A 144,179-nucleotide genomic window follows, 5' to 3' on the forward strand; every position below is an offset into this window, starting at 1 on the left:
AAAGGTAACATTTGTTACGCCTAGCGCTCCGGGTCCCCGCTCCTCCCCGGAGCGCTCACGGCGTCTCTTTCCCTGCAGCTCCCCGGTCAGTCCCGCTGACCGGGAGCGCTGCTCTGTCATGGCCGTTGGGGATGCGATTCGCACAGCGGGACGCGCCCGCTCGCGAATCGCATCCCAGGTCACTTACCCGTTCCCGTCCCCTGCTGTCATGTGCTGGCGCGCGCGGCTCCGCTCTCTAGGGCACGCGCGCGCCAGCTCCCTGAGACTTAAAGGGCCAGTGCACCAATGATTGGTGCCTGGCCCAATTAGCTTAATTGGTTCCCACCTGTTCCCTGGCTATATCTAGTCTCCTCCCTTGCACTCCCTTGCCGGATCTTGTTGCCCTTGAGCCTAGTGAAAGCGTTTTTGTGTGTTTATACCCTGTGTACCAGAACTTTGCTATCTCCCCTGACTACGAACCTTGCCGCCTGCCCCCGACCTTCTGCTACGTCCGACTTTGCTTCTGCCTACTCCCTTGTACCTCGCCTATCTTCAGCAGCCAGAGAGGTGAGCCGTTGCTAGTGGATACGACCTGGTCACTACCGCCGCAGCAAGACCATCCCGCTTTGCGGCGGGTTCTGGTGAAAACCTGTAGTGTCTTAGAACCGGTCCACTAGCACGGTCCTCGCTACCCCTCTCTGGCACAGAGGATCCACCTCCTGCCAGCCGGCATCGTGACAGTAGATCCGGCCATGGATCCCGCTGAAGTTCCTCTGCCTGTTGTCGCCGACCTCCCCACACTGGTCGCCCAGCAAGCCCGACAGATTGCCCAACAAGATCACCAGCTGTCGTACTTGACCACCATGACTCAGCAACTCCAGTCGCAGCTACAGCAGATTCAGTCTCAGCTACAGCAGCAGCAACCATCTCCTCCGCCAGCTCCTGCACCTCTTCCGCAGCGAGTGGCCACTCCTAGCCTCCGCCTGTCCTTGCCGGACAAATTTAATGGGGACTCTAAGTTTTGCCGTGGCTTTCTTTCCCAATGTTCCCTGCATCTGGAGATGATGTCGGATCAGTTTCCTACTGAAAGGTCTAAGGTGGCTTTCGTAGTCAGCCTTCTGTCTGGAAAAGCCCTGTCATGGGCCACACCGCTCTGGGACCACGATGACCCCGTCACTGCCTCTGTACACTCCTTCTTCTCGGAAATTCGAAGTGTCTTTGAGGAACCTGCCCGAGCCTCTTCTGCTGAGACTGCCCTGCTGAACCTGGTCCAGGGTAATTCCTCCGTTGGCGAGTACGCCATACAATTCCGTACTCTTGCTTCTGAACTATCCTGGAATAATGAGGCTCTCTGCGCGACCTTTAAAAAAGGCCTATCCAGCAACATTAAGGATGTTCTGGCCGCACGAGAGACTCCTGCTAACCTGCATGAACTCATTCATCTAGCCACTCGCATTGACATGCGTTTTTCTGAGAGGCATCAAGAGCTCCGCCAGGAAAAGGACTTTGATCTCTGGACACCTCTCCCACAGTCTCCACTGCAATCTGCGCCTAGGCCTCCCGCCGAGGAGGCCATGCAAGTGGATCGGTCTCGCCTGACCCTGGAAGAGAGGAATCGTCGTAAGGAGGAGAATCTTTGTCTGTACTGTGCCAGTACTGAACATTTTTTGGTGGATTGCCCAATCCGTCCTCCTCGTCTGGGAATCGCACGCTCGCACTCAGCTCTCGTGGGTGTGGCGTCTCTTGATGCCAAGTCGGCCTCTCCACGTCTCACGGTACCTGTTCGGATTTCCACTTCAGCCAGTTCTCCCCTCTCAGTCGTGGCCTGCCTGGACTCTGGAGCTTCTGGGAATTTTATTCGGGAGTCCTTTGTCAATAAATTCCGCATTCCGGTGACCCGTCTTGTCAAGCCACTCCACATTTCCGCGGTCAACGGAGCCAGGTTGGACTGTACCATACGTTTCCGCACGGAGCCCCTTCTTATGAGCATCGGATCTCACCACGAGAGGATTGAACTTTTGGTCCTCCCCAATTGCACCTCGGAAATTCTCCTTGGACTTCCCTGGCTTCAACTTCATTCCCCAACCCTGGATTGGTCCACTGGGGAGATCAAGAGTTGGGGGTCCTCTTGTTCCAAGAACTGTCTAAAACCGGTTCCCAGTAACCCTTGCCGTAACTCTGTGGTTCCTCCTGTATCTGGTCCCCCTAAGGTCATTAAGGACTCTGCCTGCCACAGGAAATGCCCCTCCCCCCCTCCCAGTTCCATCAGGCAAGCTTCTGTGTCCCCTCATGGCCCTCGTCCTGGTGTCACACTGCCCCGTGCCAGGTCCCGCCCTCTGCCCTCTCTCCCCATTCCTACTCCTGCGGTTCTGCCTGCCGTTGAGGAATCCCTCCATCCTTTCCCGGTGTCCTCATCCCAGGGGAGGCAGTTACCCGATAAAGAGAAGGGGAGACCTAAGGGGGGGGGTACTGTTACGCCTAGCGCTCCGGGTCCCCGCTCCTCCCCGGAGCGCTCACGGCGTCTCTTTCCCTGCAGCTCCCCGGTCAGTCCCGCTGACCGGGAGCGCTGCTCTGTCATGGCCGTTGGGGATGCGATTCGCACAGCGGGACGCGCCCGCTCGCGAATCGCATCCCAGGTCACTTACCCGTTCCCGTCCCCTGCTGTCATGTGCTGGCGCGCGCGGCTCCGCTCTCTAGGGCGCGCGCGCGCCAGCTCCCTGAGACTTAAAGGGCCAGTGCACCAATGATTGGTGCCTGGCCCAATTAGCTTAATTGGTTCCCACCTGTTCCCTGGCTATATCTAGTCTCCTCCCTTGCACTCCCTTGCCGGATCTTGTTGCCCTTGAGCCTAGTGAAAGCGTTTTTGTGTGTTTATACCCTGTGTACCAGAACTTTGCTATCTCCCCTGACTACGAACCTTGCCGCCTGCCCCCGACCTTCTGCTACGTCCGACTTTGCTTCTGCCTACTCCCTTGTACCTCGCCTATCTTCAGCAGCCAGAGAGGTGAGCCGTTGCTAGTGGATACGACCTGGTCACTACCGCCGCAGCAAGACCATCCCGCTTTGCGGCGGGCTCTGGTGAAAACCTGTAGTGTCTTAGAACCGGTCCACTAGCACGGTCCTCGCTACCCCTCTCTGGCACAGAGGATCCACCTCCTGCCAGCCGGCATCGTGACAACATTGTTATGTGTGCTACATGTGCATATTTTAAGTAGACAAATAATAAAAAAGACGATAAATTCTGAATCTAATAAAAAATAATAATAGATTCTTGTTGTTGACAGATACATTTTGTTTTTGCAGATGTGTTCATATACATAAGTTCTATAGTCCTATTGTGCTTTTATAATGACGTGTGAAGACACTAGGTAGGTAGTTTAGAAAATAAGACCTGTCTCATTTCAATAGACAAATACTGGAATTGAGATCAATTCAATTATTTGTGTGCGCAAAAGGCTTTTCTATATATGGTATTGTGATGCCAACTGCAGATAATGTCTCAAACTTACTGTGAGCAGCACAGAAGTCCTAAGTGGGTGAGTAGGCGGTAAATTGTTCACAAATTACATATTATTCTTTTATGGATCACAAGGGAAAAACTTCTATTGCTTATTTTGAAATGCAAAGATTTAATGGAACTGAATGAAACTGATGTCTGTATTTCTATGTTGAAAACATTGCCAATCGCCACTGCAGATTAATGATTCTTCAATGTTATCTTTAAAAACTATGTTTTTTTCTTTAACTAATCTTATGAACCTGATGTGTATTACATATTTATTTTAGAATCTACAATAATGGTATATATCTTACCTAGAAATTCCATTTCAGCAGCTGCTGTATGACACCTATGACACCTCTCACAGAAGTTTCACAAAAACTAAAATTGCACAATGTTTCTATGACAACCTAACATTTTGAAGTAACATGTAAATTTTAAAGGGACACTTATTTCTACACTACAATTTTTCTATCTATTATTTCCCCCCCATACATGACCACATAAAGAGTTATTCTTAGGCTAGGTTTCCACTTTTTTTTGGCCACAAAAACTGCCCTTTCATTTTGCACTCCCAAGATGCAGTTCTTGTGTCGTATTTTCAAGAATAAGGTGGTTTTAGTGTTCTGCATTTAGCGTGTGTTTTTATTAGGCATTTTCCCCTTACGTTTATATCATGACAAGTCTTATGATTCTTTCATCATGCGACTTAAGGATTGCTATTGGGGGGGGAGGTGCTAGAAAAAACACCTATTCTAAAGCCACTTGGTGGTTTTAATTGCTTTTTTTTGTCAAAATGCCAAGAAGGATTTCTTGAAAGAGAAAACTCCATAGTCTCAACATACTGGCAACACTGCCACTGAGCCCAAACCCATGAAAATTGCCAAAAATGAGTGGTAAAAAATTGCCAAAGCAAAGAAGGCCAAGTGGCTTTGGTGTTTTGTAAATTCCTATTCAATTGAATCTAACATCTGGCTGCAGTGTTTTTCACCAGAAAAATACAGTGTGGCTGTTGTGGCAGAGTTTTTGGGGGGGCTTTTTTTGAAAAAAAAAAAAACAAGTGGCAAACTAAGCCTTACATAGGAGCCTCCATGGCAAATAGGCAATATGGAATGCTTAATCTCAGGCTAGGGGCACTGAAGATACTTTATAATGTAGGGTCAGGTGCAACATAGACTTATCGGTGCACTGGCCCTTTATATTTCAGAGCTCCGGCGCGCGTGCCCTAGGAGACGGGGATGCGCGCTCCGGAGCTGAGACACAGAGGAGGAGGCAGCAGCGGAGCGTGGTGAGTGACGGTCTGGGATTCGCATGCGGTCTGGGATTCGCATTCGAGCGCAGAGTTTAACAGCACTACATACCATCGAAGCAACACCTTCCAGCCCGATTCCTGCAAGGAGGTATTAATAGAGAGTTTGGAGGTAATGGAAGTCCCTCAGCTTAACTGATCTCGTGAGATCCGACTCCCAGGCTAACTTTTTTTTTTTTTAAACAAATTTTGATTTCCAGATGAAAATTCTGTGGATTTATGGCTGATTTTCCTTCAGAACATCTGTGTTGAATGTTCTCGATTCCACATAGATGAATTCTGCATGGAAACTACAGCATGTAGCCAAACAAGCTAACTGTGCCATATTTTAACTCTTCGGACATCAGAGCAGTACTGGGAACCAAAGATTCTGGCAGCAACCAGACAGCACACAACACAGTTTGTTGCAGAAGATGAAATAGTGGAGGTACATGTGGAAATTGTAATTTTGGTATAATGCAATTTTAAATTGTTTTGCAAATAACTTGTGGCCTAAGCCGCAATGTAATGCCCGTTGCATGCTCAATGCTTACACACTGTGCATGCATGCTGCTGGTGAATGTGGTCATAGTGTTGCATACTTTGCATGTGAACAGCTTGCACAGTATGCAGGCATATTTCAGTAGGTACAGTGAGGCTTGATTTTTGTGCATGCAAAATGATTCATATTTTGTCAAGAATGCTAATTTTTTAAGCAAACTGCTTTCACATTTTGCATATTGGTGCATGTTCAGTGATGTTTGCATACTTTGCATGTATTGTCTACATTTTAAACTTTTTTCTTTATCATAGTGTGCATTTAAATCATTATTCATGTAAACTGAGGCATGTTCATTTCATTTCACAGTTTGCATGTCTAGTTTAAACATAATAATTGCAACATTTATTTCATCAGGTTATGTCAAGACCAAAATTGTGGAATAAGGCCAATCCTTTTTGCACAAAAAAAAAATAAAAAATTGACTGTAATTGACTGATGTGCAAACTCAATTTAGTAAGTTTTTTTTAGTCATTTCAAATCTTTTCCTTGAAAATATTTTGAATTTACCGTAATTTCTTTTCTTTTCTTCCAACAGTAACCGATATCAAAAAGCGGTATCAAATGAGCAAGAGCTACAGTTTTTGAATGCCAACCGTATAGAACCGTGTATTTTAACGGTCAAACAAAGAAGCTTTATTGTAGAGTACAAGATGGCAAGACATCAATCAGTACAAATCAATAGAAAAAGTATACAATCGGATGACAAATAACATAAACATAGCAATCAAGTCTGCGCCAACAATACATAAGGTTACAAATGGGCTGTTCTTATAGTAGGTAGTAGGATGCACATAAAAAGGGGGCGACACTCCTCCAGATCAATACAGAGTAAAACAATGTGACATCGAGGGGCAATAAGTAGAAGAGATCCATGGATCCCACACCGCCTCAAACCTCTCCACCGTATCCTCCCTAATGGTGGACAACTTTTCGCTTAACATGATATTATTAATTCTTTGAAGCACCAGAGATGATGACAAAGAGGGCTGCTTCCATTGTGAAGCAATATAGATGCGAGTTGCTAAAAGAATGTGCTGCGCTAATTTAAATACCTTAAACGGTATTCTACTAGGTCTATGACTAAGCAAACAGAACAGAACGGTGCAACACCTTGAGAGACGTTTCAGACAAAGCAACTTGCAGGCTACCTTTGCTAATGGATTCGCACATTGGGACAGAGACATTTCAGAACGTAGGTCCAACTCCCAGTCCAGCATAAATTTCAGTTTCCTGTCTATCGGTGTTGGTGCATTAAGGAGGGCGTATATCCTAGATAATATGCCTGGCATTCCAGGTGTATATAGGCAGTGAGCCTCAAACGAAGTCATGTTCACCTCATGGTCTCTCGATAGATAGGAGGAGAAGAAAGAGAGGATCTGAGCGGCCCGAAACCTTTCTGTCAAGGGGACTGAGTACCAGGAAATTAAAAGATCAAAAGAGATCAAGCGTTTCTGGATCAAGAAATCCATGAGACGCGTCAATTTGTTATCGATCCACCACCGAAACGCAATGGGGTGTAGACAGAGGAGTAGCTAGAAAGGAATAAACAATTGTTTATTCTTCTTTTTTTGATCGGGGATGTTTATGTCAGTATAGTGTGGTGCCATGGTTTTATAAAAATCTTCTCTTCATTCTTCATCATTCACATTAGAGGTACTCCCTTACATAACTCTACAGATACCCCAATGAATGGCATGTGGATGATAGGGAGCCTGGGGACACTGTCTCCCATATAACAATAGTGTCCTGGTAAAAGGCTCTATGGACCATAGGGGGAGGGATTCACTCCCAGTGGATCAGGAGTACTGTGGTACAGGGGGTACTTAATTGTATCCTTTGTTACACAGCCAGGTACACAAATTAATGGGGAGACTGCTGTGTTCCGGCCCCGCGACTGTATTATTGCAAGTGATAATTGTATGTATGTAGGGGTTTATTGGGAGTCACCTAGTGTTCCTATGTTCACCTTATAAGTTAGAACATTGGAATCGGCCATGTATTAGTTTGCCAGTATCGGCACTTCTATATTGCCCTTTTCTAAAATGGCGCCCGCAGCCATAAAATAACTAACGTACATGCGCAATAGAGTGCCATTGATTGGCTCTATACTACGATACACTTTAGCTAGACTCCTCCTGTTGGAGCCTAGCAACCATGACGCCACACTGTTATTGGTTAATATTCTCCTTACCCGGAAGTCCACATCCGGCGATGTTAGCCGGGGCTCCGAGGTTGCGGACAATGGCGGCGCACACGAGGTCAGTAGCGTGGTTGGCACCATGACAATTAATGTTTTTAATCTCACACACCTGTACACTGTCACTGTTGACACTTATGTTACACTTTTTTATGTCGATACATAGAAGTGTGTTGGTAGATCGACACATATAATAACGTGCCAAATGCATGTTTAGAGCACTAGGAGTATTATGTATAGTCACTATACTATATATGACTGTATACCACGGTTTTTATACTTTGTTTATATTTTGATTTTTATTGTGATGTCACTGATTATGCTAATGTGTGATGATGTCATTAATTGGGGAAGTGTGTATTTAAACCCCTCTGTATCACTTGTATGCACTTGAAAATGGCGGTGAGAGATCGCCGAAACGTTGTTTTCTACATCATGGAATAAATTCACAGTTTTTGGATTACATCATCGTGGTGTGCTGCCTTTATCCATTGCATATTTAGTAAGAACCGGAGCACCGAGGTTCAATAGGCTTGCACCCATTCCACTATTCTGGATCTGGTGCTTTTTATGGACTTTCTAGAAAGAATAACTCTAAACCATGTAGCTAAAAATTCACAATTTTATTAAATCCTTGTAAAAAACCCAATAACAATACTATAAATAGTTAGTATCAATACACAAGAAAGAAGAAGTTCTCCTATGATGAACAACTGTATATCCCAACGCGTTTCCCAGTGTATCTTATGATATACAACGGTTCATCAGGGGATGACAACAACAGTATACAAATATATACCTAATAAGCACAGAGATATGGAGGAACAATATATATATAGATAGCGTGCAACACATGGACAAAGGCACAACTTAATGCACAGAAGATGGGAGAACAATTAGAACTATACATATTTATAATACATCAAAGCAGACATATATACAGTGCAAAGCACATGAATGCAGACAGACGATAGCAAGGCTTATTTGTGGCTTCATTTAAATATCCTCCGACTGATGTAGCGACCTCTAGGTAGTTGGATAGCAAAAAACGAGGTCACTGATAGAGTGAGGACCCTAAGATAAGGGCTCCTCCACAAAAAGAGAGAGAAAGGCTTAACAGATGGCCCCCTGGAATAAAGACCTGATAATAGTTGCTTCTTTACTACAGATAGCTCCAGACCACAATTGTCCAATCACCAGGATCCTATATGACCCTCCAAATTTTTAGATAAAGAATTCAGATAATAATACCACCTAGGTAAAAAAGCAACCTCTATGATGTCCACATAACCACAGTATTGTCCAAAAGATTTCCAGCCATTATCCATGTGTAGTTACCCCATATCAGAATGCCATAGGCATGATACGTCCGTCTGCGGCTGGCGATCCACGTCGCAGACGTAGACAGACGTATCATGCCTATGGCATTCTGATATGGGGTAACTACACATGGATAATGGCTGGACATCTTTTGGACAATACTGTGGTTATGTGGACATCATAGAGGTTGCTTTTTTACCTAGGTGGTATTATTATCTGAATTCTTTATCTAAAAATTTGGAGGGTCATATAGGATCCTGGTGATTGGACAATTGTGGTCTGGAGCTATCTGTAGTAAAGAAGCAACTATTATCAGGTCTTTATTCCAGGGGGCCATCTGTTAAGCCTTTCTCTCTCTTTTTGTGGAGGAGCCCTTATCTTAGGGTCCTCACTCTATCAGTGACCTCGTTTTTTGCTATCCAACTACCTAGAGGTCGCTACATCAGTCGGAGGATATTTAAATGAAGCCACAAATAAGCATTGCTATCGTCTGTCTGCATTCATGTGCTTTGTACTGTATATATGTCTGCTTTGATGTATTATAAATATGTATAGTTCTAATTGTTCTCCCATCTTCTGTGCATTAAGTTGTGCCTTTGTCCATGTGCTGCACGCTATCTATATATATATATTGTTCCTCCATATCTCTGTGCTTATTAGGTATATATTTGTATACTGTTGTTGTCATCCCCTGATGAACCGTTGTATATCATAAGATACACGGGGAAATGCGTTGGGATATACAGTTGTTCATCATAGGAGAACTTCTTCTTTCTTGTGTATTGATACTAACTATTTATAGTATTGTTATTGTTTTTTTTACGAGGATTTAATAAAATTGTGAATTTTTAGCTACATGGTTTAGTGTTATTCTGGTAGAAAATAGCTATATGACACCATTGTGTCCAACTGTCAGTGATATTACTTTCTAGAAAGGAAAGGAGATATGGGAGACTGCAAGGATAGCTTAAAGCGCACCGTTCTCCACAAGGACAAGGCTTGTAAAGCAATCCAGGCGGAGGAGGGTAGTAAAGAAGAGATCGGAGCAGGCGACCAAAAAAGGGAAGAGTAAGAATAAGGCGAAAAAAGGGAAGATTCCAAAGAGACCCAGCGTGGTGCACCTCGAGTAGAATGGATCAAGGATAATTGGGCCAGACGTGCAGCATAATGATATCTGATGAAGTGTGGGACAGATAAACCCCCCACCCTTTTATGGAAATGCATAAGGGAACGGCCTATCCTAGGACGGTTACCCGTATATATATACGCAAAGACATCTTTCTGAAGCTTACGAAGATCACACAATGGGACAGGAATGGGTAAAGTGCGGAATAAATACAATATACGTGGAAGCACCACCATTTTGATAACATTTATTCTACCAATCCAGGATATGTACGGAAGATCCCATTTCCGTAAGTCTGATCTGATAGCTGCATATAAAGGGGGGTAGTTAGCGTGATACAGCAGTGCCAGTGATCTCGTAAGCTTGATCCCCAAATACGGGAGTCCCGCGCTAAAATCCCTAAATCCAAAGTTCAAATTGATCAGCTGCTGCGTACAGGCTGAAACATTACAATAGAGTACCTCTGACTTAGCTACATTTACCCTAAGGCCTGATCGCTCACCAAATACAGTCAACAGTTTAAACAGGTTAGGAAGGGACACCATAGGGTTCATCAGGGTCAGTAACAGGTCATCTGCAAACAAGCTCGTCTTATAAACAGATGACCCCACCTCCAAACCCGCAATATCGGGATTACTGCGTATCAGGGCTGCCAACGGTTCCATCACTAAAGCAAACAATGCAGGGGACAGTGGGCAGCCCTGACGAGTGCCCCTTTTAATGGCAATACGTCTGGGAGAGGAGGAGGGCAATTTCAAGTAAGCCGTCGGGGAGAAATAGAGAAGGCGTAAGACACTAACAAAAGGGCCTGATAATCCAAATTTGGACAATACTGCAAAAAGATACGGCCATGTAACACTGTCAAATGCCTTCTCTATATCCAATGCCAACGCCAGCATAGGGGTGGAGGCAGTATTGGAATGGTGAATAATGTCTAAGATCGTGTGCACGTTATCAGGTGCCTGTCTGCCAGGAACAAAGCCCACTTGATCAAGGTGCACCAACGCTGGGAGAAAACGATTAAGCCTAGAAGCAAGGATAGAAGTAAGTAGTTTGGAGTCGACATTGAGAAGAGAGATTGGTCGGTAGTTAGCAGGAAGAGAATGATCTTCAAGAGATTTAGGAAGGACAGTGATGAGAGCATCAAGAAAATCAGGAGACAAGGAGTAAGCAGAAAACAAGGAGTTGAAAAAAGTGGTAAGATGAGAGAGCAGAAGAGCAGAGAATTTTTTATAGTAGGGGGCTGACAGCCCGTCAGGACCCGGTGACTTACTGGACTTCAAGTGATCAATAGCAGCCTGAACTTCCTCCTCCGAAATTGGGCTGTCCAGAACCTCTTTGTCCTCCGGGGAAAGGGAAGGCAAAGGGATAGAGGAGAGAAAATCACGAATCTTTCATTCATCAGCACTCGTGTTACTAGGGGGGGAGTATAGAGACGCATAAAAATCAAAAAAGGCATTATATATCTTGTCGGGGTGGGAAGAACGGAGACCAGGACGCAGATGGACGCAGTGCACTCTATTGAAAGAAGTTGTCTTCTTAAGCATGGAAGCCAGCAACTTATCTGGCTTGTTGGCAAACCTATAATATGTCGCCCCGGTCCTTCTAAGTGCTTTTTCGACCTGGGTAGAGAGGAGTGCATCTAACTGGGTCCTGGCGTCCAAGAGGGATTTGTGCAAATATAAGGAAGGGGACTGCTGGTGGGCATGTGTTGGGAAGGGAAGTTGGGAAGGAGGGGGAAGAGAGCAGAACCAAAATATATACACAAGGTAGGGATGGGAGGGGGAAAAGAAAAATGATTCCAGTTAAATCACAATGGTATAAAAAGTCCCGGCATAAAAAAAACAAAAACATGAGAAAAAGAAAAAGGTGGGGGGAAAGTCATTGTCCAGACCTAGAGGGCAGTGGCAAATATACAAAAATAGAAAAAAGCAGCAGGGGAGAGCAATGTAAAAAATCAGGAGAGTTCCCAAAAAGGAGCACTAGGGTCCCAGGAGCACAGGTAGGACAGCAATCATCCACTGCAAGGGGGAATCAAGGTGGGAGAGTGTCCTCTCTGGGGACTTTGTTCCGGCGGCATCCCCAAGGAGCCGGGGTCCAGGAGCGTGCAGGTCTCGGGGCTCTTTGCTGCAGGGGAACAGAGGGACCTAGGGGTATATTTTCCTTCTGCAGGGCAGCTTTGGCGTCTGCCAGGGTGTGTACAGTATGGGAATGACCATTAACTTTAAATGTCAATGAAAAGGGGAACCCCCACCGGTATTTCAGTTGTGCCTGCTGCAAGGCCAGGGTCACGGGACGGAACTCCCTGCTACGGGCCAAAGTGGACGTAGCCAAGTCCGAATACAGATGGACCGATGCAGGCATACCTGGCAGGACTTCCAGGTTCCTGGCTGCCGCCAGCAAAGTGTCACGTACCTCAGGATAGTGCAACTTCAGAATAATGTCCCGTGGCAGGTCTGGGTTCCGAGGCGCCGCAAGGGCGCGATGGATGCGGTCAAACCGCAGCAGCTCCGGCTCTAGTTGCGGGGATAGCTCAAAGAATAGGGCGGTCACCATTTTAGTGAGGTCCGTCTCTGATTCCAGCAGGCCCCTTATCCGTAGGTTCCCTCTACGAGACCTATTCTCTAGGTCTTCAAGCTTAAGCTCCAAAGCATGAAGCTTGTCAGCGTGGTCGTCCAGATCCCTCCTGTCTTCCACCGCCGCATCCACCAGCTCGTCTATTTTCGCTTCTGAATCGGACACTCGCTGAGCCAGTTCTTGAATCTGTGAGGTAAAGTCCGAAACCGCCTTCGTCAGGGCAGTGTGGAATAGCTCCTTGATGTTGCTATACATGGAAGATGGGGAGAGATCCTCCGGGTCCGCTGTGTCATCTCCGTCAGAGAGGCCTGCAGGAGAGGGAGGGCGGTAGGCCGCCATCTTGGCCCTCGTGTTAGTCTGGAACAGGTCTGGAATGGACTGCGAGAGAGACTGGGAGGCTCTGCCAGAACCTATCTTATGACTCCGGGGCATGCTAGGAAACCTGAAGGTGGATCCGTAGCGCTAGTGGAGCCGAATTTCGGCGCTAGAGGAGGCTAAATAGGCACGGGCAGCACGGAGCTCACAGCAGACACGTCCTCCTCAGTGAGCCACGCGCATGTGCTCCCTAGAACCGTGTATTTTAACCTTTATTTTCTCTACAAAAAAAATTAAAAATGAACTTTCCTGTTGGGTTGCTCAACAGGACTTCCACAAACTTCAGACCCTCATCCCTAACAAAAACTCTGGAAGACGAGGAGGAGGCCTCAGCCGCAGCTTCTGTGAATGTGGAGCAGGCTGAACACTTCAACTACTTAAAAGGGCCATATGCTCCATTAATGGATGTGGAGATGGAGAGTCTGCCTGAAACCTCCACTGGGCAACCAAAACCACAAGCAGCACTACCAACCTGTTGCTGCTGGGTCAGAACCTTTTACCCCTACCCCCCCCCCATTCCAACTGTGGCTCAGAGGCGTCTAAGGACCCTTAGAGTAAGTTATAATGAGGTTGAATCTCAAGCACGATCACTAATTCAATAAGTAAACGGCAATGATGACAGTGACCACTTTGACTTTGCAATGGCATGTCATTGCCATCGCATCCATCCGAGTCGCCGAGATCCCTTTTTGGGTTACTCTCAAGCTGTGATGGCAATTTGAGATGCCCCTGAGCTAGTCCCTCCTCCCCCTTAAGGTACACGACTCACAGAGACATGTGTTGACAAAGTATATGAACTGACAGTGTGTTGAGATATCTGATAATATTTTGCCTCTGTATAGGCCGCCTGACATTTCCATAGGACTTTAGCACTCAGGATACAGATATGGCTGAAATCCCATACACTTGCATGGGAGTTTATGCTGCGTCATCCCCTCAGCGGTATGCTGAAGCAAAATTCTGCTTTCATTCCACGAAAATTACTCCCAGAAAGCATGGATAGAAAGCTTGGACAAAAGTCTAAGTCCCATTGACTTTAATAGGGTTCTACTTCAGAATTATGCAAAATCTTTTGGCGGAATTCCGTTCCTAGGTGGAATTCCCACAGTGTGAATAAGCTAGCGGAAATCCGATTGAAAACAATATTATGTTCATGTGGCGGGTTTCTGCTGCAGAATTTTACTCAGAAATATCTATAGTATGCGGGAACCCTTAAACATTTAGAGATTTTAAATTTTTTTGGACACCTGCCACTACAGTTTTTAAGCCAAAGCCAGAAGTGGATTCATGAGGAAGGAACATTTTATTTCCCATTCCTTTTGTACAGTGGGGCAAAAAAGTATTTAGTCAGCCACCAATTGTGCAAGTACTCCCACTAAAAAAGAGAGAGACCTGTAATTTTCATCATAGGTATACCTCAACTATGAGAGACATAAAGAGATAAAAAATCCATAAAATCACATTGTCTGATTTTTTAAGAATTTATTAGCAAATTTATGTGGAAAATAAGTATTTGGAGCAATTTTTTTTAGAAATCTCCCAAGACCACTGATAATCTTCCTCTATCTGGGGCTCCACGCACGATCTCACCCCGTGGTGTCAAAATGATCACAAGAATGGTTAGCAAAAATCCCAGAACCACATGGAGGGACCTAGTGAATGGCCTGCAGAGAGCTGGGACCAAAGTAACAAATGCTACCATCAGTAACACACTACGCCGCCAAGGATTCAAATCATGCAGTGTCAGACATGTCCCCCTGCTTAAGCCAGTACATTTCTGTGCCCGTCTGAAGTTTGCTAGAGAGCATTTGGATGATCCAAAAGAGTATTGGGAGAATGTCATATGAAACCAAAGTAGAACTTTTTGGTAAAAATTCAACTCGTCGTGTTGGGAGGAGAAAGAATGCTGAGTTGCATCCAAAGAACACCATACCTACTGGGAAGCATGGAGCTGGAAAAATCATGCTTTGGAGCGGTTTTGACTGATCTGTGTAAAGGAAAGAAAGAATGGGGCCATGTATCGTGAGATTTTGAATGAAAACCTACTTCAATCAGCAAGGGCATTGAAGATGAAATGTGGTTGGGTCTTTCAGCATGACCATGATCCCAGACATACCGCACAGGCAACAAAGGAGTAGCTTTGTAAGAATCATTTCAAGGTCCTGGAGTGGCCCAACCAGTTTCCAGATCTCAATCCCCCCCTTTGGATGGAGTTGAAAGTCTGTTGCCCAGCAACAGCCCCAAAACATCACTGCTCTAGAGGAGATCTGCATGGAGGAATGGGCCAAAATACCAGCAACAGTGTGTGAAAACATTTGACCTCCGTCATTGCCAACAAAGGGTATATAACAGTATTGAGATTAACTTTTGTTATTGACCAAATACTTATTTTCCACCATCATTTGCAAATAAATTATTTAAAAAATAAGACAATGGGATTTTATGGATTTTTTTTTCTCATTATGTCTCTCATAGTTGAGGTATACCTATGATGAAAATTGCACAATTGGTGGCTGACTAAATACTTTTTTGCCCCACTGTACATGTGGTACAAAAGTCACCTTTTGCTACTCTAAACACTGTTCGGGTGGCTGCACCCTCAAAATTTTCCTGCTCTGTCTAAAGTCTATTGCAATGTAAATATATTTTTCTGTGTCTTAATACACTATATTGTTTGCATGCACTAAGCACAACATATAGCGTAGGGGGTTAACATTCTTTACCCAAAAGGCTATATATTGGTAAAATATCACATGTCCAGACCCTTCAGCTAATTACAGCCATAATCTGTCCAGCTCCCCAGCAGTCCCCCACGGAGAGGGGGGGTGATCATAAAGCACTTGTTAGAGTTAGATCTGGCCTAGCCAGAGAAGGGAGAATATCACCCCATGCAGCTCTCTCACCTTCAGAGGGAGTTTGCCTTTATGTTCAACATTTTGATACCCTCAAAGATAGTGGTCTCAAGGAACCCAAGAAAACGTAAGTGAGGGAGGGGATCTTTGCATAGTTCACCAGCTGACGTGCTGGGTGGAAAACATCATTTTCTTGAGCAGAATCGGGGCCCTGTACGGTAGATTGACTTTTGTCAATATCCGCAGTGTCTATAAGAGGTTGAGAACTGTGTGGAGTAAAAATGTTGGACCATCATACCATTTGGAATACACAGCATTGTGGTTTATAAAAACTTCACGTCACTAGCCTGTACACACGACACAGCAGAGAAGAAGCATGAATTATGTAAGGGATAGAGGAGGACTTTCTCATTAGGAGTTCTGATACTTTTTATTTTCTTTGTGTCAGAGTAAGGCTAGATTCCTTGGGCAGAGAGAACAAAGATAACAGGGTTATTTTCTACAGACACTTAGCAACCAGACTCCGGCACCACTTTTTTTTTCTGGTAGAGATTATTTCCAGTAAATGTACAATATTTAAAACTTATACTTTGTTGTGTAAAACTAAAACACAAATACAGTACTTAGATCTTTGATATAAATATACAATAAGGAACATCAATTGAGTCACTGCCATACTAAATAATTCACCACCTGTAAACCTGTAAACTGCCAATCACAACAACAATAGCAAAACTTATATTAAAGGGACAGTAACCCACAAATACAATGTATTAGTGATTGTAATGTGATTACTGAGTGGTCAGTTATCATGACTTTATCTTACACATCGCCAGTTCTGAAATTCTTCAGAAAAAGTAACATACAAGTGCTGCTTTTTATGTAACATTTACTTTAACATGTAGCAGAAATTGTAACAGTTATAACAGTTACCATTAAATATACTGTACAAGAAATAAATCAGCATTTTTAAGACAATATACCATAGTGAACTGTATTTATGATAATGAACTGTATTATGCATAAGCCCTATGGATTTTAGCAGGGAGTATAAATGTACAGCTGAAATAACAAGCTGTTCTCTGATTTGTAACATACCATAGGATAGGGGATAAAAAGCTGATCAGAGGGGGTCTGACTGCTGGGACCCAAACTGATCTCAAGAATGAAAGTAAAATGTTCCCCGGAATGAATAGAGCACAAGGCTCCTACCCTGTTAGTGCTCTATTCATTTTATAAGGGGCTTCCAAAGGTTGGTGAGCGCTGAGCTTGGCAATGCTTGAAAGCCCCATAGAGAATAAATGGTGGCTAAATCCATTCCAGGGACTTTCTTTCCCCCATTCTTGGGTCCCAGTGGTCGGACTCAGCTTGTTAACTTGTTGAGATCGGAATACCCATTTAAGACCACTTCTTTAACGATCCAGAGTCTACTGACAACATTAGAAACTTTACTTTAATATACTACCACGCCACAAAAACCTATGTACATACAAGTTGTGATTGGCTTTCTGATTCTAAAAAACAGTTGATATAAATATTTTTACCTACATTTATGCTGTGTTTTTGTCAACTGAAGTCAATAGAGTAAACTCAGAAAATATCAAGGGATAGAGCATACAACGTAGAAACATCTTACTAAAAAGCTATAGTAACACTACGTGAATGACTCCACTCATATTTCAAGGTATTGTATGATGATAAGTGGTGTAGAAATATATACTATAGGTACATTTTTTGTACCAGTATCTATCCTTTATATTCTATCCATGTCATGTAACATGATTATGGACTTACAGTAGCAAGTTGCTATTTGAAAATGTTCTGCAGCAGTGTTATTACTTTTTTACTTACTGTTGAAGTGTCTGCCATGTGCCCGGTTTCTCCATATCCTGTTTCGAATCCATCGTAATCGAGATGAAACATCCATGACCTTGTCAAAAATCCTCTAACATAACACAATTTACAACAGAGAATATCCATTAAATATGATCCATGTTCAGAGGCATTGCTTCAAAAACTCATTTTCCCAGTTTGTTTTCACACTGCCGTCATGAAACATATTTGCTGCCACCTGTGACAACCAATCTCCAGGTATCATGTCCTGCGTGAGACAGATATTTTATGCATGAAGATGCATTGTAAGTTCTGATGCCAGAGGCTGTGGATTATGGCCAGTCAACATAAGCCTGAATGCCTAACATACAATAAATATCTAAACCTTTATACTTGATGTAAGTTTATCAGCTAAAGTCCTGAAGAAGAAATAATTCTGTTGAACTAAATGTGAAATTGTAACACTGACCAGCATGGTTTATTCATGTCACCAATGAATATTAATGACATCTGTCTCTCCATCCCCTGGTGCGCAGAAAGAATAAGTATATGTTCTGAGGATCTACAGGGATAGGATAGTAGTATAAGGTTGGGGCTACACATACCTTTTTGTATCGCAACAGCTGCAGTGCATAAAAATACATACTACGTTGCCTCAACTTCAGATATGTGTTTACCTAAAAGTAAAAAATTCTAAAAGGAAAAAAAAGTAAATCTTGACTAAACCAAGATGGGAATGCGGGTAGCAAATGTCAGATCTTTTGCATCTGACATCATATCTGTAGCCCTATAGGCTAAAGTTAGAAATGGCACTGGGCTTATGTACCATTCAGCATAGTTGCCCTTCAGCAAGGTTTCCCCAGATCAAAGTAATGTTTTTTTTTCATCTGGCGTCTGTCTATATGTTAGATTGCTAAACACATGTACAGGTAAATTTTACAAAAATTATGAATATCGTGCAAAAGTTTATTTATTTCATTAATGCAACTTGTCTGTGGAAGGAAGCATGAAGTGCTCCAAAATCTTCTGGTAGACGGATGCGTTGTCCCTGGACTTAATGAAGCACAGTGGATCAACACCAGCAGATGACATGGCTCCCCAAATCAGATCATATATTGGGGGATTGGGGTTTTCATGAGCTGTAAGCCAAAATCATCCCAATTATGAAAAATCACGTCTTGAACTATCTTGCTTTGCATGTAATCAGTCTCTCTCATCTATTAGTTTCACCTTTTAAGTTGCATTACTTTTGCACGATATTCAAATTTTTTGAGTTTCGGCTGTAAACCCAGTCTAAGATCTACTTTACTTAACTATCAATAGTTCTCTCACAGAGGTCCATGTTTCCCCATAGTTGCTCCTTATTAGAGATGAGGAAGCCGAATCCAGCGAACCTGGATTCGACCCAAACTTTATGATTTTTGCTGCTCGGTGAATACTCGAGCCCTTACTGATTCAACTCACGCGATCTGGTAAGTAGCCTAGAAAATCGTGAAAGCATTTTTTTTGGCGGGCGGAACAAGAAGGGCGGGCAGAGGATGGTGAGATTACGTCAGGGACATCAGCATATCACATGATAATCCAGGTCTATCATGTGATTTGCTGCTTACTGTGTCAAACAGCACAAAGACCAATAGGACACAGCAAGGAGAGAGGGTATTTTTACACAGATACGAGGGAAGTGATGTCACCCATAGCATGCAGAGTGCCAAAACTGCTGGACGGAGAGTGACAGGGACAGAGAAAGAGGTAGAGAGAAAGAGAGACAAAAGAACTAAGGGCAGTTAGTGATTAGAAAGATAGAGTGATACATATTAGAAAGAAAGACATTGTGTGTGTGTGTGAACAGGATTCAATCATCATGCAAGAATCCGATAGGGACCTCTATACACTAAAACAGCATATAAGGGGACATCCTAATCACAGCCTCGGAAGGTCTCATCTTTTTCTACCACAAATCCAAAGCCTTTTTCAAGGCTCATACCTGCATATACCTGAATTTAAAAGTGTTTTCTTAACCAGCTACAGTAGCCAGTGAGGTGCAAAGATCTGTATCTAGCCTGTAGTGTGAATACAGTTCTGCTGCATTCATATTGTTCTGCAAACACCTTCAGTACTCATTGTGCTGTCACCCCTGCAATGCAAAAAGCATGTTGAAGTTACACGTATCTAGCCTGTAGTGTTAATACAGTTCTGGTGCATTTCATATTGTTCCGCAAACACCTTCAGTACTCATTGTGCTGTCATCTCTGCCACGCAAAAAGCATTCAAAAGTATTGAAACTTAGATTTGACAAGTAGGTTGGTGAAAATTCACCCAAAAAGGATAAAAGTGGGAAAAAAAAAAAAAAAAAACATGTCTGGAATCAGGTAGAACCAGTGGTCGAGCCCAGCACAAGCAGGACTGGTGGTGGTAGGCATGGTGGGGCTACTGTAAGGCGTCAAGGTGGCTATACTGAGGAGAAGCAAGGAGCCCAAGAAGTCCATGCAGAGAGGAGTTGCATGGACAATGAGGAGTTTGATGTTGACGATGATGTGGTGTTGCACAGGATGCGGGAACCACCTGGGTATGAGCTGACGTGTTCAGAGAAGGAGGGTAGTGGCAGTGTCAGCGAAGAAGAGCTAAGAATAGCTGAGGTAAGGGAAGAAAACCTGTGAAACTTAACAGGCATAGGGCTTCTGGTCTGATGAGCTCAGGTGATGGCGACACTGTTTTATGTTCAGGTTCTATTAAAAAAAACATCCAGAGGAGGGGCACAGTCAGGTGGTACAGTCTTTGTCTGATATTCCGATGTGTGGAACTTCTTTTATACCTTACCTGATGCAGAGAACATGGCAATATGTCGTCTCTGCAAACAGAAGATAAGCTGTGGCCATGGTTCGAGTGTAGGAACTACGTCTCTACATAGGCATATGGAGCGTCACCACAAGGCTGCGTGGGTCAAGACACCCCACAAAGTGACAAAAACGCTGCTACTGCTACTAATGATCCTCCAGATCGCTCCCAACTGTCTAACAGCCAGGCCAGGGATTTTCCTGTGTTGTGCCCTCCTCCTCCCCAATCCCATCAGTTATCCATTGGGGAATCCATGTCCTCCAGACAACAGCATTCTCCCAGTTACCCTGTTGTAGTGCGCCTCAATTTGTACCTTGCCATACCATCTTATTGACTCCACGGCATTCAGGCAACTAATGGGGTGTGGCCGCCCAGGTGGTGTGTACCTATTTGCCATTCTTTTGCAAAGAAAGCCATCCCCGCTTTGCACAGTCATGTCGTAGAGAGGGTGGGCCACTCCATGAACTTGTCTGTGTGCAGAACAGTGCATGCCACAGTTGATACATGGAGTAATAGCTATGGCCAGGGGCAATACTTGGCCAAAAAAGGTTTTGCTTCATTGCTGTGGTCTCAGTCTGATTCCCCAGCCAGGCCTGGGCCACCTGGCTGGGGAAAAATTACAAGTTTTTGCGTTTGCTTTTGCAAATGATCTGCGGCAGCCAGGGCTGCTGACCAAATTAAAATAGATTTTTTTTTGGCAAATCTGCTACTTCCAGCCAGGCCTGGATTTTAAAGGTTTCTAAACTTGCTGCTTTACACAGGATACTACAATTTACGCCAGTACACCACTGTGACATGCTGAAGGTTGCTATTGCAACCTCCCTCCCTCCAGCCAGCCAGGCCTGGGTCACCTGACTGGCCAAATTTGAATTAAAGGGGTATTCAAGGAATTTTTTGTATTTGACTATGCTACAGGGGCTGTAAAGTTAGTGTAGTTCATAATATAGTGTCTGTACCTGCGTGTAACGGTGGTCTCACATTACTTCTGTTATTATCGCCCCAATATTTATTTTTAACAGCATAAAAAATGACTCAGGTCGTGGAATTCCCCATGTTGCAATGCATCGAGACCTGCCATGACTAGTCAGGTGCTTCAATGGGTGGAGCGACCGCTCGGGGTGGGAGAGAAATAATTTTGCAACAGCTGTAGGCACCCATGATAGAAAACGCTGTTTTATTGCTTTGAAGAAGGTAGCACACTTAGAGCATGCATGGATTGAGAAAGGTAAAAGCGCTGTCGTGAGACCGGTGTATTGTATGAATATTCAAGGTTTATTCGTTTAAAATACATGTAATGCATTACAAGGGCAGGCTGCCCTCTTCATCAGACATGTCTTTTTTTATCTTATTGCTTTGAAGGGATCATAGGTGTGTTTCAATGGGTGGGGTGGATGATGTGCGGAAGGGACGAAAGTGACCTCATACTTACAAACTATGGAATTATGGTATGTGTAGTTTAGAGAACAAAATTCAACACGAAATACCCAGTTCTGGCAGGTAAGTACTACTGAAATCACCTTTTGGTGGATAACCCCTTTAATTTTAATGGTTTCTCAACCTGCTGCTGTACGTAGGCTACTACAACTTCCTCCAGTAAACCACTGTGACATGCTGAAGGTTGCTATTACAACCTCCTTCCCTCAAGCCAGCCAGGCCTGTGTCACCTGGCTGGCCACATTTTAATTGATTTTAAAGGTTTCTCAACCTGCTACTGTACGGAGGATACTATTACTTCCTCCAGTAAACCACTGTGACATTCTGAAGGTTGCTATTGCAACCTCCCTCCCTCCAGCCAGCCAGGCCTGGGTCACCTGGCTGGACAAATTTGAATTAATTTTAAAGTCGTCTTAACCTGCTGCTTTACGCAGACTACTGCAACTTCCTCCAGTAAGCCACTATGACATGTTCTGCTGGTAGTTTCAGCCAGGTCTATGCATACACAACCCATGCATGTCAGCATCACCAGTCCAGGAACCATATAATTGAATTTTTATTTCAAAATTAAAAAACTTAATTTAAACATTTTCAAATTTAAGTAAAAACCTCCACCTTCCTGCTACTAATGATGGCGGGGTGCCGCAGCGGCGATCCCTGAGGTCCCCAGCAGCGGGACCGCGGCGATCTGACATCTTATCCCCTATCCTTGGATAGGGGATAAGATGCCAGGGGCGGAGTACCCCTTTAAAATTGAGGCCAAAAACTAAAATTTTGGTTCCACCAGACCAATGAATCTTTTTTTCTCACAGTCTGAGAGTCCTTTGGGTGCCCTCAGGCTGGTAAAGAATTAGGAAGGCCACAGTGCTCTTTGGAGTTTTTAGTGCAGTATAAATTTTTTGTAACCTGAGACTTCAATTAATCCTGTCTCTGAGCTCTACAGGCAGTTCTTTTCATCTCATTACTTGGTTTTTGCTCTGCTATGCATTGTCAGCTGTAAGATCTTATATATAGAAATAGATATATCTTTCCTGTCTAATGAACTTAACTAACCAAAGGTGACTCTAATCAAGGTGTAGAAACATCTCAAAGATGATCAAGAGAAGTAAGAAGCCCCAGAGTGTCCATGGGAAATGTTATTATAATTTTTTTAATAAATTGCTAAAGTTTCTAAAATTTTACTTTCACATTCTCAATATGGGGTATTAAGTGCAAAATTATGGGGTCAATGTTTGTTTGTTTGTTTTGTTTTCAGCAATTTGCTAATTTAAGCAAAAGGCAGCAACATAACAAAATGTGAAAAAGTAAAAGGGTTGGAATACTTCTTTAACCTCTTAAGGACCAAGGGTGTACCTGTACGTCCTGAGTCCACTCCCTTTCTATAACTCCAAAGTTGATCGCCGCATCTAAAGTGAAACTAAACTGCTGCTGGCTAGCTCAGGGGGCTGTCTGGGACAACCGCGGTGAAATCGCAGCGTCCCAAACAGCTGTAGGACACGAGGAGGGTCCCCTTACCTGCCTCCTGGTGTCCGATCGTGTCCTGAGATCAAGGCATGAGCAGTCAAGCGGCAGAATCATTGATCAATGGTTTCCTATGAGAAACCATTGATCAATGTAAAAGATCAGTGTGTGCAGTGTTATAGATTTTTTCAGAAGTATGACAAAATCAAACCTACATAGGTAGGGTATCATTTTAATCATATGGACCGACAGATTAAAGGGAAGGTATCAGTTTTACCAAACAATGTACTGTGTAGAAACATAAGCCCCCAAAATTTACTAAATGGCGTTTTTTTTTTTAATTCAATTGTGTTGCACAATGTTTTTTTTTCCATTTTGCCGTAGATTTTTGGGTAAAATGACTGATGTCATTACAAGGTAGAATTGGTATCGCAAAAAATAAGCCATAATATGGATTTTTAGGTGCAAAATTGAAAGAATTATGATTTTTTTTAAAGTAAGGAGGAAAAAACGAAAGTGCAAAAACAGAAAAACCCTGGGTCCTTAAGTGGTTAAATGATCTATACACAATAAAAATGTTCATCAATGGGATAATAATTACAGTGAAGTCTTAGTACAAGGATAATAAATAGTGATTTCACAACACAAGCATAGAAAAACACATCTTTGCACAGTGATACTAAATATTGTGATGTCCGCAAAGAAATAGTGATGTTATAGCACAATAACTTGAAAAAAATATGCTAACAGTGATGGGTATTAAAGGGGTTATTCACCATAAGGCGATTTTACTCCATACCTGCCAGGTTATTGGGGTATTTCCTGTTGGAGTTGGTCTCTTAAACTACACATCCCATAGTTCCATGCTTGTAAGTGTGAAGTTACATTCCTCCCTCTCACACATCAGCCAACCCACCTATTGCAGCACAAAAAAGCTCAAAAGATCAATGTTTTCTGATCAGGGTGCCTTCAGCTGTTGCAAAATTATCTATCTGTTGCCCCAATCATTGAAGCAGGACTGGCTCCCTCAGATCACCTGACTAGTGATGTCAGGTCTCGACATACTGCAACCTGGCAAATCCCGAGACGAGTGATTTTGTATGCTGTTAAAAATAAATATTGGCATGAACAGCATAGTCAAATAAAAAAAAAATCCTACAAAAATAAGTATTTTATGTCCATCCTTTAAGTAAGCACATGTCAGTGCTGATAGCCACCTAAGTTACTGGACATTAACGCATTATTAATGGTTATATTATTTAGATAATTACAGTAAAATTTCCATCAGGTAGAAATCATTTATAAATGTATTGTATAGACATAATAGAATTCAGTAAGCTCACATAACAGCTGACAAGTTATCCTGCAGGGCTTCATGTAATAGTGACAGGCATTGTTGATGATGTCTGTATAGCCAGTCATAAACCTGAAAGCCTTGAAAACAGACTCATTTACGTTTTATGCAGAATGTTAGTAGTTCTTTTAGAAATAAGAAACATTCATTGCTCATCTTTCATCAGTACTAAAATGACTTGTGTATCTTCTGCACAGCAAACAATGTTTTCATTTATGTTTGGGAATAATTGAAAAATTACTAGGAAAGTCAGAGGCTCTTCATGTTACCGATCATTTATTATATTAAATAACCTGAGTACACTTTAAAGGGACTCAATCAGTTGTATTTGCTGCTAAGATCGGCAGACACCATTGGATAGCTGTTAGGGTATAAAAGCCAACTGTACCTTTCCCTGGTGGTTGCCAAACTTATAACATTTTTATTTTTTGAGCCAAGTGTTAAGAAGGCAGAGCCGAGTTGCTTAAGTGCCACAGCCTGGCACACTTCCTCACTTGCCCTCACCTCCCAGTCTTTCCTTGACTGTTGAACAGGGCTGCGTATCTCAATGAAGGAGGTGATGAAAGGTGAGGCTAAGCAAGCAAGCCAAGCTGTGACACTTGAGCAACTTGGCACCACCTCTTTGACACTTTGCTAAGAAATATAATGGGGATTTTGAAGAACAACCATCAGCTCCAGGAAAGGTGCAGTTTGCTATTATTCCATAACAGCTATTAATAAGTGTCTTTAGGTCTCAGCAGTAAATACAGCTGACAGATTCCCTTTAAGTTTTTGTTAACATAACATCTGCATATATATATATATATATATATATATATATATATATATATATATATATATATGTGGTTTATTATGAATCTGCATAAGGTAACACACAGTGGGCTAAGACAATATATGGGCAATGTCCACGATTTTCAAAAACCCAGCAGGGTAGTAACTCACGATTTTGAAGCTCGTTTCAAAAGCTTTTTCATTTTCATTATTTCATTCAAAATCTTCTTACAAAGTGGAGCAAAGCTGATAAATGGACAAATAGGAGCTGTGGACTTCCATCTGCTTGACACCTTGGACACGAAAGCGTTTCGGGGGTGTGCCCCCATAGTCATGCATACCAGGTGTGGAGAGGGAAAGGATTATATAGAGATATTCGATAGACACCTGTTCACATTGGTAAGTTAAATGGCCACTGTCACCAAACTTTTTTTTTGATATCTTGTAGTACTTATGTACTACAACATATCTCTAATATAGATTCATTCATTTTTTTTTTTCATTAAAATAGTTTATTTTACATTTGAAAACCGGCCACTAGGGGTCTCCCTCCTAGTGTAGTGGCCGGCTGCAGCCTGGCGTGACCTCACGCTTGAATTCGTACCGATGCTGACTGGGCAAACGGTCCTGATTCATTCAGCCTGCGCTCGCTCCCTGGCCCCGCCTTCCGGCATATACGTGCCACTGCTGCTGCAGGACTCGCCACTTGGGTATGTCTTTTTCAGGGGCGGGCGGGGGGGGGGGGGGGGGGAGAGCGGGGTTCGGGGTAGTGCCGCAGCCATGGCCAGAACAGTTATTGTTTTCAACAAGGGGGGGGGGGCAGGCGGGAAGGAGGGAGCAGGGTTCAGCCACAACAAAGTTATTGTTTTCAACACAGGGTGCCTCCAGTTGTTTCACCACTACAACTCCCAGCACACCCTGACAGCCAATAGATGTCAGGGCAAGCTTGGAGTTGTAGTAGTGAAACAACTGGAGGCACCCTGTATAGATGAGCTAAGGGAAGAAGTCGGCCCCCCAGCAGGCATAAGTGACGTCGCGCCTGCTGGGGAAGTTTGCCTGTCTACCTGGTAAGTGAACACACTACCAGGTAGACAGAAAAGGCATTTTTCAGATAGTAAAAAACATTTTTTAAGGCAGGGAGGGGGTTAGAGATAGATGTGCAATAGGCAGGGACAGAAGTAAAAAAGGATGGTGGGAGCTACTCTTTAACAATCAGAAAAAAAAATGCATGAAAAAATGTTTTAAAAGACAAATTCACGTTAACTCAGGTGCTATTATATTATAAGAATGCTTTAAAACTACAATTCTCATTCAAACCATGTGGAAAAACGCTATCCAATTCAGTAATCCAAAAACATTCTCTTTGTAACAAGCGTCTTTTGTTGAGATTCTCGTTTGCCTGTGTAGGAATCTCTTCCAGTACTAACCATTTAAGTGCTGTAATAGAATGATTAGATTCACGAAAATGCCTAGCGACCGTACTCTCTCCAAAACATACTGACTCCTCCTTTTTTCCGAACTTAAAAAATTTCTAATAACGGATTTTTGTTCAGTCAATCTGGTTTTGATCATCCTAGCGGTCTGACCGACATATGTGAGTCCTCACAGACATTTGAGCATGTACAGTTTATAAAAATTTTTGAGGTACAAGTATAAAATCCTTTATGTGTAATAGAAAAACCCTTAGATGGATGATTGAATTTTTCTTTGAATATGCCACTAAATTGGCCGCAATTTAGACAAGGATGGGTACCTTTTCGTCTACTGGCCAGAAATGTCTAGCAGCTACTTTTTCTCGTTGCTACATCACTTTTTATAAGTTTATCCCCAATCAACTAACCTTTTTTATAAGCAATCTTAGGGGGTTCTTTAAATAGTTGGTGCTGGAAGAGATTCCTACACAGGCAAACGAGAATCTCAACAAAAGACACTTGTTACAAAGAGAATGTTTTTAGATTACTGAATTGGATAGCGTTTTTCCACATGGTTTGAATGAGATTTGTAGTTTTAAAGTATTCTTATAATATGATAGCACCTGAGTTAATATGAATTTGTCTTTTGAAAATGTTTTGCATGCATTATTTTCTGATTTTTAACTTACCAATGTGAACAGGTGTCTATCGAATATCTCTGAATAATCCTTTCCCTCTCCACACCTGGTACGCATGACTAAGCGGGCATGCCCCCGAAACGCCGCCGCGTCCAAGGTGTCATGCAGATTGAAGACCACAGCTCCTATTTGTCCGTTTATCAGCTTTGCTCCACTTTGTAAGAAGATTTTTAATGAAATAATGAAAATAAAAAAGCTTTCGAATACTTTTGAAACAAGCTTCAAAATTGTGAGTTATTACTCTGCTGGGTTTTTAAAAATCGTGGACATTGCCTATATATTGTCTTAGCCCACTTTGTGTTACCTTATCCTAGGTTAAAGGGAGTAGTGGAGCTCCCTTGTGGGACTATACACAATAGTGTGTTAATTCGGGCAGACTGTCGGTACGTGTGTTTTGCATGTTATTATGAATCTGAACATTGGAATTGTGCAAAAAAAACAAACCAAAAAAAAAAAACAATGATTTTAATGTACAGCCAATCACCTTAGCCAGATGTCACGAGCCTTATCAATAATAGATCTGTATGAAAATAGATGGCTTCAAATCGGTGCTCACCATGATATCTGAGCAAAGAATTAGTCATCTCAGGAGCAGTGTTCTCTAAAAAGATTTTTTAGGAAACAAATAAACATGGATGACGCTTTTTGATGTTAATGCCACCCTCTTCCTCAGGTCCTTAAAAAGTGAAATATTAATGACATATAAAAACAATTAAAAAGGATCATAACCCCAGAAACAAACAAAAAAAATACACATGTAGAAGATATACATATAAGAATCATTTAGATAGTACAAAATGTTTATTGTAAAAATGAGTAAAACATATTGTAATGTTCGCACCTGGCCAGACTGTGGATGTTGCTCTCTGGTCAGCTAAGAATAACGGGTCTGGGGCCAATCAGCTGCTGAGGAGGAGTATTTGACTCCTCTTCAACCTTCTAGCTGTGCTCTTGATTTCAAGTTCAATTAATCTTAGCTCTGGTTTTAATTCTGTTTGTTTCTGTTCAGTTTGGTAATTTTGTGTTATCGTTGGTCTGTTATTCTGATCAGTTTGTGTAGCTTTTAGCACAGTCTTGTTAGTTAGTGATTTCGCTGTGCTTAGGTTGGTTTATTCTTGTCTAGTTTTGCATCTGTTATGTGAACCTGTATCTTGGTTTGTGTTCATACTTGATCTGTGTAATCCTTTTATCTTTATTCTGTCAGTATTTTGATATCCTCTAGGTTAGGTCCTGACATTTAGCTTTGCTGCTTTGCCTGGAGTCTGGTTTTGTTCCTGTATTTTAGAGCTTTCAAACTTTCCATATTGGTGACACACTTTTTAAGCATGCATAGATTGGTGACACACCCCTTGCTGTATCAAAAGAAATGTAGCTGCTACACTCCTGTGCCATTTTATTTCCCCTCGCCCCCTTGATCACACCCTGTGCCATTTCATTTCTCCCTTGATCACCCCTTTTCCATTTAATTCTACCCTTGACCACCCCTCGGCCATTTCATTCCCCACTTGATCTCCCCTTATGCTATCTCATCCCCCACCTGTGCCATTTCATATCTCCCTTTATTACCCTTTGTGCCATCCCTGTTCCATTTCATTCCCACTCTCGATCTCTCACTTGTGCCGCTTCATTCCCCTTCTTGATGCTACCATGCCATTTTATTCCTCCACTCAAACTTCTCCCTGTGCCACAACATTACCCGCCTTGATCCCCCATATCATTAAATTTTCCCATTAACCCCCGCCATGCTATTTCATTCACCTGCTGCGCCACTTCATTCCCCCCCGATCCTTCCTGTGTCATTTCAATCCCCCTTTTTGTCAGCTTCTGTGCCACATCATCCCCCTCTCATCCCCCCATGCTACATCATTTCCCCCCTTTGATCCCCCCCATTCTACATCATTCCCCTCTTTATTTCATTTCATTTCAAACCCCCACTTTATCAGCCTCTGTACCACATCATTTACCCCTCCGATCCCCCCAGGGCCATCCCAATCCCTCATTTATTACCTTGTGCCATTTCAGTCCATCCTTTGTCAGCCTCTGAACCACAGAGGATCAGAGGGGAGAGAATTAGATGGCACAGAGGCTTAAAAATTGGGGATTAAAATGGCACAGGGCCTGTGCCATTTCAATCCATTATTTTTCAGCCTCTGTGCCATCTTATTTCCTTCCACTCTGATCTACCCCTTTCAGGGGCATAGCTATAGGGGGTGCAGCCGTAGAGGCACTGGGACCCTGGTCCCTAAGAGGGCCCCATATAGCACATCTGCCCCAGGAGACCAGTATTATATTTGGCACATGGGGACCTGTTGCAGATTTTGCATCAAGGCTCAGCAGCTGCAAGTTTCACTTCTGCCCTCTGTGCCACATTATTCCCAATTTTATCCCCTGTGCCATTTCAATTCCTTCCCCTTTATTAGACCCTGAGCAACATATTTCCCCCTCTTTCTCACATTTATTGATATGTCATGTCATTGTAAGTAAGGAAGGTAGTTGGAGTCATCTACACTAAATGTATTAAAAACATGTCTCCTTATAACTTAGCAAAAGAAGGAAAAGTATTAACACTTGTGCACATCCACAAAATGAAGCTTTGGTTCTAGGCAGAGCAAAAACGGAAAAATGGATGGCTTCATCTTTCCCCCTCTTCTTCACACTGATTCCCCCCTGAGCCACATCTTTCCCCCTCCTCCTCACACTGACATTCCCCCTCCCAGCCACATCTTTACCCCCTACTCCTCCCACCCCGTGCCACTTCTTTCCCCCTCCTCCTCACACTGACATTCCCCCGCCCAGCCACATCTTTACCCCCTACTCCTCCCACTGATCCCCCCCCCCCCTGTGCCACTTCTTTCCCCCTCCCTCACTCTGATTCCCCTGCTGTTCTTTTTAACCTGGCCTGTGTGCAGGCTCAGGTTTAGTAGGCATCTGGGCTGCGCGCACTTTCTTCTGTGTCAGTGCGTCCTCCTGTGCGGCTCCTCGAAATGACATCACAGGCACCACTCGTCTGTCCTGACAGCCACCACAGCTCAGCTTACTGATTTAAAGTGGCTGCGTAGCAGGCTACCTGTTCAAGATCAGCAGCTCTGCCATGCCCACTTTAGAACAGTGACTGCGCAGCGGCTTCATCTGATGCAGGACTGGCCAATCCCATGACACACCGAGGGGGAGGGTTGACCGCTGACACACTAATGTGTAGCGCCACCCAGTTTGGAAGGCCCTGCTCTATTTAGTCTGTGTAACCTGAACCTTAATCTTGACCCTTGTTCAAACCTGTTTGTCTTTGTGTTATCCTTTAGGTTAGGTCCTGATCCATAGCATTACTGCTTTACCCGTGGCCTGGAGTCTGGTTTTGTTCCTGTATCTAGTCTGTATAACCTGAACCTGAATGTTGACTTGTATTCAGACATGTTTGTCTTTGTGCTTATGCTTGGGTCATTTTTGGTTTAGTTTTGTGATCCAGTCTTGCCAATCCTGACCTATATAATGTTCACTGTTAACCTGTCCACTACCTTCATTACTGTTTAATCTTGCCATTATATTTCCTGTTATCCTGTTTGGTTCATATTCTCTTACCTGCCGTTTATTGCTGTGGTTCTCAGGCTGATGTCTGTACGCTCTCTACTTGCTGCTATTTTTCCCTGTCTGTTTATTAGCTTGTTAACTCTCATATCCTGACCTGTATCTCCGACCTTGTACAGATCTGTTTATTGTTTTGACTCATGTCTGTCCCTGCACTTTTGTTTTGCGAAGGGACTGGCGCCCGGTTGTGGAACTTTCGCCTAGGGCAATTATGCAAGTAGGCAGGAAAAGGGCACATGACATGACACATATGTAAAACTATGATCAAGATATAGGATAACTACCAAATAATTTTAATATTCCAGGTCAGACATGAGGGAGTGATTTCATTGGTTGATAGCTTAAGTGGGGGAGAGGTATAATAGAACGTAAAAATCACCCACACACCATGGCTGCTAGCTGTGGACACACACCTGAGTTAACATGTATGGCAAGCAAAAGTCACTGTACTTATTACTTATTCCAGCACTTATTAGGGGCTGTATACTACAGAGGAAATGTTTTTCTTTTTGGATTTCTCTTCTGTCACGACCACAGTGCTCTCTGCTAACCTCTGCTGTCCATTTTAGGAACTGTCCAGAGCAGGAGAAAATACCCATAAAGTTCCTAAAAGGGACAGCAGAGGTCAGCAGAGAGCATTGTAGTCGTGACATAAGAGAAATCCAAAAAGAAAAACATTTCCTTTGTAGTATACAGCCCCTAAAAAGTACTGGAAGGATTATAATTTTTTACCTTTTTACCTTCTTGGCACCAGTTGATAAAAAAAAAAGTTTTCCACGGGAGTACCCCTTTAACCCCTTAACGACGCAGGACGTAAATGTACGTCCTGGTGAGCTGGTACTTAACACACCAGGACGTGCATTTACGTCCTATACATATCCGCGAGCATCATGCGCGGCAGGTCCTGGCTGCGGATGTCCGCCATTAACCCTTCAGAGGCCATGATCAATACAGATCACAGCATCTGCAGCATCGCGGTAGTTTGAATGGATGATCGGATCGCCCCCAGCAGCGCTGCCGCGGCGATCATCATCCAGCATGGAAGCCGGAGGTCCCCTCACCGGCCTCCGTTGCCTTCCATGGGTCTTCTGCTCTGGTCTGCAATCGAGCAGACCAGAGCAGAAGATGGCTGATAACCTATGATCAGTGCTCTGTCTATGCATAGCACTGAACAGTATTAGTAATCGAATGATTGCTATAAATAGTCCCCTATGGGGACTATTAAAGTGGAAAAACAAAAGTAAAAAAAAGTAAAAAAAAAGTAAAAAAATTTGAAAAACCCCCTCCCCCAGTAAAAACATAAATTGTCCCATTTTCCCTATTTCACCCTCAAAAAGTGTAAAACAAACATTATATATATATATATATATATATATATATATATATATATATATATATATATATAAATAAATAAATAAAAAGAAAGTCCAAAATAGCTGCTTTTATATAACATTTTATTCAAAGAAAATTTATTTAAAAAGTATTAAAAGTTTTATATAAGCAAATATGGTATCAATAAAAAGTAGAAATCACGGCGCCAAAAATTTGCCCTCATACTGCCGCTTATACGGAAACATGAAAAGGTTATAGTCCTTCAAAATAGGGGGATTTTAAACGTACTAATTTGGTTAAACAGTTTGCGATTTTTTTTAAGCGCAACAGTAATAGTAAAGTACGTTATCATGGGTATCATTTTAATCGTATTGACCCAAAGAATAAAGAACACATGTCATTATTACCATAAATTGTACGGCATGAAAACAAAACATTCCAAACTTAGCAAATTGCGGTTTTCTTTTTAATTTCCCCACACAAATAGTATTTTTTTGGTTGTGCTATACATTTTATGGTAAAATGAGTGATGTCATTACAACGGACAACTGGTCGCGCAAAAATCAAGCCCTCATACTAGTCTGTGGATGAAAATATAAAAGAGTTATGATTTTTTGAAGGCGAGGAGGAAAAAACCAAAACCTAAAAATAAAATTGTCTGAGTCCTTATGGCCCAAATATAAAGAGGATAAGGTGTAGCAAAAAAGGACATGTAAAAATTATAAAAGTCACTAGATGGCGCTAAAAGGCTGGGGAAACCCCATATATATGAACATGCATAAGGTTTAGGTTCATGTGGGGTTCCACATTGGTGTTTGCCCTGAACATGTTTGCTCTTTATGGATGAGTATTCATAAATAGAAATGTTAAATACATATTTAACATAATTTATACCTACTGTTTTACAGGTGCTTGTAACTTTTTTTTTTTGCTTTATTGTGTTCTTTGTAAATTACTTCAATTAAAAAATATTAATACTTCCAGTACTTATCAGCTGCTGTTATGATCCACAGGAAGTTCTTTTCTTTTTGAATTTCCTTTCTGCCTGACCACAGTGCTCTCTGCTAACACCTCTGTCCATTTTAAGAACTGTCCAGAGCAGGAAAGGTTTGCTATGGGGATTTGCTCCTACTCTGGACAGAGGTGTAAGCAGAAAGCACTGTGGTCGGACAGAAAGGAAATTAAAAAAGAAAAGAACTTCCGCTGTAGTTTACAGCAGCTGATAAGTACTGGAAGGATTACGATTTTTTAATAGAAGTAATTTACAAATCTGTTTAACTTTCTGGCATTAGTTGATTTAAAAAATAATAATAATGTTTTCCAGTGGCGTACCCCTTTAACTTCCCACATTATAGCCTAGATGGGGGACTGTAACCTCCTGTCATTTTTGTTATTGTGGTCTATATATTCTTGATAAATGTTTGTAATTACCCTGGTGTTTTGTATACTGTATACTGTATATTTTTTTTACTTGTCTTTAATGATGTATACTGAATATTCAGTAAAGTTACAATTTGTATGATTTTCTGGGTGTGCACAAAAATAGTGCTTCATTATTTTTCTTTTGCCTATGCATTACACTGTAGCACTAAGTAGTACTCCTTTTCTGTTTGTGGCGCCCATTTTTGTTGGTTACAAATTGCTTAGAATGTTATCCAAACTACACAGAAAAACACTATTCAGGGAAGCACTGCACAATGAAATACTGCTAAACATTTTTTATGTTTCAAGAAACTCTTTACAACAACTATGAAAATATTTCCAGTGACTTGTGTTTTCCTTGTGAAGTATATATATATCTGGTCTGCTGATTTAGGAAACTCCTCTATCTGTGGTTCTGCACCTTCTCCCAGTCACCAGTGCACTTATGTCAATGGTAGAAGGGCCAGGCGGCATGTGTGCAGGAGTTTGTCAACAGATATAATTTATCAGCCGATAAGGAATTAGGTCAGTACAGCCTATCCTTAAGGTTCGCTATTTAAAGGGGTACTCCGCCTCTAGACATCTTATCCCCTATGCAAAGGATAGGGGATAAGATGTCAGATTGCGTGGGTCCTGCCGCTGGGGACCCCCGGGATCTCTGCTGCAGCACCCCTCTGTCATTACTGCACAGAGCAAACTCGCTCTGTGCATAATGACCGGTGTGAGGTGAAATTTTCCAACCCATGAAAAAGTCGGTCCGGGGAAAACACAGAGCAGGGGGAGGGGAGAGAGGACGTACGTGCACAGCTGCTCACCTCCCCCTGCTCTGTCTTGGGAGGACATAAGTTTGCACAGGGAGGTCGCAAGTTTGCACGGTCAAAATAAGCCACAGCAAGAGAGAGAGGACGTCCGTGCACAGCTCCTCACCTCCCTAATGAGAAGTCATTAGGGAGGTGAGGAGCTGTGCACGGACGTTCTCTCTCCCCTCACCTACTCTGTTTTCCCCTTGCAAACTTGCAACCTCCCCGTGGTAGATTAGGTCCTCCGGAGACAGAGCAGGGGGAGGGGAGGGAGCTGTGTACGTCCTCTCTCTCCCCCTGCTGTGTCTTCTTGTGTAATGCAGAGCTGCGTCCTCCATCCTCCAGGACGGGGAGATAAGGGGGTGTGGCTTAATTATTTCCTGCAGACGTGCGACCTCGGGCTCCGACTTCATGGGTTCGAAAATCTCACCTCACACCGGCTATACAGGGACTGAAGCTTCATGACGTCACGGCTCTACCCCCTTAATGCAGGTCTATATGCGTGGTCGTGATGGCCGCCATGCTCCCTCCCATAGACTGTTATTGAGGGGGCGGGCCGTGACATCACAAGGAGGCGGACCCGTGATGTCATAATGCTCCGGCCCCTATATTGCCCGTCATTAGGCACGAAACGAGTTTGCTCTGCACAGTAATGAAAGCGGGGTGCTGCAGCCGAGATCCCGGGGGTCCCCAGCAGCGGGACCCCCGTGATCTGACATCTTATTCCCTATCCTTTTCATTGGGGATAAGATGTCTAGAGGCGGAGTACCCCTTTAAATCTGGTCAGTTCTATCCTCATCGCCAGTTTTTGTGTGTTTTATACCAACTTGTGTACTTGTAAATTGCTAACTCTAAATTATGATCCAGCTTGTGTCTAAATACCTTCCTGCATTAACCCCCTCAGGAAATGCCCATGTAACCAATCATTGACCACAGCAGTGATCTGGCAGTGATTGGCTCAGTAGGCATTTCCTAGTGACTGCACCATCCCTCCAGAAAGATCTGGCAGACACTGGAGTTGTGTTACACTATTCCACTATAAAGAAATACTTGTACAAATATGGTCTTCATGGAAGAGTCATCAGAAGAAAACCTCTTCTTCGTCCTCACAACAAAAATCAGCATTTGAACTTTGCAAATGAACATATAGACAAGCCAGATGCATTTTAGAAACAAGTTCTGTGGACCGATGAGGTTAAATTTTAACTTTTTGGCCGGAATGAGCAAAGGTACATTTGGAGAAGAAGGGAAACAGAATTTAAATCTGGTCAGTTCTATCCTCATCGCCAGTTTTTGTGTGTTTTATACCAATTTGTGTACTTGTAAATTGCCAACTCTAAATTATGATCCAGCTTGTGTCTAAATACCTTCCTGCATTAACCCCCTCAGGAAATGCCCATGTAACCAATCATTGACCACAGCAGTGATCTGGCAGTGATTGGCTCAGTAGGCATTTCCTAGTGTTGAGAAGAGATACAGGAAATGGAAATCAGTGGGTACCTAGGCCCTGTTGTATGGCAGTGGCAAGGAATTAGTAAAATGAGTACTGTTTTATTTATTCTAACCCAGTATGTCACTTTTTTTTCACAAAATAATTTACAAGGCAAAAGGAACAGCATTATAAAAACATTCACATTATACTCCCCTCCCCCACCCAGCCAACCACTGTCCAGAGAGAGGGGAAGAAAGAAAAAAAAGAAAGAAAGAAACATTCTAAAACCAATTATTTCCATTTCTTTTATTTAACCCTTTACTAAATTCTTGAACCCTCAAATATTCATAAATTTTTACCTTATTTACCACATTATACCAGTAACAAAAAGTCGGGACACGATCTGATAACCAAATATGTAAAATAAAAATTTTTGCACCGATAAACAATTTCCCAAGAAGAGCATTATCACCCTATTCCACAAGATCACCTAAGACCACCCTTTTTTCCCCGCCAAACTAAACCTTAAAACTCAATAGGAACTTTGAAATTCTGTATGCAGTCAGCTTCTTTAGGTGCAGTTTTTCATTGAGTGTCACAGCAAGGGAGTTAAAAAGTTCACATTTTGTATTAAAACTAAATATCTTTACATATACTTTTTGTTTAAACAAAGTTACAATAATGAATAAATATATGAACATATAGGATAAAACTACAGCCTTTTTAAAAATGCTTTATTTAAATGTTATAACAAGCACAAATACAATATGTAGTTGTAACAAGTAACTGGTGTGGGCTTACTGGGTACAGAGAGGCAACCACAGCTTAACAGGAAGTACTGAAGGTGTCAAGGACACGTCTCCAGACGATAATACAACAAAGTTGTCTACCAGACATACAAACAGAATACAGCATGTAGTATAGCCCCCTTCCCTGGCAGCTGAGCTAGTATTAAAAACGTATTCCGGTTCTCTAGCATTCTGAACATTTTGTTCAGAACTCTGGGAGCCAGAGGCCGTGATCGTGACATCATGTTCACTCCCCTCGCAACGTCACGCCACAGCCCCTCCATTCATGTCTATGGGAAGGGGCGTGTTGGTCAACATGCCCCCTCCTATAGACATGAATGGAGGGGGTGGGGCGTGATGACATGAGAGGGGGGCGCGACCGTGACATCACGACCACTCTTGCAGGAACCCGGCATTTGTTAAGAACGCCAGGTGCTGCAGCAAATCACGAGGTCCCCAGCAGCGGAACCCCCGCCATCAGACATCTTATCTCCTATACAGTGGGGATCAAAAGTTTGGGCACCCCAGGTAAAAATTTTTATTATTGTGCATAAAGAAGACAAGGAAAGATGGAAAAATCTCCAAAAGGCATCAAATTACAGATTAGAAATTCTTATAATATGTCAACAAAAGTTAGATTTTATTTCCATCATTTATACTTTTAAAATAACAGAAAACAAAAAAATGGCGTCTGCAAAAGTTTGGGCACCCTGCAGAATTTATAGCATGCACTGCCCCCTTTGCAAAGCTGAGACCTGCCAGTGCCATGGATTGTTCTCAATCATCATCTGGGAAGACCAGGTGATGTCAATCTCAAAGGTTTTAAATGCCCAGACTCATCTGACCTTGCCCCAACAATCAGCATGATGGGTTTTTCTAAGCAGTTGTCTAGAAATCTGAAACTGAAAATAGTTGACGCTCACAAAGCTGGAAAAGGCTATAAGAAGATAGAAAAACGTTTTCAGATGTCAATATCCTCTGTTCAGAATGTAAGTAAGAAATGGCAGTCATCAGGAAAAGTGGAAGTTAAAGCAAGATCTGGAAGACCAAGAAAAATATCAGACAGAACAGCTCGCAGGATTGTGAGAAAAACAATTCAAAACCCACGTTTGACTGCACAATCCCTCCAGAAAGATCTGGAAGACACTGGAGTTGTAGTACTCTATTCCACTATAAAGAGATACTTGTACAAATATGGTCTTCATGGAAGAGTCATCAGAAGAAAACCTCTTTTTTGTCCTCAGAACAAAAATCAGCATTTGAACTTTGCAAATGAACATATAGACAAGCCAGATGCATTTTGGAAACAAGTTCTGTGGACCGATGAGGATAAATTTTAACTTTTTGGCCGAAATGAGCAAAGGTACATTTGGAGAAGAAGGGGAACAGAATTTAATGAAAAGAACCTCTGTCCAACTGTTAAGTATAGGGGTGGATCAATCATGCTTTGGGGTTGTATTGCAGCCAGTGGTACAGGGAACATCTCACGAGTAGAAGGAAAAATGGATTCAATAAAATTTCAGAAAATTTTGGATGCTAACTTGATGCCATCTGTGAAAAAGCTGAAGTTAAAGAGAGGATGGCTTCTACAAATGGATAATGATCCTAAACACACCTCGAAAGCCACGGGGGATTACATCAAGAGGCGTAAACTGAAGGTTTTGCCATGGCCTTCACAATCTCCTGACCCCAACATAATTGAAAATCCATGGATAGACCTTAAAAGAGCAGTGCGTGACAGACAGCCCAGAAATCTCAAAGAACTGGAAGACTTTTGTAAGGAAGGAGAAAGATACCTCAAACAAGAATTGAAAGACTCTTGGCTGGCTACAAAAAGTGTTTACAAGCTGTGATACTTGCCAAAGGGGGAAGTACAAGATATTAACTCTGCAGGGTGCCCAAACTTTTGCAGATGCCATTTATTTGTTTTCTGTTATTTTGAAAGTGTAAATGATGGAAATAAAATCTAACTTTTGTTGACATATTATAAGAATGTTTAATCTGTAATTTGATGCCTTTTGGAGATTAATGCCCATTAATACAAATTTTTACCTTGGGTGCCCAAACTTTTGATCCCCACTGTACTTTAGATAGGGGATAAGATGTCTAGCAGTGGAGAACCCCTTTAAATCACAGTAATCTGAGCACTACTTGAGAATCCTAAAACATATTAAGGTAAGACCCCAGCAGTCTCATGCTTCTCAAGCCAAGGAGACCATACTTTTTCAAACTTGTATGAGCATGTTTTATACATATAAAGGGGTTTGTATGATGACATATATTTGTATACCAGACCAATAAAATAAGGCAGTGTAGCTGATTTCCAAGCCATTATTATGAACTTCCTGACACAGAAGGACAGAATATGATAAAATAGCCTTTAATAGGACCTGTGGACTACTTTGTCTATAACTCCCAGGAGGCAAATTTTAGGGGAAAGGAAACTGTACATATTTGGCTGCTTGTACTCTCCAGTCATTATTAAAGGGGTGCTCCGGTGGAAGACATTTTTTTTAGTAAATCAACTGGTGCCAAAAAGTTAAACAGATTTGTAAATTATATGATCAAAAAGAAGGAAAATATAGAGTATGTGCAGCTCCCCAAAAAATTAGTCGAGGTTAGATGGTAAAGTACTTACACCCAAAAGTACAAAAAACTAGGGAAAGAATAAATATATAAAAAGGAACCATTTACCTCCAGACTAATATCAGATAGACTGATACATGATGATTTGTTTGAAATAGAACTGTGCTTCAAATTGATGATGAATAGAAAAATGTATTGTAGATATAATAAAATAAAATAAAATAAAACAGTGAATCGTGTAATTAAACTTGTATGTATAAAGTACAAACAAAATGGAAATGAATACCTCCTTACACAGGGCCCTTGTGGGGAGGTGAACATGAATTAAAACATACAATAAATAACATATAATGTAATACCATATAATATACCACTAATCCGGCATTTGAAGGGCCGGCAATATTTGCAGTCCGCAGTATTTTATACATACAAGTTAAATTACATGATTCACTGTTTCATTTTATTTTATTATATCTACATTACATTTTTCTATTCATCATCAATTTGAAGCACAGTTCTATTTCAAACAAATCATCATGTATCAGTCTATCTGATATTAGTCTGGAGGTAAATGGTTCCTTTTTATAGATTTGTAAATTACTACTATTTAAAAATGTTCATGCTTTCAGCACTTATCAGCTGCTGTGTGTTCCAGAGGAAGTTCTTTTCTTTTTTTATTTCTTTTCTGTCTGACCAAAGTGCTCTCTGCTGACACTTCTGTCCATTTTAGGAGCTGTCTAGAGCAGGATAGGTTTTCTACGGGGTTTTGCTTGTACTCTGGACAGTTCTTGAAATGGACAGAGGTGTCAGCAGAGAGCACTGTGGTCAGACAGAAAAGAAATAAAAAAAAGAAAAGAACTTCCTGTGGAACATGCAGAATACTGAAAGGGTTAAGATTTTTAAATAGAAGTAATTTACAAATCTGTTTAACATTCTGGCAACAGTTGATTCAAAAAGGAGATATCCAGTGCTTAAAAACTTTTCCCCTATCCTAAGGATAGGGGATAAGTTTCAGATCGCTGGGGGTCCCACCTCTGGGGCCCCCCATGATCTCCTGTACGGGGCGTGTTGGCCGCCACTTCGTGCGGTGGTCAACACGCGCTATCTGGCTAACGAGCCGGGCCCCGTACAGGAGATCGCGGGGGCCCCAAACGGTCAGACCCCCCGCGATCTGAAACTTATCTCCTATCCTTAGGATAGGGGATACGTTTTTCACCACTGGACTACCCCTTTAACTGCAGCATTCTGGTGCAATTTTGGTGCACGGTGAAGCTTCTCAGGCTACACTTATTTAATTTAGCCACACCCATTTTACTAAGCCACATGGCATCATAGACAAAAAGGAAAATAATGCAATTCTTATTCTTAGAAGGGGCATAAATGACCCAGTACATGGCTATTATTTTGTGTTCTTTGATTATGTTGATGTTGGTGTCTCAGGCCCTGAGTAACATAACACATAACACAAAGTAACACAACAGTCACAACACAATGAAGAAGATAGCCAAAACTATCTAATTCATAGACAGTGTAAACTTAGACTAGACAGCCTTAGGCTAGGTTTCCACACAGGTTTTTTCTGCCATTTTTGGAAAACTGCCACTGCAATTTTTAAGTACTTTAAGTCAGAAGTGGGTCTAATAGAAAAAAGAAATATATGTCCTTCCTTTATATTTTCCATTCCTCTTAACCCCTTAAGGACCAAGCCCGTTTTCACCTTAAGGACCAGAGCATTTTTTGCACATCTGAGCCCTGTCACTTTAAGCATTAATAACTCTGGGATGCTTTTACTTATGAATTTGATTCCTAGATATTTTTTCGTGACATATTCTACTTTAACTTTGTGGAAATTTTTCGCAGATACTTCGCATCATTTCTTGGTGAAAAATTCCAAAATTTCATGAAAAATTTGAAAATTTAGCATTTCTCTAACTTTGAAGCTCTCTGCTTGTAAGGAAAATAGACATATCAAATAAATTATATATTGATTCACATATACAATATGTCTACTTTATGTTTTTACTTTTGGAAGACATCAGAGGGCTTTAAAGTTGAGCAGCAATTTTCCAATTTTTCACAAAATTTTCAAAATCTGAATTTTTCAGGGACCAGTTCAGTTTTGAAGTGGATTTGAGCGGCCTTCATATTAGAAATACCCAATAAATGACCCCAATATAAAAACTGCACCCCTCAAAGTATTCAAAATGAAATTCAGAAAGTGTGTTAACCCTTTAGGTGTTTCATAGGAATAGCAGCAACGTGAAGGAGAAAAGTCTAAATCTTCATTATTTACACTCACATGTTCTTGTAGATCCAGTTTTCGAAGGGGTATAATGAGAGAAATCCCCCCAAAATGTGTAATACCTCGTATGTGTACGTAAAGCGTTCGGCGGGTGCAGTAGAGGGCTCAGAAGGGGAGAAGCAACAATGGAATTTTGGAGAGTGAGTTTTTCTGAAATGGTTTTTGGGGGGCATGTTGAATTTAGGAAGCCCCTGTGGTACCAGAACAGCAACAAACCCCCCACGTGGAATACTATTTTAGAAACTACACCCCTCAAGGAACATAGCAAGGGGTACAGTGAGCCTTAACACCCCACAGGTGTTAACTTCGTTAAAGTTGGATGTGTAAATTAATTTTTTTTTCACTAAAATGCTGTTTTCCCCCCAATTTTACATTTTTTAGAAGGGGTAATAGGAGAACATGCCCGCCAAAATTTGTAACTCCATCTCTTCTGAGTATGGAAATACTTCATGTGTGGATGTCAAGTGCACTGCAGGCGAACAACAATGCTCAGAAGAGAAGGAGTCACATTTGGCTTTTGGAAAGCAAATTTTGCTAAAATGTTTTTTTTGGGGGGTTCATTTAGGAAGCCCCTGTGGTGCCAGAACAGCAAAAAAAAAAAATAAATAAAAACACATGGCATACTATTTTGGAAACTACACCCCTCAAGGAACGTAACAAGGGGTACAGTGAGCCTTAACACCCCACAGGTGTTTGATTACTTTTTGTTAAAGTTGGATATGTAAATGAATTTTTTTTTCACTAAAATGCCAGTTTCCCCCCAAATTTTACATTTTTACAAGGGGTAATAGGAGAAAATGCCTCCCAAAATTGTAACCCCATCTCTTCTGAGTATGGAAATACCTGATGTGGGGACGTCAAGTGCACTACAGTGCTCAGAAGAGAAGGAGTCACATTTGGCTTTTGGAAAGTACATTTTGCTGAAATGGTTTTTGGGAGGCATGTCGGATTAAGGAAGCCCCCCATGGTGCCAGAACAGCAAAAACATTTTTTTTTTTTACACTAAAATGCTGGGGTTACCCCAAATTTTTCAGTTTCACAAGTGGTAATAGGAGAAAATGTCAACATAAATTTGTAAATACATTTCTTTGGAGTAAGGACATACCACATATCTGGAAGTAAACTGCTCTGCGGGTGCACACCAGGTCTCGGAAGAGCAGGAGTGCAGTCAGGGGCCTTGAACATTTACTGAGCTACCTATGGAGCCAGAACAGCGGGACCCCCCCCCCCCCACAAGGCGCGTTACATGGGGTACACTAAGTTACTAAAGTGGGGTACAGTGGGATGTAAAATGAATAAATTGGTTATGTTCCCAGAATGATGACCCAGAGCATAGCCAAAACTAAAAAATATGCCCACCCCAAACCCTACGGTGTGTGGCCGTCCCTAACCTGTGTCCTCAAATGCGCACCCCGCTCTGGTGGAGAAAGAGCGCTGCGCATTTGAGGCAACATAAAAAAGTCCCCGATGATAGTGACTCAGTGACCCATGACCCCTTTTCAGTTTTTTTTATAGAAGAGTTTTTTGGGCAATTTAGTGGTTTATGGGGTTAAAAATTGGAATGTACTCTGGACTTGGTACATTGGGGTCATATTATGGGAAATTAAAATGAATAGGTAAAATTTGGTACTCCATGGAAGTGTGATACTCCCTGAAGCAGTTTTTAATGCAGAGGCCCGGGTGAATGGGACAAGTGTCCCACTGAGTGGTGGTGTCCTTCCGTATCCCCCTTTTGTGACACACTCTGCATTTTTTCTGGGATCGTACCTTCTTTACAGTGTGGGGGGACCTCACCTGGAAAGTGCTGGCCTAGGACGATCCTGGCACCTATAACTCCAGTTCCTTGGGAACTCTGGCCTGCTCTTCCCCAGTCACCAAAGATCAGGGCCCTTAGGACTTCTTCTTGGAACTGGAGGATTGTTCCTGTGTTGCCAGCGAACTGGGACAGTACAAAAGAGTTGTCCATGGCAACTTGTACCAAGTAGACCGCAACTTTTTTGTACCATACCCGTGTTTTCCGCATGGCATTGTATGGCTTGAGGACTTGATCAGAGAGATCAACTCCCCCATATACTGATTGTAGTCCAGAATACAATCAGGCTAAAGGACCGTTGTTGTGGTACCTCGCACATGGACAGGTGAGCTGCCGTTACCTTGAATTGTGGTCAGCATAAGGACATCCCTCTTATCCTTATACTTGACCAGCAACACGTTTTCATGGGTAAGGGTACGGGACTCACCTTTGAGCATAGGTGTCTGGAGTAAATTTAGTCCTCTCTGGTTCTTCCGCACAGTCCCACAAGCGGACGCGGAGAGATACTGGTATAAAAGTTGTCCACGTAAAGGTGGTAACCCTTATCCAGCAATGGGTGCACAAGGTCCCAAACGAGTGGGGGGACATTCTGGGAGTTTAATATGGGAATCTTGTCCCTCATATACTCTAAACTTGTAAGTGTACCTGGAGGTACTCTTACAAAGTTTGTAGAGCTTCATGCAATACTGCGCCCGCTTTGAGGGAATATACTGGCGGAAGATGAGACTCCCCTTAAAACTTATTAGAGACTCATCTACCAAGAGCTCCCTGAGGGGTACGTAGGCCTCCAAAAATTTGGCCCCAAAGGGATCTATGACCGGCCTCACTTTGTAAAGTCGGTCATAGGCAGGATCACTTCGGGGGCAGGGGGAGGTGCATGGACATGCCGCATTACAAGCGTAATGCAGGCATTTCCGAATGGCCTCAAACCACCTCTGTTCCATTACCATATTGTAAAACGGGGTCTGGTAGAGGCAGTGGCGTTGCTAGGGTTGGTGTCACCCGGTGCGGTAGAAAATGGTGTCACCCCCATACCTCCCCCCTCCCCCCAGTAAGTTTTTAGCCTGTTGTGACAGACACCACTGTTGTAGCACATTGTGAGAAATTCCAGTATAATAATCAGATATACCAGTTGCCACAGAATGGGAAAGTGTTAAAGAAGTTTTCACCATTTAAATATACAGCTCCCAGAATTACTTAAAGGGGTACTCCACTGGAAAACATTTACTTTTATATCAACTGGTGCCAGAAAGTTAAACAGATTTTTAAATTACTTCTATTTAAAATCTTAATACTTACAGTACTTATAAGCTGGTGTATGCTCCACAGGAAGTTGCGTAGTTCTTTCCAATCTGACCACAGTGCTATTTGCTGACACCTCTGTCCATGTCAGGAACTGTCCAGAGCAGGATAGGTTTGCTATGGGGATTTGCTCCTACTATGGACAGTTCTTGACATGGACAGAGGTGTCAGCACAGAGCACTGTGGTCAGACAGAAAATAAATTAAAAAAGAAAATAACTTCCTGTGAATCGCTTATACAGCAGCTAATAAGTACTGGAAGGATTAAGATTTTTAAATAGAAGTAATTTACAAATCTGTTTAACTTTGTCGCACCAGTTGATTAAAAAAAAAATGTTTTCCAGTAGAGTACCCCTTTATGCAGTGGTGAGGTTATGCTGGGAGTTGTAGTTTCACTGACCATAACTGTAGAACTGACAAGCGACTACAGCTCTGATAGGACATAGAGAGGAGAATGTACAATGATATCAGTGACGTCTTCTCTATAGTCTTTCCTTATCTAATTCAGATGGTACATACCGCCTGGTCCAGCTAAAACTTCTGTCTGTAGAATGTGACGCCCAGATGTCTCCTCACTATGTCAGCGCATTCTCATCCTCTATATGAAAACAATTATTATTATAAACCTGCCAGACAATGTATCCTCTAAATATAATACTACTATACACTATACTCTTTGATTATAAACCTTCCATACACCATACCCACTGAATATAATACCACACACTGTACATTCTGAATATAATACCATCACATACTGTACACCCTGAATATAAATCTGCCACATACTGTACCCTCTGAATATAATACTATCACATACTGTACCCTCTGAATATAATACTACCATATACTGTACCCTCTGAATATAATACCATCACATACTGTACCCTCTGAATATAAATCTGCCACATACTGTACCCCTGAATATAATACTATCACATACTGTACCCTCTGAATATAATACTACCATATACTGTACCCTCTGAATATAATACCATCACATACTGTACCCTCTGAATATAAATCTGCCACATACTGTACCCCTGAATATAATACTATCACATACTGTACCCTCTGAATATAATACTACCATATACTGTACCCTCTGAATATAAATCTGCCACATACTGTACCCCTGAATATAATACTATCACATACTGTACCCTCTGAATATAATACCAACACATACTGTACACTCTGAATATATTACTACCACCCACTGCGCCCTCTGAATATAATACTTAGAGATGAGCAAACTACAGTAAATTCAACTTGTCACAAACTTCTCGGCTCGGCAGTTGATGGCTTTTCCTGCATAAATTAGTTCAGCTTTCAGGTGCTCCCGTGGGCTGGAAAAGGTGGATATTGTCCTAGGAGAATCTTTCCTATGAATGTATCCACCTTTTCCAGCCCACCGGAGCACCTGAAGGCTGAACTAATTTACGCAGGATAAGTCATCAACTGCTGAGTCGACAAGTTCGTGACGAATCGAATTTACTGTAAGTTCGCTCATCTCTAATAATACTACCACAAACTGCGCCCTCTGAATATAATACTACCACAAACTGCGCCCTCTGAATATAACGTTGCCATACAGTGCACCCTCTGAATATAATACCACAACCGCAGTAACACCCCTCAACATCCGTTAGCTGATGCTATTACCACGGGAGGGGGGTATTGGTGGTGTTGCTAGTGGATGATGGGGGTGCTACTACTGGGGGGGGGGGTGTTGCTGAAGGATGATGAGGGTGCTACTGGCCATCCCCCCTGGCAGTATCACCCCAATCATCCATCGGCAGGATCATCCTCCTGGCAGGAGCACCGCCATCATCCACCATCAGGATCTGCTGATGGAGGTGCCGCTGGGGGGGGGGGGGGTAGTTGCTGGCGGATGATGAGGGTGCTACTGCCAGGGGGGGAGCATTAGGTAGGCAGCAGTTCCCCCACATTAGGTAGAATCTTTTCCCCACATTAGGCAGCATAGATTCCCCACATTTGGTACCAGTTACCCCACATTAGGTAGCAATTTCCCCATATTAGGTAGCACAGATTCCCCACATTAGGTAGCAGTTTCCCCACATTCAGTAGCACAGATTCCCCATATTAGCTAGCATAGACTCCCCACATTAGGTAGCATAGACTCCGCACATTAGGTAGCATAGACTCCGCACATTAGGTAGCATATACTCCGCACATTAGGTAGCATAGACTCCCCACATTAGGTAGCATAGACTCCCCACATTAGGTAGCATAGACTCCCCACATTAGGCCGCAGGTTCCCTTGCAGGTTCCCCACATTGTGTCAAAGTCTCCACACACACACACACACACGCACACACACAAAAAAAAACACATACAACACAACACAGAGAGACACACACACAAACACACACAGTCAGAGAGACACACACTCACAGACAGCCACACAGAGTCACACAGTCACACACACACACAGAGTCACACACAGAGTCACACACACACACACAGAGTTACACAAACACACAGTCACACACAGATTCACACAAATACACAGAGTCACACACACACTCAGAGAGTCACACAAACACACACAGTCACACACACAGACACACACACACACACAGAGTCACACACACAAACATAGATAGAGACAGACACACACACTCACCCATCCAGCGCAGCGATCCTTCTCACCGGGCGCAATGCGAGTTACGTAACTGACGTCCCCCTGCGCGGCCATGCGGTGTGACGTCAGGCCGGCGCAGACGTGGGAGCGGAGGCCGGGCACAGTACTGGTGAAGGTGAGAGGGGGGGGCGTGATGACGGACGGGCGCACTGAAAGGGGGGGGGGTTGCTATTGGACGGGCGCACCGCACACACAGCACAGGGGGGGGGGGTGTGCTGATGGATGGGAGGCCGGTCGGGCACATAGGGGGGTGTCAGTGTAGCTGTGGAGGGGGTGTGGGTGCTGCGGAGCGTCTTGGTGTCACCCCATTAGGTTGGTGTCACCCGGTGCGGGCCGCACCCCCCGCACCCGGGTCGCAACGCCACTGGGTAGAGGATGTCCCTTCTCCCGTACTGCCTGACACTTGTTTTTTTGACTAGGCCCATATGCAGCATGGGGCCCCAAAATGTCCTCTTTTCAGCTGCATTGATGGCGGTACCATTCATTTGGCCTAACCAAAAGCGAATCTGGGTGGTGGGCAATGAACTGTTGGGCGTACAATTTTGTTTGATCTACCATATGATGAAGTCGTCACTGAAAAAACAACTAAAATAGTCTGTTTCAGTGTATCCGGCCGTGTCAATCCGGATTCCTGAGTCTCCAACAAACTCAGGAACTCAGGAATCCTCGGCTGAAGTGTGTAGTGTATGTGTTTGGTGTATACTATATATATATAACGGTGTGTGATTAGAAATCACACACCCTTATAATAAAAAACAAAAATGCTGCGGCCAAAAGAAAAAAAAGGAGGGCCAGGGAGCACCCAGAAACCCTAATAGGGCCTGGGTCGTGCTGCAAAATCTGCAACGGACCCTTCAGGACCTATTAGGCGGTCGGGGGGATTTTTTAAAACTTATTCTTACTTTTTTCCCCTGTATTGGAAACTCATCCTGATCTATTGGACACTGGAGGACACTTCTTCAGCCCTGGCTCCTTCTCTCAGCTCTGCCCGCTGACTTAACTCGGTGGGCTAGCAGAGCTGAGAGAAGGGGACATTAACCCCTCCTCTGCCAGGTGGTATTGGTCTGCCCAATAGCAGCGCTCCTGGGGAGGAGACGGGATTGCCACCTCCCCCTAGCTACAGGAGGTGATTCCAGGTCAATGGGTGACCTGTATGAACGGAATCACGTGACCCGTATGAACGGAATTCACCGATCGCCGACATGGGGGGGGTTTGAGGGTCCCCCTGGGCATTGTCACGGGATGCCCGCTGAATGATTTCACCAGGCATCCACGTCCGGTCCCCGCGTGACGGGGTCCGAAATTCCCACGGACGCACAGGTACGCCCTTGGTCCTTAAGTACTATTATTATTATTATTTTATTTATTTATATAGCGCCTACAGATTCCTCAGCGCTTATAGGGTGTGCCTGTACACCCTTGGTCCCTAAGTGGTTAAATACACTTTTGGCTTTGGCTCAAAAATTGCAGTGACAGTTTTCAAAAACCTGTGTGGAAACCTAGTCAGTCTAAGTTTGCACCATCTTTTGGTTGGATTAGTTTTATGTCCAAAATATGTGTCAGTATTTTTGCCACATCTAAGCCAAGCCTCCTTTCTAATGAGCCAACCTTCCAGCAAGCCATACTCCCTTGTCAAGCAAGGTGCAAAAGTGTCTAAAAAGTGAGGATAATACATTGAAAATGTGGTGCGAGCCATATAAACCACTTTTTATGGTGAAAACTGTTTTTTGTGCATTCAGTTTTATTTATCTAAAGAGTGTATCCATTTTGCCTGGAGTGTTTCCTCATACTGCCTTATCTGAGGGAAACACAAATTACAATGGTGTATTACTGACATTGTTTTATGCAGCTGTTCTGATAATATTCCGGACAGTGAGTATAGTGCTGCTCTCCCTGTTCACCCGCTGCTGATTGGCATCTGTCTGACTATTCACAGTAAAGACAGAAGACTAGCATTCAGCAGCCAGTGATAGCGTATGCACATAATGGGGAAGATTACTTTGCTGCACTTGGGATCCTGGCTCTAAACACAGATATTAGAAGAACAGCTGCATTACTTATACATCATTGTACACTGCCCTCGGTAGTGACAGATTCCTGATGCGTGAGAATTCTGAGAAGGATTCTACACATTGTCATGTCTGCGGGAGCATTTTATTTCCACTTTTCCTCCTCTTCATCTGATGATTCGGCTGGACAGCACATGCACAGCTTCTGTGTGTACAGGGAAATGACACCTGCAAGGAAATCAATTGATCTATAAGTGAAAAATATTCTACAGACAATTCTATAAAACTCATTTTGGGAAGTTCAATCTTCAGGCTCTCTTTTTCACGTCAACTCCTTCCTGCATATACAGGAGACATAACTGTACATCCACTTTGCCAGAGCATTCTTACAAATGAACATACAGTTATGTTCATTTAGACAAGCGACTGATGGCAAGGAGCCTCATCAAACAGGGGATTACAACATGGAATACAAGATGACAGATTCTACATAAGAAGAAAAACAGACAGAACAGGGGATGATCTGCAGTAGCATTTGTCCCCTAGTTTAGTCCCCCAGGTTACTAATATAATCAAACAATATCTACATACTGACCCTACCCATTGACACATATTGACAGGGGTGCAGATATATAGCCAGAAAGGGTAAAAGCACAAGAAGCAAGGTGACACCTAGGATGTATACGATCCATGGTTTGAAATCACCTGTCCAAACCTGTGGGAGTCATATAAATGTGACAAAAGTAAATGAACTACAAACTTTCGCACTTTAGATGGCAATAGAGGTTTAAAATCCTTATTCATGAATTGTGGTTCCAAGCATGTGGTATAAATTACACATGTAAACTGGCTGGATAGACTGCGCATCCAGAACCCTTCGCACGAACATGTCTACGATGCTATAGCAAAAATGTATCAGGGACATCACTTTGCAGACGGTCTGGCGATGTTACATGTTACAAAAGTCCCCATAACAGGGAAGGTTGGCAAATCAATAGGTGGGGGTAACTGGCAGTTGAAGATCATTTATGGGGAGGGAGGCATTTTGGACTCTGGTGCTCGGCATCCGATTTCCAAATGGCCTGGACTATAGAACTGACCTGATGTACATATATTATGGGTCATATGCTAGTTTATGGTTAAGTAATTTACAAATCTGTTTAACTTTCGGGTAGAAGTTGATTTGAAAACATTTGTTTCCCACCGGAGTACCCCTTTAATTAAATAAGAAATATCTGTGCCTGAAGCTGTAAATAGTTATTATAGAAGGTTTACGTAAGATGAATTTATGCAACTCCCATTGGACTCACAGATTGTCCCATCTCTTCTCATAGTTGTTTAAAACACCTTTCTTGGCCTTTCATCTGTATGCAGCGGACTGAAGTGGATTGAATGGACTGAGAACAGGATGGCTAGAATTTTCACGGCAGAGATAACTTATTATCGAGCAAAGGATTAGTATGATCACTACTTACCTAAGAATTTCTTTATAAAAGCTGGCTTTTTTTCTTTAGGAAGATGAAGACAGAGATAGTATACTGGAGCCCCCGAAAGAACAACGGCAATTCCAACCAGTGAATCAATGGGATCACTGTAGAGGGGAACCACTACCAGACAGACACTGCAAATGCAGTACAGCACTGGGAAAAACAAGCTCAGCTATGAAAAAAATAACATGCATTTTAGATATGTTGTCTCTTTAAATTGTAAGTCTATCGTTCCTACCAATGTTTTTCAGACCAATACAGTTACTGTATAACAATGTATATCGTTATAACAATAAAATAGAAGTACTCTACACATTGTCTAGATTAATTTACTACAATTCCGTGTGAGACATGTGTCTCTGCATCTCTGCATTCATAGTGACTGCTACCCATGGCAATTTAGAGTGGCTTATGCGAACCTGCAAGACCCTCCTTGGTAAGGCATGCTGAGGATAGGGGTAGCGTCTCTGAGGAATAAGATCAATAATGAAGAATAGGAAAAAGCCAACAGCCACTATGGACTTAATCAGACTAGTTGGATCAGTATTGCATAGACCCAGGTCCATTGAAGGACCACTGAAAATTGTTGTAGTAGTGTTTAAGTATCTGAAACCTACAGTTGTTTACAAAAATCTAAAATCATTCTTTAACGGAAATCTATAAGCATCTCTTAGCGGGCATGCATATCTTACTTTGTACCAAACTCACTGATACCTCCTCTTACCAAAATCAGTGACAGGACTAGTGCAATGTCACTGTTCTACCTTATTGCTGTCTGTTGAAATGCCATCTGATGGGAGGACAAAAAAACGGCACAGTGGCAAATTATACATAATATGAAATTTTAGGAGGAGAAAAGGGATTATAATATATAACTAAGTTATGAAATATGAAAATGACTTAGAGACAAGTACCTTCACAGGTCTTGGCAGATCTGGTCTTTTCACCCTTAAATAAATTTGACCAACTACTGACAGGCCAATAAATAACCAGTAGGTAAAGCTGAAGTAGTCAATGAGCTGAAACACATCCTTCACACAAAGGAACACGAGAGCCATCAATCCCTGGATAATATAATAAAAACGATGTTATTACAGAAAATGCGTTATTTTTAAAACTTCCATTATGCAGTCTGTCCAGGAGTTAACTGTCTTGGATCATTACTTTTTGTTAGAAGGGTCCAATGACAATAGGCTGATCCCAGGGGAACTGACTCTTAGGACCTTCAAGGAACATCTATAATTTAAAGAAAAGTCCCTATGCGCATGTTTGACTTTCTTACAGTGCTACCAGAGAAAAAGTGAAGCATTACAAAAATGTTGTTATGGCCACACAGTATGAAATTATAATCTATGCTGCCTACTATGATAAGACTTCCCATTGAGATTACCGAACCTCACAAAATTTATTCTGGGACGATTCAGTTAAATTGGCCATCAAATTAGATTCAGATTTGACAGCTGATTCTGTTATGTTGTGGCCTTGTACTAAAATCTGTTCAGAGCAGGAGAGGTTTGCTATGGGGATTTGCTCCTGCTCTGGATAGTTCCTGACATGGACAGAGGTGTCAGCAGAGAGCACTGTGGTCAGACAGAATGGAAATTCACTCCTGTGGAGTATACAGCAGCTGATAAGTACTGGAAGGGTTAAGATTTTTAAATATAACTAATTTACAAATATGTTTAACTTTCTGGCACCAGTCCACTGGAGTACCCCTTTAACCCCTTAACCCCTTCATGACCCAGCCCATTTTCACCTTCATGACCTGGGCATTTTTTGAAAATCTGACCACTGTCACTTTAAACATTAATAACTCTGGAATGCTTTTACTTATCATTCTGATTCCGAGATTGTTTTTTCGTGACATATTCTACTTTATGTTATTGGTAAAATTTCACTGATATTTGCATCCTTTCTTGGTAAAAAATCTAAAAAATTCATGAAAATTTAGAAAATTTAGCATTTTTCTAACTTTGAAAGTCTCTGCTTGAAAGGAAAATGGATATTCCAAATACATTACATATTGATTCACATATACAATATGTCTACTTTGTGTTTGCATAAAAAAATTGACAAGTTTTTACTTTTGAAAGACACCAGAGGGCTTCAAAGTTCAGCAGCAATTTTCCAATTTTTCTCAAGATTTTCAAAATCGTAATTTTTCAGGGCCCAGTTCAGGTTGGAAGTGGATTTTAAGGGTCTTCATATTAGAAATACCCCATAAATGACCCCATTATAAAAACTGCACCCCCCAAAGTATTCAAAATGACATTCAGTAAGTGTTTTAACCCTTTAGGTGTTTCACAGGAATAGCAGCAAAGTGAAGGAGAAAATTCTAAATCTTCATTTTTTACACTCGCATTTTCTTGTAGACCCAATTTTTGAATTTTTACAAGGGGTAAAAGGAGAGAAATCACCCTAAAATTTGTAACCCAATTCCTCTCAATTAAGGAAATACCTCACATGCATATGTAAAGTGTTCGGCGGGCGCAGTAGAGGGCTCAGAAGGGAAGGAGCGACAATGGGATTTTGGAGAGTGAGTTTTTCTGAAAGGGTTTTTGGGGGGCATGTCCCATTTAGGAAGCCCCTATGGTGCCAGAACAGTGGACCCCCCCACATGTGACCCCATTTTGGAAACTATACCCCTCATGGAATTTAATAAGGGGTGCATTGAGCATTTACACCCCACTGGCGTTTGACAGATATTTGAAACAGTGGACTGTGCAAATCAAAAATTTTATTTTTCATTTTCACAGACCACTGTTCCAAAAATCTGTCATACACCAGTGGGGTGTAAATGCTAACTGCACCCCTTATTACATTCCGTGAGGGGTGTAGTTTCCAAAATGGGGTCACATATGGATATTTATTGTTTTGCGTTTGTCAGAACTGCTGTAACAATCAGCCACCCCTGTGCAAATCGCCTCAAATGTACATGGTACACTCTCCCTTCTGGGCCTTGTTGTGCGCCCCAGAGCACTTTGCGCCCACATATTGGGTATCTCCGTAGTCGGGAGAAATTGCATTACAAATTTAGAGGGTCTTTTTTCCCTTTTACCTCTTGTGAAAATGAAAAGTATAGGGCAACACCAGCATGTCAGTGTAAAAAATTTATTTTTTTACACTAACATGCTGGTGTAGACCCCAACTTCACCTTTTCATAAGGGGTTAAAGAAGAAAAAGACCCCCAAAATTTGTAAGGCAATTTCTCCCGAGTACGGCGACACCCCATATGTGTCCCAAAACTGTTGCCCTGAAATACGACAGGGCTCCAAAGTGAAAGAGCGCCATGCGCATTTGAGGCCTGAATTAGGGATTTGCATAGGGGTATTCTATGCCAATGATTCCCAAACAGGGTGCCTCCAGCTGTTGCAAAACTCCCAGCATGCCTGGACAGTCAATGGCTGTCCGGCAATACTGGGAGTTATTATTTTGCAACAGCTGGAGGCTCCGTTTTGGAAACAGTAGCGTACCAGACGTTTTTCATTTTTTTGGGGAGAGGGGGCTGTGTAGGGATATGTGTATATGTAGTGTTTTTAACTTTTTATTTTAGGTTAGTGTAGTGCAGTGTAGTGTTTTTATGGTACAGTCACATGGGCAGAGGTTCACAGCAAGTTTGCCGCTGGAAGTTTGAGCTGCAGCGCAAAGTTTGCGCCATCTCAAACTTACAGCACTCACTGTAAACCTCCGCCCATGTGAGTGTACCCTGTACATTCACATTGGGGGGAGGGGGCAAACATCCAGCTGTTGCAAACTCCGAGCATGCCCTTTGGCTGTCCGTGCATGCTGGGAGTTGTAGTTTTGCAACAGCTGGAGGAACACTGGTTTGGAAACACTAAGTTAAGTAATAAACTTTCAAGTGTTTTGCAACCAAACTTAGTGTTTCCAAACCAGTGTGCCTCCAGCTGTTGCAAAACTACAACTCCCAGCATGCATGGTCTGTCAGTGCATGCTGGGAGTTATAGTTTTGCAACAATTGCAACAGCTGGAGGCACTGAGGTAGGAAACGGACAATGTTTCCCAACTAGTGTGCCTCCAGTTGTTGCAAAACTACAACTCCCAGCATGCCCAGACTGCCCAGGCATGCTGGAAGTTGTAGTTCGGCAATATCTGAAGGATCATATGTTGCCGAACTACAACTTCCAGCATGCTTGGGCAGTCTGGGCATGCTGGGAGTTGTAGTTTTGCAACATCTGGAGGTCCACAGTTTGGAGAGCACTGACTAATGGTCTCCAATCTGTGCTCTTCCAGATGTTAGAGAACTACAACTCCCAGCATGCCTGGACAGACTGAGCATGCTGAGATTTGTAGTTTTGCAACATCTGGAAGAGCACAGATTGGAGACCATTATACAGTGGTCTCCAAACTGAGGACCTCTAGATGTTGCAAAACTACAACTCCCAGCATGCCCAGAAAGCCAAAGGCTGTCTGGGCATGCTGGGAGTTGCAGTTTTGAAACTCCCAGAGGCAGCAGTGAGATCGCTTTACGGCGATCTCACTGCTGCCAATGAAGATGCCGCACTGCTGCCGGAAACTCACCTCCGGGACGCAGCGCAGCCGGGACCGCATGGAGGACGCCGGGACCGCCGGGACCGCTCGGGACACCGCTCGGACGGGTAAGTGACGCCGGGGGACGGGTCAGGGACGCTTAGCAGAGCGGTGTGTGTCCCGATCCCCGTGATCGGAACTCACACACCGCGCTGCTAAGTATTTTCATAGCGAAACGCTGCTATCAGCTAGTGAGTTTTGACCAGCTGATAGCAGCGATCGCTGGGGGGGGGTGGGGGGGGATGAAACCCCCCGTGGTCGCATGGTAAGATGGCTGGCTATCAGTGATAGCCACCATCTTTCCGGGCTCTGCGGGATGCCGCGAGTAGCGGCAAAAATGTTCATGACGTACCTGTATGTCATGGGTCGGGAACACCTTGCCACCCATGACATACAGGTATGTCATAGGTCGGGAAGGGGTTAAAGGGGTTCTCCACTGGAAAACATTTTCTTTTAAATCAACTAGCTCCAGAAAGTTAAACAGATTTGTAAATTACTTCTATTAAAAAGCCCAATACTTCCAGTACTTATCAGCTGCTATATACTACAGAGAAAGTTATTTTCTTTTTTAATTTCCTTTCTGCCTGACCACAAGTGCTCTCTGCTGACACCTCTGTCTATTTTAGGAACTGTCCAGAGTAGAAGCACGTCCCCATAGCAAACCTATCCTGCTCTGGATAGTTCCTGACATGGACAGAGGGGTCAGCAGAGAGCTCATGTGGTCAGGCAGAAAGGGAAATAAAAAGAACTTTCTGTGGATTATACAGCAGCTGATAAGTACTGGAAGGATTAAGATGTTTGAATAGAAGTAATTTACAAATCTGTTTACCTTTCTGGCACCAGTTGATTTAAAAGAAAATGTTTTCCAGTGGAGTACCCCTTTAAGGACTCAAGGTTTTTGCACTTTCCTTTTTTCCTCCTTACCTTTAAATTTTGCACCTAAAAATCCATATGATGGCTTATTTTTTGTACAACCAATTCTATTTTGTAATAAGATCAGTCAATTTATCCACAAATCTACGGCGACACAGAAAAAAATCATTGTGCGACAAAATTGAAGAAAAAACACCATTTTGTAACTTTTGGGGGCTTCCGTTCCTACGCAGTAAATTTTTCGGTAAAAATGACACCTTCTCTTTATTCTGTAGGTCCATACAATTAAAATGATACCCTACTATGTATAAATATATCAGGGGGCCATACAGAGATCTCTCCCATGATCTATTTATACCCAGGACTGTATCTATAACAAGGGGGCATCCTCTACATCTAGAGGAAAGAAGGTTTCTACACCAGCACAGATGGGGGTTCTTTACTGTAAGAGCAGTGAGACTGTGGAATTCTCTCCCGGAGGAGGTGGTCATGGTGAACTCTGTAATAGAGTTCAAAAAGGGGCTGGATGCATTTTTGGAGAGTAATAACATTACTGGTTATGTATGCTAGATTTATTGGGACAGAACGTTGATCCAGGGATTTATTCTGACTGCCATATTGGAGTCGGGAAGGAATTTTTACCTCTAGTATGAGGTTTTTTTTTGTCTTCCTCTGGATCAACTCAACTCAATAGGGACTTATTAGGGTTATAGGTTGAACTTGATGGACTCTGCTCTTTTTTCAACCTTATAAACTATGTTACTATGTTGCTATGTTACTCATATAAGTTTGATTTTTGTCTTACTTCTGGAAAAAATCATAACTACAACTGCACACACTGATCTTTTACATTGATCATTGTTATCCCATATGATAACATTGATCAATGATTCTGCCGCTTGACTGCTCATGCCCGGATCTCAGGCACGGAGAAGTCATTTGGCGATCAGACACACAGGAGGAAGGTAGGGGCCCTCCTTGTGTGCTCCAGCTGTTCGGGACGCCGCGATTTCGCTGCGAGCGGTCCCGAACAACCCACTGAGCTAGCCTGGAGTAGTTTACTTTCACTTTAGTTGCGGCGATCAACTTTGAACGCCGCATCTAAACGGTTAATAACGCTACTAGCCAAGGGTCCCAGCCGTTGTTAGAGGCCGAGCCCGACCCGCTATGACGCGGGGCCATGGCATACATGTACGTCATGGGTCGGGTGGGCGGACATGACAGAGGCCCGCGGGAGATGTCCGTTGCTATCAGCAGCTGACATCTGCCGGTAATGACGGACATTGGAGATCGCATCATTTAACTGTTTAAATACTGTGATCTATACAGATCACAGCATTTAAAGGGGTACTCCGGCACTAAGACATCTTATCCCCTATCCAAAGGATAGGGGATAAGGTCTGATAACTACCGATCACGGGGCCAGGGCACACATCCATAGGGGGGGGAAATCAAAAAGTTATTGGGGTGAGAACATGGTAAAGAAGAAAGTTTTTTTTTTTTTCAAAACTAAAATTATTCAAGTTTGGTATCATTGGAATTGTACTGACTCATAGAATAGAGATGAAATGTAAAGATTTACCTTGTATTGAACTCTGATAAAAAATATTGCCCCACAAAATTGTGCAATTCCATATTTTTTTTCAATTTTGCCATGCATATAATTTTTTTCTGCCTTTGTTATACATTGTATGATAAAAAAAAAGTGTGTCAGTGGAAAGTCCAACTCATAACTCAAAAAATAAACCCTAATACAGCTGTCAGTCACAAAATAAAAAAGTTATGGGTCTTAGAATGTAAGGAGATAAAAAACGTGAGCCAGAAATCAAAATTTGCTGGGTCATGAAGGGGTTGTCTTCTATTGACCCCTAAAACTTTCTTAGTTTTCTGTATTCAGGGCTGTATGAGGGCTAATTTTTTGAGCCGTGATCTTTAGTTTTTAATGGTACCATATTTGTTTTTAAATGGGCACTGTCATTAAAAGCAATTTTTGTTATTGATAAATAAAAATCTTTCAAATGTAATTTATTTGCTGCCACTAGGTGTCTCCCTACTTGTCAAGAGCAGATTTCCCCCTATCTCTTGCACAGACTTTGGACTCCTGCTGGCCTGGCAGAAGTCCAAAATCAGGAAATACAGTCTGTAGTGCTGAGGGAGGTGTGTTCAGCCTTAGCCAATCATAGCTCATCTCACACTGAACTGCTATGGGGAAGTTCTCCTTTGTATGGCTTCAGATGATGTCATGCTTGCTGGGGAACACCCCTTCCCAGTGTGTGAATCTGAGACTGAGCAGAAAATATAGAGCAATATCAAGGTAGAAAGCTGAAAAATAATTTAAAAAATGAAAGTATAGGGTGGTTTATCATGATGGGGCAGTGAACTGGGAGGATTATAACATTTAACCAGATCATGACAGGTACTCTTAAGGGACTTTTTGATCACTCTTTATATTTTTTTCTGCTATACGAAGTGACCAAAAATGCGCAATTCTAGACTTTGGTATTTTCTTAAGTTTACACCATTGATCGTGTGGTTTAATTAACATTATATTTTAATAATTCAGACATTAAACATTATTTTATTTATAAAATGGGAAAAGGGGGGAGACTTAAACTTTAATTAGGGGAGGGGCTATACACAATTATAACCTTTTTTTATTATTCTTTATAAGGGACTAAAACATTAACTCTTTCAATTCCTAAGACTGGTCAAAGCTGGGCTATTGCACAGCATTGATAAGTGTTATCTGCACTCTGTTGCTCTAGCCTGCCAAAGCAGGCAGGAGTCACAGAGAGAAGATCGGACGGCACGGAAGCAGGTAGGGACCCTCTGTCCATCATGTAAAGTGAACGGAACCACGTGATTACCCCGCGGTGGTCCTGATCACCCATAGCAACAAACTGGCAATCACAGATGATCACAGGATCAAAGGGGTTAATAGCCTCGCTGTTGCGATCGCCGCAGCAGGCTATTAGCTGTGGCCCCTGGCTGTTGATTCCAGCCAGGGGCCGTGCGGTACAGAGCAGAATGACATCACAATCCTGCTCCATAGCTGCCCTGGTGAGGGAAGGGGTTAAAGGTTGTGTTTATAAAATTTTCAATACTTTAATTATATCATCAAAAAATACAAAGTTCCACAATAGGTAGATTACAATTGTCAGGTCTGAGAATACTGATTCATATAATTTCTCTGAGATGCTTGACCTATGCGTCTGTAGTACGCTTTATAATATGGACTAAGAATCTTTACTTAGTCCATATGATGCAGGTGCATAGATTAAACTTTTCAGAGGAGAGCAAAATATATGAAATAGTGGTTTCAGACCTGACAATTTTACTTTTTATCCACGTACTGTAAAACTTTCTATTTTTTAAATGATATATTGAAGTATTTAACCGGTTGCCGTCTAAGGACGAGCCGGCTTGTCCTGAGATGGCAACCGTTGTATGACGAGGGCTCCCGACTCGAACCCGCTTCATATCGGCCGGCCCCCAGCGAATTCCTGTAGCTGGGGGCCGGCGTTAATAGCCGACATGCGACGATTGCAACGGCTGGTTATTAGAAAAAACTATCTTGGAATCAAATTCATAAGTAAAAACATCTAAGAGTTATTAATGCTTAAAGTGACAGTGGTCAGATATGCAAAAAATGCTTGGGTCCTTAAGGTGAAAATGGTCTGGGTCCTTAAGGGGTTAAACCACTCAAGTGTTGCTTTAGCAGTGTGTTTGGGGTCATTGACCTGCTGGAAGGTGAACCTCCGTCCTAGCCTCAAATCATGCACAGGCTGGTACAGGTTTTGCTCAAGAATATCCCTGTATTGAGCACATCCATCTTTCCCTCAACTCTGACCAGTTTCCCAGTCCCGGCTGGGTGATGTGATGTGTTGGGTTTGTGCCAGACATAGCATTTTATTTGATGGCCGAAAAATTACATTATCGTCTCATCAGACCAGAGCACCTTCCTCTATACATTTTAGGAGTCTCCCACATGCCTTTTTGCAAACTCAAAATGTGCCTTTTAGTTTTTAGCTGAAGGTAATGGATTTCTTCTGGCCACTCTGCCATGAAGGCTTATTGTCATCCTATGTACAGATACTCCAGTCTCTGCTGTGGAACTCTGCAGCTCCTCCAGGGTTACCATAGGTCTCTGTGCTGCCTCTCTGGTTAATGCCCTCCTCGCCTGGTCCGTGAGTTTTGGTGGGCGGCCATCTCTTGGCAGATTTGCTGTTGTGCCGTGTTGTTTCCATTTGGTTATGATAGATTTCATGGTGCTCCTGAGCATCATCAAAGATTTGGATATTTTTTCATAACCTAACACTGACTTGCACTTCCCAACAACATTGTCCCTAACTTGTTTGGAGAGTTCCTTGGTCTTCATGGCAGTGTTTGGTTACTGATGCCTCTTGCTTAGGTGTTGCAGCCTCTGGGGCCTTTCAAAAAAGGTGTGTATATATAATGATACGAAAAACACTTAAAAAGTCAGGGGGGAGGTGAATTCTTTTGCAAGGCACTGGACCTCCTTTGCTCCCATTAAGCCAGTGTTATCACTGCTCCCCCTGCACTCTACTTTCTAGTGCTAGGGTTAATGTGTCAGATTGCGGCTCTGTCAATCACTGGCCACATCAGTGTTCTGCCTCAGCCAGAAGACCAGGCTATGGTCAATTTGTCACATAGCCACATGTTTTTATTTTTTTGTTTAAAAAGGTAGAAAGGGCATATTTGAAAAATAAATAAATAAATAAACTTTCTGTCAGAACAGACCATTAAAGGAAATGCAGAAATTCCAATTTAAGTGAGAATTGACAATAGAAAAGAATGCCAAAGTATTTCTTACATTGAAAAGTAAGGCAGGAATTGGAGTATATCTATTGATGTGGATCATACACAGGAAATCAGGTAGTTGACCTTCTCTGGAAGCTACAAAAAACAGTCTGGAATACACAAAATATGTAGCTATGAGTGGATGACAAAACTGTCAATTTTATTGTCAATAGCACACCATGCAGACTGTGTATTCGCATGAAAATCTATTAAACTGCAAAAAGAGATTTCTCACACATAGCTAAATAGAAACCAAACATGCAAATTCATGGTACTTTGTCCATTATTTTTGGTCTTAGCTCACCTAGACGATGAAATGACCACTGAGTTTAATCCACCGCAACATGACATGGCCACTGATATTGGGATGAACCACTTTACATATCCAAGAACTCTTTCAGCAAAAGTCTAAATAAATCAGTGAAAAAAAATATTTAGCTTACATTAATATATATCCAGTCATGGCCTTAAATGTTGGCACCCCTGAAATTTTTCAAGAAAATTAAAGGGGTACTCTGGAGGCCAATGTGTTTTTTCAGTTTCTACTTACCCTTGCAGGGGAGTTTTCCATGTAGTGTAGAATCTATTTCTGTTTTGCCTTTGTTTTAGAAACTACAGCTCCCAGCATGCCTTGCAGCCTGTCTCCTCTTTCAGTACCCTGCCCAACTTGTTTTGCGTTGCTGCCCAGCCCTGTTTGTGGGCGGCTTTTTTTCTTTTCCCTTTAGCACTCCTTTTCCCCGCCCTGCTCGTTAGTATACTCATCCACCCTCACTGTCAGCTTCTCGCCCCACAATCCCAGCATCAGGGAATTAATGAATTGTCCCCACATCAGGGAACTAGTCATATGTGACATGCGGGCGCTGCTCTGCTTCCTGACCCCCCCACCCCTGAAGCGAAGTCCCCACAAGGGTTAACTGTGTGCTGCAGCAGCGCTGTACATTCTCCCCACATCAGTGAATGAATGAATTGCCAGCCGCAGCGCACTGTCCCCACATCAGGGAACTAGTCATATGTGACACACGGGTACTGCTCTGCTTTGTGACATCCACTCCCCAAGCGATGTCCCCGTAAGGGCTAACTGTGAGCCGCAGCAGCACTGTACATTCACAAGTCGGGGAATGAATGACTTGTGAGCGCGGGCGCAGGGCTCCTGATCAACAGATCAACTGATCAGAAGCCCTGCGCCCGCGCTCACAAATCCTTCATTCCCACACGTGGGGAGAATGTACAGCGCTGCTGCGGCTCACAGTTAAATGACATCTGTACTAATGAATGTGACATATTCCTGTGCCCGGGGTACAAAAATAAACAAAATAAACTTTGACTCACCTTCCTACATTCCCCAATTGCTACGGTAACGGCTTCACGGTCCTCTGCTGCGATCCTCATGCTGTCACAGAGCCGTCAGCGTATCACCGGCCGCAGCGATGTCTCGCCTCTGCCGGTGATAGGCTGAGCGCGTCATGTGAGTAGCCGGCCGACTTGGGGGGGTTCAGGTGCGGCTGGCAATACATTCCCTGATGTGGGGAGAATGTACAGCGCTGCTGGGCACACAGTTAACCCTTGCGGGGACTTTGTTTGGGGGGGGGGGTCAGGAAGCAGAGAAGCTCCCACAGGACACTTATGATTAGTTCCCTGATGTGGGGACAGTGCACTGCGGCAGGCAATTCCTTAATTCCCTGAAGTGGGGACTGCCGCGGGGGGAATCATGATAGCGCTGCAGCTGACATGTTACTGATTCACCCGCCATGGGGACCATGCGCCTGCTGGGGAATCATGACAGCTGATTCCCCCCCGCGGGCGCACGGTCCCCATGGCGGGGAAGGGGTAACATGTCAGCCGCAGCGCTGATACATGGTATTCAAGCCGGACGCAGGGCAGGCTGACAGCGGGAGGAGACATCCATCCTCCCGCAACAATTCAATCAATATTCATTACAGGGGTGTGGAAAAGGGGCGAAACCATTGCAGGAGAAGAAAAAATTGCAATACCTGCAGTAGGGATCGACCGATATCATTTTTTTAGGGCCGATACCGATACCGGTAATCGGTGGAGGTTAGGGCCGATAGCCGATAACTTATACCAATATTCTGGTATGAGTTATCGGCTATTTATCCCCCCGCGACACCGCTGCAGATCATTGATTTAAAGCGGGCACTTTAAATCAATGCACTACAGTGGCTTTTGCGGTGCCATAGGCCGCCGCCGCCACCCGCTTCTCTGCCCCTGCCTGTCCGGGGGTCCTGAGACCTATCACCGCCACCGCTCCCCCCGCCGAGTCGCACCGCGACGTTGGCTGTCCGGGCATGCTGGGAGTTGTAGTTTTGCAACAGCTGGAGGGCCTCAACAGCTGGAGGGCCTACTGTAGGTATAGTATATTATACAGACCCCTGTCCATCCCAGAACCCTGACTCACCTTCCCAGTTGCTGCAGGGACCGTCCGGAGACGGTGGTCCGGGCCATCCATCCTTCCTGTAGTGTCTGGCGGCATTCCGGGTGGAGGGTGAACCGGTCCGGACTGTCCTTCTCCGGGGGTTTTCTCCACTCCGGGCAGGCTCCGGCCTAGTAATGCTGCATAGACGCCGCTGCGCAGCAACGCACCTGACGTCACGGCGTAGTGGCGTCTATGCAGCGTACTAGGCCGGAGCCTGCCCGGAGTGGAGAAGACCCCCGGAGAAGGACAGCCCAGACCGTTTCACCCTCCACCCGGAATGCCGCCGGACACTACAGGAAGGATGGATGGCCCGGACCATCCCAATTACGGGTAAGTAATTTTTTTTTTATTTACTCAGAGGTTGGGGGAGGCAAAAATCCATACCGGTATACTGCCCAGCACTACGGTGGGGGGTGCGACGCGGTGCGGTGGGTCGGGGGGCGGTCACGGTGCGGCGGGTCAGGGGGGGGCAGTCGCGGTGCGGTGGGGGCGGTGCGGGGCATTATCGGCTTATCGGCAAGGTAATTGCCGATACCGAAAATGCCCAAAATCGTGATTATCGGCCGATAATATCGGTCGTACCGATAATCGGTCGATCCCTAACCTGCAGCACTGACGTCCACAACAGTGAACAAACATGGCCGCAGGTGTGACCGACAGTCAAAAGCAACCAGAAAAACTACTGAACTTCCATCACAGAAAAGAGGTCAGTAAAAAACAGATATGCTGGACAGATGTATATTACAAAAGTGCTAAACTCACTACAAGCACGCTAGATAACCATAAAACTGTGGTACCGGAGTACCCATTTAAGTATTTCTCACGGAAAAGGATTGCAGTAACACATGTTTTGCTACACACATGATTATTAGCTTTGTGTGTATTGGAACTAAACTAAAAAAAGGGAGGAAAAAAAGCAAATTGGACAGAATGTCACACCAAACTCCAAAAATGGTCTGGACAAAATTATTGGCACCCTTTCAAAATTGTGGAAAAATAAGATTGTTTCACGCATGGGATGCTCCTTTAAACTCACCTGGGGCAAGTAACAGATGTGGGCAATATAAAAATCACACCTAAAAGCAGATAAAAAGAAGAGAAGTTCACGTATCTTTGCATTGTGTGTCTGTGTGTGCCACACTAAGCATGGACAACAAAAAGAGGAGAACTGTCTAAGGACTTGGGAACCAAAATTGTGGAAAAATATCAACAATCTCAAGGTTACAAGTCCATCTCCAGAGATCTAGATTTTGCTTTGTCCACAGTGCGCAACATTATCAAGAAGTTTGCAACCCATGGCACTGTAGCTAATCTCCCTGGGTCTGGACGGAAGCGAAAAATTGATGAAAGGTGTCAACGCAGGATAGTCCAGATAGTGGATAAGCAGCCCCAAACAAGTTCCAAAGATATTCAAGCTGTCCTAACAAGCTCAGGGAGCATCAGTGTCAGTGCAAACTGTCCGTCGACATTTAAATGAAACGCTATGGCAGGAGACCCCGGAGAACCCCACTGCTGACACAGAGACATAAAAAAGCAAGATAGAGCTTTTTGGTAAAGAACGTCATTCTACTGTTTACCGAAAATGGAATGAAGCCTACAAAGAAAAGAACACAGTGCCAACAGTGAAATATGTTGGAGGTTCAATGATGTTTTGGGGTTGTTTTGGTTCCTCTGGCACTGGGTACCTTGAATGTGTACAAGGCATCATGAAATCTGAGGATTACCAACGGATTTACAGGTCGCACTGTACAGCCCAGTGTCAGAAAGCTGGGTTTGCGTCCAAGTTCTTGGGTCTTCCAGCAGGACAATTACCCCAAACATATGTCAAAAAGCACCCAGAAATGGATGGCAACAAAGCGCTGGAGAGTTCTAAGGTGGCCAGCAATGAGTCCAGATCTAAATCCCATTGAACACCTGTGTAGAGATCTTGAAATTGCTGTTGGGAAAAGAAGCCCTTGTAATAAGAGAGACCTGGAGCAGTTTGCAAAGGAAGAGTGGTCCAACATTCCGGCTGAGAGGTGTAAGAAGCTTATTGATGGTTAGAGGAAGCGACTGATTTCAGTTATTTTTTCCAAAGGGTGTGCAACCAAATATTAAGTTGAAGGTGCCAATAATTTTGTCCGGCCCATTTTTGGAGTTTGGTGTGACAATATGTCCAATTTGCTTTTTTTCCTCCCTTTTTTGGTTTAGTTCCAATACACACAAAGGGAATTAACATGTGTATAGCAAAACATGTGTAACTGCAATCCTTTCCTGTGAGAAATACTTCATTTTCTTGAAGATTTTCAGGGGTGCCAACATTTACGACCATGACTGTATGTATGTATATATATATATATATATATATATATATATATATATATATATATACACACACACACACACACACACACACACACGCAAGAAGAGCTTATCCAATGAAGACAACCACTTATAATTTTTTATAATATAAACAAATATTTATAACTTTTTCTTATATAAATAAATATAAATATTTATAATTCTTTATTATACAAAAAAGCTGCTGCGGCGATAGGTTTATAATCATGGGTTGAGCTTCTCTAATTTGTTTCCGGTTACACATTAATCCTGCAGCAGCTACAAGATATTGGCTAATCATTCAGATTTTTGCCAGGGGTTACATGGTTATGTGTGGAAAAGTGGTGTGTATGTATTTAATGAATGGGGGCGTATGGTATATGTCACCTGCTCAATCACCCTCTACTGCCATTCCAATGGTACCCTGTCCCTGCTGCTTAACACTTCCTGGCTGGCATCTTGACACTAGTTAGCCCACTTAGTCAGTAACTGGCCACAGATGTGACCCACTTAAAGGGGTATTCCCATATTCGAAAATTCTTGCCGTATATATTGGGCTGGTAAAAAAATAATAAATGATACTAACCTGGTCCAATTCCTGGTCCTTCCCACTGTAGCTCCCATTGTAGCTTTCTCCGTTCCACTGATACTCTTCTCTTATGTAAGACCTTGGGTACGAGCAAAACCCGCAGGCACCACCTGCAGACCAGGAAGTGTTAAACAGCACAAGCGCTCACAGGACTAGCGCTTATTAATATGTAAATCTAGCCGGCAGGCCCGCCTCAAAGTGCAAGACAGCGCTGGAAGAGGGGGACCTTCGGAGGAACGGGGCTCAAGAATGCAGGTAGATATAGCAGTCCGAGACCCGACATAGGTCTCCTGTTCACCCGCACTATAACCCATTTGTGCGGGTGAACGGGTGACCGTTTTCCTTTAATGTAGCAGAAAAAAAAAGTGATATAAAAGTCCCATGAAGATAAAAATGGTACTGATAAAAAAAATACAGATCACGGCGCAAAAAATTTGCCCTATACAACCCTGTATATGGGAAAATAAGAAAGTTATAGGGGTCAGAAGAGAACATTTTAAGCATACTAATTTATTTTTTAAGATATAAGTGGGAGATTTATTGGAACGTGCTGAGGAAAAATGGAGTAGTTGCCCATAGCAAACAATGAGATAGGTGTTTACCCCTATAGTGTGACCTGGAGTCAATGTATGGTGAGTGGAAGTGCTAAGCCTCCAAGCCCGGCCAGTACCTTCTATAGCCACCCTGCATCCCCTACAAGTACATCAGTAACTATAAACATATTTATTTATTTAATTAATTTATTTCCTTACTTTTTTTTCAGCAGCCCCTTCAGTATAAAATTTTATAACACCAGAACACCCTTTTAAGCCATTGATTGATGAGGTAGGGTATTTTAGGGTTTGTATTTTTTTTTTTTTATCCCAGTCTGAACCTTTAAGGGTTTGAGGACAGGGGATTGTAGTGGCAAGACAGCCATGTAAATTTACTGAGTCCTTTAGCAAAGTAGACCTTAGGCTACTGTTAGCAATGTCCCTACTATTATCCATTACTAATACTAATAAAGGATTTGAATAATATTGAGAATACTGAGCAAAAGTAATAGTAATACTTAAAAATATTCTAAATAGTTTGCACAAAAAAAAAAACTGTATAGTGTTAGAAGGAGGAAATCTTTTTTGAATCTAAGTCTTACCACGGCTACTGCACTACTGTCCATGATGGTGTTCAGATCCAACTCCGTGTAGTATGCAATGTTTGTCATGACATAGATGACTGTCACCAGTGGCATAGATATGACCATAGATAATGGTAGGTTTCTGGTAAAAAAAAGTAAATTGTAATATGCCAGATAACACTGAAATAACAGGCATTAAACAATGAAAATACCAAGGAAAAGTGATTAAAATTGGCATTACATAAAGAAACTGGTGCCGTACTACTTTAAGGGTAGTACAGGATTTGATGCATATTTTGTGCAACTGATTTTGCTACCCATTAACTTCAATGAATAGCAAAATCAGCTGCAGAAAATATGCAGCAAAAATATGCAACAGATCCTGTACGTGTGAACTTACCCTTATATTTTAATATCCCCAACCGGTACAGGAGTAAATAAAACAGTGATAAACTTAACTGTGATTACAATTTTTTATGTTTGAATTGAATAAAATCCTTTAATTGAGATATTTACTTACTGAAAATGTAATCTCTGGCTTTGAGCACCACCTAGTGGTAGTTATTTGCTCTTCAGCACCTCATTTAATTGAAAATGATTTTTGTACAAACAGCTCAAATGCAAAGAGAATATTTAAAAAACTGACAAATTCTAGCAAGTGGGTGCTCCCAGTAAAGTACCTATTTGTGTATCAATACAACTGTGGAACCAGAGATGTAGCGATAGGAGTGCAGAGGTCGCCCCAAGGCTACCAGAGAAATCAGCTATTCTCCAATGGCTTTAGTCAGCCCTGTGATCTCAACTGAGTATGCTTGGTACTCGCCAAAGGCAAAATTGAAAAGCATTTGGAGGTGACTATGGGCTACAGTCTTCAGGCAGATATTGACGGCAATGTATTAAAATGAATTATTGTATCTCAAATTCAGTTAGTTGATTGACTTTGGAGCCTATAAAAATGGAGGGACAATGCTAAAAATCTGTTTATGTCAGTTTTCTCAGACATAGATTTAAATTAAATAAGTTTTTTTCCAGATATAGATATAATTTAAATAAAATAGTTTTCTTTAAAAGTTTGGCCAATTGATCAGAAAAAACACTCATTTTCTGGTCTTACTTTATTAGTAAGTACCATCTATTTTGTCTCTAGTCTCTTTACAGACCACCCAGCATGCCCTTACCAACATAGATTTACCTCTTCCTCATATGTAGAAGACAGAAACACTCGGCACTGCTGCCTATGCAATCAGCTAATATGTCAGTACCTCTGCTAGCTGACCCTCGCCAGGTGGTGCTCTCTGTATAGCAGTCAGTCCAATATACAAGGTCCAGCGAAGTAGGAAATAAACAGGTCAACTCACCACATGCGTCTTCTTCAATCTTTTTTATTTCAACAAAGTAGAAAATACATACAGTGCAGGATCAGGGTGGACAGTACAGAAGGGGGGGTGTTGATTGGGGCTACAGTGCCATTTCATGGTGTACGCTTCAACTGGCCCATGACGTCATCACGCTGGATACACATTTAAATATCCCTCCCCTCTGTTTACATGGTAACCATCCAACAAAAGGTAAGTGCAATTAAAATATGTTAAAACCAACTCTGCAGAAACAGGATATTATAACAAAGCACTAAGTTCAGTTCGTTCATTCAAACCAAGAGGTCCCATCGCTTCTAAGCGTAAAATCCATCTAGTTTCCTTTTTTTAATAAAATTTCATCTTTATTCACATCATTGTGGCTACGTTCGACCCTCTCAAGACCCGCAAAATGGAATCCACACTAATCTCCAGAATGAAAGTCAATCATGTGTTGGATGAATCTAGTGGCTCCTATGCCTGTTCTGAGGGATCTTACGTGCTCACGAATTCTATGAAAAAGGGATCGTCTGGTTTTCCCTATGTAAAAATAGTTGCACTTATATATCAAAGCATAAACTACATGAGAGGAGCGACAAGTAATAATACACTGTTTTACAGTAATCTCATTCCCTGCCAATTTTATAATCCTTTGTTTTATGTTCATTGAGCAGAATGATCACGAACCACAACTAAAATTATCTCTAGGTCTTTGTTCACACAGCCAATTAGATCTATTTTCATTTCTGTTCTATTTTTCTTATATGTGATAATGGGTTTTTCTTTCACAGTTTCTGCTAAACCTGTATCTTCCTGGAAAAATGTGCCAATCGTTAAAGATAGCCTTTTTTATGATGTTATTTACCGGGGTGTTTGCAAATGAGAATACAAACCACCTATTGTTTCTCTTTTTCTTGTTTTTTAGTAATAGTTTCTCTGGACACTTAATCAATATTATTTATAGCAGTGACAATCAAATCTCTAGGGTACCCTCTTTGTTCTAGTCTCATTTGTACTTCATCGGCCTGTTCTTTAAAAGTATCCTGACTGCTGATAATTTTTTTTAATCTAACTAGTTGGCTGTAGGGTATGCTATTTTTTAACCTGGGGAGGACGGGATGACTGGAAAAGTAAAATGTCATTTTTAGCAATAGATATTCTGAAACCTGCTGTCCTAATAACATTCTCTACAATGTCAATTTGTACATGCAAAATTTCTAGATGTTGGTCACCAAAAACATGGGTAAAATACATATTTACCCCATTTACCTGATTTAGATATTCTACAAAGGCAGAAAATTCTTCTTTCGTTCTGTCCCAGACAACAAACAGGTCATCTACATATCTAAGGAAAAGCTTGATCTCACCAATAAAAGGATTTTGGCATATGAACTTGAAGTAGTTGACCCCATGGCCGTGCCATGGGTCTGTCTGTACCATTCCCCACTATACTGGAAAACATTATTGCTTAGAACAAAGGTGAGTGCTTCTGTGACAAAATCTATAAACTCGAGAGACTTTCCCATTCTCTGTAGTATAGTGGCTGTAGCCTGTAAACCCGCATCCTGTGGGATGCGGGTGTACAGGCTCTCCACATCCACCGAACATAATTTGTACCCAGATTACCACTGAAAATTATTGAGGATCTTGATCAGGTCTCCGATGTCCCTCAAATATGAAGGCACTTCTCTTAGTAACAGTGAAATCAGCCAATCAATATAACTTGATAAAAATTCCTTCGGCGACCCGATCCCCGAGACAATGGGATGTCCCCGGGGTCAGGTCACTGACTTGTGCACTTTGGGCAAAATGTACCACCTAGGCTTTTTAACTCTTCTAGGAAGGAGACGCTCATCAGTTTTCTTGCTAATAACTCCTTTTTTTGTGAAATTTGCGTAGTAGTGTTCTCAAGTTATTAATTATCTGAGGGCAGGGGTCTTTTCCTAATTTAGTTTATATGGTAGTATCCCCTAACTGTCTAAGGGCTTCTGCGTTGTACTCATTAGATTTCCATACAACTACAGATCCCCCCTCATCAGCCTTAGTAATGACAATATCTTACCTTTTGCTTAATTTCTCAAGGGCTTTTTTTCTCATCATCTGAGATGTTATCAACGGCTTTTGGGTAGATAAGAGCTTTTACTTCTTTAATTACCATTTTGTTAAACAAATCCAATGGACACCCTGGTATAATAGGGGGATTAAATAAGGAAGGATTGCTTCCTGTAAAACTTTCTTTATCCTCCTTACTACACGCAACTAAATCACTTTCTGTTACATCTGCAAGAAACAAAACATTAGCTCTTTCTTCACTAGTAAATTCATTAGGGATACAAAAACCCTGTGGCCCAATTTTACAACTGCTGTCACTTTTATATGCTACTTCATCTTTTTAATTATTAACCTATACAGTGGAAAATAATTTTTTAAGGATGACTTTATGGACACCTTTAAACAAATCCTCTTGAAATTGAACAAAATCAAACTGTTCCGTAAGACCAAAGTTCAGTCCTCTGTTCACAATTGTGATTGTGACATCATCCAGATCCTCATCTGTTAGGTTTAACGCTATATTCTCCTGTTCTATTTGTGCCAGGTTACATTCTTGTGTTTGGCCATGCGTTTTCTTTCGTCGACTTTCCTCTTCCTCTACGGGTTTTTGATCTAAAGGGACTATAGCTGAAATCTCTTTACTGCTAGCAGCTCCCATCATAGATTCATTGGATCCACTGCTGTATCAGTGGTCATAAAGTCAGAACTTTTACTCTTGTTTTTCAAATTAAAGGTTTTAGCATAAGATCTTTAATTTTTTCTTTTGTTCCAGGAAAATACTTGTTGGCTATTAAAGTCTTTCTTATCCCTAAACCTGTTAAACAAAATGGTAATTAAAGAAGTAAAAGCTCTTATCTACCTGAAAGCCGTTGATAACATCTCAGATGATGAGAAAAAAGCCCTTGAGAAATTAAGCAAAAGGTAAGATATTGTCATTACTAAGGCTGATGAGGGTGGATCTGTAGTTGTATGGAAATCTAGTGAGTACAATGCAGAAGCCCTTTGACAGTTATGGAATGTTACCATATACACTAAATTAGGAAAAGACCCCTGCTCTCAGATAACTAATAACTTGAGAACACTACTACGCAAATTTCACGAAAAAGGAGCTATTAGCAAGAAAACTGATGAACGTCTCCTTCCTTCAAGAGTTAAAAAGCCTAGGTGGTACATTCTACCCAAAGTGCACAAGTTGAAGACCCAACCCCTGGACGTCCCATTGTCTCATGGATCGGGTCATCAACAGAATTTTTATCAAGTTATATTGATTGGCTGATTTCAATGTTACTAAGAGAATTGCCTTCATATTTGAGGGACACCAGAGACCTGATCAAGATCCTCAATAATTTTCAGTGGCAATCTGGGTACAAATTATGTTCGGTGGATGTGGAGAGCCTGTACACCCGCATCCCACAGGATATATACTACAGAGAATGGGAAAGTCTCTTGAGTTTATAGATTTTGTCACAGAAGCACTCCTTTGTTCTAAGCAATAATGTCTTCCAGTATGGTGCGGAATGGTACAGACAGACCCATGGAACTTCATGTTCATATGCCAATATTTTCCTTGCTATACTGGAAGACAAATGAGTATTTACTTCCCAAAATCCTTTTATTGGTAGGATCAAGCTTTTCCTCAGATATGTAGATGATCTGTTTGTTGTCTGGGACAGAACGAAAGAAGAATTTTCTGCCTTTGTAGAATAAAATAGCACACCCTACAACCAACTAGTTAGATTAAAACATATTAACAGCAGTCAGGATTGTCACGATGCCGGCTGGCAGGTAGTGGACCCTCTGTGCCAGAGAGGGATTGGTGTGGACCGTGCTAGTGGACCGGTTCTAAGCCACTACTGGTTTTCACCAGAGCCCGCCGCAAAGCGGGATGGTCTTGCTGCGGCGGTAGTGACCAGGTCGTATCCACTAGCAACGGCTCACCTCTCTGGCTGCTGAAGATAGGCGCGGTACAAGGGAGTAGGCAGAAGCAAGGTCGGACGTAGCAGAAGGTCGGGGCAGGCAGCAAGGATCGTAGTCAGGGGCAACGGCAGAAGGTCTGGAAACACAGGCAAGGAACACACAAGGAACGCTTTCACTGGCACTAAGGCAACAAGATCCGGCAAGGGAGTGCAAGGGAAGTGAGGTAATATAGGGAAGTGCACAGGTGAAAACCCTAATTGGAACCACTGCGCCAATCAGCGGCGCAGTGGCCCTTTAAATCGCAGAGACCCGGCGCGCGCGCGCCCTAGGGAGCGGGGCCGCGCGCGCCGGGACAGAACAGACGGGGAGCGAGTCAGGTAGGGGAGCCGGGGTGCGCATCGCGAGCGGGCGCTACCCGCATCGCGAATCGCATCCCGGCTGGCAGCGGGATCGCAGCGCCCCGGGTCAGAGGACGTGACCGGAGCGCTGCAGCGGAGGGAGTGAAGCGAGCGCTCCGGGGAGGAGCGGGGACCCGGAGCGCTCGGCGTAACAGTACCCCCCCCCTTGGGTCTCCCCCTCTTCTTGGAGCCTGAGAACCTGAGGAGCAGACTTTTGTCAAGGATGTTGTCCTCAGGTTCCCAGGATCTCTCTTCAGGACCACAACCCTCCCAGTCTACTAAAAAAAAATTTTTCCCTCTGACCTTTTTGGCAGCCAAAATTTCCTTGACCGAGAAGACGTCCGAGGAGCCGGAAACAGGAGTGGGAGGAACAGATTTGGGAGAAAAACGGTTGAGGATGAGTGGTTTGAGAAGAGAGACGTGAAAGGCATTAGGGATACGAAGAGAAGGAGGAAGAAGAAGTTTATAAGAGACAGGATTAATTTGACACAAAATTTTGAAAGGACCAAGATAGCGTGGTCCCAACTTGTAGCTAGGGACACGGAAGCGGACATATTTAGCGGAGAGCCATACCTTGTCTCCAGGGGAAAAAACGGGGGGAGCTCTTCTTTTCTTATCCGCGAACCTTTTCATGCGTGAAGAAGCCTGTAAGAGAGAATTTTGGGTCTCTCTCCATATAATGGAAAGGTCACGAGAAATTTCATCCACAGCGGGCAGACCAGAGGGAAAGGGGGTAGGGAGGGGGGGAAGAGGGTGACGGCCGTACACCACGAAAAATGGGGATTTGGAGGAAGATTCAGAGACCCTGAAGTTATACGAGAATTCGGCCCATGGAAGGAGATCTGCCCAGTCATCCTGGCGGGAGGAAACAAAATGTCGCAAATAATCACCCAGGATCTGGTTAATTCTTTCTACTTGTCCATTGGACTGGGGATGATATGCAGAGGAAAAATTTAATTTAATCTTGAGTTGTTTACAGAGAGCCCTCCAGAATTTAGACACGAATTGGACCCCTCTATCCGAGACAATCTGCGTAGGCAACCCGTGAAGACAAAAAATGTGTACAAAAAATTGTTTAGCCAACTGAGGCGCAGAAGGAAGACCAGGAAGAGGGATGAAATGTGCCATTTTGGAGAATCGATCAACGACCACCCAAATAACGGTGTTGCCACGGGAAGGGGGTAAATCAGTAATAAAATCCATACCAATCAGAGACCAAGGCTGTTCGGGGACAGGCAGAGGATGAAGAAAACCAGCGGGCTTCTGGCGAGGAGTCTTATCCCGGGCACAGATAGTGCAGGCTCGCACAAAGTCCCCAACATCCGTCTCCAGAGTCGGCCACCAATAGAAGCGGGAGATGAGTTGCACAGATTTCTTGATGCCCGCATGACCTGCGAGATGGGAGGAGTGACCCCATTTGAGGATTCCGAGGCGTTGGCGTGGAGAAACAAAGGTCTTTCCTGGAGGAGTCTGCCTGATGGAGGCAGGAGAAGTGGAGATCAGGCAGTCAGGTGGAATGATGTGTTGCGGAGGGAGATCGACTTCTGAGGCATCCGAGGAACGAGAGAGAGCATCGGCCCTAATGTTCTTATCGGCAGGACGAAAGTGAATCTCAAAATTAAATCGGGCAAAGAACAGAGACCACCGGGCCTGGCGAGGATTCAGCCGTTGGGCAGACTGGAGGTAGGAGAGGTTCTTGTGGTCGGTGTAGATAATAACAGGAAATCTTGATCCCTCCAGCAGATGCCTCCATTCCTCAAGTGCTAATTTAATGGCTAGAAGCTCTCGATCCCCGATGGAGTAGTTCCTCTCCGCTGGAGAGAAGGTCCTAGAGAAAAAACCACAAGTGACAGCATGCCCGGAAGAATTTTTTTGTAGAAGAACAGCTCCAGCTCCCACTGAGGAGGCATCAACCTCCAATAGGAAGGGTTTGGAAGGGTCAGGTCTGGAGAGCACGGGAGCCGAAGAAAAGGCAGACTTGAGTCGTTTAAAGGAGTCTTCTGCTTGAGGAGGCCAGGACTTGGGATCAGCATTTTTTTTGGTTAAAGCCACGATAGGAGCCACAATGGTAGAAAAATGTGGAATAAATTGCCTGTAATAATTGGCGAACCCCAAAAAGCGTTGGATAGCACGGAGTCCGGAGGGGCGTGGCCAATCTAAGACGGCAGAGAGTTTGTCTGGATCCATCTGTAGTCCCTGGCCAGAGACCAAATATCCTAGAAAAGGAAGAGATTGGCATTCAAACAGACATTTCTCAATTTTGGCATAGAGTTGGTTGTCACGAAGTCTCTGAAGAACCATACGGACATGCTGGCGGTGTTCTTCTAGATTGGCAGAAAAAATTAGGATATCGTCCAGATATACAACAACACAGGAGTATAACAGATCACGAAAAATTTCATTGACAAAGTCTTGGAAGACGGCAGGGGCATTGCACAGTCCAAAGGGCATGACCAGATACTCAAAGTGTCCATCTCTGGTGTTAAATGCCGTTTTCCACTCGTCCCCCTCTCTGATGCGGATGAGGTTATAGGCGCCTCTTAAGTCCAATTTAGTGAAGATGTGGGCACCTTGGAGGCGATCAAAGAGTTCAGAGATGAGGGGTAAGGGGTAGCGGTTCTTAACCGTGATTTTATTAAGACCGCGGTAGTCAATGCAAGGACGTAGGGAGCCATCTTTTTTGGACACAAAGAAAAATCCGGCTCCGGCAGGAGAGGAGGATTTACGGATAAAGCCCTTTTTTAGATTCTCCTGGACGTATTCGGACATGGCAAGAGTCTCTGGGGCAGAGAGAGGATAAATTCTGCCCCGGGGTGGAGTAGTACCCGGGAGGAGGTCGATAGGGCAATCATAAGGCCTGTGAGGAGGTAGAGTCTCAGCTTGTTTTTTGCAGAAAACATCCGCGAAGTCCATATAGGCCTTAGGGAGACCGGTTACTGGAGGAACCACAGAGTTACGGCAAGGGTTACTGGGAACCGGTTTTAGACAGTTCTTGGAACAAGAGGACCCCCAACTCTTGATCTCCCCAGTGGACCAATCCAGGGTTGGGGAATGAAGTTGAAGCCAGGGAAGTCCAAGGAGAATCTCCGAGGTGCAATTGGGGAGGACCAAAAGTTCAATCCTCTCATGATGAGATCCGATGCTCATAAGAAGGGGCTCCGTGCGGAAACGTATGGTACAGTCCAATCTTTCATTATTTACACAATTGATGTAGAGGGGTCTGGCGAGACTGGTCACCGGGATGTTGAACCTGTTGACGAGAGAGGCCAAAATAAAATTTCCTGCAGATCCAGAGTCCAAGAAGGCCACTGTAGAGAAGGAGAAGGCAGAGGCAGACATCCGCACAGGCACAGTAAGACGTGGAGAAGCAGAGTAGACATCAAGGACTGTCTCACCTTTGTGCGGAGTCAGCGTACGTCTTTCCAGGCGGGGAGGACGGATAGGACAATCCCTCAGGAAGTGTTCGGTACTAGCACAGTACAGGCAGAGGTTCTCCATACGGCGTCGTGTCCTCTCTTGAGGTGTCAGGCGAGACCGGTCGACCTGCATAGCCTCCACGGCGGGAGGCACAGGAACAGATTGCAGGGGACCAGAGGAGAGAGGAGCCGAGGAGACGAAACGCCTCGTGCGAACAGAGTCCATATCTTGGCGGAGTTCCTGACGCCTTTCAGAAAAACGCATGTCAATGCGAGTGGCTAGGTGAATAAGTTCATGTAGATTAGCAGGAATTTCTCGTGCGGCCAGAACATCTTTAATGTTGCTGGATAGGCCTTTTTTGAAGGTCGCGCAGAGGGCCTCATTATTCCAGGACAATTCTGAAGCAAGTGTACGGAATTGTACGGCATACTCGCCAACGGAAGAATTACCCTGGACCAGGTTCAACAGGGCAGTCTCAGCAGAAGAGGCTCGGGCAGGTTCCTCAAAGACACTTCGGATTTCCGAGAAGAAGGAGTGTACAGAGGCAGTGACGGGGTCATTGCGGTCCCAGAGCGGTGTGGCCCATGACAGGGCTTTTCCGGACAGAAGACTGACTACGAAAGCCACCTTAGACCTTTCAGTGGGAAACAGGTCCGACATCATCTCCAGATGCAGGGAACATTGGGAAAGAAAGCCACGGCAAAACTTAGAGTCCCCATCAAATTTATCCGGCAAGGATAAGCGTATCCCAGGAGCGGCCACTCGCTGCGGAGGAGGTGCAGGAGCTGGCGGAGGAGATGACTGCTGAAGCTGTGGTAGCAACTGTTGTAGCATAACGGTCAGTTGAGACAGCTGTTGGCCTTGTTGCGCTATCTGTTGTGACTGCTGGGCGACCACCGTGGTGAGGTCAGCGACAACTGGCAGAGGAACTTCAGCGGGATCCATGGCCGGATCTACTGTCACGATGCCGGCTGGCAGGTAGTGGACCCTCTGTGCCAGAGAGGGATTGGTGTGGACCGTGCTAGTGGACCGGTTCTAAGCCACTACTGGTTTTCACCAGAGCCCGCCGCAAAGCGGGATGGTCTTGCTGCGGCGGTAGTGACCAGGTCGTATCCACTAGCAACGGCTCACCTCTCTGGCTGCTGAAGATAGGCGCGGTACAAGGGAGTAGGCAGAAGCAAGGTCGGACGTAGCAGAAGGTCGGGGCAGGCAGCAAGGATCGTAGTCAGGGGCAACGGCAGAAGGTCTGGAAACACAGGCAAGGAACACACAAGGAACGCTTTCACTGGCACTAAGGCAACAAGATCCGGCAAGGGAGTGCAAGGGAAGTGAGGTAATATAGGGAAGTGCACAGGTGAAAACCCTAATTGGAACCACTGCGCCAATCAGCGGCGCAGTGGCCCTTTAAATCGCAGAGACCCGGCGCGCGCGCGCCCTAGGGAGCGGGGCCGCGCGCGCCGGGACAGAACAGACGGGGAGCGAGTCAGGTAGGGGAGCCGGGGTGCGCATCGCGAGCGGGCGCTACCCGCATCGCGAATCGCATCCCGGCTGGCAGCGGGATCGCAGCGCCCCGGGTCAGAGGACGTGACCGGAGCGCTGCAGCGGAGGGAGTGAAGCGAGCGCTCCGGGGAGGAGCGGGGACCCGGAGCGCTCGGCGTAACAAGGATACTTTTAAAGAACAGGCTGATGACTACACTATGAGACTAGAACAAAGAGGGTACCCTAGAAATTTGATTGTCACTGCTAGAAATAAAATTGATAAAGTGTACTGAGAAATTTTACTGAAAACCAAGAAAAAAAAGAAACAATAGGTGGTTTGCATTTGCAAATACCCCCGTAAATAATATCATAAAAAAGGCTATCTTTAACAATTGGCACATTTTAGCAGGAAGATACAGGTATAGCTGAAGCTGTAAAAGAAAAACCTATTATCACATATAAGAAAAATAGAACAATTGGGGAATACTTAAAAAGAAACAGAAATGAAAATAGATCTAATTGGCTGTGTGAACAAAGGCCTAGAGGTAATTTTAATTGCGGTTTTTGCTCATTCTGCTCAATGAACAAAGGATTATAAAATTGGCAGGGAATGAGATTACTGTAAAACAGTGTATTCATTACCTGTCACTCCTCTCATGTAGTTTATGCATTGATATGTAAGTGCAACTATTTTTACATAGGGAAAACCAAATGTCCCCTTTGTCACAGAATTCGTGAACACGTAAGATCCCTCAGAACAGGCATAGGAGCCACCAGATTCATCCAACACATGAATTAATTTAATTCCAGAGATTAGTGTGGATTCCAGTTTGCGGGTCTTGAGAGGGTCGAACGTAGCCACAATGATGTGAAAAAGATAACATTTTATTAAGAAAGTAAACTAGATGGATTTTACACTTAGAAGCGATGGGACCTCTTGGTTTGAATCCTTTGGATAGGGGATAAGATGCCTGATCGTGGGGGTCACGCCCCTTCCATAGGCTTGCATTGATGGGGCGGAGCGTGACGTCACACGGGGGTGGAGCCATGACGTCACTATGCTCCGTCCCCGTGATCGCTAGTAATCAGACCCGGAGTGAGCATGCTCTGGGGGCTGATTCTAACGGGGTGTGGTGTTGAAGATCTCGTGGGTCCCCAGTGGTGGGACCCCCTCGATCAGGCAACTTATTGCCTATCCTTTGGATAGGGGATAAGATGTCTTAGCGCCGGAGTACCCCTTTAAATATGTATCCAGCGTGATGATGTTGTGGGCCAGTTGAAGCATACACTGCGAAACGGCACTGTAGCCCCGATCAACATCCCCCTTCTGTACAGCCGTATCGCGCTTCGTCTCTAGCACTTCATCACACCACCGTGGTCTGATGAAGCGCTAGAGACAAAGCGCGATACGGCTGTTACCTAATCCAGATCTGGCGTCCCGCATGTGGAACAATGAACCTGTAAGCACTGAAAAATAAAGAACTCTGCACAGAAAACCGTGAGTGCCTTTTGCTTTTCTTATGAACTTCCAACTTATATAGGTTTTATTTTGTTTTACTTCTTTTAAAAATTCTAACTATTTGTATGAAAATTAGCATGTTTAAAAATTTCCTTATAACGCTTATAACTCTTTTATTTTTCCTTATACAGGGCTTTATGAGGGCTTAATTTTTGTGCCGTGATCTGAAGTTTTTATTAGTACCATTTTTTTTAGGGTATACATTCAATCCTTAGATTGCATGCACTGAACAATGCTATGTCATAGCATAGCATTGATCAGTGTTATCTGTGCTCGATTGCTCAAGCCTGCAGAGCCTGGCTGGAGCATCGAGTCACAGATCGTACGGTGAGGAGGCTGTTAAGGGCCCTCCCGCCGTCCTCTGAGCTGTTCATGACGCTGCGATTTCATTGTGCTTGCCCTGGATAGCCCGCTGAGCTAGCCAGGTATTTTCTCTCGTTTTAGACGCTGCAATCAACTTTGATTGCAGCGTCTGAAGGGTTAATACCAGACATCAGGCCGATCGGTGATGTCCGGTATTAGCCACAGGTCCTGGTTGATAATAGCTAATGGAACCCACCAGGTATGAAGCGCGCTCAACTCCTTAGTTTTCTTCATATAACAGGACTGGTCAATGGGCGTAAATATATGTCCATTGTCCTAAAGAGTTTACAGGGGTACTCCAGTAAAAACTATTTTTTTCAAGATCAACTGGTGCCAAAAAATTTAACATATTTGTATTCTACTTCTATTTAAAAATCTTAATCCTTCCAGCACTTATCAGTTGCTGTATGCTCCACAGGAAGTTGTATAGTTATTTTCTCTGCAGTGACTACATGTTCTCTGCCTGACCACAGTTCTCTGCAGTGAGAGCACTGTGGTCAGGCAAAATAAAAATAAAAAATACAGCAGCTAATAAGTACTGGAAGGATTAAGATTTTTAAAGCAAAGTAATTTACAAATCTGTTTAACTTTTAGGCACCAGTTGATTTAAAAAAAAAAAAAAAAAAAAAAAAACATTTCCACCATTCTACACACATCCAAGGCAGCCATCTGTCTTACACTAAATCTAGCTCTTTTTTGATTTAGTCCATCCTTTATCCTACTTTTTCACATGTAACATCTTACTTTTCTTATATTAATTAATTATACAAAACATACTGGGGGAGATTTATTATTGCTTTTAGAGCATTTTTTTTGTCTATGTTTTGGCACAGTTCAGGCGCAAGAAGAATATTTAGAGACTTTTATGCGCCTTTTGATATAGACAGTTTCATTCTTTTTGCCTACCCATAGAACTTTTTCTTTTTGGCCATGCAGTGGTCATGTATTTATCATTTGCTACTTTTGTCAAAAGTCGCTATTTTGTGCACAAAGGTACTTTTTTAGGTGCAAAGCTACACCACCTACCAATAGGTGTGAGAATCGCTTCTACCTTCCACAATTCAACCTTTAACCTCTTGTGGAGGACAGCGTCCCTCTCCCCTTCTATGTCATGTGCTCAGGAGCTGAGCATGGGTCATAGCTGGGTGGTCCTGGAGGCTGTCTGTGGTGATGCCCGGCTTTCACCCCTTAGATACCGCAATCAAATTTGATTGTAACATCTAAAATGCAAGTAATGCTGTCCCAACAGCTCTGTGAAAGTAAGTAAAAACACCTAACCTGCCAAATTCAGGACCCGGGAAAGTGTCTACTTCCCTCCCTCACAAGCGTCTAGAAAAAATGTATGTGATAGAGCTTTTCCAACCACAGCAGAGCTGCACAAAATTCATCATCCTCTTGCACCTTCTTCATAAATAAGATGCACGCTAGTCAAACCCACCACCCAAATAAACGTGGTAAAATAGCTCTACCATGGGCATATTGTGATAAATCTGGGCCACTGTGATTTGGATACATTACAGATGCCAAGAAGTTGAAAGAGGGTTCAACCTTACATAAAGAGGGTATGCCGCCCCCCGTTCCCTCATGCACCTCTTAGTAAATCCAACGGACCGAGAATGGGCGGAGCTTTACTAATGTGCGGTGCACCAAAATCCTGCACAAAGTATATATCCCAGATAATGAAAGTTATAGAATTCAGAAATTTTTATGCACAGCAAAATGCCTGCAAAAAGCAAGTAACTGGGTCATCTTGTTCTGAATTGGAGTTATTTTACCCTCTAACAATAAGGTTATTAATACTTCATTGTAGTTTGGTCAACAGAGTCACGATAAAGAATCATTTTTTAGTGCATCCAACTGCGTCTTTAACTAATGTCTTTTCGAAAAATGTACAACTCGAAGAAATAAATAAATATAATAAATTGTTTTATTATTTAAAAACTTAAAAAAACAATAGAAAAACATTTAACGTTTTCATTAGATATTGTATTTATATATATGATAGTAATGACTTTACCTCTTTGGATTTTTCATTTCTTCAGTCACATAATTGATGCTATCCCACCCAGAAAAGGAATACAAAGCAGAATAGAAGGCCATAGTTAATGACCCTATATTGGTGTTAGAGCCTTCAAACGATCTTTCCAGATTAATGGTATTACCTGAAATGACATCATTGAATAAAAATCATTCTGTTTATTAAAATGAGCTTTTAAATAAATTAGTAGTAAATATAAATGTAAATATATGAAACATTGTAATATATTTTATGAGTGGAAAGTGCTATGTCCCTTATTTTTCAGTATTCTGTAGATCCCCCCCCCCCTTCCCTGTTTTTACACTTGCTTAAATGCTAAGAAACCACCTCTTTTAAATTAAAAATAAAAATCTTTTTAAAGCATTGGTTGTCAAGCCAACATACTGTTGGAGCCTCAAACGTCAAACATAGCCATCGATTTAACCCCTTAAGGACTCAGCCCATTTTGGCCTTAAGGACTCAGACAATTTAATTTTTACGTTTTCATTTTTTCCTCCTCGCCTTCTAAAAATCATAACTCTTTTATATTTTCATCCACAGACTAGTATGAGGGCTTGTTTTTTGCGCGACCAGTTGTCCTTTGTAATGACATAACTCATTATATCATAAAATGTATGGCGCAACCAAAAAACACTATTTTTGTGGGGAAATTAAAACGAAAAACGCAATTTTGCTAATTTTGGAAGGTTTCGTTTTCACGCTGTACAATTTATGGTAAAAATTACATGTGTTCTTTATTCTGAGGGTCAATACAATTAAAATGATACCCATTATTACATACTTTTCTATTATTGTTGCGCTTAAAAAAAATCACAAACTTTTTAACCAAATTAGTACGTTTATAATCCCTTTATTTTGATGACCTCTAACTTTTTTATTTTTCCGTATAAGCGGCGGCATGGGGGCTCATTTTTTGCGCCATGATCTGTACTTTTTTTGATACCACATTTGACGTACGGGATCATTAACATTTTATTTTAATAGTTCAGACATTTACGCACGCGGCGATCCCAAATATGTCTATAAAATTTTTTTGTTTTTTGGAATAAAAGTTTTTTAAATGTGTTTTTTTTATTTACTTTACAGGCTTAGTAGTGAAAGCCGTCTTATAGACAGAGTCCATTAATAAACTGGGGCTTAGAGTTAGCCACAAAAATAGCTAGCACTAACCCCCGATTATTATAGCGCTAAAACTGTGCTAACACTTCGCTAACTACGCTAAAACAGCACTAACACAACGATACACTATCTATGCTATAACTATGCCAACACTACGCTATGCTAACTACGCTAAAACTGCGATAACACTATGCTAACTATGCTAAAACCGCACTAACACTATGCTACACTAACTACGCTAAAACTGTGCCAAAACTATGCTATGCTAACTACGCTAAACCTGCGATAACACTATACCACGATTACTACGCCGCTTACTACGCTAAAACTGCGCTAACACTAAGCTACACTTACTACGCTAAGACTGCACTAACACTAAGTTAACAACACTAATACTGGCTAACACTAAGTTAACAACACTAATACTGCGCTAACACTACGCTACACTAACTACGCTAAAACTGCTCTAACACTACACTACGCTAAAACTGAGCTAACGAAACACTAACTACTCTAAAATTTTGCTAACACTACGCTACACTAACTACGCTAAAAACTGCGCTAACACTACACTACGCTTAGGTTGCTTTCACACTATAAAATTCCTCCTTTTATAAAAGTTTGTGATAAGAACCCTAAATCGGCTGTTAATAAAGGACGTTATTTTGTGACGGAAGATAGTAACGGGAGAAATAGTGCATGCACTATTTCTTCCGTTCATTCTCCCGTCACAAAATAATGTCCGTTATTAATAACGGGCTATAACGGGTTAAAACGGATAATGTAAAAATCCTATAGACTATAATGGGATTTTCTAACGGCCGTATGGGTTTTTGTAACGGCCGTTTAACAGCCGATTTTCAGGGTTTTTATAACAGACGTTAAAAAACAGATGAATTTTATAGTGTGAAAGCAGCCTAACTATTCTAAAACTGCGCTAACACTATACTACACTAAAACTGCGCTAACACTATACTACACTAAAACTGCGCTAACACTATGCTACACTTACTACGCTAAAACTGCCCTAACACTACACTTTGCTAACTAAGCTAAAACTGCGCTAACACTACAGTATGCTAACTAAGCTAAAACTGCCCAAACACTACACTATGCTAACTAAGCTAAAACTGCGCTAACACTACACTATGCTAACTAAGCTAAAACTGTGCTAACACTACACTACGTTAACTACATTAAAACTGCGCTAACACTACACTACTCTAAATACACTAAAACTCCGCTAACACTACACTACTCTAAATACACTAAAACTGCGCTAACACTACGCTACTCTAAATACACTAAAACTGCGCTAACACTACACTACTCTAAATACACTAAAACTGCGCTAACACTACGCTACACTAACTACTCTAAAACTGTGCTAACAGTACACTACGCTAACTACTCTATACCTGTGTAAAACTACAACTCCCATCCTGCCTGGACAGCCTTTTGCTGTCTGGGCATGCTGGGAGTTGTGGTCCCTTCACTTTAAAACATGCAAAACTACAACTGCCAGCATGCCTGATCATGCTGGGAGTTGTAGTCTCTTTACTTTAAAACCTATAACCTACCTCCATTCACTATAAAACCTAAGCTACCCTAACTATGTTAACCCCTTAACGACGCAGGACGTATATTTACGTCCTGCGCCGGCTCCCGCGATATGAAGCGGGATCGCGCCGCGATCCCGCATCATATCGCGTGGGTCCCAGCGCTAATCAACGGCCGGGACCCGCGGCTAATACCACACATCGCCGATCGCGGCGATGTGCTGTATTAACCCTTTAGAAGCTGACCGCCGCTTCTAAAGTGAAACTGAAAGTATCCCGGCTGCTCAGTCGGGCTGTTCGGGACCGCCGCGGTGAAATCGTGGCGTCCCGTACAACTGATCGGACACCGGGAGGGCTCTTACCTGCCTCCTCGGTGTCCGATCGACGAATGACTGCTCCGTGCCTGAGATCCAGGCAGGAGCAGTCAAGCACCGATAATGCTGATCACAGGCGTGTTAATACACGCCTGTGATCAGGATGAGAGATCAGTGTGTGCAGTGTTATAGGTCCCTATGGGACCTATAACACTGCAAAAAAAAAGTAAAAAAAAAGTGTTAATAAAGGTCATTTAACCCCTTCCCTAATAAAAGTTTGAATCACCCCCCTTTTCCCATAAAAAAAATAAAACAGTGTAAAAAAAATTAAAATAAACATATGTGGTATCGCCGCGTGCGTAAATGTCCGAACTATAAAAATATATCATTAATTAAGCCGTACGGTCAATGGCGTACGCGCAAAAAAATTCCAAAGTCCAAAAAAGCGTTTTTTGGTAACTTTTTATAACATTAAAAAATGAATAAAAAGTGATCAAAAAGTCAGATCAAAACAAAAATCTAACCAATAAAAACTTCAGATCACGGCGCAAAAAATGAGTCCTCATACTGCCCCGTACGTGGAAAAATAAAAAAGTTATAGGGGTCAGAAGATGACATTTTTAAACGTATAAATTTTCCTGCATGTAGTTATGATTTTTTCCAGAAGTGCGACAAAATCAAACCTATATAAGTAGGGTATCATTTTAACCGTATGGACCTACAGAATAATTATAAGGTGTAATTTTTACCGAAATATACACTGCGTAGAAACGGAAGCCCCCAAAAGTTACAAAATGGCGTTTTTTTTTCGATTTTGTCGCACAATGATTTTTTTTCCGTTTCGCCGTGCATTTTTGGGTAAAATTACTAATGTCACTGCAAAGTAGAATTGGCGACGCAAAAAATAAGCCATAATATGGATTTTTAGGTGGAAAATTGAAAGGGTTATGATTTTTAAAAGGTAAGGAGGAAAAAACGAAAGTGCAAAAACGGAAAAACCCTGAGTCCTTAAGGGGTTAAAGTGGTTATCCCAGGAATTTTTTTTATATATATCAACAAGCTCCAGAAAGTTAAACAGATTTGTAAATTACTTCTATTAAAAAATCTTAATCCTTTCAGTACTTATGAGCTTCCGAAGTTAAGGTTGTTCTTTTCTGTCTAAGTGCTCTCTGATGACACGTGTCTTGGGAACCGCCCAGTTTAGAAGCAAATGCCTATAACAAACCTCTTCTAAACTGGGCGGTTCCCGAGACTTGTGTCATCAGAGAGCACTTAAACAGAAAAGAACAACCTTAACTTCAGAAGCTCATAAGTACTGAAAGGATTAAGATTTTTTAATAGAAGTAATTTACAAATCTGTTCAACTTTCTGGAGCTAGTTGATATATATATATAAAAAAAGTTTTTCCTGGATAACACCTTTAACCCCTTAACGACGCAGGACGTATATTTACGTCCTGCGCCGGCTCCCGCGATATGAAGCGGGATCGCGCCGCGATCCTGCATCATATCGCGTCGGTCCCGGCGCTCATCAACGGCCGGGACCCGCGGCTAATACCACACATCGCGGCGATGTGCGGTATTAACCCTTTAGAAGCGGCGGTCAAAGCTGACCGCCGCTTCTAAAGTGAAACTGAAAGTGACCCGGCTGCTCAGTCGGGCTGTTCGGGACCGCTGTGAAATCGCGGCGCCCCGAACAGCTGACCGGATACCGGGAGGGCCCTTACCTGCCTCCTCGGTGTCCGATCGACGAATGACTGCTCCGTGCCTGAGATCCAGGCAGGAGCAGTCAAGCGCCGATAACACTGATCACAGGCGTGTTAATACACGCCTGTGATCAGGATGAGAGATCAGTGTGTACAGTGTTATAGGTCCCTATGGGACCTATAACACTGCAAAAAAAATGTTAAAAAAAAGTGTTAATAAAGGTCATTTAACCCCTTCCCTAATAAAAGTTTGAATCACCCCCCTTTTCCCATAAAAAAAATAAAACAGTGTAAAAAAAATAAAAATAAACATATGTGGTATCGCCGCGTGTGTAAATGTCCGAACTATAAAAATATATCATTAATTAAACCGCACGGTCAATGGCGTACGCGCAAAAAAATTCCAAAGTCCAAAAAAGCGTATTTTGGTCACTTTTTATACCTTAAAAAAATGGAGAAAAAGTGATCAAAAAGTCCGATTTTTTAAAAATTTTCCTGCATGTAGTTATGATTTTTTCCAGAAGTGCGACAAAATCAAACCTATATAAGTAGGGTATCATTTTAACCGTATGGACCTACAGAATAATGATAAGGTGTAATTTTTACCGAAATATACACTGCGTAGAAACGGAAGCCCCCAAAAGTTACAAAATGGCGTTTTTTTTTCGATTTTGTCGCACAATGATTTTTTTTTCCGTTTCGCCGTGCATTTTTGGGTAAAATTACTAATGTCACTGCAAAGTAGAATTGGCGACGCAAAAAATAAGCCATCATATGGATTTTTAGGTGGAACATTGAAAGGGTTATGATTTTTAAAAGGTAAGGAGGAAAAAACAAAAGTGCAAAAACGGAAAAACCCTGAGTCCTTAAGGGGTTAATATCTAAGCTTGCTACGCTACACTAATCTTAAACTACGCTAATCCTATGCTGGTTTCCCTCTCTCCTTCCCTTCTACACTACGCTACCTACTCTAACTATGTACACATGCGCACACAGTTTTCTATGAACTACTCTGAACAACGGCGCATGTGCTAACTTACTCTAGCCTCCCTACTCTAACTGCATAATGGAGGAAAGCTGCGCATGTGCTCTTAGTTTTCTACGAATCGTAGAAAACTGCTTGCGTGGTACAGTTAGCTGCGCATTCACAGTGCCACTCTCCTAACCCGGCCTACATTAGCCCTACGCTGTCAGCGTAGTGCTACGCATGCACTCTAAGTTTTCTACAGATCTAGGTAAACATTACATCACCGGGGAGCGGAGCTGGGCAAAAAGTCACACAAAAAGTCTCATGTGCGACTTTTTAAAATGCTGTCATAGGCAAGTTTGTAAGCCAGGTCTGACCTTGCTTACACTTGCGACTTTTTGAAGGGGGTTTGCGACTTTTATTTGCTTACGTGCAACTTTCACAATGATAAATCCAGAACCACTGCAAAGTAAAAACTGAAAATTGCTTAGGTAAGGCAGATTGGTATTTTTTTTGCTTACCCACAAATGTTGCACAAATAAAAAATTGCTTAGGCGCACATGTAAGTTTTTGTACGACTTTTGTAAGCAAAAAAGCTGCTTAAATCCCTTGTTAAATCTCACTCATATTCTTTGCTTAAGCCCCTTTTTAGACTCTCTTGGACATCTGAAAGAATAATTGCCCAAAGAAGCACTACCACAAGTCCTGTGATATGCTAACTAAAGCATCCCGAGACTATTCCTTTGAGAGACTTTTGAGATTCTGGTAAAAGTTAGGGAGGTAAAATACAAAGAGCAATAACCAGGGAAAATGAAGCCAGTGCAGTTACAGTATATCATGTAAACTTGATTAAACCTTGGAGAGAAAGGGAGTCACTTGCAGCCTTAGTTTGCACCACTCTATCCAAACCAGCAATACTATACTACTATATTGTCTGGCATGCCATCTAACCACGAGGATGCCAGATGACTTCCTTATATTCTACCCGCACTTTATACACGCCACATTGATCTAAGACCAACAGGAGCCCCGCTATCCATCACCGCTACTACCTCCAAGAACATACAGGTCTGCACTACATCCAGGATCCACATGCAAGAACCATGAGGTCTACATAAACACAGGCGAAGAACAGTGGTACCGGTGCTACAGTGCTCTGTCTTTGACACTGGGAGTCTAGGTCTGCACAGGTGTTTGGTTTTCAACACAGCTGGCGGCAAGAACCAGGGGACCTGCACGGATGACGTGAGTGATATCATCTTGCCTTACTATACCAGCTCTAGTGACTTGTTACCAATCAGGTGAATATTCTATGCCTATTAGGAGAATTATATCATCCTATGCCTATTACGAGATCTTTATCTAATAAACCTCACCTTGTTTTCATTTTAAAGGGTACCTGTCATCAAAAAAAACTTTTGATATATTATAGATTAATGTTTGCAGAATAACTTTACAATTGCATGTTATTAAAAAATATGCTTCTTTCTATTTAATTTTCCACTTTGAAGAAATGACCACTAGGGGTCTCCCTACCAGTCCTGGCAGCAAGCATTTCAGACTCATGCTGGAGTCCTAAACACTACGAGCTGCCAGTCTGCTTTGTTCACAAAGGAGAACACTCAGAGCTGCCAGCCTGCTTTGTTCACAGCCTGTTTGGCTGTGAACAAAGCAGGCTGGCAGCTCTGAGTGTTTAGGACTCCAGCATGAGTCAGAAATGCTTGCTGACAGGACTGATAGGGAGAAATACAATAGAAAGAAGCATATTTTTCATTAACATGCTATTGGAAAGTTATTCAACATTCATTAATCTAAAATATATCAAAAGTTTATTTGATGAGAGGTACCCTTTAACATTGTACATGTGCCGTATATTTATCAGCCTACTTTGATGACATTGTCATATTGTCATTTTTGGTCTAGATCTAGGAGCAATTTAAGTAGGGTTCAGTCAGTTCTAAACTCCCTTATATAAGCTGAATTTACTGCCAACCAAGGAAAGGGTGCCATAGGGATGGAACAAGCTTAACCCCTTAAGGACTGGGGTTTTTTCCATTTTTGCATTTTCATTTTTTGCTCCTTGCCTTTAAAAAATCATAACTCTTTCAATTTTGCACCTAAAAATCCATATGATTGCTTATTTTTTGCGCCACCAATTCTACTTTGTAATGACATCAGTCATTTTGGCCAAAAATCTATGGTGAAACGGAAAAAAAATCATTGTGCGACAAAATTGAAAAAAAACCCTGCCGTTTTGTAATTTTGGGGGCTTCCGTTTCTACGCAGTACATTTTTCGGTAAAAATGACACCTTATCTTTATTTTGTACGTCCATACAATTAAAATGATACCCTACTTATATAGGTTTGATTTTGTCGTACTTCTGGAAAAAATCATAACTACATGCAGGAAAATTAATACGTTTAAAATTGTCATCTTCTGACCCCTATAACTTTTTTTATTTTTCCGTGTATGGGGCGGTATGAGGGCTAATTTTTTGCGCCGTGATCTGAAATTTTTAACGGTACCATTTTTGCATTGATAGGACTTATTGATCGCTTTTTATTCATTTTTAAATGATATAAAAAGTGACCAAAAATGCACTATTTTGGAATGTGGAATTTTTTTGCGCGCACGCCATTGACCGAGCAGTTTAATTAATGATATATTTTTATAATTCGGACATTTCCACACGCGGTGATACCATATATGTTTATTTTTATTTTTATTTACACTGTGTATTTTTTTATGGGAAAAGGGGGGTGATTCAAACTTTTAATAGGAGAGGTGTTAAATGATCTTTATTCACTTTTTTTTTCACTTTTTTTTTGCAATGTTATAGGTCCCATAGGGACCTATAACACTGCACACACTGATCTTCATCATTGATCAGTGGTTTCTCATAGGAAACCAGTGATCGATGATTCTGCCGCTTGACTGCTCATGCCTGGATCTCAGGCACTGAGCAGTCATTCAGCGATTGGACAGCGAGGAGGCAGGTAGGGACCCTCCCGCTGTCCTGTAAGCTGTTCGGGATGCCGCGATTTTGCTGCGGCTATCCCGAACAGCCCACTGAGTTAACCGGCAGTTTTTACTTTCACTTTTAGCCGCGTGGCTCAGCTCTGAGCGCGCGGCTAAAGGGTTAATAGCGCGCGGCGCCGCGATCGGCGCTATGCGCTATTAGCGGCGGGTCCCGGCTTCACTATGACGCCGGGCCCGCCGTGATATGATGCGGGGTTACCGTGTAACCCCGCGTTATATCACGGGAGCAGGACCAAGGACGTACCGTTACGTCCTTGTAACCCCTTAAAGGGTTAAAGGGGTATTCCAGGAATCAATAAACAGGCCTTTTTACTTTCAAAGACCTTTTGCTGTTTGTCTACAGGTTTGGTGTGGTTCTGCTGCTCAGTTCCATTGAAGTGAATGGAGCCAAGTTGTAATACCACACCCAAAGTGGAGACAAGGTCGCTGTCTTTGAAAGAAAAAATGCCTGTTTTTTTAAATTTATTCCTGAAAGACCCCTTTAATACTTAGGCTACATTGTAGTGAGAGGAATGATTAAGCCTCAACTCAATAAAGTAGAAGCAATACAAAACTGGCCACTTTGTCTTATTATGTAAACAAGCACCTGGTGAAATGATGGATGGGAGGTAACATAAGACTGGACATAAGTGACATAAGACTGGAGTTTGAGTCCGGGTTTTGGGAGAGATTGGGAGTGTTTCTCTTGTACCACCTCCTGGAATTTATTTCTGTATGTAAATTATTTCAATAAACACACAACTATTAAACTGTGACACTAGCCTGTTTGGATTTGTTTGCTTCCTGGATTTGAGGGTTCCTTTCTACAATATATATACAGTAACCCAAAATGACCATGCATAATAAAATACAAGTGATACACCTTGATGTGAAATACAATAATAAAATGTTAAAAGGTCTTACAGATGTGTTATAATAACAATATAAATAAATATTTTACCTGCCTGTTGCATTATTGATTTTATTAGATTTTTTACAAAGCTGCTGCATAGGTTCCTAAATACAGTTTAGCAAAAAATATCCATATAATTACTTACCCTGACACAATCTGACAATTCCTGCAATGATGATGATGACCAGAGCTAAAACTTTGGCAAATGTTGCCAGCACTTGGAGAATGGCTCCCCATTTGACTCTTGCACAGTTCACTACTGTTAATAATGCTGCAAAATAGATAGTTATTAGATCACAGGTAACATTCTGTTCAAAATAGAGAAGATTAACAATAAATCAAGTTCCAATCCTTACTATCGCTCCAATTATTGGCCTTATATGCTAGAAAAATAAATGGATGTCAAGAACAGCAAGGGTAGGGACAACAAGAACACCATGAAAGGTAGGGGCAACAAGAACACCATGAAAGGTAGGGGCAACAAGAACACCAAGAAAGGTAGGGACAACAAGAACACCATGAAAGGTAGGGGCAACAAGAACACCATGAAAGGTAGGGGAAACAAGAACACCATGAAAGGTAGGGGCTACAAGAACACCAAGAAAGGTAGGGACAACAAGAACACCATGAAAGGTAGGGGCAACAAGAACACCAAGAAAGGTAGGGGCAACAAGAACACCAAGAAAGATAGGGACAACAAGAACACCATGAAAGGTAGGGGCAACAAGAACACCAAGAAAGGTAGGGGCAACAAGAACACCAAGAAAGGTAGGGACAACAAGAACAAAATGAAAGGTAGGGGCTACAAGAACACCAAGAAAGGTAGGGGCAACAAGAACACCAAGAAAGATAGGGACAACAAGAACACCATGAAAGGTAGGGGCAACAAGAACACCATGAAAGGTAGGGGCAACAAGAACACCAAGAAAGGTAGGGGCAACAAGAACACCAAGAAAGGTAGGGGCAACAAGAACACCATGAAAGGTAGGGGAAACAAGAACACCATGAAAGGTAGGGGCTACAAGAACACCAAGAAAGGTAGGGACAACAAGAACACCATGAAAGGTAGGGGCAACAAGAACACCAAGAAAGGTAGGGGCAACAAGAACACCAAGAAAGATAGGGACAACAAGAACACCATGAAAGGTAGGGGCAACAAGAACACCAAGAAAGGTAGGGGCAACAAGAACACCAAGAAAGGTAGGGACAACAAGAACACAATTAAAGGTAGGGGCTACAAGAACACCAAGAAAGGTAGGGGCAACAAGAACACCAAGAAAGATAGGGACAACAAGAACACCATGAAAGGTAGGGGCAACAAGAACACCATGAAAGGTAGGGGCAACAAGAACACCAAGAAAGGTAGGGGCAACAAGAACACCAAGAAAGGTAGGGGCAACAAGAACACCATGAAAGGTAGGGGAAACAAGAACACCATGAAAGGTAGGGGCTACAAGAACACCAAGAAAGGTAGGGACAACAAGAACACAATGAAAGGTAGGGGCAACAAGAACACCAAGAAAGGTAGGGGCAACAAGAACACCAAGAAAGATAGGGACAACAAGAACACCATGAAAGGTAGGGGCAACAAGAACACCAAGAAAGGTAGGGGCAACAAGAATACCATGAAAGGTAGGGGCAACAAGAACACCAAGAAAGGTAGGGACAACAAGAACACCATGAAAGGTAGGGGCAACAAGAACACCATGAAAGGTAGGGGAAACAAGAACACCATGAAAGGTAGGGGCTACAAGAACACCAAGAAAGGTAGGGACAACAAGAACACCATGAAAGGTAGGGGCAACAAGAACACCAAGAAAGGTAGGGGCAACAAGAACACCAAGAAAGATAGGGACAACAAGAACACCATGAAAGGTAGGGGCAACAAGAACACCAAGAAAGATAGGGGCAACAAGAACACCAAGAAAGGTAGGGGCAACAAGAACACCATGAAAGGTAGGGGCAACAAGAACACCAAGAAAGGTAGGGACAACAAGAACACCATGAACGGTAGGGGCAACAAGAACACCATGAAAGGTAGGGGAAACAAGAACACCATGAAAGGTAGGGGCTACAAGAACACCAAGAAAGGTAGGGACAACAAGAACACCATGAAAGGTAGGGGCAACAAGAACACCAAGAAAGGTAGGGGCAACAAGAACACCAAGAAAGATAGGGACAACAAGAACACCATGAAAGGTAGGGGCAACAAGAACACCAAGAAAGGTAGGGGCAACAAGAACACCAAGAAAGGTAGGGACAACAAGAACACAATGAAAGGTAGGGGCTACAAGAACACCAAGAAAGGTAGGGGCAACAAGAACACCAAGAAAGATAGGGACAACAAGAACACCATGAAAGGTAGGGGCAACAAGAACACCATGAAAGGTAGGGGCAACAAGAACACCAAGAAAGGTAGGGGCAACAAGAACACCAAGAAAGATAGGGACAACAAGAACACCATGAAAGGTAGGGGCAACAAGAACACCAAGAAAGGTAGGGGCAACAAGAACACCAAGAAAGGTAGGGACAACAAGAACACAATGAAAGGTAGGGGCTACAAGAACACCAAGAAAGGTAGGGACAACAAGAACACCATGAAAGGTAGGGGCAACAAGAACACCAAGAAAGGTAGGGGCAACAAGAACACCAAGAAAGATAGGGACAACAAGAACACCATGAAAGGTAGGGGCAACAAGAACACCAAGAAAGGTAGGGGCAACAAGAACATCAAGAAAGGTAGGGACATCAAGAACACCATGAAATGTAGGGGCAACAAGAACACAATGAAAGGTAGGGACAACAAGAACACCAAGAAAGGTAGGGGCTACAAGAACACCATGAAAGGTAGGGGCAACAAGAACACAATGAAAGGTAGGGGCAACAAGAACACCAAGAAAGGTAGGGGCTACAAGAACACCATGAAAGGTAGGGACAACAAGAACACCATGAAAGGTAGGGGCAACAAGAACACAATGAAAGGTAGGGGCAACAAGAACACCAAGAAAGGTAGGGGCTACAAGAACACCATGAAAGGTAGGGACAACAAGAACACCATGAAAGGTAGGGGCAACAAGAACACCAAGAAAGGTAGGGGCAACAAGAAAACCAAGAAATGTAGGGACAACAAGAACACCATGAAAGGTAGGGACAACAAGAACACCATGAAAGGTAGGGGCAACAAGAACACAATGAAAGGTAGGGGCTACAAGAACACCATGAAAGGTAGGGACAACAAGAACACCATGAAAGGTAGGGGCAACAAGAACACAATGAAAGGTAGGGGCTACAAGAACACCATGAAAGGTAGGGACAACAAGAACACCATGAAAGGTAGGGGCAACAAGAACACAATGAAAGGTAGGGGCTACAAGAACACCATGAAAGGTAGGGACAACAAGAACACCATGAAAGGTAGGGGCAACAAGAACACCAAGAAAGGTAGGGGCAACAAGAACATCAAGAAATGTAGGGACAACAAGAACACCATGAAAGGTAGGGACAACAAGAACACTATGAAAGGTAGGGGCAACAAGAACACAATGAAAGATAGGGGCTACAAGAACACCATGAAAGGTAGGGACAACAAGAACACCATGAAAGGTAGGGGCAACAAGAACACAATGAAAGGTAGGGGCTACAAGAACACCATGAAAGGTAGGGACAACAAGAACACCATGAAAGGTAGGGGCAACAAGAACACCAAGAAAGGTAGGGGCAACAAGAACACCAAGAAAGGTAGGGACATAAAAGAGGCTTCTAGTTGGCTGCACATTTCCCTTCTCTCTGGTAGAAAAAAGAAGAATCTATAAGTGGTGAATGTTTTATTTTTGAGTCAGTGTGACTCTCATTGTTATGGGGACAGTATGACTAGTTATATTATATATGCACCATGGCAGTTTTATAGAGTTTATAAAGCTGTCTTTTTTATGAAGACAGTATAACTGTCTCTCTTATGTGAATTGCAGCTATCACTCTTATGATGACGCTTCAGATAAAGTCCCTTTGTTATCATTTCTATTATGACCATTATGTGGCTCGCACTGTGGCTGTAACTATGGGGGCACATGTTACAAGGGTTTAACGTGAAAAATAATTAATACATTTTTTTATATTAAATACAAAGTTATTCAGATCTCTATATTGTTAGAAGTAACATGTTTTTATAAATGAGTTATAAGAGTAACATGTTTTTATAAATAATTTTATCATTCTTGGATACTCACCGACACAAACTACTGAAAGGAGGAATACTGCAGATTGAGGTAGAGAACAGGTAGGGAAAATAGACTCAATCATATACTGGGCAAATGTCACAGCGAGAATAGCTTGACTGGCTGGATAGATTATTAACATGTTAGTCCACAGGTTTAAGAATGCCAGAAATCCACCAAATGTCTCTTTTATATAAATATAGCTTGCTCCTGATTTTGTAATTGTCGTCCCCAACTCGGCATAGCATAGAGCTCCAACCACAGAGAACATTCCCCCCAAAACCCAGATGATCAAGGACAATCCATAAGAACCGCTGTACATTAGAACTCCTTTTGGTGACACAAATATTCCAGCACCAATAGTATTTCCGATGACCAAACTAACTCCATGTAGAAGCGAGATTTCTTTTTTCAACTGTACAGAGTTAGTGGAAATATCTTGAGAATGCTCCATTTTTCTTCCCTTATACAAAAATATTCAGACTCCTGGCTTAAAATGAATACTCTTCAGATAAAGAAAAGGTCTAAAATAAACATAAAAATATTAAGTATAGTAAATGCGTGACATATATTGTAATTTTTCTAATATGTTATGGAATTGTAAACTTGCAGGAGCAGAAGTAAATCAGATGCCAATAGAAAGGTACCTCTGATCCGTACTAGTGACGGAAATAATAGAAAGTTAAACCTAACTGCAATATAGTACCAAAGCTTAATATTTAGTAAGTGCAAGATCTGTGTACACAACCCATTGACCTTGCATCAGGAACCTTTGTCCTGTCCATGAACTTAATGTTGCAAAATACACATCCAATATTATTTCAGTGCATGCTCTCCATTCATGGTCTGAAGTATACTGTAGGTAAAAGGTTATAAAAAAGAAAAAAAAACTACACAGTACTGTATATCTGTATCTGATCAGGGAAAGCACACATTTTCACAGCCAAAGTGGATTTTTTAGGAATTTTCTATAATGTGAATAAAGGAAAAATAAAGTACTGGTATATGTAATAACTTGCTCACATTGTGTTAGGCACCTGTGCTTAATGTGTATGCTGGGAAAACCTCCATATATACGGTAAAAGCTGAAGGAATATCCTTTTGGCCTCCATTGGACTGGTATATGTTGATGCAACTATATATATATATATATATATATTATCCGTGAAGAGAAATGAAAATATCGGCACTCACCAGTGTGGCTGCAGGGTCTTCTTTATTGAGACATACTCACATGCGGGGTACAGAAGAGAGGGGAGTGGGAGGACAAGTGGTGGCGACCGAGCTCTAGTTTCGCACACTTGGTGTGCTTCGTCCGGCCATGACCCATACTGCCTGTGACTGCCTTATATACAAGTGAACCTAGTGCTTCACCTATCACGCACCTGAACATCTCTCACATGATCAGGTGACGTGGTAGGGGGGAGGTGTGTTAAAAGCAAAGATAGTTAGAAGCATGCTGAGAGCTCCGTTTTGTGGTTTAACCCTATGTTGCCGGTGGCATTAGTTTTAATGATTCATAGTGTCTCCACTCGTAATAATTTCGATTCTATTCGTTCATACTTATTACATGACACTTTTTCTAAGCCTACAAAGCGTAGTACATCAGGGTTATTATTATGGGCTTCTCTTACGTGGACCTGCAGACGGGACGCTCCTGGCTTTCCAGCGCGTATGGTATAAAAATGTTCCCTAATACGCATCTGGAGCTGACGTTTCATCTGGCCTATGTAGAAGAAGCCACAGGGACATATTATAGCATAGACAACATTTTTCGTGCGACAGGTAATTAACTCTTTAATAGTATGAAAGACTGCTCCTAGCCTTACGTGTTTAGTTTCCCAGCAATATCTGCATTGATTGCAGTTTTTACACTGGTGGGTACGTTTAGGTGTGATGTCACTAAGCCGGGTTTCTTTTTTCGCTGATGTGTTGCTACTCTTAGATTTATTTCTCAATTTATCTCCTATGGTAAGGTTCTTTCTGTATGTTATGCGTGGTTTGTTTTCTGCTCTTTTTTTCAAATCCTCATCGGCTTCCAATAGAAACCAGTTTCTACGTATTGTCACGATGCCGGCTGGCAGGTAGTGGATCCTCTGTGCCAGAGAGGGATTGGCGTGGACCGTGCTAGTGGATCGGTTCTAAGTCACTACTGGTTTTCACCAGAGCCCGCCGCAAAGCGGGATGGTCTTGCTGCGGCGGTAGTGACCAGGTCGTATCCACTAGCAACGGCTCAACCTCTCTGACTGCTGAAGATAGGCGCGGTACAAGGGAGTAGACAGAAGCAAGGTCGGACGTAGCAGAAGGTCGGGGCAGGCAGCAAGGATCGTAGTCGGGGGCAACGGCAGGAGGTCTGGAACACAGGCTAGGAACACACAAGGAAACGCTTTCACTGGCACAATGGCAACAAGATCCGGCGAGGGAGTGAAGGGGAAGTGAGGTATAAATAGGGAGTGCACAGGTGAACACACTAATTGGAACCACTGCGCCAATCAGCGGCGCAGTGGCCCTTTAAATCGCAGAGACCCGGCGCGCGCGCGCCCTAGGGAGCGGGGCCGCGCGCGCCGGGACAGGACAGACGGAGAGCGAGTCAGGTACGGGAGCCGGGATGCGCATCGCGAGCGGGCGCTACCCGCATCGCGAATCGCATCCCGGCTGGAGACGGTATCGCAGCGCACCGGGTCAGTGGAGCTGCCCGGAGCGCTGCGGTAGCGAGAGAGAAGCGAGCGCTCCGGGGAGGAGCGGGGACCCGGAGCGCTCGGCGTAACAGTACCCCCCCCCCTTGGGTCTCCCCCTCTTCTTAGAGCCTGAGAACCTGAGGAGCAGACTTTTGTCTAGGATGTTGTCCTCAGGTTCCCAGGATCTCTCTTCAGGTCCACAGCCCTCCCAATCCACCAAAAAGAACCTTTTTCCTCTGACCGTCTTGGAGGCCAGTATCTCTTTCACTGAGAAGACGTCAGAAGAACCGGAGACAGGAGTGGGAGAAACTAATTTGGGAGAGAAACGGTTGATGATGAGTGGTTTAAGAAGAGAGACATGAAAGGCATTAGGAATACGGAGAGAAGGAGGAAGAAGAAGTTTGTAAGAGACAGGATTAATTTGGCACAAGACTTTGAAAGGACCAAGATAGCGTGGACCCAGTTTGTAACTGGGGACACGAAAGCGGACATATTTAGCGGAGAGCCATACCTTGTCTCCGGGAGCAAAAATGGGGGGAGCTCTTCTTTTCTTATCGGCAAACTTTTTCATGCGAGATGAAGCCTGTAAAAGAGAATCTTGGGTCTCTTTCCATATGGTGGAAAGATCACGAGTCACTTCATCTACAGCGGGCAAACCAGAGGGCAAGGGAGTAGGGAGGGGGGGAAGAGGGTGACGGCCGTACACCACGAAAAATGGGGATTTGGAGGAAGATTCAGAGACTCTAAAGTTATACGAGAATTCGGCCCATGGTAGAAGATCTGCCCAATCATCCTGGCGGGAGGAAACAAAATGTCGTAAATAATCACCCAAGACCTGGTTAATTCTTTCTACTTGTCCATTGGATTGAGGATGATATGCAGAAGAAAAGTTTAATTTAATCTTGAGTTGTTTACAGAGAGCCCTCCAGAATTTTGACACGAATTGGACGCCTCTATCCGAGACTATCTGTGTGGGCAACCCGTGAAGACGAAAAATGTGTACAAAAAATTGTTTAGCCAACTGAGGCGCTGAAGGAAGACCAGGAAGAGGGATGAAATGTGCCATCTTGGAGAATCGATCAACGACCACCCAAACAACAGTGTTGCCACGGGATGGGGGTAGGTCTGTAATAAAATCCATACCAATCAGAGACCAAGGCTGTTCGGGGACAGGCAGAGGATGAAGAAAACCAGCGGGCTTCTGGCGAGGAGTCTTATCCCGGGCACAGACAGTGCAGGCTCGCACAAAGTCCACGACATCCGTCTCCAGAGTCGGCCACCAATAGAAGCGAGAGATGAGTTGCACAGATTTCTTGATGCCTGCATGACCTGCGAGATGGGAGGAGTGACCCCATTTGAGGATTCCGAGGCGTTGGCGTGGAGAGACGAAGGTCTTTCCTGGAGGAGTTTGCCTGATGGAGGCTGGAGAAGTGGAAATCAGGCAGTCAGGAGGAATGATGTGTTGCGGAGAGAGTTCAACCTCCGAGGCATCCGAGGAACGAGAGAGAGCATCGGCCCTAATATTCTTATCGGCAGGCCGAAAGTGAATTTCAAAATTAAATCGGGCAAAGAACAGAGACCACCTGGCCTGGCGAGGATTCAGCCGTTGGGCAGACTGGAGATAGGAGAGGTTCTTGTGATCGGTGTAAATAATAACTGGAAATCTTGATCCCTCCAGCAGATGCCTCCATTCCTCAAGTGCTAATTTAATGGCTAGAAGCTCTCGATCCCCGATGGAGTAGTTCCTCTCCGCCGGAGAGAAGGTCCTAGAAAAAAAACCACAAGTAACAGCATGCCCGGAAGAATTTTTTTGTAGAAGGACCGCTCCAGCTCCTACAGAGGAGGCATCAACCTCCAATAGGAAGGGTTTAGATGGGTCAGGTCTGGAGAGCATGGGAGCCGAAGAAAAGGCAGACTTGAGCCGTTTAAAGGCGTCTTCCGCTTGAGGAGGCCAAGACTTGGGATTGGCATTTTTTTTGGTTAAAGCCACGATAGGGGCCACAACGGTAGAAAAATGTGGAATAAATTGCCTGTAATAATTGGCGAACCCCAAAAAACGTTGGATAGCACGGAGTGCGGAGGGGCGTGGCCAATCTAAGACGGCAGAGAGTTTGTCTGGATCCATTTGTAGTCCCTGGCCAGAGACCAAGTATCCTAGGAAAGGAAGAGATTGGCATTCAAACAGACATTTCTCTATCTTGGCATAAAGTTGATTGTCACGAAGTCTCTGAAGAACCATACGGACATGCTGGCGGTGTTCTTCTAGATTGGCAGAAAAAATCAGGATATCGTCCAGATATACAACAACACAGGAGTATAAGAGATCACGAAAAATTTCATTAACAAAGTCTTGGAAGACGGCAGGGGCGTTGCACAGGCCAAAGGGCATGACCAGATACTCAAAGTGTCCATCTCTAGTGTTAAATGCCGTTTTCCATTCATCCCCCTCTCTGATGTGGATGAGATTATAAGCACCTCTTAAGTCCAGTTTGGTAAAGATGTGGGCACCTTGGAGGCGATCAAAGAGTTCAGAGATGAGGGGTAGGGGGTAGCGGTTCTTTACCGTGATTTTATTAAGACCGCGGTAGTCAATGCAAGGACGTAGAGAGCCATCTTTTTTGGACACAAAGAAAAATTCGGCTCCGGCAGGAGAGGAGGATTTACGGATAAAGCCTTTTTTTAAATTTTCCTGGATGTACTCCGACATAGCAAGAGTCTCTGGGGCGGACAGAGGATAGATTCTGCCCCGGGGTGGAGTAGTGCCCGGGAGGAGGTCAATAGGACAATCATAAGGCCTGTGAGGAGGTAGAGTCTCAGCTTGTTTTTTGCAAAAAACATCCGCAAAGTCCATATAGGCCTTAGGGAGACCGGTTACAGGGGGAACCACAGAGTCACGGCAAGGGGTACTGGGAACCGGTTTTAGGCAGTCCTTGAAACAAGAGGGCCCCCAACTCTTGATCTCCCCAGTGGACCAATCCAGGGTTGGGGAATGGAGTTGAAGCCAGGGTAGTCCAAGGAGGATTTCGGAAGTGCAATTGGGGAGGACCAAAAATTCAATCTTCTCGTGATGAGGTCCGATGCACATTAGAAGGGGCTCCGTGCGGAAACGTATGGTACAGTCCAATCTTTCATTGTTTACACAATTGATGTAGAGGGGTCTGGCGAGACTGGTCACTGGGATGTTGAACCTGTTGACGAGAGAGGCCAAAATAAAATTTCCTGCAGATCCGGAATCCAAGAAGGCCATAGTAGAGAAGGAGAAGGCAGAGGCAGATATCCGCACAGGCACAGTAAGACGTGGAGAAGCAGAGTAGACATCAAGGACTGTCTCACCTTTGTGCGGAGTCAGCGTACGTCTTTCCAGGCGGGGAGGACGGATAGGACAATCCTTCAGGAAGTGTTCGGTACTGGCACAGTACAGGCAGAGATTCTCCATGCGGCGTCGTGTCCTCTCTTGAGGTGTCAGGCGAGACCGGTCGACCTGCATAGCCTTCACGGCGGGAGGCACAGGAACGGATTGCAGGGGACCAGAGGAGAGAGGAGCCGGGGAGAAAAAACGCCTTGTGCGAACAAAGTCCATATCCTGGCGGAGCTCCTGACGCCTTTCGGAAAAACGCATGTCAATGCGAGTGGCAAGATGGATGAGTTCATGTAGGTTAGCAGGGATTTCTCGTGCGGCCAGAACATCTTTAATGTTGCTGGATAGGCCTTTTTTAAAGGTCGCGCAGAGGGCCTCATTATTCCAGGATAATTCTGAAGCAAGAGTACGGAATTGTACGGCGTACTCGCCAACGGAAGAATTACCCTGGACCAGGTTCAACAGGGCAGTCTCAGCAGAAGAGGCTCGGGCAGGTTCCTCAAAGACACTTCGAATTTCCGAGAAGAAGGAGTGTATAGAGGCAGTGACGGGGTCATTGCGGTCCCAGAGCGGTGTGGCCCATGACAGAGCTTTTCCAGACAGAAGGCTGACTACGAAAGCCACCTTAGACCTTTCAGTAGGAAACTGGTCCGACATCATCTCCAAGTGCAGGGAACATTGGGAAAGAAAGCCACGGCAAAATTTAGAGTCCCCATCAAATTTATCCGGCAAGGATAGTCGTAGACCAGAAGCGGCCGCTCGCTGCGGAGGAGGTGCAGGAGCTGGCGGAGGAGATGATTGCTGAAGCTGTGGTAGTAGCTGCTGTAGCATCACGGTCAGTTGAGAAAGCTGTTGGCCTTGTTGCGCTATCTGTTGTGACTGCTGGGTTACCACCGTGGTGAGGTCGGCGACAACTGGCAGAGGAACTTCAGCGGGATCCATGGCCGGATCTACTGTCACGATGCCGGCTGGCAGGTAGTGGATCCTCTGTGCCAGAGAGGGATTGGCGTGGACCGTGCTAGTGGATCGATTCTAAGTCACTACTGGTTTTCACCAGAGCCCGCCGCAAAGCGGGATGGTCTTGCTGCGGCGGTAGTGACCAGGTCGTATCCACTAGCAACGGCTCAACCTCTCTGACTGCTGAAGATAGGCGCGGTACAAGGGAGTAGACAGAAGCAAGGTCGGACGTAGCAGAAGGTCGGGGCAGGCAGCAAGGATCGTAGTCGGGGGCAACGGCAGGAGGTCTGGAACACAGGCTAGGAACACACAAGGAAACGCTTTCACTGGCACAATGGCAACAAGATCCGGCGAGGGAGTGAAGGGGAAGTGAGGTATAAATAGGGAGTGCACAGGTGAACACACTAATTGGAACCACTGCGCCAATCAGCGGCGCAGTGGCCCTTTAAATCGCAGAGACCCGGCGCGCGCGCGCCCTAGGGAGCGGGGCCGCGCGCGCCGGGACAGGACAGACGGAGAGCGAGTCAGGTACGGGAGCCGGGATGCGCATCGCGAGCGGGCGCTACCCGCATCGCGAATCGCATCCCGGCTGGAGACGGTATCGCAGCGCACCGGGTCAGTGGAGCTGCCCGGAGCGCTGCGGTAGCGAGAGAGAAGCGAGCGCTCCGGGGAGGAGCGGGGACCCGGAGCGCTCGGCGTAACACGTATAGCTCGCTCTATCACTGGATTCATAGGAGTGTTTTGGAATACAAAGGTGAATCTTTTTTTTAGATTTTCCAACTTATTAAGTGGATTTTTATTTTTAAGTAGATCTTCCCTCTTAGTTATCTCTGCTTTATTTCTACCATAATTTATTATATCATCAGGATAGTTGTGTTTTTTTAACCTTGTTACTAACTCATTAGCCTGTATTACATAAGTATCATTTTTACTGTTATTTCTTTTTAGGCGAATAAATTGCCCATATGGAATGTTCTTTTTTGTCATAAATCTGTGGGAGCTATTAAAATGTAGCAGTGTGTTTTTAGCTACTGTTTTTCTGTAATTTTCAGTAATAATACAGTTCCCTTCAATAAAAAGTTTTAGATCCAGAAACTCTAAAGTCTTGCCTCCATAGTTATTGGTGAAATGCATATTCACGCTATTGTTATTCAAGTATGTTGTGATCTCATTAAATAAAGCTTGCGTGCCGGTCCATATTAGGATGATATCGTCAACATAACGATAATACATTTTTATGAAAGGGAGATATGGATTGGTGGTACTGTATATAAACCGATTTTCAAAACTACTCAAAAATAAATTTGCATAGGCACAGGAGACCGGTGTCCCCATAGGGGTCTCCTGTTTGTACCATTGTTCGCCATGCATGAAGGTGTTATTGTGAAGTACAAAATCAAGGCCCTCTGTCACGAATTCAATCATATTCTCAGAAACATTAGCTTGTGTGAGAGACTCTTTCACTGCCTGTATACCCGCCTCATGGGGGATACGGGTATACAGGCTAGTGACATCTATCGAACATAGACTACTCCCTCCTTCTACATGAACTTCTTTTAAAATTTGAAGAAGATGCTTAGTGTCCTTTACATGTGACAATATAGATGTTTGTAATGGGGTAAGAACCCAGTCTAGGTATTGAGACAAAAATTTGGTCGCTGAGCCGATCCCGGCTACTATTGGCCTGCCTGGGGGTCGGCTCAGCGATTTATGGACTTTTGGCAAGTGGTACCATCGTGCTGGTTTTGCAATATTAGGTAATCATTTTTCAGCATTTTTTTCTGATATAACCTTTCTAGTATCATATTTATGCAAGAATGACTTCAGATTATTAAGAATCCTGGGGGTTGGGTCGGCCTACAAGGGGGTGTATGTCTCAGTGTCAGCCAGCTGTCTGACAGCTTCCTCCATATATTCTGATGTATATTGCACTACGACACTCCCCCCCTTGTCGGCACGAATTACAGTAATATCCTCCCTTTTTTCTAACCGTTTTAGTGCCTGTAGTTCTTGACTGGAGAGATTCATGGTAGGATTCGGGTATATCATAGCTTTTACGTCTCTTGTGACGGCTTTGACAAAAGAGTCTATACTACTGCCTTGTGTAACTGGTGGATTAAATTTAGATTTTTTCCCTTTATTGAAAAAACTACTCTCCTTCCCAGGGTCATCAGTAGACTTCCTATCTTGCTCGAATCCTGTAGCTAACATAGCTATGCATTCTCTGTCTGTACCATCAGTATCGGGAGGGAAGATGTTCAGGTGCGTGATAGGTGAAGCCTAGTTCACTTGTATATAAGGCAGTCATAGGCAGTATGGGTCATGGCCGGACGAAGCACACCAAGTGTGCGAAACTAGAGCTCGGTCGCCACCACTTGTCCCCCCACTCCCCTCTCTTCTGTACCCCGCATGTGAGTATGTCTCAATAAAGAAGACCCTGCAGCCACACTGGTGAGTGCCGATATTTTCATTTCTCTTCACGGATATTATGAACTTTGCTTATTATAGTATCTGTTCACCACCAGAGGCATTACAGCTACACCAACTCCCACCTGCCATTCCTAATCCAGCACACTCACGCAGTGCCGCACTACCTCCTTTGTGAATATATATATATATATATATATATATATATATATATATATATTTACACTGCTCAAAAAAATAAAGAGAACACTGAAACAACACAATGTAACTCAATGACACTTCTGTGAAATCACACTATCCACTGAGGAAGCAAAACTGATTGACAATCAATTTCACATGCTGTTGTGCAAATGGAACAGACAGCAGGTGGAAATGATAGGCAATTAGCATGACTCCCAATAAAGGAGTGGTTCTGCAGGTGGTGACCACAGACCCCACCTCAGTTCCAACACAGCCCAACACCGTGCAGGACGTTTGGCATTTGCCAGAGAACACCAAGATTGGTAAATTCGCCACTGGCACCCTGTGCTCTTCACAGAGGAAAGCAAGGGCACACTGAGCACATGTGACAGTCTGGAGACGCTGTGGAGAATGTGCTGCTGCCTGCAACATCCTCCAGTATGACCGGTTTGGTGGTGGGTCAGTAATGGTGTGGGGTGGCATTTCTTTGGGGGGCCGCACAGCCCTCCATGTGCTTACCAGAGGTAGCCTGACTGCCATTAGGTACCGAGATGAGATCCTCAGACCCCTTGTGCTCTTGTGGTTGGCCCTGGGTTCCACCTAATGCAAGACAATGCTAGACCTCATGTGGCTGGAGTGTGTCAGCAGTTCCTGCAAGAGGAAGGCATTGATGCTATGGACTGGCCCGCCTGTTCCCCAGACCTGAATCCGATTGAGCACATCTGGGACATCATGTTTCGCTCCATCCACCTATGCCATGTTGCACCACAGACTGTCCAGGAGTTGGCGGATGCTTTGGTCCAGGTCTGGAAGGACATCCCTCAGGAGACCATCCACCACCAAGAGCATGCTTAGGCATTGAAGGGAGGTCATACGGGTACGTGGAGGCCACACACACTACTGAGCTTAATTTTGACTTGTTTTAAGGACATTACATCAAAGTTGGATCAGCCTGTAGTGTGGTTTTCCACTTTGATTTTGAGTGCGACTCCATATCCAGACCTCCATGGGTTGATAAATGTGATTTCCATTGATAATTTTTGTGTAATTTTGTTGTCAACACATTCAACTATGTAAAGACGAAAGTATTTCATACGATTAGTTCCTTCATATTTTTTGAGCAGTGTATATATATATATATATATATATATATATATATATATATATGGTGAGGGTGTGATGAGGGCAGATGTGATTACCTTAGGGGCAGATAGCACCACCCGAAGGAGTGCCGCTGGATCCTGGGCTAGGCATGGGGAAAATAATGACTCCGACGCCAAGTTAGGGAACAATCGCAGCTTTACTGAGTAGACAAGTGTAATAGTCTTGACAGCTCAGTTAGTTCCAAGAAGGCGACCAGTGACTTCAGAGACTCTAGGGCTCGCTGGGACTTATAGTGGATTTGGACAATTTGCTGCAGGCCTACGCTGACTGTATACAGACTGATCTTGACTTGACTAGTCTGACTTCACCCCGTATGTAGCTTAACCCCTTAACGACGCAGGACGTATATTTACGTCCTGCGCCGGCTCCCGCGATATGAAGCGGGATCGCGCCGCGATCCCGCATCATATCGCGTGGGTCCCGGCGCTAATCAACGGCCGGGACCCGCGGCTAATACCACACATCGCCGATCGCGGCGATGTGCGGTATTAACTCTTTAGTGAAACTGAAAGTATCCCGGCTGCTCAGTCGGGCTGTTCGGGACCGCCGCGGTGAAATCGCGGCGTCCCGAACAGCTGATCGGACACCGGGAGGGCTCTTACCTGCCTCCTCGGTGTCCGATCGACGAATGACTGCTCCGTGCCTGAGATCCAGGCATGAGCAGTCAAGCGCCGATAATGCTGATCACAGGCGTGTTAATACACGCCTGTGATCAGGATGAGAGATCAGTGTGTGCAGTGTTATAGGTCCCTATGGGACCTATAACACTGCAAAAAAAAAGTAAAAAAAAGTGTTAATAAAGGTCATTTAACCCCTTCCCTAATAAAAGTTTGAATCACCCCCCTTTTCCCATAAAAAAAATAAAACAGTGTAAAAAAAAATAAAAATAAACATATGTGGTATCGCCGCGTGCGTAAATGTCCGAACTATAAAAATATATCAGTAATTAAGCCGTACGGTCAATGGCGTGCGCGCAAAAAAATTCCAAAGTCCAAAAAAGCGTATTTTGGTAACTTTTTATAACATTAAAAAATGAATAAAAAGTGATCAAAAAGTCAGATCAAAACAAAAATCATACCAATAAAAACTTCAGATCACGGCACAAAAAATTAGTCCTCATACCACCCCGTACGTGGAAAAATAAAAAAGTTATAGGGGTCAGAAGATGACATTTTTAAACGTATAAATTTTCCTGCATGTAGTTATGATTTTTTCCAGAAGTGCGACAAAATCAAACCTATATAAGTAGGGTATCATTTTAACCATATGGACCTACAGAATAATGATAAGGTGTAATTTTTACCGAAATATGCACTGCGTAGAAACGGAAGCCCCCAAAATTTACAAAATGGCGTTTTTTTCTGATTTTGTCGCACAATGATTTTTTTTTCCGTTTCGCCGTGCATTTTTGGGTAAAATGACTAATGTCACTGCAAAGTAGAATTGGTGACGCAAAAAATAAGCCATAATATGGATTTGTAGGTGGAAAATTGAAAGGGTTATGGTTTTTAAAAGGTAAGGAGGAAAAAACGAAAGTGCAAAAACGGAAAAACCCTGAGTCCTTAAGGGATTAAAAGGTTTTGACGTTCACCTGTGGGGCACTGAATTAGTGGAAGCGTGGCTGTGTGGTAGGCCTTGGGCCTCCTCAGGACACCAGACACTCTCGCAGGACTTGACTTCACTGACCTCAGCACAGAACTCACTAGCTAGCTAGCTCCTCCCAGGGTTTATATGGGGGAGACCCTGGAGGGTCCCATAGGTCACACTATTAGTCACGTGATCACTGGTACCTTCCTTGGTTACAACACATGACAACAGTATTTAAAGTCACATAACAGTATATATACTTTACAATAGATCATATTAGATATAATTAGCCGTTTACATTGCATAGGGTAAGGCAGGGCCGTGTGTCAGCGTGACTGTGACACACAGCTCTGCCTCCAAAACTCACTGCACACATAGGGCTGCCGCCGGAAAGCACTGTGTGTATAGTGAGCGAGGAATACCCAACGTATTTCCCGCTGCTGCCGCAAATTTTGCGCAGCGTGAAATACACTGCGTATATGCCTGGTGGGAACACACCCTTAGAATGAATACTCTATAGAGAAGACAGAGAAGGGCCCAGCCCATGATATATACTCTGGGCAAAGCTCCCAATGACATGCACCTATGACAGAAGGCTGCAACATAACCCGAAATTTATACATACAGTAATGGCCGTAAATGTTAGCTCCCTTGAAAATTTTCAAGAAAATTAAGTATTTCTCACAGAAAAAGGATTGCAGTAACACATGTTTTGCTATACACATGTTTGTTCCCTTTGTGTGTATTGGAACTAAACCAAAAAAGGGAGGAAAAAGAGCAAATTGGACATAATGTCACACCAAACTCCAAAGATGGGCTGGACAAAATTATTGGCACCCTTAACTTAATATTTGGTTGCACACCCTTTGGAAAAAACAACTGAAATCAGTCGCTTCCTATAACCATCAATAAGCTTCTTACACCTCTCAGCCGGAATGTTGGACCACTCTTCCTTTGCAAACTGCTCCAGGTCTCTCTTATTTGAAGGGCGCCTTTTCCCAACAGCAATTTCAAGATCTCTCCACCGGTGTTCAAGGGGATTTAGATCTGGACTCATTGCTGGCCACTTCAGAACTCTCCAGCGCTTTGTTGCCATCTAATTTTGGGTGCTTTTTGACATATGTTTGGGGTAATTGTCCTGCTGGAAGACCCAAGATCTTGGACGCAAACCCAGCTTTCTGTACAGTGTGACCCAAAATCCATTGGTAATCCTCAGATTTCATGATGCCTTGCACACATTCAAGGCACCCAGTGCCAGAGGCAGCAAAACAACCCCAGAACATACTTGAACCGCCACCATATTTCACTGTAGGTACTGTGTTCTTTTCTTTGTAGGCCTCATTCCGTTTTTGGTAAACAGTAGATGATGTGCTTTACCAAAAAGCTCATCTGTCCACAAGACATTTTCCCAAAAGGATTTTGGATTACTCAAGTTTATTTTGGCAAAATGTAGTCTTGCTTTTTTATGTCTCTATGTCAGCAGAGGGGTCCTCCTGGGTCTCCTGCCATAGTGTTTCATTTCATTTAAATGTTGTTGGATAGTTTGCACTGACACTGATGCTCCCTGAGCTTGCAGGACAGCTTGAATATCTTTGGAACTTGTTTGGGGCTGCTTATCCACTATCTGGACTATCCTGCGTTGACACCTTTCATAAATTTTTCTCTTCCGTCCATGCCCAGGGAGATTAGCTACAGTGCCATGGGTTGCAAATTTCTTGATAATGTTGTGCACTGTGAACAAAGGCAAATCTACAGTAGATCTCTGGAGATGGACTTGTAACCTTGAGATTCTTGATATTTTATCTTATTTTTTCACAATTTTGTAAGGGTGCCAAAAATTTTGTCCAGCCCATTTTTGGAGTTTGGTGTGACATTGTGTCCAATTTACTTTTTCCCTCCCTTTTTTGGTTTAGTTCCAATACACACAAAGGTAATAAACATGTGTATAGCAAAACATGTGTTTCTGCAATCCTTTTCTGTGAGAAATCCTTAATTTTCTTGAAAAATTTTAGGGGTGCCAACATTTACGGCCATGACTGTATATATATATATATATATATATATATATATATATATATATATATATTCAGTGGACAGGAAGTCAGGGACAATCATGGTGGAGGCTAGCTGGGAGTGGTAGTTCTCTTTCTGATTTGTCACATGACAGGGTGGTGTAGCTCACCTGATGTTCCCTGTGACCCCACTATAGTCTTATGTCAATGAAGCTGTTCCTGCATGCTGAGTGTAGAAATATGATCTCTGGACATTAGAATTCTGTGAAACAAATTAAATAACTTTACTAATCCTTTTGACGCTACCCAATGAAATAAAGTTTATTAGAATGTTACAGCTTTTATCCAGAATAATTAATATTTGGTCACTGTCCCTTTAATTAATGCTTTAAAGCAGCTTTACTGAATTTATCTACTGTGATTTGATTTAGGGAAACAAAGTCAAATTATTTAAAAAGTATGCCTTAGTAAGCAAAGGACAGTGTTTGGTAGTTAAAAAAAAAATCTAAATATATAAAACTCAATGGGGGAGATTTATAAAAACCTGTCAAGAGGAAAAGTTGCTGAGTTGCCCATATCATAGCATATCAGATTGCTTCTTTCATTTTTCAGAGGCCTTTTTAAAAATTAAAGAAGCAATTTGATTGTTTGGTATGGGAAACTCAGCAATTTTTCCCCTGGACAGGTTTTTATAAATCTCCTCCCCCATGTGTGTATGTATTGTAAGGATTTCTCCCTGGGGATAGCTCTGGGATCGTCCTTGATACCACCACAGGACACATTTCCACTTCAATCAGCAGAAAAACAACGGTACTTTATGCAAGTCTGGTCCCTCGCCAGCTTTATTAGACAGGTTGCAGAATAAATAAAAACATGACACAGGAACAAACAAAACCCTAGACCGTCTAGTCACTAACTACACAATCCAGCACACCATGCCTATCAACTGGTGGGCTTTTCCCGGCGAGTTAAACTTATGTCTCCTGCAACCTTCTACTCACTGTTTACAATGTCTTGCTGTGTGTCTCATCCACTCTTGGGGCCACTCACAGCTCGGGCTGTTTGTTCTACACCAGGATCCCTGACTCCCCCCTAGAGCCACCTTGCTGTCTTCTGGGGAGAGCCCAAACTACAATGTCTGACTTCCTTTTAAACACACTGCTACCTCATTAATTAGGCCACAGGTGGAGGTTTCTTCAGGGTTAGCTACGGTAGGGAAATACACCCTTCCCTTGCCACAGTGTCACAGTATGTATGTATGTTCCAGCATCACTTCCAAATGGCTAAGGATGTTATCATATTAACATAAAACTTGGTAAACATGTTACTAATATGTCAACTACAAACATATGATGGGTAACTTAACCCTTACTCACACGCATTGGCAAGGGTCAGGGTTTTTGTTTAACCCCTTAGGGACTCAGCCCATTTTCACCTTAAGGACTCTTTTTTGCAATTCTGACCACTGTCACTTTATGCATTAATAACTCTGGGATGCTTTTACCTTTTATTCTGATTCCAAGATAGTGGTAAATTTTGGTAGTTACTTGCATCCTTTTGTTGGTGAAAAATCCCCAAATTTCATAAAAATTTTGAAAACTTGGCATTTTTCTAACTTTGAAACTCTCTGCTTGTAAGGAAGATGACGTTCCAAATAATTTATATATTGATTCAAAAATACAATATGGCTACTTTATGTTGGCATCATGAAGTTGACATGTTTTTACTTTTTGAAGACAGCATAGCATAGCATATGCTAGCATAGAATAGCAGCAATTTTCAAAATTTTCACGAAAAAAATCAAAATCTGAATTTTTCAGGGACCAGTTAAGTTTGAAGTGGATTGAGGGGCCTTTCTGTGAAAAATACCCCATAAATGACCCTATTATAGAAACTAAACCCCTCAAAGTATTCAAAATGACATTCAGAAAGTTTGTTAACCCTTTAGGTGTTTCACAAGAATAGCAGCAAAGTGGAGGAAAAAAATCAAAATCTGCATTTTTTACACTAACATGTTCTTGTAGCCCCATTTATTTTTATTTTTAAAAGTGTTATAAGGAGAAAAAGCCCCCAAAGTTTGTAGCCCAATTTCTCTCACGTATAGAAATACCTCATTTGTTGACATAAAGTGCTCTGCGGGCTCACAACATGGCTCAAGAGGGAAAGAGCAATTGTGGGATTTTTTTTAAACAAATTTTGCTGTCATGGTTTTTGGGGGCTATGTTGCATTAAGGAAGCCCCCATGGTGCCAGAACAGCAAAAAACAACATGGCATGCTATTTTGGAAACTATACACCTCAAAGAACGTAACAAGGGGTATAGTGAGCCTTTGTGTTGAAGTTGGATGTGAAAATGGAAAATTTTATTTTAACACTAAAATTATGGTGTTACCCCAAATTTTTCTTTTTTACAAGGGGCAATAGGAGAAAATGGACCACAAAATGGAAAGCCCAATTTCTCCCAATTAAGAAAACACTCTATATGTGGACCAGGGGCGGACATATCACTTGTTCTGCACAGGGGCCCAGAGTGTTAGGGGGCCCCCCTAGTAGCCCAGGTCACATCTTGGGCCTCACAATCTGGGCCCCTGCAGGGCCCCCTTCCAGTACTTCGTACTAAATGCTGCAGCAACAGGTCCCGGACCTGCCGCTGACAGCAGTAATTTGCCTTTAAATCGGCCGGGCGAGACGGACAGGACAGGGGCTGATGGGAACAGACGTTCCCCGCGCAGGCACGCATGTCTGTTCCAAGCCCCTGATGTCACGTGTCATGGCCTCTGACCCCGGCAGAAGCGACAGGAGCAGCAAACCCTCCCGCCTCACAGCCGCATCACTGAACAGATAAGGTGAGGAGAGCGACGGTCGGGTGCAGGGCGGGGGGGAGGGGGGGGTTTGGGGGGGGAAGGGATTGTAATGATGATGAAGAGGACAGGAGGGGTGTTGAAGAGGTTGGTGGTGTAATGATAAGAAGGATTGGGGGTCTGGGAGAACGTAGTGTTGATAAGGAGGACCAGAAGGGGGGGTCAGGGGTGTAGTGATTAGGGGGTTTAATGTTGATGAGAAGGACTGGGGGGGTGTCAGCTGTGTAATACTGATGAGGTGCTTAAGGTATATGGGGTGATGAGGAGACTGAGGATGAAGTGCATGGGGTGTATGGGGTGATGAGGAGACTGAGGATGGAGTGCATGGGGTGTATGGGGGTGATGAGGAGACTGAGGATGGAGTGCATGGGGTGTATGGGGTGATGAAGAGACTAAGGATGGAGTGCATGGGGTGTATGGGGGTGATGAGGAGACTGAGGATGGAGTGCATGGGGTGTATGAGGTGATGAGGAGACTGAGGATGGAGGGCATGGGGTGTATGGGGTGATGAGGAGACTGAGGATGGAGTGCATGGGGTGTATGGGGTGATGAGGAGACTGAGGATGGAGTGCATGGGGTGTATGGGGTGATGAGGAGACTGAGGATGGAGTGCGTGGGGTGTATGGGGTGATGAGGAGACTGAGGATGGAGTGCATGGGGTGTATGGGGGTGATGAGGAGACTGAGGATGGAGTGCATGGGGTGTATGGGGTGATGAGGAGACTGAGGATGGAGTGCATGGGGTGTATGGGGTGATGAGGAGACTGAGGATGGAGTGCGTGGGGTGTATGGGGTGATGAGGAGACTGAGGATGGAGTGCATGGGGTGTATGAGGTGATGAGGAGACTGAGGATGGAGTGCATGGGGTGTATGAGGTGATGAGGAGACTGAGGATGGAGTGCATGGGGTGTATGGGGTGATGAGGAGACTGAGGATGGAGTGCATGGGGTGTATGGGGTGATGAGGAGACTGAGGATGGAGTGCATGGGGTGTATGGGGTGATGAGGAGACTGAGGATGGAGTGCATGGGGTGTATGGGGTGATGAGGAGACTGAGGATGGAGTGCATGGGGTGTATGGGGTGATGAGGAGACTGAGGATGGGGTGTGTGGGGTGTATGGGGTGATGATGAGACTGAGGATGGAGTGCATAGGGTGAGGAAGAGACTGAGGATGGAGTGCATGGGGTGTATGGGGTGATGATGAGTCTGAGGATGGAGTGCATGGGGTGATGAGGAGTCTGAGGATGGAGTGCATGGGGTGATGAGGAGTCTGAGGATGGAGTGCATGGAGTGTATGGGGTGATGAGGAGACTGAGGATGGAGTGCATGGGGTGAGGAGGAGACTGAGGATGGAGTGCATGGGGTGATGAGGAGACTAAGGATGGAGTGCATGGGGTGCATGGGGTGATGAGGAGACTGAGGATGGAGTGCATGGGGTGTATGGGGTGATGAGGAGACTGAGGATGGAGTGCATGGAGTGTATGAGGTGATGAGGAGACTGAGGATGGAGTGCGTGGGGTGTATGGGGTGATGAGGAGTCTGAGGATGGAGTGCATGGGGTGATGAGGAGACTGAGGATGGAGTGCATGGGGTGATGAGGAGACTAAGGATGGAGTGCATGGGGTGAGGAGGAGTCTGAGGATGGAGTGCATGGGGTGATGAGGAGTCTGAGGATGGAGTGCATGGGGTGATGAGGAGTCTGAGAATGGAGTGCATGGGGTGAGGAGGAGACTGAGGATGGAGTGCATGGGGTGTATGGGGTGATGAGGAGACTGAGGATGGAGTGCATGGGGTGTATGGGGTGATGAGGAGACTGAGGATGGAGTGCATGGGGTGATGAGGAGACTGAGGATGGAGTGCATGGGGTGTATGGGGTGATGAGGAGTCTGAGGATGGAGTGCATGGGGTGATGAGGAGACTGAGGATGGAGTGCATGGGGTGTATGGGGTGATGAGGAGACTGAGGATGGAGTGCATGGGGTGATGAGGAGTCTGAGGATGGAGTGCATGGGGTGTATGGGGTGATGAGGAGACTGAGGATGGAGTGCATGGGGTGATGAGGAGACTAAGGATGGAGTGCATGGGGTGTATGGGGTGATGAGGAGACTGAGGATGGAGTGCATGGGGTGATGAGGAGACTGAGGATGGGGTGCGTGGGGTGTATGGGGTGATGAGGAGACTGAGGATGGGGTGTATGGGGTGATGAGGAGACTGAGGATAGAGTGCATGGGGTGATGAGGAGACTGAGGATGGGGTGCGTGGGGTGTATGGGGTGATGAGGAGACTGAGGATGGGGTGTATGGGGTGATAAGGAGACCGAGGATGGGTTGTGCGGGGTGTATGGGGTGATGAGACTGAAGATGGGGTGCGTGGGGTGTATGGGGTGATGAGGAGACTGAGGTTGGGGTATATGGGGGTGATGAGGAGACTGAGGATGGAGTGTGTGGGGTGTATGGGGTGATGAGACTGAGGATGGGGTGCGTGGGGTGTATGGGGGGATGAGACTGAAGATGGGGTGCGTGGGGTGTATGGGGGAGATAAGGAGACTGAGGATGGGTTGCGTGGGGTGTATGGGGTGATGAGGAGACTGAGGATGGAGTGCGTGGGGTGTATGGGGTGATTCAGTGGTGTATAGTGGTTGGCAGTATTAAATTAATAGAATACAGTGGTTGGCAGTATTATATTCAGGGTACAGTGGTTGGCAGTATTATATTCATGGAGTACAGTGGTTGGCAGTATTATATTCATGGAGTACAGTGGTTGGCAGTATTATATTCATGGAGTACAGTGGTTGGCAGTATTATATTCAGGGTACAGTGGTTGGCAGTATTATAGTCAGGGTACAGTGGTTGGCAGTATTATATTCATGGAGTACAGTGGTTGGCAGTATTATATTCAGGGTACAGTGGTTGGCAGTATTATAGTCAGGGTACAGTGGTTGGCAGTATTATAGTCAGGGTACAGTGGTTGGCAGTATTATATTCATGGAGTACAGTGGTTGGCAGTATTATATTCAGGGTACAGTGGTTGGCAGTATTATATTCAGGGTACAGTGGTTGGCAGTATTATAGTCAGGGTACAGTGGTTGGCAGTATTATATTCATGGAGTACAGTGGTTGGCAGTATTATATTCAGGGTACAGTGGTTGGCAGTATTATAGTCAGGGTACAGTGGTTGGCAGTATTATATTCATGAAGTACAGTGGTTGGCAGTATTATATTCAGGGGTACAGTATTTGGCAGTATTATATTCAGGGGTACAGTGATTGGCAGTATTCAGGGGGTACAGTGGTTGGTAGTATTATATTCAGGGTACAGTATTTGGCAGTATTATATTCAGGGGGTACAGTGGTTGGCAGTATTATATTCAGGGGGTACAGTATTTGGCAAGGTTATAATGATTACTGTCATCATACAGAGGATGAGGATCTACTGACAAATTAAGGAACCAATGATGTCCAGATGTCAGACTCTGCAGAGAAGATGGAAGAAATCCTGGTGTCTGGACCAGATGAAGAAAAGTAAAGACAACAGAGAAGACGTCACTCAGGTCAGTGATATCATTGTGTATTTTCCTAACTGTCCCATCAGAGTTGTAGTCACTGATATCATTGTGTAGTCTCCTGACTGTCCCATCAGCTGTAGTCACTTCAGACATGATGGGAGTTGCAGCTTTCCAACATCTGGGGAGCCACTTGAACCAAGGTGATTGGTGGGGGTCCCATGAGTCAGACCCCCACCATAAAAATGGGCTGTTTATTTTAAAATGCCTGGGCCTATTTTTGGTCCCAGTCTGGCCCTGCCTGTAAGTCACTTCTATCACTAAGGATAAGAAGCCAAGGAACCAGGGGGTGCCAGGGGTACGAATGTAAAGGGGAGCACTGCCCTCTGCATCCCAGCTAGATACGGGTCAGGCTGACCTGGGGGAGTACTCACGGGGCCTGGGCCGCACACTGAGAGGGACAGGGCCACCCGGAGCCCACCTCAGGAGCCGTTCCATCCACCTGTACTGGACAAGGCAAGTGGCGACACTACACACGCGGGGTAAGTGGAGGCCCCCCCGGTCGGGTCTGGGTACATGAGGGGGCACAGTGCTGGGGGGGGGGGGCCCAGGCACATTCCTTGCACAGGGGCCCTCTGCTGTCTGTGTCCGCCCCTGATGTGGACGTTACGTGCTCTGCTGACGCACTACAATGCTCAGAAGACAAGGAGCAAAATTGGTCTTTTTGAATGAGAATTTTGCTGAAATAATTTTTGGGGGGCATGTTACATTTAGCAAGTCCCAGGGTGCCAGAACAGCATAAAAAAAAAAAAAAAAAAATTAATACATGACACACTATTTAGGAAACTACTACCCTCAAGGAACGTAACATGGGGTATTCCGCCCCTAGACATCTTATCCCTTATCCGAAGGATAGGGAATAAGATGTCAGATCACCGGGGTCCCGCTTCTGAGGACGGGATCGCCGCTGCGGAACCGCGCTATCATTACTGTACAGAGCGAGTTTGCTCTGTGCGTAATGACGGGCAACACAGGGGCCGGAGCACCGTTACGTCACGCTACACCCCTCGTGACATCATGGCCCGCCCCATAATACAAATCTATGGGAGGGGGCGTGGTGGTTGTCACGCCCCCTGCCATAGACTTGCATTAATGGGGCGGGCCGTGATGTCACGATGGGTGGAGCCATGATGTCACGCTGCTCCGTCCCCTGTATTGCCAGTCATTACGCACAGAGCGAATTCGCTCTGTGCAGTAATGATAGAGGGGTGCCGCAGCGGCGATCCCGGGGGTCCTCAGAAGCGGGACCCCGGTGATCTGACATCTTATCCCCTATCCAAAGGATGTCTAGGGGCTGAGTACCCCTTTAACACCTCACAGGTGTTTGATGACTTTGCGTTAAAGTTGGACATGAAAATCTAAAATTTTATTATCAACACTAAAATGATGGTGTTACTCCAAATTTTTCATTTTCACATTGGGTAATAGGAGAAAATAGACCCCAAAATTTTAAGCCCAATTTCTCCAGATTTAGAAAACGCACCATATGTGAACTCTATGTGCTCTGCTGGCGCACTACAGGAGCACCATTGTACTTTTTGAGAGAGAATTTTGCTGAAATTGAAGTCGGGGGCCATGTGCATTTACAAATCTCCCATGGTGCCAGAACAGGAGAAATGCCCCACATGTGACACCATTTTGGAAGCTACACCCCTCCAGGAACATAACAAGGGTTACAGTGAGTACTTACACTGCACAGTTTTTTTTAACCGTGGGCTCTAAAAGTGAAAATTAGATTTTTCGCACTATATTGATAGTGTTACCCCAAATGTTTCATTTTCACATGGGGTAATAGGGCAAAAGGCCTCCAAAATGTCTAGTGTAATTTCGCCTGAGAAAGAAAATGCCCAATATGTGGATGTTTGGTGCTCTTCGGGCGCACTGCAGTGCTCAGAATAGAAGGAGCGCCATTGGGCTTCTGGAGCGAAAAGTTTGTTGGAATTGAAGTCGGGGGCCATGTGCGTTTACAAAGCCCCAATTGTGCAAGAACAGCAGTAACCCCACACATGTGACACCATTTTAGAAACTACACCCCTCTAGGAATGTAACAAGAGTTATAGTGAGTACTTACGTACTAGTTAAAGGGGTACTCCGGTGCTTACACATCTTATCCTCTATCCAAAGGATAAGGGATAAGATGCCTGATCGTGGGAGTCCCACACCTGGGGATGCCCGTGATCATGCACGCGGCACCCCGTTTGTAATCAGTCCCCGGAGCGTGCTCCGAGTCTGATTACGGTCGACCGCAGGGCCGGCGGCGTGTGACGTCACGCCTCCGCCCCCGTGTGACGTCTAGGGATAGGGGATAAGATGTCTAGGGGTGGAGTACCTCTTTAAGCGGTACAAAAATAGAAAAGTATCTAGCCATAGGTATCATTTTAATCGTATTGACCCACAGAATAAATAACACATATAATTTTTACAGTAAAGTGTACAGTGTGAAAACAAAACCCTCCAAAGTGTGCAAAATTGTGGTTTTCATTTACATTTTCTCCCTAAAAAAATATTCTTTGGGTTCGCCATACATTTTTTGGTAAAATTAGAGTTTTCTTTACAACGTACAATTGGTCACGCAAACAACAAGCTTCTATATGGGTCTGTAGATGGAAATATAAAAGAGTTATCAATTTTAGAAGGCGAGGAGGAAAAAACAAAAAAGCAAAAATAAAATTGGTCTGGTCCTTAACCCCTTAAGGACAATGGACGTACTCCTACGCCCCGTTTCCGAGTCCTTAAGGACGGATGATGTAGGAGTACGTCCTGTCCATTCCCGGCCCCCCGCCGCTAGCCGGAGGGGAGCCAGTGCCCGATGCCTGCTGAAATCGTTCAGCAGGCATCGCGGCATATCGCCCAGGGGGGTCATTATGCCCCCCCATGTCGGCGATGGCCGCAGATCGCTGGACAATTCAGTCCAGCGATCTGCGGCGATTCTGGGTCAATCGGGTCTCCAGTGACCCGGAATTACTGGCTGATCGGGGCCGTCAGAGACGACCCCGAACAGCCATAGCCAGCAGAGGTGAGGTGGTGCCACTGGTGCCACCTCACGATCGCCCTGATTCGTCGGCCGGTTTACTGGCCGACCAATCAGGGCGCCTGCTGTGGGTGTTACTCCCGCAACCCGCTCCACCCCTCTTCTGGAGGACGTGAGCGGGTGCGGGAAGAAGACCCGGGAGCTGGGGACCCCGATCCCCGGCGTCAATGTTGGGATCGGGGCACCAGGAGCAGCGGCGGCGAGGGACTGACCTGATGCGACGTGGAGCAGCAGCAGGAGGTGAGTGACAGCCTCCTGCTGTTGCTTAGCAACAGCTTCCAGCATGCAAAAAGGGCATGCTGGGAGCTGTAGTTATGCAACAGCAGGAGGCAGACCACCACAACTCCCAGCATTCCCTTATGGACATGCTGGGACTTTTAGTTTTGCAACAGCTGAAGGCACATTTTTCTATGGAAAAGTGTACCTTCAGCTGTTGTATAACTACAACTCCCAGCTTGCACAATAGGCTAAAGTGCATGCTGGGAGTTGTAGTGGTGCATCTGCTGGTTGCATAACTACAACTCCCAGCATGCCCGTTGGCTGTCGGTGACTGCTGAGAGTTGTAGTTTTGCAACAGCTGAAGGCACACTGAGTTAAGTAGCAAACCGGTGTGTCCCCAGCTGTTGCATAACTACAATCCCCAGCATCCCCAGCCAAAGTAGTATGCCTCCAGCTGTTGCATAACTACAAGACCCAGCATGCCCTTCTGCTGTCCGTACATGCTGGGGGTTGTAGCTTTTGCAACAGCTGAAGACACACTGGTTGTGAAACACCGAGTTTGGTAACAAACTCAGTGTTTTGCAACCAGTGTGCCTCCAGCTGTTGCAAAACTACAACTCCCAGCATGCACTGATAGACCGTACATGCTGGGAATTGTATTTTTGCAACAGCTGGATGTTTCTCCCCCCCAATGTGAATGTACAGGGTACACTCACATGGGCGGAGGTTTACAGTAAGTATCCGGCTGCAAGTTTGAGCTGCGGCAAATTTTCTGCCGCAGCTCAAACTGCCAGCGAGAAATTACTGTGAACCCCCGCCCGTGCGACTGTACCCTAAAAACACTACACTACCAAAAAATAAAATAAAAAGTAAAAAACACTACATATACACATACCCCTACACAGCCCCCCTCCCCAATAAAAATGAAAAACGTCTGGTACGCCACTGTTTCCAAAACGGAGCCTCCAGCTGTTGCAAAACAACTACTCTCAGTATTGCCAGATAGCCACTGACTGTCCAGGCATGCTAAGAGTTTTACAACAGCTGGAGGCACCCTGTTTGGGAATCACTGGCGTAGAATACCCCTATGTCAACCTCTATGCAATCCCTAATTTAGTCCTCAAATGGGCATGGCGCTCTCTCACTTCGAAGCCCTGTCGTATCTCAAGGAAACAGTTTAGGGCCACATATGGGGTATTTCCGTACTCGGAAGAAATTGCACTACAAATTTTGGGGGGCTTTTTCTCCTTTTACCCCTTATGAAAAGGAAAAGTTGGGGGCTACACCAGCCTCTTAGTGTAAAAAAGAAAAATTTTTACAAAGCCCCCATAGTGCCAGAACAATGGATCCTCCCATACAAGTGACCCCATTTTGGAAACTACACCCCTCATGTAATGTAATAAGGGGTACAGTGAGCATTTGCTCCCTACAGGTGTCTGACAGATGTTTGGAACAGTGGTCCGTGAAAATGAAAAATTTAATTTTTCATTTGCACAGCCCACTGTTCCAAAGATCTGTCAAACGCCAGTAGGGTGTACCATTCCAAACAAATTCTCTCTAAAAGCTCAATGGCACTCCTCCTCTTCAGATCTTTGTAGCGCGCCAGCAGAGCACTTGATGTCTACACATGGGGCATTTTCATACTCAGAAAAAATGGGGTTACAAATTTTGGGGGGGGAATTTTCTCCTATTACCCCTTGTAAAAATGTAAAATTTGGGGAAAAAACTGAATTTTAGTGAAAAAAATTTTTTTTTTCATTTACACATCCAACTTTAACAAAAAGTCGTCAAACACCTTTGAAGTGTTAAGGCTCACTGTACCCCTTGTAAGGTTCCTTGAGGGGTGTAGTTTCCAACATAGTATGCCATGTTTTTTTTTTTTTTTTTTCTTTTGCTGTTCTGGCACCATATGGGCTTACTAAATGCGACATGGCCCCCAAAAACCAATTCAGTAAAATTTTCTTTCCAAAATCCCATTGTCGCTCCTTCCCTTCTGAGCCCTCTTCTGCGCCCTCCGAACACTTGACATACACATATGAGGTATTTCCTTACTCGAGAGAAATTGGGTTATAAATTTTGGGGGGCTTTTTCCCCTATTACCCATTGTAAAAATGCAAAAACTGGGTCTACAAGAACATGCGAGTGTAAAAAATGAAGATTTTGAATTTTCTCCTTCACTCTGCTGCTATTCCTAAAGGGTTAACACACTTACTGAATGTCATTTTGAATACTTTGATGGGTGCAGTTTTTATAATGGGGTCATTTGTGGGGTATTTCTAATATTAAGGACCTTCAAATCCACTTCAAAACTGAACTGGTCCCCGATAAATTCCGATTTTGCAAATTTTGTGAAAAATTGGAAAATTGCAGCTGAACTTTGAAGCCCTCTGGTGTCTTCCAAAAGTAAAAACATGTCAACTTTATGATGCAAACATAAAGTAGACATATTGTATATGTGAATCAATATATTTATTTTTTGGAATGTCTATTTTCCTTTCAAATTTTGGAATTTTTTACCAAGAAATGATGCAAGTATCGGCAAAAATTTACCACTAACATAAAGTAGAATATGTCACAAAAAAAAAAAAAACTATCTTGGAATCAGAATGAAAAGTTAAAGCATCTCAGAGTTATTAATGCTTAAAGTGACAGTGGTCAGATGTGCAAAAAACGCTCTGGTCCTACAGGGAAAATTGGCTTGGTACTTAAGGGGTTAAACATATACAAATTCTTATACAAAGTTAGCATTTAAGTAGTAAAATATAACAAAACCTATATAAATTGAGCATCATTGTAATCGCATGGACCTACAGAATAAAGATAATGGCCATTATTTACTAAGAGTGTTGTGTAGGTTTCTTTGTGGGTTTTAATTTCCTACAATTTATTTTCCACGGTATTTACTAAGGTTTCCCTACATTTTCCACTTTCCCTACACTTTGCTTTTTTTACACATGCTCTGATCTGTGGGGTTTTCCTCAGCTCAAATCCACCACATTTTATGTGGAAACCTAAGAAAATATGTTGGGTTTTTGTAAAAATGTCGGGGACATGCCCCTTTTCAGAGACCACACCCCTTTTCCCATGCGGTCACGCCCATTTTTCGGGTTTTCTTAGCAAAATGGAGAGTTAGTTGTGTTTTTTCAATTCTGGCGCAAATTCTGGTGCAGACAGAATTTCTGGCGCACTGCAACAGAATCTGCCGCACAACCCGACAAAACATGTCAGGTTTGCAATAGTAAATGAGGGCCAATGTGTCATTTTAACTGTGAAGTGCATAACGTAGATACTAATTCCCTACAAACGTTGCTAAAATATGGATAATTTTTTTTCAGTTTCACCCAACAAATAATTTTTTGAGGGTAAAATGACTTATATCATTCCTGTAGATGGAAAATGTAAAAATTATGGATTTAAAAAAAAAGAAAAAAAAAAAGGAAAAGAAAAATGGCGGTGTCATTAAGGGGTTAAAGCACACCTTTCATTTCAGATGACTTTTCAGGGTAAGCTGCCCTATCTGTGTACATGAGGAGCAGCACTATTTCTGGCCATTTTATAACTTCTAAATGTTTTTGTGCAGATGCTCTGCAGGGTTACTTTATGCAGTTCTCCAAGAGCTGGTGGGCAGCGCTCCCTCCTTCTCCCTCAATAGACTTGTATTGCTTCTCATGCAGACACAGGAAAAAGCTGAGCTCATTTCCAGAGAAGAAGATTTCAGCAGCAGCAGGACAGAGGGGAGAATTTGATGACAGGAGAAAGAAGCATTATTGTCTCATAAGATATATTACTTATTTTCTTATATTCACTTATACTATTGATCTATGCAAAGTTTGTTGAAATGACAGTGCCTATTTATATTTGACTTAGGTTTCGTTCACACTGCCGTTAGTACACCGCAGTGTGACGGCCGCCAGAGAGCCGGGCAGAATAGCGGGAAAAAATTATGTGCCATGTTTTTCTCCCATATAATAATAAATGGGAGCCGCCGGGACCCGTTTTTTGCCGAGTAACGGCAGTGTGAAAGGGGCCTTATAGATCCCTTAGTCAATATGGGTCACATGACCCATTTTCCTTTATTCCACTCATAGCCATATGCCGTACATACAGCAAGTATTTTTGGGTGCCTGGTATTTTGGAAGTAAAATGCTATTTAAAGGGGTATTCCAGGATTTTTTTTTATTTGACTATGCTACAGGGGCTGTAAAGTTAGTGTAGTTCATAATATAGTGTCTGTTTCTGTGTTTCATTGTGGTCTCACAATTTTTCTGTGATTTTTGCCCCTACATTTCTTTTTAACAGCATACAAAATGACTGTTGTCTCAGGTTTTCCCAGCTTCAGCTTTATGTAATCTCACAACATTTAACTCCAAGCCATTTAAAGGGGTTATCCTCCATAAGTTGATTTTAGTTTGTTCCTGGCAGACAGTAATGTACATGCTTAGGAATGATCTGTGCTTGTCTTGGGGCTAAATGGCTATGTTGGGAGATTACCAGAATGCTGAGGCTAGCTTTTGGTGAACTGGTATTTCCTTTGAGTTTTCTTCTTAGAATACTAATCCCATAATTCAAATTTTCTCCCTCCCACACATCAGCCACCCCACCCATTGAAACATAAATGAGCTGCATCCATTCAAAAGACCTGTGGTTTTCAATCAGGGTGCCTACAGCTGTTGCACATTGATCTCTCTCCCACCAATCGATCCCTCCACCCATTGGAGCAGACAGGCTCCCTGTCATCAGCTGACTAGTGAGTCAGGTCTCGGCAGCATTGCAACCTAGGAAAAAAAATCTGAGACAATGGTCATTTTGTATGGTGTTAAAAATAAATATTGGGGTGAAAATCACATAAGAATTGTGAGAAAACCGTCACACACAGACACTATATTATGAACTACACTAACTTTACAGCCCCTGTAGCATAGTCAAATTAAAAAAATCCTGGAATACCCCTTTAACTCAAAGACAAGCACGGAACCTTCATAAACATGTCCATTACTGTCTGGCAGGAACGTACTAAAATCACTTTATGGTGGATAACCCCTTTAAATGTCATACAGTACAATACTTCAGGGCAGTTTGGTTGTCTCTTAAAGTAACAGAAAATAAAGCTGTGGTCACTTTCACTTTTCCCATAAATGGCTTTCTTATTTTCATTGGATGTTTTTGATAGGTTGCCACTGGAGGAAATAAAGAAATTAGTTAGGTTCCTACAGTCTCACATCAGAGGGGAAGAGGGCAGCCCATATTTGGCACATCAACTAAAACAGAAATATACACAACATACACAAGAGCCACTCATTTCAGAGACGTGCTGTTTAGTGTCTTGTAGGATAGCAGGGCATGTGATGTCTACAACAGAGAGGTCACAGAAATGATTAAGGTGTAGTGGTCGTGATATGATAATGAGCAATGTCTGTGATACTGCCTGACGTCTTTATCATCATGAAGTCGGGACATGGTAGACAATGACATTAAAAGGAGTGCTGGCCCCGTAAATTACAGTGGTCCCTCAAGTTACAATATTAATTGGTTCCAGGATGACCATTGTATATTGAAACCATTGTATGTTGAGTCCATAACTCTATGGAAACCTGGTAATTGGTTCTTAAGCCCCCAAAATGTCATCCAGATATAGGAAAAAGTGAGGATTAAACAAAAATAAGTAGATAACTAATATAGATAAAGCAAGTCCTTACATATAAAAGTAAGAAAGAGCTGCTGGGAGCTGTAAATCACTGTTTGTGTAGAGGACAGGAGCGTCTTCAGGGTCCTGTAGAGTACGTGCAGGGTCCCAAAAAAGTAACATGGAGCCGCCCTCATCTGATGTCCAAAGGAGCAGCTAACTGTGGCACAGGTAAAGAGTAGTGCAGAACATGTAATACCTCCCTGTACTGTAGGGAGGTGCTGCAAGAAAGGAATTCAGTGCATACTCTTCTGTAATACAGGTGTTTTACCATTCTGATTGGTCAGTTCTTCCAGCCATTGACATGTTTCTCATATCTGGACTGTCCTTAGCATTGTAGGTTGAGTCCAAAAAGACCACTGTATGTTGAAACTATTGTATGTTGAGGCCAAAAAACAAAAAAAATAAATGCTCAGGCACTGTCTTTATTTTATTGCATCGATTTACATACATGCATGACAACATTGTCCTCCCCACAAAAGTTAGCTGGGCCTATAACTTGAGCATCATCTGGCTGCACCCAAGATCAGTGATGGCCTAAACCATAGGCTTGCTGCTTTATTCTCCTTAACCTCTTAAGGACGCAGGGCGTACCTGTACGGCCTGCGCCTGGTCCCAGTATATAACGCGGGGTCACGCTGTGACCCCATGTCATACCGGGTCGGTCTCAGAGGCTAATGACAGCCGGGACCCTGGGCTAATAGCGTGCGGCACCGATCGCTGTGCCGCGCGATATTAACCCTTTAGATGCGGCGTTCACAGTCTAAAATGAAAGTAAAAGCTTCCTGGCAGCTCAGTCAGGCTGATCGGGACCATCGCGGTGAAATTGCGATGTCCCGATCAGCTAGAACGCGAGCGGAGGTCCCCTTACCTGCCTCAGTCGCGTCCGATCAGCGATTGATTGCTCCAAGCCTGTGATCCAGGCTTGAGCAATCGATCGCTGATAACACTGATCTTTGCCGTGTCAATGCACGGCAATGATCTGTTATGAGATCGATAGGTGCAGTGTAATAGCCACTAAGGGGGGGGGGGGGGGGGGGCTATTACACTGCAAAGAAAAAAAAAGTGTGAAAAAAAAGTTAATAAAGATCATTTAACCCCTTCACAAATAAAAGAAAGAATCACCCCCTTTTCCCCATTTAAAAAAAAGGTGAGTTTTTTGTCTCAGTTTTGATGAAATTTGTGCCCAGGTTTTTATTTAGGGCATCTAGTGTATGCTTTGTGTTTGTTTTGGAGGCCTGATTTTCCTGCCCCATTATCTCTCCAATTCATTTACCTATAGTAGTTGTATTTTTAGCTCCATCTTTCAGCAATGTGGTTATGTCTAATGGTTTTTTCTGATCCTGCTTACATGTGTTGACGTTACCTGTTGCCACTTTGGACCCATCCACAACTCCAGGTACTCCAGGATCTGAAAATGTATCCCCTATCCTAAGGATCCCAGCGGTCCGACCCCTGCGATCTCCCATACTGGGCCCTAGCAGTCCACAGAAAGGGGGCGTGTAGACCGGGGGCCTGCCGGGAGATTGTGGCAGGTCCTAGTGCTTGAACCCCTGCAATCCGACAGTTATCCCCTATCTTTAGGGTAGGGGATAAGTTTTCAGATCTTTGAGTACTGCTTTAAGAGTACCTGTCATGATCTTGTAAAATTTTATAATCCTCCCAGTTCACTGCCCCATCATGATAAACCACCCCCTGCCTTTATTTTTATTATTTTTTAGTTTTCTACCTTGATATTGCTCTGTATTTTCTGCTCAGTCTCAGTCAGATTCACAGACTGGGAAGGGGCGTTCCCCAGGAGGTGTGACATCATCTGAAGCCATACAGAGGAGAACTTCCTCCCTCACTCTGCTACACACAGCCCAGAGCAGTTCAGTGTGAGATGAGCTATGGTTGGCTGCACACACCCCCTCAGTAGTGTTGATCGCTAATATTCAAAATGCTAATTTTTACCGCGAATATTGGCACTTCGCAATTTCGCAAATATTTACAATCGTATTTTTCTTTTCACAGTCCACATCACAACAATGATGTGTACTATGTATAAAAAAAAAAAAGTGATCATCCCTCCCTGCCTACATCTTGTGGTCCAAAGAAGGCTCCAATATTTACTGTGTGAGTCGGTTTGCATTACTCTCGGGCTGCAAAGATTACAGGACTTTTAAACATCCTGTGACTGTCCGGCAGGCAGGTGAAGCAAGTAGTTAGTTCAAGGGACTGGATGTGAGGACTAGATATGAGGTTGGGATATGAGGACGAGATATGAGATTTAGAATGTCATTTGTTGCTTTTTCTCTCCCTTGTGGTTACGGTAAGAAGACCAGGTGGGCAATGCCAGGTACTCTGCTAGTAATTATATTATTATAATTTATTTCTGAATGAAAATAAGATGTCCTGCCATTTACCCTAACTTCTTAGGGTAAAAGCCACTCTTGATTCCATGGTTCACATCATGATGCAGCTCTGTTCCTCACTCCCAGCTTGTCTCTCTCTCATCAAAAAAGTATCCCAGTCTGGTGGGGACAAAGGCAGTTTGATCTGAAAATGGTTCCAGAATCTATAATACATAGAACAAACATAGAATGATCACTTGAGTGTACAGTTTATACAATGGGGGGTTAATAAATAAAGACTGTCTAATTCTTAGACAGTGTAAATTTAGGCTAGACAGTCTAAAAATGCACCAGATTTATAACAGTTGATTATCTGGTTCTGCTGCATCTTTAGACTGACTAGTCTAAGACTACACAATCTATTAGTTGGCCCAATGGATGGTGCATAGCAGAGTTTTAAGTCATGCACTCCTTAAAGTTAATGGGGTGCATCAATAGGGGCATAGATGCCCATGACAAGGAAATAATTCTACCACTGTACAAATCACTAGTCAGACCACACATAGAATACTGTGTACAGTACTGGGCACCAGTGTACAAGAAAGATATAGTGGAGCTGGAGAGGGTTGAAAGACTGGCAACCAGAGTAATACGGGGAATGGGAGGACTACAGTACCCAGAAAGATTAGCAGAATTGGGGTTATTTAGTTTAGAAAAAAGAAGGCTTAGGGGAGACCTAATAACTATGTATAAATATATCAGGGGGCACTACAGAGATCTCTCCCATGATCTATTTATACACAGGACTGTATCTATAACAAGGTGGGAATCCTCTACGTTTAGGAGGACAGAAGGCTTCTAAAAAGCACAGACGGGGGTTCTTTACTGTAAGATCAATGAAACTGTGGAATTCTCTGCCTGAGGAGGTGGTCATGGTTAACTCGGTAAAAGAATTTAAAAGTCTGGATGCATTTTTTTGGAGAACAACAACATTACAGGTTATGGATTGTAGATATATAGTGACTGAACGTTGATCCAAGGATTTCTTCTGACTGCCATATTTGGATTTTTTTTATACAAATTGTGCTGGATTTTTTGGCACATACAGTTTTATTTATTTTACCCAATGTTAGCAGTGTTAATGGGGTTGTCTGGAAGGGTTATTCACCATTGCCCTTCTCATGCTCACTGGATCCCTACTGATCACTATCTTTTGGTTCTGTCACAGCAAAAGAATATGTCCGCTCAGCCAATAAGTGGTGACACTGGTAACCTGCCTTAGTCAGTGGATGACTGAGCAGGAATTTCCTATATTATAAGATAGGAGCAGGAAGTGGAAATAAGAGGGGACCAGGTAAAGGTTGATAGGGTAGTGGCCAGAGATTGGTGAGGTAATCCTTATTTTTCATTGTAAGTCTTAAAGGCCCTCTTCACTGACGTTAATGGGAGTTGTTTAATTAAACTCATTAATCCACAAATGTTTTATATTGGAATACCACATTATCAGCAAGCAGGGACAAACTGTTAGTCCTAAGTACTCATGGTGTCTGGTTTCTTCTGGGCCTAGCTGAATCCACACATTGCAGCCATAGGGCAGTAGTGTGCTTTAAATTGTGTGAACTGTGCACTGCATGGTTAACAGCTGCGCAGCACAATACCCTCCTGCTGCTGCAACATGTAAACCCATAAATACACAGATCGTACTAGACCAGACTTGGGCATTGTACGGCCCGCGGGCCACATACGGCCCTTTGATTGGCTCTGACCGGCCCGCGCTTACTGTCGGCCATACAATGCCCAGGTCTGAGTCACCACCAGCCTGTGACAGGGAGAGCTCCGTGCGATGACAGGAAGAGATTGTACAGTGCTGGGGAGGGGGCGTGCACCTCCTGTCTCCTCTCTCCCCCTCCCCCGCCTTCTCTCTGCCGTGCAGTCTTACAACCCTCCATAGGCAGATCAGGGAGGGGAGAGGCCGTGTATCCTGTCTCTTTCTGCTGCGCAGGGCGGGTGAGTGTCTGTGTGTATATGTGTCTGTGTATATATGTGTCTGTGTATATATGTGTCTGTGTATATATGTGTCTGTGTCAGTGTGTGTGTGTGTGTGTGTGTGTGTGGGGGGGGGGGGGGGGGGGGGGGAGCTGCCTAATGTGGGGGACAACTAATCTGGGGTACAACTATGCTGCCTTATCTGGGGGGCAACTATACTAATCTGGGGTGCAACTATGCTGCTTTATCTAGGGGCAACTATACTAATCTGGGGGACAACTATGCTGCTTTATCTGGGTGGCAACTATACTAATCTGGGGGACAACTATGCTGCCTAATCTGGGGGACAACTATGCTGCCTAATCTGGGGGACAACTATGCTGCCTAATCTGGGGGACAACTATGCTGCCTAATCTGGGGGACAACTATGCTCCTACTCTGGGGGACAACTATGCTGCCTAATCTGGGGGACAACTATGCTCCTAATCTGGGGGACAACTATACTGATCTGGGGGACAACTATGCTCCTAATCTGGGGGACAACTATGCTCCTAATCTGGGGGACAACTATGCTGCCTAATCTGGGGGACAGCTATGCTCCTAATCTGGGGGACAACTATGCTCCTAATCTGGGGGACAACTATACTGATCTGGGGGGACAACTATGCTCGTAATCTGGGGGACAACTATACTTATCTGGGGGACAACTATGCTCCTAATCTGGGGAACAACTATGCTGCCTAATCTGGGGGACAACTATGCTGCCTAATCTGGGGGACAACTATGCTGCCTAATCTGGGGGACAAGTATGCTGCCTAATCTGGGGGACAGCTATGCTGCCTAATCTGGGGGACAACTATGCTGCCTAATCTGGGGGACAACTATGCTGCCTAATCTAAGAGGACAACTATGATCCTAATCTGGGGGACAACTATGCTCCTTATCTGGGGGACAACTATGCTGCCTAATCTGAGGGACAACTATGCTCCTTATCTGGGGGACAACTATGCTCCTTATCTGGGGGACAACTATGCTCCTTATCTGGGGGACAACTATGCTCCTTATCTGGGGGACAACTATGCTGCCTAATCTGGGGACAACTATGCTGCCTAATCTGGGGACAACTATGCTGCCTAATCTGGGGACAACTATGCTGCCTAATCTGGGGACAACTATGCTGCCTAATCTGGGGGACAACTATGCTGCCTAATCTGGGGGACAACTATGCTCCTAATCTGGGGGACAACTATGCTCCTAATCTGGGGGACAACTATGCTGCCTAATCTGGGGGACAACTATGCTGCCTAATCTGGTGGACAACTATGCTCCTTATCTGGGGGACAACTATGCTGCCTAATCTGAGCGACAACTATGCTCCTTATCTGGGGGACAACTATGCTCCTTTTTTGGGGGACAACTATGCTCCTTATCTGGGGGACAACTATGCTCCTAATCTGGGGGACAACTATGCTCCTTATCTGGGGGAAAACTATGCTGCCTAATCTGGGGGACAACTATGCTGCCTAATCTGGGGGACAACTATGCTGCCTAATCTGGGGGACAACTATGCTCCTAATCTGGGGGACAACTATGCTGCCTAATCTGGGGGACAACTATGCTGCCTAATCTGGGGACAACTATGCTGCCTAATCTGGGGACAACTATGCTGCCTAATCTGGGGGACAACTATGCTCCTAATCTGGGGGACAACTATGCTGCCTGATCTGGGGGACAACTATGCTGCCTGATCTGGGGGACAACTATGCTCCCTGATCTGGGGGACAACTATGCTCCCTGATCTGGGGGACAACTATGCTCCCTGATCTGGGGGACAATTATGCTGCCTAATCTGAGGGAAAAACTACCCGGCCCTCCACAATATTTTTAGTTTCTCATGTGGCCCCATGGGAAAAATAATTGCCCACCCCTGTACTAGACAATTCAAAGAAAGTATACTTAACATATTCACTCGTCAGCTGCTATGCATTGTGTCTATACAGTCTTTCATATTAAAGGGTAACTCTCCATAAATATCATCACACAAGAATAAAATAAAATAAACACCTTTATGTTAAAATGTTACTAACTTTATTAATCCAGTTAAAAATACATCTCAAACTCTATAATCATGCATCTACCAAAAAGTGCCAGTGTGAAACTGAGGAGCAACCTGTTTGCATATACTATTTATCACCACTCCGTTTAGCTGGTCATTACTTTATCCCACTAGAGTTGTATTTTTACATACATCCAATAAGCATTACCATTAGAGATGAGACCATTTGGAAAAAAAATTCCTAAAAAATTTGGTTCGGTCCAATCGTAGTGAATCGCTATTAAAGGCGGCTATTTCTGACCTACAGAGAGACTCAATAGGGGTATAGAACACTTCGCCTTGTCCTAACACGCATAGAGAGTGTGCTGTGTTAGTAAAATAATACTGTTATTCAGTATGATATGCAGATTACAGGCATCTTAGAATCACTGCCGCAGAGCGTCTGGATGTGGCAGATTTTTAATGTAATTTTTATTTAATTTAATTTATTTTAATTTTTTGATTACCCATTCTGGTGAGCATCGAGCTGGCGGTCCTCTGCTAGCCGAGCTACCACTTGTTCCAGCCCCTGCCTCTCAGTGCACCCCCATACTCTGAGTGTCCACTTGAAAAGGGAGGGACTGCAGTACCAGCAACTTGGACAGGAGCACATTCAGCTTCTGTTCCATTGGATAAGTGGGTGCATAAAGCTAGAAGTGGCTTCAGTGAAAAAGCTCGTACTTGTATCTTAAAATCAAGCTGGCAATCCTCCGCCAGGCGAGATACCACGTCTTCCAGCCCCTACTTCTCAGTGCCACCGTGACAGTTATGGTTCATTGTTATCGCTGCAAGCTGTTTCATTGGATTCTTGGGATAATTCCACAGGTAATGTGACATTGACGACCATAGGCCCTCAGTCTTGACAAGATTACATCGATTTTTTTTAAATTTTAATTCAAGATTTATATTCGATCCCAAGTTTAACCCCTTAAGGACGCAGGACGTAAATGTACATCCAGGTGCGGTGGTACTTAACGCACCAGGACGCACATTTATGTCCTGTACATAACCGCGGGCATCGGAGCGATGCCCCTGTCATGCGCGGCTGATCCCGGCTGCTGATCGCAGCCAGGGACCCACTGGCAATGGCCGACGCCCGCGATCTCGCGGGCGTCCGCCATTAACCCCTCAGATGCCAGGATCAATACAGATCCCGGCATCTGCGGCAGTATGCAATTTCAATGAATGATCTGATCGCCCGCAGCGCTGCTGCGGGGATCCGATCATTCAAAACGCCGCACGGAGGTCCCCTCACCTGCCTCTGTCCGGCTCCCGGCGTCTTCTACTCTGGTCTGAGATCGAGCAGACCAGAGCAGAAGATAACCGATAACACTGATCTGTTCTATGTCCTATACATAGAACAGATCAGTATTAGCAATCATAGTATTGCTATGAATAGTCCCCTATGGGGACTATTCAAGTGTAAAAAAAAAAATGTAAAAAAATTTAAAATTAAAAGTAAAGAAAGTGAAAAATCCCCTCCCCCAATAAAAAAGTAAAATGTCAATTTTTTCCTATTTCACCCCCAAAAAGCGTTCAAAATTAATTTAATAGACATATTTGGTATCGCCGCGTGTGTAAATGTCCGAAATATTAAAATAAAATGTTAATTATCCCGTATGGTGAACGGCGTGAACGTAAAATAAAAAGTCCAAAATTGCTACTTTTTTATAAGTTTTTTATATGCAAATGTTTTATCAAAAAAGAGTACAGATCATGGTGCAAAAAATGAGCCCTCATACCGCCGCTTATACGGAAAAATGAAAAAGTTATAGGTCATCATAAAAGAGGGATTATAAACGTACTAATTTGGTTAAAAAGTTTTTTTTAAGCACAACAATAATATAAAAGTATGTAATAATGGGTAACATTTTAATCGTATTGATCCTCAGAATAAAGAACACACGTCATTTTTACCGTAAATTGTACGGCGTGAAAACGAAACCTTCCAAAATTAGCAAAATTGCGTTTTTCTTTTTAATTTTCCCACAAAATTTGTGTTTTTTTTGGTTGCGCCATACATTTTATGATATAATGAGTGATGTCATTACAAAGGACAACTGGTCATGCAAAAGTCAAAAGTCATGACAACTGGTCATGCTCATACTAGTCTGGCGATGAAAATATAAAAGAGTTAAGATTTTTAGAAGGCGAGGAGGAAAAAACGAAAACGTTAAAATTAAATTGTCTGAGTCCTTAAGGCCAAAATGGTATGAGTCCTTAAGGGGTTAATGTCCCGATGTTTACTATGCACTAGTACTGTATGACCACAAAACCCAATCTACCAAGGAGTCACATGGCGGCACAATGACATAGCCTAGAGGTGGCAGCAGCATGAGGAGACAATAATCTGGCAGAATGACACAGCCTAGAGTTGGCGGAAGCATGAGGAGACCATATAGTGGTCGAATGACAAAGCCTGGAGCTGGCAGCAGCATGAGGACACAAAAGGGCTTCACAAACCCTAAGATTAAAAGATGAATTTTCAAATTTAAATTGAAGATTTATGGTAGCTAGTGCTACCATACAAATTGTAGGTAATGTCCCAGGCCCAGCAGCAGGAGTAGAACATATAGTGGCTGAATGGCACAGCCTGGAGTTGGCAGCAGATGAGGAGGCCAAATAGTGGCTGAAAGGCACAGCCTGGAGTTGGCTGCAGCATGAGTAGAACATGTAGTGGCTGAATGGCACAGCCTGGAGTTGGCGAAAGCATGAGGAGGCCATATAGTGGCCGAATGACACAGCCTGGAGCTGGCAGCAGCATGAGAAGGCAATAGGGATTCCCAAACCCTAAGATTAAAAGATGAATTTTCTAATTTAACTTGAAGATTTATGGCAGCTAGTGCTACAATAAAACATTTTAGGTAATGTCCCAGGCCCAGCAGCATCAGTAAACCATAAAGTGGCTGAATGACAAAGCCTGGAGCGCACGGCAGCATGAGGAGACAAAAGGGCTTCACAATCCGTATGGATTAAAATATAAATTTTCTCATTTAAATTGAAGATTTATGGTAGCTAGTGCTACTATAAAAAATTTTAAGTAATGTCCAAGTCCCAGCAGCATCAGTAAACCATATAGTGGCTGAATGGCATAGCCTGGAGTGGGAGGCAGCATGAGTAGAACATATAGTGGCTGAATGGCACAGCCTGGAGTTGGCGGCAGCATGAGGAGGCCATATAGTGGCTGAATGGCACAGCCTGGAGTTGGCACTAGATGAGGAAAACATATAGTGGGTAAATGGCACAGCCTGGAGCTGGCGGCAGCATGAGTAGAACATATAGTGGCTAAATGGCACAGCCTGGAGTTGGCGGAAGCATGAGGAGACCATATGGTGGCTGAATGGCACAGCCTGGAGTTGGCGGCAGCATGAGTAGAATATATAGTGGCTGAATGGCACAGCCTGGAGTTTGCAGCATCAGTGGAATATATAGTGGCTGAATGGCACAGCATGGAGATGGCGGCAGAGGAGGAGATCATATAGTGGCTGAATGGCACAGCCTGGAGTTAGTGGCAGATGAGGAGACCATATAGTGGTTTCAATGGCACAGCCTGGAGTTAAGGAAAGATGAGGAGACCATATAGTGACTTAATGGCACAGCCTGGAGTTGGCGGCAGATGAGGAGACCATATAGTGGCGGAATGGCACAGCCTAGAGTTGGCGGCAGCATGAGTAGAACATCTAGTGGCTGAATGGCAAAGCCTGGAGTTGGCAGCAGCATGAGTAGAACATATAGTGGCTGAATGGCACAGCCTGGACTTGGCGTCAGCAAGAGTAGAACATATAGTGGCCGAATGGCACAGCCTGGAGTTGGCGGAAGCATGAGGAGACCATATAATGGCTGAATGGCACAGCCTGGAGTTGGCAGCAGATGAGGAAAACATATAGTGGGTAAATGGCACAGCCTGGATCTGGCGGCAGCAAGAGTAGAACATATAATGGCTGAATGGCACTGCCTGAAGTTGGCGGCAGCATAAGTAGAATATATAGTGGCTGAATGGCACAGCATGGAGTTGGCGGCAGCATGAGTAGAACATATAGTGGCTGAATGGCACAGCCTGGAGTTGGCGGCAGCATGAGTAGAATATATAGTGGCTGAATGGCACAGCCTGGAGTTGGCGGCAGCATGAGTAGAATATATAGTGGCTGAATGGCACAGCCTGGAGTTGGCGGCAGCATGAGTAGAATATATAGTGACTGAATGGCAAAGCCTGGAGTTTGCAGCAGCATCAGTGGAACATATAGTGGCTGAGTGGCACAACCTGGAGTTGGCGGTAGCATGAGTAGAACATCCAGTGGTTGAATGGCAAAGCCTTGAATTGGCGGCAGCATGAGTAGAATATAAAGTTGCTGAATGGCACAGCATGGAGTTGGCGGCAGATGAGGAGATCATATAGTGGCTGAATGGCACAGCCTAGAGTTGGCGGCAGCATGAGTAGAAAATCTAGTGACTGAATGGCACAGCCTGTAGTTGGCGGCAGATGAGGAGATCATATAGTGGCTGAATGGCACAGCCTAGAGTTGGCGGCAGCATGAGTAGAAAATCTAATGGCTGAATGGCACAGCCTAGAGTTGGCGGGAGCATGAGTAGAACATATAGTGGCTGAATGGCACAGCCTGGAGTAGGCGGAAGCATGAAGAGACCATATAATGGCTGAATGGCACAGCCTGGAGTTGGCAGCAGATGAGGAGACCATATAGTGGCAGAATGGCACAGCCTGGAGTTAGCGGCAGCATGAGTAGAACATATAGTGGCTGAATGGCACAGCCTGGAGTAGGCGGAAGCATGAAGAGACCATATAATGGCTGAATGGCACAGCCTGGAGTTGGCGGCAGCATGAGTAGAACATATAATGGCAGAATGGCACAGCCTGGAGTTGGCGAAAGCATGAGGAGGCCATATAGTGGCCGCATGACACAGTCTGGAGCTGGCAGCAGCATAAGGAGGCAATAGGGCTTCCCAAACCCTAAGATTAAAAGATGAATTTTCAAATTTAACTTGAAGATTTATGGTAGCTAGTGCTACCATAAAACATTTTAGGTAATGACCAAGGCCCAGCAGCATCAGTAAACCATATAGTGGCTGAATGACAAAGCCTAGAGTTGGCGGCAGCATGAGTAGAACATCTAGTGGCTGAATGCCACAGCATGGAGTTGGCGGCAGATAAGGAGATCATATAATGGCTGAGTGGCACAGCCTGGAGTTGGCGGCAGCATAAGTAGAACATATTGTGGCTGAATGGCACAGCCTGGAGTAGGCGGAAGCATGAAGAGACCATATAATGGCTGAATGGCACAGCCTGGAGTTGGCGGCAGCATGAGTAGAACATATAGTGGCAGAATGGCACAGCCTGGAGTTGGCGAAAGCATGAGGAGGCCATATAGTGGCCGAATGACACAGTCTGGAGCTGGCAGCAGCATAAGGAGGCAATAGGGCTTCCCAAACCTAAGATTAAAAGATGAATTTTCAAATTTAACTTGAAGATTTATGGCAGCTAGTGCTACCATAAAACATTTTAGGTAATGACCAAGGCCCAGCAGCATCAGTAAACCATATAGTGGCTGAATGACAAAGCCTAGAGTTGGCGGCAGCATGAGTAGAACATCTAGTGGCTGAATGGCAAAGCCTGGAGTTGGCGGCAGCATGAGTAGAACATATAGTGGCTGAATGGCACAGCCTGGAGTTGGCGTCAGCATGAGTAGAATATATAGTGGCTGAATGCCACAGCATGGAGTTGGCGGCAGATAAGGAGATCATATAATGGCTGAGTGGCACAGCCTGGAGTTGGCGGCAGCATGAGTAGAACATATTGTGGCTGAATGGCACAGCATGGAGTTGGCGGCAGATGAGGAGATCATTTAGTGGCTGAATGGCACAGCCTGGAGTTGGCGGAAGCATGAGGAGACCATATAATGGCTGAATGGCACAGCCTGGAGTTGGCAGCAGATGAGGAAAACATAGTGGGTAAATGGCACAGCCTGGAGCTGGTGGCAGCAAGAGTAGAACATATAATGGCTGAATGGAACTGCGTGGAGTTGGCGGCAGCATGAGTAGAACATATGGTGGCTAAATGGCACAGCCTGAAGTTGGCGGAAGCATGAGGAGACCATATAGTGGCTGAATGGCACAGCCTGGAGTTGGCGGCAGCATGAGTAGAATATATAGTGGCTGAATGCCACAGCATGGAGTTGGCGGCAGATAAGGAGATCATATAGTGGCTGAATGGCACAGCCTGGAGTTGACGGCAGCATAAGTTGAACATATTGTAGCTGAATGGCACAACCTGGAGTTGGCGGCAGATGAGGAGATCATGTGGTGGCTAAATGACACAGCCTGGAGTAAGCGGCAGATGAGGATACCATATAGTGGATGAATGGCACAGCCTGGAGTTGGTGGCAGATGAGGAGACCATATAGTGGCTTAATGGCACAGCCTAGAATTGGCGGCAGCATGAGTAGAACATCTAGTGGCTGAATGGGACAGCCTAGAATTGGCTGCAGCATGAGTAGAACATCTAGTGGCTGAATGGCAAAGCCTGGAGTTGGCGGCAGATGAGGAGATCATATTGTGGCTGAATGGCAAAGCCTGGAGTTAGCGGCAGATGAGGATACCATATAGTGGTTGAATGGCACAGCCTGGAGTTAAGGAAAGATGAGGAGACCACATAGTGACTGAATGGCACAGCTTGGAGTTGGCGGCAGATGAGGAGATCATATAGTGGCTGAATGGCACAGCCTGGAGTTGGCGGCAGCATGAGTAGAACATATAGTGGCTGAATGGCACAGCCTGGAGTAGGCGGAAGCATGAAGAGACCATATAATGGCTGAATGGCACAGCCTGGAGTTGGCGGCAGCATGAGTAGAACATTTAGTGGCAGAATGGCACAGCCTGGAGTTGGCGAAAGCATGAGGAGGCCATATAGTGGCCGAATGACACAGTCTGGAGCTGGCAGTAGCATAAGGAGGCAATGGGGCTTCCCAAACCCTAAGATTAAAAGATGAATTTTCAAATTTAACTTGAAGATTTATGGTAGCCAGTGCTACCATAAAACATTTTAGGTAATAACCAAGGCCCAGCAGCATCAGTAAACCATATAGTGGCTGAATGACAAAGCCTAGAGTTGGCGGCAGCATGAGTAGAACATCTAGTGACTGAATGGCACAGCCTGGAGTTGGCGTCAGCATGAGTAGAATATATAGTGGCTGAATGCCACAGCATGGAGTTGGCGGCAGATAAGGAGATCATATAATGGCTGAGTGGCACAGCCTGGAGTTGGCGGCAGCATGAGTAGAACATATTGTGGCTGAATGGCACAGTATGGAGTTGGCGGCAGATGAGGAGATCATTTAGTGGCTGAATGGCACAGCCTGGAGTTGGCGGAAGCATGAGGAGACCGTATAATGGCTGAATGGCACAGCCTGGAGTTGGCAGCAGATGAGGAAAACATAGTGGGTAAATGGTACAGCCTGGAGCTGGTGGCAGCAAGAGTAGAACATATAATGGCTGAATGGAACTGCGTGGAGTTGGCGGCAGCATGAGTAGAACATATGGTGGCTAAATGGCACAGCCTGAAGTTGGCGGAAGCATGAGGAGACCATATAGTGGCTTAATGGCACAGCCTGGAGTTGGCGGCAGCATAAGTAGAACATATTGTAGCTGAATGGCACAGCCTGGAGTTGGCGGCAGATGAGGAGATCATATGGTGGCTAAATGACACAGCCTGGAGTTAGCGGCAGATGAGGATACCATATAGTGGATGAATGGCACAGCCTGGAGTTGGTGGCAGATGAGGAGACCATATAGTGGCTGAATGGCACAGCCTAGAATTGGCGGCAGCATGAGTAGAACATCTAGTGGCTGAATGGCACCGCCTAGAATTGGCTGCAGCATGAGTAGAACATCTAGTGGCTGAATGGCAAAACCTGGAGTTGGCAGCAGATGAGGAGATCATATTGTGGCTGAATGGCAAAGCCTGGAGTTAGCGGCAGATGAGGATACCATATAGTGGTTGAATGGCACAGCCTGGAGTTAAGGAAAGATGAGGAGACCACATAGTGACTGAATGGCACAGCTTGGAGTTGGCGGCAGATGAGGAGATCATATAGTGGCTGAATGACACAGCCTGGAGTTAGTGGTAGACGAGGATACCATATATAGTGGTTGAATGGCACAGCCTGGAGTTGGCGGCAGATGAGGAGACCATATAGTGGCTGAATGGCACAGCCTGGAGTTGGCGGCAGCATGAGTAGAACATATAGTGGCTGAATAGCACAGCCTGGAGTAGGCGGAAGCATGAAGAGACCATATAATGGCTGAATGGCACAGCCTGGAGTTGGCGGCAGCATGAGTAGAACATATAGTGGCAGAATGGCACAGCCTGGAGTTGGCGAAAGCATGAGGAGGACATATAGTGGCCGAATGACACAGTCTGGAGCTGGCAACAGCATAAGGAGGCAATAGGGCTTCCCAAACCCTAAGATTAAAAGATGATTTTTCAAATTTAACTTGAAGATTTATGGTAGCTAGTGCGACCATAAAACATTTTAGGTAATGACCAAGGCCCAGCAGCATCAGTAAACCATATAGTGGCTGAATGACAAAGCCTAGAGTTGGCGGCAGCATGAGTAGAACATCTAGTGGCTGAATGGCAAAGCCTGGAGTTGGTGGCAGCATGAGTAGAACATCTAGTGGCTGAATGGCACAGCCTGGAGTTGGCGTCAGCATGAGTAGAATATATAGTGGCTGAATGCCACAGCATGGAGTTGGCGGCAGATAAGGAGATCATATAATGGCTGAGTGGCACAGCCTGGAGTTGGCGGCAGCATGAGTAGAACATATTTTAGCTGAATGGCACAGCCTGGAGGCCTACATTTGAGGCCTAAATTAGTGATTTGCACAGGGGTGGCTGATTTTACAGCGGTTCTGACATAAAAGCAAAAAATAAATACCCACATGTGACCCCATTTTGGAAACTACACCCCTCATGGAATGTAACAAGGGGTATAGTGAGCCTTAACACCCAACAGGTGTTTGAAGAATTTTCATTAAAGTTGGATGGGAAAATGAAAAAAAAAAAAAAAATTTCACTAAAATGCTGGTGTTACCCAAAAAAATTCATTTTCACAACGGAAAATAGGAACCCCCCCCCAAAAAAATTTGTAACTCCATTTCTTCTGAGTAAGAAGGTACCCCATATGTGGATGTAAAGTGCTCTGCGGGTGCACTACAATGCTCAGAAGAGAGGGAGCACCATTGGGATTTTGGAGAGAGAATGTGTCCGAAATTGAAGGCCATGTGTGTTTACAAAGCCCCCATAGTGCCAGAACAATGGACCCCCCCCCACATGTGACCCCATTTTGGAAAGTACACCCCTCACGTAATGTAATAAGGGGAGCAGTGAGCATTTTCATTTGCACAGCCCACTGTTCCAAAGATCTGTCAAACGCCAGTGGGGTGTAAATACCCACTGCACCCCTTATTAAATTCTGTGAGGGGTGAAGTTTCCAAAGTGAGGTCCCATGTGGGGGGGTCCACGGTTCTGGCACCACGGGGGGGGGGGGGTCTTTCTACATGCACATGGCCCCTGACTTCCATTCAAAAACAAAATCACTTTCCAAAAGCTCAATGGCTCACCTTCTCTTCTGAGCATTATAGTGTGCCAGCAGAGCACTTGACGTCCACACATGGGTTATTTCCATACTCAGAAGAAATGGGGTTACAAATTTTGGGGGTAATTTTCTCCTATTACCCCTTGTAAAAATGTAAAATTTTGGGGAAAAGCAGCATTTTAGTGAAAAAAAAATTCATTTACACATCCAACTTTAACAAAAAGTCGTCAAACACCTGTGGCATGTTAAGGCTCACTGTACCCCTTGTTACGTTCCTTGAGGGGTTTAGTTTCCAAAATAGTATGCCATGTGAGGCTATTTTTGCTGTCCTGGCACCATAGGGGCTTCCTAAATGGGACATGCCCCCCAAAAACCATTTCAGCAAAATTTGCTATCCAAAAGCCAAATGTGACTCCTTCTCTTCTGAGCATTGTAGTGCGCCCGCAGTGCACTTGACGTTCACACATGGGGTATTTCCATACTCAGAAGAGATGGGGTTACACAGTTTGGGGGGCATTTTCTCCCTATTACCCCTTGTAAAAATTATAAATTTGGGGGAAAAGCAGCATTTCAGTGGAAAAAAAAATTCATTTACACATCCAACTTTAACGAAAAGTCGTCAAACACCTGTGGGGTGTTAAAGAACACTGTATCCCTTGTTACGTTCCTTGAGGGGTGTAGTTTCCAAAATAGTATGCCATGTGTTTTATTTTTATTTTTTTTGCTGTCCTGGCACTGTAGGGGCTTCCTAAATGTGACATGCCCCCCAAAAACCATTTCCGAAAAACTCATTCTCCAAAATCCCATTGTCGCTCCTTCCCTTCTGAGCCCTCTACTGTGCCCGCTGAACACTTGACATACACATATGAGGTATTTCCTTACTTGAGAGAAATTGGGTTACAAATTTTAGAAAGATTTCTCTTTTACCCCTTGTAAAAATTCAAAAACTGGGTTTACAAGAACATGCGAGTGTAAAAAATGAAGATTTTGAATTTTCTCCTTCACTATGCTGCTATTCCTGTGAAACACCTAAAGGCTTAACACACTTACTGAATGTCATTTTGAATACTTTGAGGGGTGCAGTTTTTATAATGGGGTCATTTGTGAGGTATTTCTAATATGAAGGCCCTTCAAAACTGAACTGGTCCCTGAAAAAATTGTGAAAAAAATTGAAAATTGATGCTATACTTTGAAGCCCTCTGATGTCTTCAAAAAGTAAAAACATGTCAACTTTATGATGCAATCATAAAGTAAACATGTTGTATATGTGAATCAATATATCATTTATTTGGAATGTCCATTTACCTGATAAGCAGAGAGCTGCTAAGTTGAAAAAAAAAATCAACATTTTCAATTTTTTCATTATATTTTGGAATTTTTCACCAAGAAATGATGCACTTGATGACATTTTACCACTAACATAAAGTAGAATGTGTCACGAAAAAATAATATCGGAATCAGGCTGAAAGGTAAAAGCATCTTAGAGTTATTCATGCTTAAAGTGACAATGGTCAGATGTGCAAAAAACACTCTGGTGAAAATGGGCCTGGTCCTTAAGGGGTTAAATGGTATGGTTCAGTGTCTTTTATTGTGATTTTTGGTAGTGGTGTCACTAAGATGATTTGTTTGGCAGTGATTTAAACATATATTATGACCACGTTTATGAAATATGTTCCACTATCTGTGCATGTACCACATGGTCATAATATATGTTCTTTTATCTGTTCATGTACCACATTGTGGCTTATTACAGCCAGATATATACAATAATGGAAATCCTTGTTAAATGTATGTAAAAATACAACTATGATGGGGTAAAGTAATGATCGGCTATACTGAGTGGTTAAAAATAATATATGCAAACAGCTTACTCCTCTGAAAGTTTCGCACTGGCACATTTTGGTAGAACCATGATTATAATGTTTGATATGTATTTTAAACTGAATTAATGAAGTTTGTAACATTTTAACTTAAAGGTTTTATAAACTCATTTTTGAGCAACACATTTACCCATCCTCGGAGTGTTTACTTTTCAATATGACTGTCTAAAGGAGTCAAATACTAAGTGAGTTTTTTTTACTGTGGAATCAGAAAACCTACTGATGATGGTAGATGTCTGGATCCCGTTGGATACGAGTTTGAAATCCGATGTACAAATCGTCCCATAGAAGGCCATTCTTTACTACATGTCTCATGACAGCAGCACGAGCTCGAATCTGTTATAAAATAGAACATTGTATTTTTAGCATTGGACAGTAATATTAGTTTGCATAAAAAGGATATAGGGGGAGATTTAT

General features: G+C 43.7%; 2 protein-coding genes across 2 annotated transcripts in view; both read right to left on the reverse strand.

Moving 5' to 3' along the window:
• Positions 1-49,753: 49,753 nt before the first annotated feature.
• Positions 49,754-96,599, reverse strand: LOC130274558 (Y+L amino acid transporter 2-like). Its single transcript, XM_056522997.1, has 9 exons — positions 96,158-96,599; positions 92,077-92,202; positions 82,314-82,458; positions 67,815-67,938; positions 61,642-61,745; positions 61,351-61,447; positions 52,010-52,159; positions 51,084-51,267; positions 49,754-49,836 (listed from the first exon to the last, which is right to left on the reverse strand). Exons 1-9 carry the CDS (start codon positions 96,597-96,599, stop codon positions 49,754-49,756), a joined length of 1,455 nt encoding a protein of 484 aa, XP_056378972.1.
• A 29,678-nt stretch (positions 96,600-126,277) lies between these two features.
• LOC130273881 (cytidine monophosphate-N-acetylneuraminic acid hydroxylase-like) overlaps positions 126,278-144,179 on the reverse strand; it is a 190,304-nt gene continuing 172,402 nt past the window's right edge. Inside the window, exons 12-13 of the mRNA XM_056521325.1 lie at positions 143,983-144,098; positions 126,278-128,417 (exon numbers count right to left, since the gene is read on the reverse strand). Of these exons, the coding sequence (XP_056377300.1) occupies positions 128,306-128,417; positions 143,983-144,098 (228 nt within the window). The 3' untranslated portion in view covers positions 126,278-128,305. The remainder of the gene's footprint in view (positions 128,418-143,982; positions 144,099-144,179) is intronic.

This window comes from Hyla sarda, chromosome 5 (genome assembly GCF_029499605.1).
Source record: "Hyla sarda isolate aHylSar1 chromosome 5, aHylSar1.hap1, whole genome shotgun sequence".
NCBI lineage: Eukaryota > Metazoa > Chordata > Amphibia > Anura > Hylidae > Hyla > Hyla sarda.

Bases quoted from the DNA above. Each gene is read 5' to 3' on its own strand.
- LOC130274558 (XM_056522997.1), bottom strand. From the start codon at position 96,599: ATGGAGCATTCTCAAGATATTTCCACTAACTCTGTACAGTTGAAAAAA. The intron at 67,939-82,313 runs GTAAAGTCATTA...TTTTTTTACCAG, and splicing joins GAAATGAAAAATCCAAAGAG to AAACCTACCATTATCTATGG. The intron at 49,837-51,083 runs GTAAGTAGTGAT...ATTTCCTTGCAG, and splicing joins TTTTATAAAGAAATTCTTAG to GTGTCATTTCCCTGTACACA.